The sequence below is a fragment of the Panthera leo genome, chromosome D4 (genome assembly GCF_018350215.1).
Source record: "Panthera leo isolate Ple1 chromosome D4, P.leo_Ple1_pat1.1, whole genome shotgun sequence".
Classification (NCBI taxonomy): domain Eukaryota; kingdom Metazoa; phylum Chordata; class Mammalia; order Carnivora; family Felidae; genus Panthera; species Panthera leo.
In genome coordinates, this window is record NC_056691.1 from 90,309,183 (window position 1) to 90,438,839 (window position 129,657).

Genomic DNA, 129,657 nt, shown 5'->3' on the forward strand with positions numbered 1-129,657 from the left:
CAACGGGACTTCCCCTTGGTCAAGTCCCTTAAGTACCTGTGACCACTTCAATGCCTCCCAACACAAGGGCAAGTGGGATGGAGGGCAGGGTAAGTAGAAAGAGACAGTAGTCTTAACCAATTGCAGTTAAAATATCTTACCGTTTTAATTTTTATAAAAACAAACGCCCACGTGAACACAATGATAAGGCACCTCCCAGAGCCTTGCAAAAAGGTACCTGCAATCGAGGGGCCCTGATGTCTCCCATCCGGGTGCTAACCAGGCCCGACCTTGCTTAGCTTCCAAGATCAGACCAGATCCGCCCGTTCAGGGTAGTATGGCCATGGACCCTGATATTTAAATTTTATTAGTGTCATTGTAAATTTGCCTCTGCCTGGCACATTTGGGAAACTATTTAACTTGCCAACCTAAACTCCATTTATGAACGACCTTTGAAGTTCAGTCGTGTATTTAACTTTGCTTTGGGATGACAAGCTGCCTAGGGAGGGGAAGGCTCCTGGCGACAGTGGGTCCCACTTTCAGCTGAAAAGAAAACTGAAGCCTCTGAATAAACCCCACTTCCCGGCTCCCCATCGGTTGCAGCGGTGGGATTGTGCGGGGAAATTCCTGGACTGGGGAGCGCGTGCAAGGGTGTAGAAGGGGCGTGGCCTCCCTGCGGTCGGACGAGATCGGAAGCTGCTGACCCCGGCTCAGCACAGGACTCCTGGGAAGCTCTGTTCCCTGCGCTCACGGCCCATCTCTCGTCCTTCGGCGGCCACTTCCCCTTCTTCCGGGTGTCATGGACACCGATGACCACCAGGTGGCGGCGTTGCCTGCGAGGACGCTCTGTCGCCACCGGGTGGTCAAAAGTGAACACTACTCCTTCTCTCCAATTCTAAGGGCGTAGGCAGAATCCAGCCCCCGCCGGAGAGGAGTTTAAACACCTGTGCGCTTCCCAGACTGACCCAGCGGCCCGGAAAGGAATATTGATTCGGGGGCCCACAGAAAACATTTTCCAAAGCCCTCCATGCCCTTCGCTAACACAGAATCAATAACCTCCCAAGCCCAGGGCTCCCCGTAGAAGGGGCTCCCCAGCCGGGACTCAGTATTGACTCATGGGTACCAAACGCATAGGAGTCTGATATAACACACCAATTTATGGATTTACAGTTGTAGGGAGGGGCTCAATCCATATGCCATTTAGGGTCTCCCTTCTGGAAAATGGAACAAACCACCAGAAAACTGCTTGGCGAGCACGGAATGAGAACAAAAGGACGCGAAAACCTCGAAGGAAACTGCATCTCAAGGCGTGAACAAATCTGGAGGATTGTCCCAGCCTCACTGCACTGAATCTTCTTTGGTGATAGCAAATGCACCAGCTCCTGCCAGAGCGGCAGGTCAGGGACTGCCAAGTCCTCACATGCGGGGGCCTTTCTTTCATTTTAGGGGACTCCTGGCTGGGTCTTCCAATTATAATATAATGACATATATTTCACACCCAACTTACAGGTTTTTCTTTTTAAAATATATTTAATGGTCTTTGCAGCCGTTTATGCAGCCTCCTTACATCCTCTAGAGCAATGAAGTAAATCTCCGTTTGATTCAAAAAATAATTTCAGAAGCCTAGGGTACCCACATCCAAGGGGTCCCCTGCCCCCCCTTTTTTAATTCCTCCTAATATTCGCAAATCCAGCCCCTTCTTCCCATTCTCACTGCCGCTTCCCTGGCCCCGGGCAGCATCTCTTGCCTGGATTATGCAGCGTCTCTGTGGGTTTATCTGAGCGGGCTTCTGCCCTCTCTGATCCATTGTCTACACCACAGCTAGAGTCTTTTACATGCACAAGTCAGATCAAGCCACTCCCGGTATAAAACCCTTCAACGCTTCAACATCGCACTCAGAAAGAGCCGACAGGTTGGACGCACACACTTTTAGGCTCTGTCTGGCATATGTCGACCTCTGACCCCTCCCTCAATGTCCCCCAGTCTGCTCCCTACAGTTTTGTCCTCTGTCACTTCCTGGAATGGGCCATGCTCCTCGCTTCAGGGTCTCCCACAGGGCCGCTCACTTCACGCTCCGCTCCTCTGTTAGGTTCTGAGTAGCTCCCAGCACACGGTAGGCGCTTAATAACTAAGAAACGAGGGACTTCACGCCGCTTTCCGACCCGAGCTCCGGGGTTTTTCTGTGCGTGGACGTGAGGAGAGCATTCAAAGCGCAATGTCTTCACGCTGGCACTTCCAGGTCCACCTCCCCCCGCCGCCGGAGACTCCTCCCCGGAGCAGCCGGCAGGAGGGGACCCCGAACCCCACGAAAACCCCTCCGCGGGCTCCAGTCCGGAAATCTACTCAGCGCAGGGACTGTCCGTCGCCGGAAGGCGGGCCGGAAGTCTGCCTCGGGCCCGCTCCTGAGCCGTCATTGGAAGAAGCCCTAGGAAGGGGCGGGAACCCGGCCCAGTTCTGGCTCTTCATTGGGTGAAACCTAAGAGCTAGTAGAAGGGGCGGAAGCTGGCTTCCCCCAGACGCTTCATTGGCTAAAAGCGAGAACTGGGCGGTGTCTTACAGTCCGAGGCCCTCTTGGGTTGCTGGGAGCGGCGAACCGTTGTCCCGCCCCTCGGGGTACTCTCATCATTTTAAACACAGAATTGAGGACCAGACGGTCGATCACCCCGAAACCTTGGGGCCTCCCCTCGGGCCTTTGCTCCCAGAGGCCTCGAGTCTCGCTAAGCCCAGGGATGTAGAGAGACGCGAGCAGCGAAGGAACCCGGAACAATTCTTTGGCGGAACCACTGCGGTGAGGCCCCTAGGAACGCGTGGAGGGCCGGACCGCGACGAGCCGGACCAGACGTGCAGGGATGGCGGCGGCGGACGCGGGGCCAGGGACCGCGGTCCCCGTGGACCTGCGGCGCGAGCGACGGATGGTGTGCGTGGAGTACCCAGGCGTGGTGCGCGACGTGTCCAAGATGCTGCCGACTCTGGGCGGCGAGGAGGGCGTCTCCCGGGTGAGAAGCTGGGGTGGGAGGGGGAATCGCGCGGGGGGGGGGGGGGCGGAGTCGCGGGACCTCGGCGGGAGGGACCGCCCAGGGAAGTGTGGTTTCCTTGGTAACGGCGCTTGAGCAGGGCGCTGGGCGGCCAGTGGGCGGAGACTTGCCTTGGAGTGGCGGGAGCGACGGGAGACCCCGAGAGGGGCGGGGTGTCCTTTCCGTCCCCTCCTCCCGGGAGCCGCAGCCTCGGCGGCGCAGCCCGAGCGCAGCTCAGCTGCAGCCCCCGCGGTGTGCTGGGCTGCCCTGTCCTCATTCACAGAGAAGACCCAAGCGCCGCGGATCAAGACCGCTGGCCAACGGGACAGGGGATGAAGTGTGTGGTTAGGGTTAAAGATAGTAATGGCTAGCAACTTCTTCGGTACCAGGCTCAGTTCCAGGTGCTTTACTGACATCCGATCCAAATTAGAACCCTGCCCAGTAGCCACTGACGTTGTCCGCATTTTACAAGGAAACCGAGGCAATTTGTTCAAGGTCTGCAGGAAAATAAGGGAGCTGGGATGAATTCTTGCCTTGTGCAAGGCTCCGGGGAAGTGCTTTTCCGTGCACCAAATATTGACATGTCTCTTCTGTAGAGAGTCCTTCTCTGCCCTAATTAAACTGGCCTTAGCAGTTCATACCTGCCTCTTCAATCTGTTAATTGCAGTCTGAAATTGTGTTTTACCGCGTTTATTGTCCTTCTTGGTCGCTTGGCTCTGAGACTGTAAACTGCATGAGAGCAGGACTTGGTCTCTCTTGTTTACTTTTATAGTTCTAACATCCATAACAGTGCCTTCCTCCAAAATACTTGTCAGATGCGTGACTGAATCTTCACAACAATCCAGGGAGTTAGGTACCATTATTCCCACTTTTCAGATAAAGTTACCAGGTAAGAAAAGCTGGGTCAAAAAACACCCACGTGGTGCAGTGGGGGTTTGAACTCATGCATGTCTGCCCTCTGAAGTCTGAACTCTTACCTGCTGCTTCCTCCTCCTTAATGAATATTGAAAACCTGTCATTAAGCACAGGATGCCATAGAGGCTGTTAGTCACGTTTTGCTGTTTGATCCTGATTTATTGGCTTTACTGTGGTACTCACAGAATCCTTACTGTCAGTAACCTCAGGGATATTTGTACCCAACTACAGTGAGAGCCTTTGAGAAGACACTGGTCATTGGTTCATTCTGTCGGTGCTTCTTGTGCACGTCCTCTGCCAGATCCATGTCTGGGGTTATTCCCAGCCTCGTGGTCTCATAGGCCAGTGTTGGGCGAGAAGGGATTCCTGAGGGTTGGGCCTCCTTTTAACCTTCTTTCCCTCCACGTTTCCTGAGCACCTCCTAAGGGCCAGGCTGTGTCCTTAGTGTTGGGGAGCCAGCAAACTAGAGAGCAGATGATCTGGGCTCAGTGAGCATCATTGGTGTTTTCATACGCACACAGCTGACACTACTCTTACCCTGTGTGGGCGACACGTGCCGAGTGGTTACCATGACTTAGCAGACTGAGTGTGCTGCATACGTCTGCATACAGCAGTCCTGCGAGGGGGTGCTGTTAGTGCCTCGTTTTAAGGAGAAGGAACCAAGACTTCAAAAGGAGGAGTGATACTTAGCCATACTTGTACTTGTTCCTAGTTGATTCCATTTCCTTTGGACCTGGAAACATTTGCACGGAAGTCTGAATAGCAGGACCCTTTGGAGCAGGTAGTTCCTAGAGTAGGAAGGTCAAGACAAGCCACTCCCCCTGCCAACCTCAGTTCCTCCATGGTAAACTCAGGGATGAGAAGACACCCCCCCACCCCCCCGCCGCAGTCTTGCTGGGAGAGGTGCATGACTGCCCACACCAAACAGGCATCTGAGAGGTGATGGCTTCACTTAACTGGTAGTTATTATCTCCAACTTTCCAGCCTCTCAGAAGGGAGAGACGATCCTCATTTTCTCTCCTACATAAAAAACAGACACCCGGATTTGAAAAATGGGTCTTCTGAGAACTAAAAGCTCAGAATGAAACATCAGCCTCCTGGCCCTTCCCTCGTCAGCTGGGTCACCGTCAGGCTTTTGTTGAGACAGGAGCAGCTCCCTGCCAGCTGCTTAGGCGGTCACTGCTTCACTGTCTTCCTTGGCCTTTGCCACAGATCTATGCAGACCCCACCAAGAGGCTGGAGCTGTACTTCCGGCCCAAGGACCCTTACTGCCACCCGGTATGTGCCAACCGCTTCAGTACCAGCAGCCTGCTGCTGCGGATCAGGAGGAAGACGAAGCGACAGAGGGCGGTGCCGGGTCCTGGGGCCCACCCCGAGGTCACATTCGACATAGAGATGCTTGGCATCATCTCCACCATTTATAAATTTCAAGGTAACTGCAGCTTACTGCATGGGCTTATTTCAGGACCTGTGCCCACATTCCTGCAGGTGCTCTGTGGCTCATCCACACAGTGAAGAGGGCCATATATGCTCAGGAATCGGGTGGGGCATGAGTGGAGCGGGACAGTGCAGGCCGTGGACTGTGGGCTCACTGCTGTTCTACCTTCTGCATTCTTAAGAAGAGCTCGATTCTATGAGTAATCTTTTAATTTTTAAGGCCATTATGTAGGGCCAAATAAAGCTGATTAGCAGGCCTCCAATTTTTGACCCTCAGGGTTTTGGAAACTTCCCTAAGGCTTGACCCCCTGCCGGTCTTGCCTCTTGTCTGAAGCCTTCCCAGATCACCTCAGCCCCTTGGGACCTCATGTTCCTTTGAACTCTTGGCCAATTGGGTGTGTCCCGTGGGGCCCTCAATCCAGTTTGCTACCCATAGGGAGCCCCAGTGAGGAGGCAGTAAGGGATGGGATGAGGAGGGCAAGTAAGGAACAGCAAGTCTGTTTGGGTGGGTAGCTTGGCTTCCCTCAGCCTTGGGCTCTCGTCCGAACAGTGTGGGGCCCTGGTTCCTTAGGCCCTCGTGGAGGGTCCAGGTCAGGGGTGCCGTGAAGGGGCTGGTTCGCGCACACAGGAGGCACATGGCAGGTTACTAGCCGAGCCTTAGGAACGTGTGGTTGCAGCTGCAGTTCTAGGAGAGAATCTGACCAGAATAAAGATTGAGAAGGAAGAGGGGGTAGAAAGTGGCAAGAAACGAAACCAGGGCCTGGGTTGGGCATTTTGAACGTCAGTCTTTCCGGTGGAACGTGGTAGTCACCGAAGAGGGCCGTCCTTCCTGGGGCAGGGTCTTCCGTGATTCATCTTCTGTCTGTGTACTTGAGCCAGCACCCCTCGACTCAGTGCGCGTCCCAGACAGCAGCACCGCCCCACCTGGGAGCTCGTGGGAGGTACAGCATCCCGCAGCCTTCCGCAGGGTCCCCCGTGGGGCATGTGCACGTTACGTTTCAGGAAGCATTGACCCAGACCGTAGCCTCATGTCCCACATAAGCCCTCAGCCCCTCCGCCCGAGCCCAGGTGCGCGGAGTCAAGTGCACAGAAGTTTCCGGAAGGGTGTCCATTCGGCTCCCGCCAGCGTTGCCTGGCAACGCCCACCGCACGGCTCCCTCGACGCCTCCTGAGAAGACGCGGGTGTTGGTGCATAGCAGCTGCCAGTTCCTGGGAGGGGGTAAAAGGGTGCCCGCCATCTGGCCCCCTCTCTTTCCAGGAATGTCCGACTTCCAGTACTTGGCTGTGCACACGGAGGCGGGCGGCAGGTGCGTGTCTATGTATGACAAAGTGCTCATGCTAAAGCCTGAGAAGGAGAGTTTCTTCCACCAGGAGCTGCCGCTCTACATCCCCCCGCCCATCTTCTCTCGGCTGGACACCCCGGTGGACTATTTCTACCGACCGGAGACACAGCACCGGTAAGCCCCGCCCCCACCCCCACCCCCACTACGGCATCAGGGTTCAGAGCAAGGGCCCTGCGGTCACAGGGCCTGGGTCTGAGGCTCACGTCTGCCGCTCGCGAGTCAGGCAGCCAACACTGCCGGCTTCGCTCAAGCCCGTGGCTCCAGTGCCTCGAGACGCAGAGCAGCCGGTGACTGTGCCCCAGCTGGAGGCCTCGCTCCGAACTCCCCGCACCATGGAGAGCGAATCAGGATGTCACCCTCAGCCTTGAAGTCCCATCCCCAAAAGCATGAAACACTTAGAAGGGTGAGTGCCTGGCAGAGTTCGGTAGAATAAGCAAGTGACCAGTCCATTCGTAGGGAGGTGGCTAATGGAATCACAGCCCTTCTGTGCCAGGGAGCACCACGTGGCCTCAGACAGCAGGCTCGTGGACTGACGTGGCACTTGCCCAGGGTACCTCGCTCTGTGAAGAAAGCAGGCGTAGGAGCACGTTCTATAGCATGAAAGTAAGCTGTGGTATGATCATAGAAATCTAGAAAGATCTGGAAGATTGGGCCCAGAGCAGTTATCTCTAGAAGGTGAGAGAATGTTCTTTCCTCACTAACTCTTGCCATCAACAAGCACTGACTGCCTGTTGTGGCCCGGGGCGCTCCTCGGAGCCTGCGTCAGCGTCAGCCGAGAACAGCACAGCACATAGGAGGTCCTGTGCTGGGCGGGGCCGGGAGCTGGATGGAACACAAGCAGATGATGAGTGAGCAAGGGGCCCGTGGCCTGGTGCACGTCTCAGAGGAGATCAAAGGGGTGTGGGTCATAAGGGGCAGTGAGTGGGCTGAGGGCCGGGGGCCCCCAGAGGGGCTGACATTTGAAACAGACCTGGGCGATGACACAGCTGGGTAGGTGAAGATCCAGGGAGAACGTTCTAGAACAGAGGATTGGCACATGCAGAGTGGTCGCAGAGTGAGCCTGGGCGCGTGGTAGGGGTGAGAGTCTCGTGGGCCATGGTAAGGGGCCTAGATTTGGTCCGAAGGAGAAGGTATGTTCTCTTCCTTTAACAAAATACGGAGAGTTCCAGACATAGCCCAAAGTAGTGAGAATTGTCTAGTGGAGGCCAGGCTGCGGCAGCAGCCTCAGCGGCTGGCACCGGTCTGCTGCTTGCCCGAGCTCAAGCCCCAGCCCGGCAGCGCGGCCTCGAGAACGCACCCTGCGTGCCTCCTGCGGGGAAGGGCTTGTTTTCTTACACGACCCTGCTGAACCTGCCGCTCTGTCACCAGAGCGAGGAGCCTTCCATGTTCCCTTCCGGCCCGCTCGCAGTCTCCCCAGCCAGAAGCAGGCCACGCGGCAGCCTCTTCGCGGCCCTCGGGCCTGTTGGATCTGTAGCCCCCACTCCCTCCTGACTGCAGGAGCAAGTGGTGGTTAGATGGGCAAAACGTGACAGACACCTGGAAGCGGAAAGGGTCAGCCGCGCCCTCCTGGCCCGCAACCCTCCACATGGGATGATGGAGTTTTCCGTGTGTGGGTTCTAGTCGGCTGTCCTCGGCACAGGAGTTTTAGGGGAGAGACCATGTGCATATTTCTGAAACGTTCTGATTATTTTTATCCCCCAAGCATTTTACTCTCAGAGTCAGAGACGGACAGAATACACAGAAGAAGAAGATAGGCCCTCTGCACTGCTGGCCCTGGCTGGCAGTGGCTGAGTCACCCTCTGTCCCCTAGGGCCAGTAGGCAGCTGCTCTGAAGCTTCTGACGGGGTGATAAGGGAGGAAGGCTGGCCGCCATGTGGTTTATCGATTTTCCAGCAAATGGAAAGAACCTGCCTTTCTTCCCAGGGCCCCCATCGATCTTTCTGCCCTGCTGGCCCCTCTGTGGGTCCAGGGAGGTCCGGCTTCCTACAGGACGACGGGCAGAGGAAGGCTGGCCTGACGGGGGTCCCTCGTCCTTGAGGAAGTTAGCAGGGAGTCCTTTCCCTGTGCCGACGGGCCCCGGCGGGCAGCCGCTCCTTGCTGTGCTCTGGCGGTGGGCTGCCAGGGCTGGAGTGAGCCGCCACCCGTGCCTTCCCTCTTGGGAGTGGTCAGGGTCTCGAGGGGTAGCCTTGAAAAGCGGGTAATGTTGTACCTGTTCAGGATGGTTCCTAATGGAGTCATGTTACAAAAAAAGGCACAGACTTGCTCCCGTCTTTGTGATTGTGTTTTCCAGTGTGAAAAATCACCTTGTTTTTTGTACACTTGTACACGAGTACACCTTGTAGTCGTGTAGAAAATTAAGGTAAAATGGAAACAAATTTAAAAGGTAGCAATCACCTGAATGAAAACCTATGATGTCCAGGCACACTTTAAAATGTATTTCGGAAGAATCTCGGGGTTTGGGGTGAGGTACAGATGCGATGGCAGTCACTGTTGGAGCTCGTGATGGATTGTGGGGCTTCTGGAGGCTGTTCTCCCTGCTTTCGCCTAGGCTTGACATTCGCGACCTCCCCCCTCAGCGACAGCCGGGCCTGGTGCCCAACGAGAGACCTGAGCAGACGCGGCGTTAGAATGCTCACTCACTTCCAGCCTCTGTGCTGTATGATGGTAGTTCGGTAACGTCCGTCTTCCCTGCACCTGCCTGTTGCAGAGATGCTTCTGGGCCGAACGTGCTCTTTCGGAGGGAGGCAGGACAGGCGTCACCGGGCCCCTGGCCAGCCTCCCCGGGTGGGAGTCCCGGCTCTGTCCGCACGAGCTCTGACTCCAGGCGGCTTTCTGGCTGCTGTCGGTTACCTCGTAGGAAATTGGTTCCTTCCTCGTGGAATTGTTTTGGGGTTAAATAAGCGAATCATAAAAGCGTGGCTGTTGCCTGACAGCTGATCAGCCGTGTCCCGAGTGGCCGCGCCTTTCCCTGACCTCACTGCTCCGCCGGACGGGCAGGCGGCTGGCGTCACAGCCCGGGGGGCTCCCTGCCTGGTCCGGTCAGGCCCGTGCCTGGGGTCTCCTCGGCACTCGGGCCCACGCCAGCTCTCTCTGCCCCAGGGAAGGCTACAACAACCCGCCCGTCTCAGGCGAGAACCTGATCGGCCTGAGCAGGGCCCGGCGCCCCCACAATGCCATCTTCGTCAACTTTGAGGAGGACGAGGTGCCCGTGCGGCCCCTGGAGGCTGCAGTGCAGACGTGGAGGCGGATCTCCACCAACCCGGTGGACCGGAAGGTGGAGGAGGAGCTGAGGAAGGTGAGCTCGGGGCGGCCTCTGCATGGACCACCCCCCGGGAACCCGGCCGGCCCCCCGCCCCGTCCCTCATCATTTTGCCTTCGGCCGTGCTGACTTTTTCAAACCGGTTCGTCGGCACGTGGGAGCTTTTCACCTCCAGATGTCACACGTCAAAGCCATGCCGGCACAAGCCGGTTCCTTGGGGGCGCTAAGCAATCGGTACATCGTCCGCTTGTGACTTCACAGTGGAGCCCGGGTTTGGGAAGCTTTTGTTCATCGTTGGAGCAAGAAACCACATGGAGCCCCTCCTGTGCTTCATCCCCAGCAGCTGGAGGGGACCGAGTGGCCTTCTGCCCGTCCCCTGGCTGGCAGGTCCTGGGAGAGCCGCGGGGCCTCTCACTCCTGCCTCTACAGGCACAGACGGCAGGTTCTCAGTGAGACCACGTTGCTGCTGGCCGAGGCTCACCTCTTCCCTTGCTGAAGCGGACTGTTCCCTTGGGGTTTTTTTCTTAAAGAGACTGTGTGGACACCTTTCTAGCGGTCACTGGTCGCTGGAGGCGGTACCTGGGGGACCACTGTCCGAGGCCCTTCCGTGTTCTCTGGACACAGTCCAGTCTGCAGCCTGGCGTAGGGCGCTTCCAGCCCTGGCCCTGCCACGCACCGGCCACACTGGCCTCCTGCGGTCCTCTCTTGGGCCCGGCCGTCCGCTTCGGCCTTTACGATAGCCCAGCTCAGGCTCCACCCTCTAGGCTGGAGCTGCTTGGGGTCCCAGAACGCTGGCGTGTCCCCCTCTTGGCCCTGCCCTGGCTTCTTTGTTCGTCTGCCTCCCCCACTGCCCTGTGAGCTGCATGAGGACAGAGACCGTGTCTTTCGTGGTCATTTCTGGACACGGAAGTCCGGAGGTCCTGCAGCCACACCTGACTTGTGCTGGGTGTGCAGGGCTCCACCTGTGAAGACAGGGACAGTGAGTGGGTGCGGCCGGGCCCAGAGGCTGCCGTGTGCTTGTCAGCAGCCGCTCTCTGCCAGCTCCTCCCCCAAAGGGTCTGCTTGGGGCTGGGCCAGTCCGGAGAGGCAGAGCCGGTTGGGGGGGGGGGGGGCAGGAGGCTGCTGGTGTTCATCTCGGTCTCTGCCTTGACCCCCCCCCCCCCCCCCAGCTGTTTGAAATCCGTCCCATCTGGTCACGTAACGCTGTCAAGGCCAACATCAGCGTCCACCCTGACAAGCTCAAGGTTCTGCTGCCCTTCGTGGCCTATTACATGGTGAGTGTCTGCCCAGCCTGGCGCCTTGGGTCCCGCCAGGATTGCCCTGATCTCTGCTGTGACCTCCCAGAGCCACGGCAAAGCTGGCGGCTCTGTCCTGGTGCCCCTGGGAGGCCTGTTACAGCCCCAGGCAGGTCCCCTACAGCCTCCTCAGCAATGCTAGCCGTCCCTCGGCGATCTTAGGATTAGAGAGTAATCGCCTAACTTCTGAATAAAGGGATTGTATGCTTTTAAACGATCTCACATCGAGAACCTTCTAAGGACCAGGCGCTGGGTTAAATGCTGTGTACCTGTTACATCCTTTGTTCTTCCCTGGGGGTGGCAACAGGATTCCCTTCTTCCTCTGAGGCAGAGCCAAGGCTCAGAGAGGTGCCTCGATGTGCCAGGGTCCTGTAGCCAGCACGTGACACAGCCCCTGGGACCCCAGCCTGTTGGGCTGCAGAGACCAGGCTCCCTAACCACAGGGCCCCCAGCCTTGGCTCATTCTACCCGGGCAGAGTGGGGTGGGGGTGGGGCAGACCCACCTTGGACTCGGTCCAGGAGGGCACGGAGATGAGGTGTCATTACTGAGGTTGCCAAAGGTGCTGGAGGAAGGCGTCCTACCTGCCGAGGGTCCCCACATGGAGCACTGGGAGGCAAGCCTGAGATGTGACCATAACAGCGATGACAGATGGGGCACGAAGAAGGCTCATCCCTCCTGTGCTTGGACCCCAGACTTCAGAGAGCGGCTGTCTGTCTCTTAGCATAGGCTTTCTAGACATAAGGGCTTCAGGAGTACTGTTTGGGGACAGTATATCCTGTCCATTAGGATGGCAGTAACATTTATTGGGCACTTAGTATGTGCCAGGCACTGTGGTGAAGCCTCCCGGGTCATCATCTCATTTAATCCTCACAGAAACAATGGAAAAGGGGGCTCCTGTCCTCTCGAACAGGAAGACCAAGTGGCCTGCCCAAGGTGACAGAGCTGCACCCGGCAGAGCCGGGGTGGAGTTCCAGAGCTGTGTCCCCAACTCATGTCCCCCCAGGCCTACATCTCTGAGGGAGCCAGGGACCAGCCTTGGCCCCACCCCACACTCCCGCCTTTTGTCCCCAGATAACAGGCCCCTGGAGAAGCCTGTGGATCCGATACGGGTATGATCCCCGAAAAAACCCAGATGCCAAAATTTATCAAGTCCTTGACTTCCGAATCCGTTGTGGAATGAAATACGGTAAAAATTACTGACACCTTGGTTTTCTTTCTCTCTCTCAATGTCTTTTTTTCTACAGCATTCTCTTCTGTAATGGGAATGTATCCCTATGGCGAAGATAAAAGTCTTTTCCTCCTGGGTGAGATCTCTGCAGAATAGCAGAGAGATGGGGATCCCAGCCTGGGTCCCAGCTCCACCATTGGCCTTCGAGCCGCTAAACTCGTTACTCGTGCACTCGGTCCCTCCACCTGTTATGGTTCCTGCGGTGGGGGCCGGGCACCCAATACCGCCTGGTCCCCAGGCCTGCAGTGAGGCAGCGCACGCAGAGCGCCAGCACGCAGTCCCGTGTGGTCGGTGCCGTAAGGGTGGCCGCTGGGGCCTGGGGGCCTGGAGTCCCCTTCTCAGGAGCCGGCCCCAGCGAACCCTGGTGCGCGACTAGCGCAAAGCCACTTCTGATGGCCAGGAGGGCCCTGCACCCGCATGCACCCGACACGCCCTTCCTCGTCCGCAGGTTACGCCCCGAGTGATATGCCTGTCAAGGCCAAGCGCAGCACCTACAACTACAGCCTCCCCATCACTGTCAAAAAGATGCGTAAGTGCCCCGGCTCGCCCTGTGGATCAGGCTGATTTGCCCTCACGGAGACGCTGAGGGAGGTGGGCATCAGCATGCTGGGGTGGGGTGGGGTACGGTGGGGCTTCCCAAGGGGCCAGTGCTCCAGGAGGGGTGGGGAGAAACGTCCTCCCGGATTCCAAAGTATTGTTGCTGTCCCCTTGCAGCCAGCCAGCTCGTCACCATGCATGACCTGAAGCAGGGCCTGGGCCCGTCGGGGACAGGTGGCACGCGGAAATCGACCTCTAACAAGTACAAGCTCAAGGTGGGTGCCCCTGAGCCCCAAAGGAGAGCGTCCGCCTGCCCGGTTGGGGGTGCAGTGGACCGTGGAGAGGAGGCACCCCCCTCGTGCAGGCCACACGCGCACACACACGCACATACTCTCATCTCCCGGGTCGAGGCCACCAGGAGGGGCTTTGACCGAGGCAGCTCTTCCCACTTGGTGCCTCTGCACAGCTCCCAGCTTCCAGGATGGCCTTGGGGAGCACAGTGAGAGCTCAGGGTGTGAGCCGCCCTGCCCCGGGGGCCTTGACCATCTGGGCAAAGAGGCAGTGGCCGGTGTCAGCGGGGAGCGCAACACCGGCAGCTGTGTGTGGCTGCCCTTTGTGAGCCCGTGGCCGCCACCTGGACCGGCCCGGTGGGGCGGGTGCCCACACGCACGCGGGGCCACGCCAGACCACCTGGCCCCGCTGCGGGGGGCTCGTGGGCTTACGGGGTCCTTGGCTCACCGGACGTGGGATTCCGTGGGCCTCCCGCCCACTCGGGCTGCTGTGAGTCGCACCCCCAGCCTCGGCTCAGCTGTCTCGTAGGGGACACGTGCCAGGGGCACGTGCAGCAGAGGGGGCGAGGGCGGGCAGTGTGCAGGGCAGCAGAACAGGACCGGTGGGTAGGAGGCGGTGAGGAATGAGGGCGCACCGCGAGGGCCCGCGAAGCTGGCGCGACAGCCCGCACCGTACCGTGGCCGGCCACGCAGGCGGCTCATGGTCGCGGAGGCCGGGGGACCCCTCCTGGGGAGTCGGAGCCTCTGCGCGCCTACTCCCGGCCTCTGGCCTGTCTGTGCCGCCTGAGTCCAGAGGAAGAGCCAGGCCCGCCGGGTGTGGACTGGCCGGGGAGAGCTCCGACCCACCTTCCCGCCCTGTCCTCTCCCCAGGACTCGGTCTACGTCTTCCGGGAGGGGGCCCTGCCGCCCTATCGCCAGATGTTCTACCAGTTATGTGACCTGAATGTGGAAGAGTACGTACGTGAAGGGGCCCTGAGACGCCAGGGTGAGGAGGGCGGGGCTCGGGACCAAGGTGTCCCGAAGCTGTTCCGCGCGGCCCGTCTCGGCCCGTCTCGGCGGGAAGCCCCGCCCGGGGTGGTGGGCACCACGGGGCTCCCGCGTCAGCCTGGCGGCCGCCGGGGACCATTTCCAGGGTCCGCCTGGGCTGCGCCTCTGAGCTGCGGTGCCGGGCTGGGCGCCGATGTGTCTTGTGGTTGAGTCTTGGGCCTCTCCCTCCTCTGCCCCCGTGGAGGTCTAGGACCCGGTGCCTGATCCTCCCCAGCGGACCAGAATCCCAGGAGCCTTTCACCCAGTTCTTACGGTGTTTAAAGAAGGGGTGGGGGGAGCTGGGATGGGAAGAGACGGGAGCACGTTAGACACGGCCTGAAATCTGGCGAGGGCCGGGGGTTCTCACAGGAGAGCGTGCGCGGCCGCATCCCGCTTTGTGCGCACCTTGGGGTCGGGGGCCACGCCGGTTAAGGACCTTGGCTGGGAGTGTCCAGTGTCCCGTGGGTGTTCGGTCCTGTGCTCGCGCCCCCGCGCGGCCGTCCGAGTGCTGTTTTTCCAGGCACGGCCCCACCTCTGCCAAACCCTTACGGCACCTGTGGGCAGAAAGCCCACCCGAGACGCCACGTCCTGACCCCCAGGTTACAGAGAATCATTCACCGCAACGACGGGGCCGAGAACTGCTGCACGGAGCGAGATGGCTGGTGCCTCCCCAAGACCAGCGACAACCTGAGGGACACCATGTCCCTCATGATCCGGCAGACCATCCGCTCCAAGAGGCCTGGTGAGAGCCGATCGGGGCAAAGGGACGCCCCGCTCTGGGGACAGAGCAAGTCTCCCTAGCGGACCCATCCCCCAAGAAATTGCACCCGGGTGGAATCGTCCCACCCCCCGCCAGGAGCCGGTCCCCCGGCCTGCCCTCCAGGTCTCCACGGGTGGGCGTCACGGTGCTCAGCCTGGGGGCTAAGGCAGGAGACGGGCTCGGGGGACCGGGCTGGAGCAGGGCTGGTGCTGCCATCGGAGCCACCGCTTTGCGCCCTGACGCCACCCGCCCTCTTCCAGCCACGTGTGGGCACGTTCGGCCTGTCTTCTTGCACTCGGAGAGCAGGGGCAGTGGGTGTGGGGGGGTGTGAGGAAGAGGAGTGGGCGCTCCTGGTCTGCAGGTGTGATGAGGGGCGGGGGAGAGTGAGCACGGCTTCCTCCCAGACCATCTGTGCTCCACGGAGCTGATGGGAGCAGGGGCCTCGGCCCCGTTTGGGACACGGCCTCTCGGAGAATCCTCCCGAGGCCGCGGACCTTCTCCCCAGAGAAAAGCACTCACACAAAATGTCCTGTGCATTCTCGGGGTCCCTTGGACCCGTGAAGCCACCTAGCCTCCTCCGGGGGTAAGTGGTTTTCAAAGCCCTTGGCCTCATACTCCCCTGAAGCGCTTGTAAAACTGCAGAGTGCCGGTCCCCCAGCCCCCCGCGCCCCCCCCAGAGCGGCTTCCCCAGGGCTTGAGCCCAGCCGCCCATAAGTGTCAGTAGGCCTCCAGGAGCCCGATTGCTGGTCTGGAGGCCGGGACCGCCAGTAGCTGGGCTGGGGGTCACCGGGGAAGCCTGTGCTGGGACACACACGGCCTTGTCTCCCGGCCCCAGCTCTCTTCTCCAGCCCGACCAAGGCTGATGGCGGGAAAGAACAGCTGACGTACGAGTCTGGGGAAGACGAGGACGAGGAGGAGGAGGAGGAGGAGGACTTCAAGCCATCCGACGGCAGCGAGAACGAGATGGAGACCGAGATTCTGGACTACGTGTGACGTAGACCTACAGCCACGGCTGGGCCTCCTTGATCAGACGAGACTGGTAACGGTGCCAGGACAAGCCGTGGCTCCCCAGTGCTGCCCACAGCAACAAGAACGGCCCTAGGAGACCCCTCAGAGGAAAGCTGGGACCCCGGCACTGGGTGCCATTGACCCTGGTCCTGCCCACGTGCCCCAGACACCTGCTGCTCCGGGATGCCCTCTGGCCCGGGGTGCCTGGGGACACCTCCAGAGGTTGTGACCTGGTTCTGTGCAGCCGTGAGCCAGCCCACTGTCCAATGGGCTGAGCCGATGGCCACCACCTCTCTATGGCCGAGAACAGCTGGCGGTGGAGACGATGTGGCCTGAAGACGCTGCTCTTGCCTTGGAGGTTATGACCGATGGCAGTCATGGTCCTGGCGTGAGGAAGCTGTTCCGCGGTCACAGACGGGCGAAGACGGCCCTTGCGTTTGGATCCCATCCGCCTGGGGCCCAGCTGGAATCGTCCCGATCAAATACACTTTCCCAAGGAGTCTTGGTGTCTCAGTAGAGGGCGGGGGGGGGCGGCTCGGAGCCACAGCGGAGTTTCCTCTGGAGGTCGGGTGAGCGCGGCTCAAGTACGTACGCGTCAGGCCGCAGACGGTCCCGCAGCCTCGAGCCGATCCCTTACTGCTCCTCACGGGCGTGTTCTTGAGAGGCTCATGGGGAAACCGACCCTGTTGCCTCTGAGCTCCCTGCTGTGTAGCCAGAGGGGGTGCGCGTTCCTGGTGGGGCTGAGGCTGCCCTCCCTGGGGAGCACTCCCACCTGTGCCGTGGGGCAGCTGGGCCACCGTGCTGCGGGGATGCGCCCAATCTCCCCCTCCATCAGCCTGCAGACCGGGCCACCTGGTGTGACAAGTCCCTAAGTCACTTTGACTCTAAAGTCAGGTGCCTCCGGTAAGCCTCGGTCTGCTGACCAGGCTCCTGGGCAGCCCCCTCGGATGACAGATCACGAGCCCCAGTGGCTCACAGTTGGCCTAAAGTGGCCAGTCCTGGGAACCTGCCTTCTGGAGGAGAAGCTGGCCAGGCGGACTGCCCGGAGGGCCCCGCTCCCTGCTGCTGGGGACCAGGAGGGGCCCCCTCCCCCCCCTTCAGAATAATTGCCTGTGGAACACGTTCTCGGAATAGCCGGACGAAAGGCACAAGTTAACAAATACGTTTCCTTGTCCTGGGGCAGCACCCGAGCCCTTTGCACCCGTGTCCTCATGCTGCCCAGCCGAAGCCACACTAGTCCCGGCCTGGCCCGCACAGCCCCTTCCCCGTGTCCTGACTCCTCCCACCTGCAGGTGCCCACCCCCACCTCTCCCCACCCCTCTCCAGCCTGTCGTCCACTCTGCGTCCCAAAAGGTTTGGATCTGGTGGACAGGCAGGCTTGGTGACAGCAGCAGGCATGATGTCAGGGGGGCCGTGGCCTGTGTCAGAAGCACCGGCTCCCGGGCGGCACAGGGCCCGCTGGGGCCCGGTCTGAGGGGCCGTTGGCCTGACAGGGCTCTGGCTGTCCCCTGGCTCCCGAATGGGCCCCCATCGCTGGAGGTGGTTGTGCAGCGGAACCTGAACATCCTCCGTGAGAGGTGACTCCGCAGGCGGCCAAACTCAGAGGCACAGTCTTCAGGCCTTGTCCATGGTGGCCTTCCCACTTAGTAACCTTCTCTGACTACCGAAGTCCTACACGGTCACAGGAAACGGTAGTGGCTGTTTTTTCTATTGCCACCTACCTCTGCTCTGTTTTCTCCCCCTCCCCGGCTCTCTGACTCCGTCCCTTCCCTTGTCTGTCGGTTGGTCTCTGTCTCTGCTTGGCTTTGCTCCAGGGTCTTTGCCTGGCCCATTTCTGGGGCCAGAAAGTCCAGCGTTTCCTTTTCCTTAGGGAAGCCCTCAAGGCTGGGCTGGAGCCCCGCTTCCCCCTTCCCGTGGGCCACCTGAGCCTCTGGTCTTCCCGTCCCAGGACTTGTGCTGAATGTGGGGTCTCCCCCCACCCCAAGGGCAGGATCACCTACGTTGCTCCGGGTCCCCACCCCCAGTGGGCCTTTGGTGACAAGAGTCAGCCACACCCACCTGTGTCCCAGAAGTCCCATGCCCGGTCCCCTACAAACTCCTCCTGTTGAGCTGGGGCTGGGGGGCAGGCGGGCCGTGGAGACCAAGCATGCTCATTTCTCCGAGGGTGAAACCAAGCCCTTGTGAAGAAATGAGCCAGAATGCAGGGCAGTGGGCCCCCGGCCAAGCCGAAGGCCTTGCGGCCGTCTACCCAGTACCACCTGCATCTGCTCCCAGGTAGGCAGTGGCCTGCACAGGTGCGCTGTGGGCACCAGGGCGTTCGGAGCAGCCAGCCCTGGGAAAGACAGACTGTCCCTGCACCCGTGTGCGTGTCCCCTACTGTGTGACCTTGGCCCGGCCTGAGGCTGGCTGGAAACAACAGCTGTCTCAGCCCCAGGTACTGCTACATGGAGTGTGGCCAGCCTGGAGGGAGGGCCGGAGGTAGGAGGAGGGAGAGGGGCCCTCTGCGGGGAAGCTGGCGACTCGGAGGCTGGCTCCAGCCCCATAAATACGCGAGGGCCCAAACCAGGGCCACGCAGAGGCGGGCACACACCATGGGGCGCCTGGAGCTGGTCGTCTTGGGCCTCGCCTGCTGCCTAGCAGCAGCGAGTGCGGCCAAGGTAAGCGAGAGGCCGGCAGAGGGGGCAGGGGCCGCTCAGTCCTCACTAAGCCAGATCTGGAAGCTGGGCACAGGGCACGGTGGAGGGAAGGCAGACGGGCAGAGTCCGCGGCAGAAAGAGCCAGCCTGAGAAAGAGACCTCAACTCTCAAGACAGCATTTCCTGGGCACTTGGTGCTTTGCTCACGCTGCCAGATAAAATCCAGGATGCCAGATTAAATTTGAGTTTTTTTGGTGCAAAAAGGGGCTTTTATTAAAGCATGGGGACGGGACCCCTGGGCAGGAAGAGCTGCCAAATTTGAGTCTTACATAAAACATGGAGAGTTTATTGTAGGAGTATGTCCTGTACAATATTTGAGATATACTTGTACTCAAAAAAAAAAAAAAAAAAAATCCATCTACGTGCAATTTAAACGTAACTGGGAGCCCTGAATTTTTGTTTCCTGAGTCTGGGAACCTGACCCACAGCGTCCGTCTGGCTCCTTCCTCTCCAGAGAGGTCGCTGTCCCCTTTTTATAGAAGGGGAGATGGGCCCAGAGCAGGTGAGCTATTTGTTCAATGTCACACAGCCACCAGTGGCTGAGCAGAAACCTGGAACCCCACTCGGAGTATGGTTCCCAACATAACCTCCATCTCCCAAGAGGAAGTTGGGAAAGTCCGGAGATCTCCTTGAGGGGCCGGGTAGGGGGTGCGCGGGAGGGCTGCCCTCCGTAACTGCCCTGCTGCAGCCTGAGGAATGAGGCGGGGAAAGTGCTTCAGGACGAAACCTCACAGACACGCAGCCCCCGTGTCATTTTCACCCCTATCCTGCCCTTCCGTCCCCGCTGCCTCGGGACCTAGAGTGAGTTCAGGTGCTGCCCCGAGGGGATGCTGCTGTCTTTTTGGGCAGTGGTGGGGGGGGGGGCGGGCAGGGGCTTGTCTGAGGGCAGAAAGGACCGGGACTGCCCCTCAGCGCTCTAGCAGCCAGCACCACCCTCCCACCTTGCCACCACGGCGAGGGGCCCTGGCCCTGGCCCTCACCCCTCACCCGGGAGCCTCAGGCCAATCTCCGTTCTGAGAGGTGACTTCCCCGTCCCCAGGCACTGACCTGGCCCACCTCGGTGCCCCAGTAGCCCGAAGCCGGCCAGGACAAATGCCTAGAGGCCTGAAACAAGGCTGCTTATCCTGAGATGGAGAGACAGGGCTGGGAGCAGACCTGCACCTGCCTCTGGGTCCCTTGCCCCACCCTCGGCACCTGGTGGGAACTCCGGCCTCTGAATGCAGCTCCCGCCTCCCCACTCCCCTGTTAGCCTAGACCTCACAAGGTGCTGGGTCCCCACCTGGGCGTGCGGGGCTGCCCCACCCTCGCCCACCAGGAACCTAGTGCAGGTGAGAGCCAGGAAGCGGAGACCTGCCACCGGACCAGACGGACGGGGAGGCGGCCCTAGGAGGGGATGAGGGCCTGGCTTTGAGGTCGGACAGCTGTTTCCCTGAGGATGACTTCCAGCAGGAAAGTCTCCGTTTCCTCCTGGGACAACGGGGAGATGAACACCAGCCCCCAGGACCCCCCTAGTGAGGATTGGATGCATTGGCCGCGCGGGGGCAGGCTCGGTGCCAGGGCTGGGGACACAGCAGTGGTTCCGATGGCCCGGGGGGCAGAGGTCTTTCCCAGCAGTGAGAACTCGGCACGGGGCCACAGACTCCGGGCCAGCTGGACACTGGGGGGGGGGGGGCACAAGGGGGGCCGTGCTGCTGTCTAATCTTAGAGATGGGGAAACGGAGGCTCATGGTCACAGCCAGGTGGCCGGAGCCGGGATCCAAACCCGCCTCTCCTAGCCTACTCGGAAGGCTTCCCAGGGTGGGAACACACTGGGTGAAGCAGCTTCCTCCCGGATCCAGGGAGCGGGACCCCCTCGGGGAACGAGGGCAGGCGGCAGGGGCCTCGGTCTCGGGTGCGGACGGGCCCCTCCCCGAAGCTGTCTCCCGGGAGCCTCCGGACACCCTGGGGCGGCTCAGGTGGCCCCCACCCCCGTTCGGGAGGGAGAGCGGCCCGAGCCCACCTGAGCCTCGGCCTTCACCCCTAGCTGGGCGCCGTGTACACGGAAGGAGGCTTCGTGGAAGGCGTCAACAAGAAGCTCAGCCTCTTTGGCAACTATGTGGACGTCTTCAGAGGCATCCCCTTCGCCGCCGTCCCCAGGCCCCTGGAGAACCCGGAGCGGCACCCCGGCTGGCAAGGTGGGAGCGGGCAGGTGCCGGCGAGGCCCCGCGTCGGGGGTGCCGGTGGGGGCAGCTGCCGTCCTCACGCGGGCCCCGCTGGCCGCCCACAGGGACCCTGAAGGCCAAGGACTTCAAGAAGCGTTGTCTGCAGGCCACCATCACCCAGGACAACACCTACGGGGCGGAGGACTGCCTCTACCTCAACATCTGGGTCCCCCAGGGCAAGAAGGAAGGTGGGCTCGCCCTCCCCGAACCCTGCAGGAGGCCCCCGAGAGCAGCACAGGGCGCGGAGGGGAGCCGGAGGGGGGCACGCGGGGTCACTGGGCCCGCTCTGCTCCGCCTTAGTCTCCAGGAACCTGCCCGTCATGATCTGGATCTACGGAGGCGCCTTCCTCATGGGGGCCGGCCACGGGGCCAACTTCCTCAGCAACTACCTGTACGACGGGGAGGAGATCGCCACTCGGGGCAACGTCATCGTGGTCACCTTCAACTACCGCGTCGGCCCCCTGGGCTTCCTCAGCACTGGGGACGCCAACCTGCCAGGTCTGCTACACGTCTTGGGCACGGGGAGGGGAAGGAAGCGCGCCTGACCCCGTGAGCTCTGAGCCCCGTGGGGCTGCCCCTCGACGCCCCTCGTGCTCGAGCAACTCCTGACAGTCCCCCGGGAAATCCGATTTGCAGAGCCAGGGGGCTGGAAACGGGCCGTGAGATGCGGGAGCCCCTCGGCAGCTGCAGTGAAAGAAAAGAGACTGCCGGACAGAGAGACAGACAGGCAGGATGGGACCCGGAGAGGCCCAGAGGAGCCAGGGACACGGAGGCCAGTGAAAGAGACAGAAGACAGGACGTCGAGGTGGCGACACAGAAGCTGCAGGATAGACAGACAGACACGGGGGGTCGTGGCAGGGGGAGAGAGAAGTGAGCAGGCCGGCCCTCCCCCAGCCTGAGCCCCACATCTGCCCCAGCACCTGACCCGACCAGCTCCCGGGGGGACCGTTCAACATCCTGGGGCTCAGCCAGGGTCTCCGCTGCCGAGGCCGCTCTCGTCCCACCCACGTGGATCGTACACCTCGTGCGGGCCAGGCCCTGGCACCCCCAGCCCCGGCCAAGGGTCCCCGATGAAGGCCCACCCCCCACCCTGCCCCCAGGTAATTATGGCCTCCGGGATCAGCACATGGCCATCGCCTGGGTGAAAAGGAACATCGCAGCCTTCGGGGGGGACCCCGACAACATCACCATCTTTGGAGAGTCAGCCGGAGGTGCTAGCGTTTCTCTGCAGGTCCGGGAGACGCCTGGAGGGGGGACCCGCCCCCCACGGTGTGAGAGGGAGCCTCTGGGGGCAGGGAGGAGAGGGCCGCGACTGACGCGTGGGGCGTCCCTGGCTGAGCCCGGGCCGGGCAGGGGGGGCGAGGCCTCAGCGACAGGGCCTCTGTGTGTTGCAGACCCTCTCTCCTTACAACGAGGGCCTCATCCGGCGAGCCATCAGCCAGAGTGGAGTGGCACTATGCCCCTGGGCCATCCAGAAGAACCCCCTCTTCTGGGCCAAAAGGGTAAAGAGGGGCCGTGGTAGGCGGGGAAGGGGCCTCCCTCCTTCCCACTCCGTCCTGACTCCGTCCTCCTCTGCCTGGAGCACTGGCCTCACCTGCCTGCCTGCCCCCCCGCCCCCCGCCAGATCGCCGAGAAGGTGGGCTGCCCGTTGGACGACACCGCCAGGATGGCCAGGTGTCTGAAGGTCACCGACCCCCGCGCCCTGACGCTGGCCTATAAGATGCCCCTGGCAGGCATGGAGTGTGAGTGGGGGCTACCGGGCGGGGGAGGGCGACGCTCCTGGAGAAGAGAGCAAACTACCAGGTCCGAGGCGTGGCCCTGTCACCAGACTGCTGGCATCCCTAGGCAGCTTGCAGCCACCCCTGCAGGCTGGGTGGCCCCGGCTGTGGGAGGAGACGGCCACGATTTCTTCGTATCCTCCTGGGTCCTGACCCCTTTGAGAAGCTGATGAGCATTTGGGTCCCAGCCCCCACGGTGCACACGGTTTTAGGGGGATGCACGGACCTAAGACCGAGCGCCTCTGTACGCGACGACGGGTTCCTTCCCCCCGCCCCCTCATTCAACGCTCAGTGAACCCCCGCGGCACAGCGTCGCCGGAGTGCCGGGGGGCCCCCCAGCCCAGGGGGCTGGCATTCGCTCTCGCGCATCCTTTGATGCTAAGAGGCCCCCTCATTTTGCACCTTTGCCGGACGTGAAATAAAACCGTAAGTGCTGAGCAAACCCGAAAGCCAAGCAAACACGTGGCCCCAAACGCAAACCAGCTGTTTCCTCCGGCACGAACTGGAGGGAAAACAGGCGAGGCTGGGCCTCCTGAAGGCCGGGGCCGCCACCTGCCCCGAGCCGGCTCTCCAGTCCCTTCGGGGCCAGTTCAGGGATCTGGGGGACCATGCGGACCTGGCACCGTTTCTGGCGGGCACACCGGGACCCAGCCCGGAGAGGGGTGCCTCTTTGTCCATCGGTCCCCTCAATTCCAGATCCTCCCCCTTCCTGATTTAGGCCCAGTGAGAAGTGAGGCTGGTGGGAGGACAGCCTAGGCCTCTAGGTCAGCGGTTCTCCCTCTGGGTGTTGTGGCCCCAGGGCACGTGCGGCAGAGTCTCGGAGACAGTTTTGGTTGTCACACTGGTATCCCGTGACTTGGGGTCAGGGATGCTGTTAAACGTCCCGAAGGGCGCTGGCCACCCCGCCTCCCCGTGACGTAGAACGACCCGGCCCTAAATGCCGGTGGCGCTGGACCCGAGGGAGCCTGGTGTAGATCAGAGGGAGCAGGGGTCTACACCGCAGCCTCGATGGGATGGAGCTGACTCTGCCACAGAGGGGAGGGGCCTGTGGGTACCGGAGTTGTGTGATCCTGCCTCTCCCCCCCCAGATCCCATGTTGCATTACCTGGGCTTTCTCCCCGTCGTCGACGGTGACTTCCTCCCCGATGACCCCGTCAACCTATACGTCAACACAGCCGACATCGACTACCTAGCAGGTACCAACAACATGGACGGCCACATCTTTGCCAGCATCGACATGCCAGCCATCAACAAACAGAAACAGGAGGTCACCGAGTAAGCAGTGGGTGTGGGGCTCCCGGGGGGCAGTGCCCAGGGGCCGCCTAGGGAGGCATTAGCAGAGATCAGCACTGAGCCCAGTAGTGGGGGTGGGGCGGGGGGGACAGTCCGTGGGGGCACAGATACCCTCCCACCGGCACCGGGTGGCGGGTCCAGTGCTGCTGTGGTCCCCGCAGGGAGGATTTCTACAAGCTGGTCAGCGGGCTCACCATCACCAAGGGGCTCAGGGGAGCCAACACCACCTTTGACATCTACACCGAGCCCTGGGCCCTCGACGCGTCCCAGGAGACCAGGAAGAAGACCGTAGTGGACTTCGAGACGGACATCCTCTTCCTGGTGCCCACCAAGATTGCCCTGGCCCAGCACAGAGCCAATGCCAAGTGAGGACCTGGGCAGGGAGGCTCCCTGGGGGAGGGCCACCTGGGATCACGCACCTTCGCCCTGAGGCCTCTCTGCTGGGTGGCTCACGGGTGTCTGTGAGGCCTGGGAAGGCCATGCCCGCACCACCTCTTTGCCTGGACCCGACAAGAACTGAGAGAGCCCCTCCTCGCCTCCCAGCCTCGGGGAGCTTTACCAAACCCTCCCACGATCCTCTGCCCAGCCCAGTGCTGCGTGCCCTCCCTCACCCCACAGTCCTTCCTGCTAAAAAGTTCTTTGAGTCTCCCCTGCCTCCCTCGTGCTGTGGAGAAGGAAAGAACACGGGGCGGTGAGGATCTCTGTTATGGGCTTCAGCTTTACCAACTTTCAAAGTAACTTAAGACTGTGGCCACATTAAAAAACAAAAAACCTCCGTAGAATAATAGCCAATGAAAATAAAAAATAAGTGAGGAAGGCTTCAAAAGTAAGAAGATAATATTATACCTAGAATCTAGAACCAAAGCTTTGCAGCAACTAAGCGGTAAATGTAGTTCCGAGCTTCCTGGCAGTCAAGGCAAAAAAGGAAAACATCCAAGGGCATACACCTTGTCCAGTTACATCAAGATACAAGTTCACCTGCAGAGAAAAAAGAAATCTTTCTTGATAGCGAATTACAGGAAGATGCCTCAGTTTGTTTCGTGGAGGTGAATTATAAATACAACCAAAATCGTAGAACCCACGGATCCACGGGTTTGGCCCCCGGCTTTCCCTTCCCCAGGTGTCAGGATTCTTCATGAATCTTGGGGGGATTCCCCAGATCCTTCCCTGCTGCCCCAGCCCCCCTGCCCCCAGGCCTCATCTCTGGGCTGACGCTCTGGGTGAGCCCCTTGCAACTCGGCCGGTCTCCCCTCCCTTCCTCAGGAGCGCCAAAACCTACACCTACCTGTTTTCGCACCCCTCTCGGATGCCCACCTACCCCAAGTGGGTGGGGGCTGACCACGCCGATGACATCCAGTACGTCTTTGGGAAGCCCTTTGCCACGCCCCTGGGCTACCGGTCCCAAGACAGGACCGTCTCCAAGGCCATGATCGCCTACTGGACCAACTTTGCCAGAAGCGGGTAAGGAAGGCGGGGTCGAGGCTGAGCCCAGGGCCTCCTGCCCCCTTGGCCTGCAGGCCTGGGTTCCTGTGCCCTCACTTAACCTCCCCGAGCCTCGGTGCCTCTGTCGTATGTGTGGATAGAGGTACTGCTAGGCCGCGAGACCTGTGCCTCTTGGGGCTCACTTCCAGCCAGTGCCCAGGACGTAGTGACGTATATACCCTGATGGTGGGGTCGCTGCGGAGGGTAGAGGACTGCCAGGCAAGCCGGGGCCCAGGTGGGCTAGGGACACAGGTCTCCAGACTCCTGTGAGCCCCCAGCCCCCCAACCCAGCCTTTCTCCTCCCTGCAGGAACCCCAACATGGGCCACTCAGCTGTGCCCACGCACTGGGATCCCTACACTGTGGAAAGTGACAACTACCTGGAGATCAACAGGAAGATGGATGGCGGCTCCATGAAGCAGCACCTGAGGACGAATTACCTGCGCTACTGGACCCTGACTTACCAGGCGCTGCCCACGATGACCGGAGACGGGGCCCCCCCGGCACCCCCCTCCGGGGACTCGGATGCCGCCCCCGCGCCCCCCTCGGGCGACTCGGATGCCGCCCCCGCGCCCCCCTCGGGCGACTCCGATGCCGCCCCCGCGCCCCCTTCTGGGGACTCCGATGCCGCCCCCGCGCCCCCCTCCGGGGACTCGGATGCCGCCCCCGCGCCCCCTTCCGGGGACTCCGATGCCGCCCCCGCGCCCCCCTCGGGCGACTCTGATGCCGCCCCCGCGCCCCCCTCCGGGGACTCGGATGCCGCCCCCGCTCCACCATCCGGGGACTCCGATGCCGCCCCCGCGCCCCCCTCGGGCGACTCGGATGCCGCCCCCGCGCCCCCCTCGGGCGACTCCGATGCCGCCCCCGCGCCCCCCTCCGGGGACTCTGAAGGGGTTCAAATGCCTGCAGTCATTGTCTTCTAATGTCTTCGGCCCCAAGAAGCCGTAGGGTGAGACCCCGGCGGCCCACTCCCCTCCAGACCTCTTCCTGAATAAAGCCTCATCCCTCTCTGTCTGGTGTCTTCCTTTGCTCTCTTGGTCCCCACTGCAGAAGGCAGGGCTCTCAGTTATGTGGTAGCCCCAGGCTCTGGGCCCACCGCCTTTCCCCATGGTCTCCCTCAGTCCTGAAGGCCCAGGAAGTCTGGAGGGCCACCCTCGCTCGAGAGAGGAGGACACGGGCTTGAAGAAGTGAAATGTCAGAGCCAGGACCGGGCTTCAGGTGCGGGTCCCTCTGCCCTGGGCCGCTGGTTCCCAGGTGGCCGCAGCTGAGAGAGGAGCTGGGCTCTGCAGACAGTGTCCCCCTCCCCCTGGACCGGTGGAGTCCAGCCACGCCAAGCCCTCTGGGGCATGGGCAGTGACCCCTGGGTTGTAGCCGGGGTCTGGGGAACTGGCCCGGGGTTGGAAACCGGCTCTGCTTCCAGCTGGATGCAAGTCGAGGGGAAGAAAGCATCACACTGGAAGGTCAGAAGGAAGAGGGTGTAAGAGGACTGGGCCCTGGGTGGCTCTGGCAGAGCTGGTTGGGGACAGGGGGGAGAGGGGGGCGGGAGGCAGAGGTCAGGGCCATTCCCACATCTGGGCGTCTGGGCCCGGGCATCGTGCCAAGTGCCCAAGTGCTTAAGCAGCCTGACCTCACCATGGCCGCACGAGGTGGGCACCGGGAGGGGGACACGTGCCCCAGGTCATCAAAGACTCAAATCCAGGAACTCCAAAGCTAGTGCTTGAGGCGATATTGGGGAGCCTCTCCACCCCTCACCCATTCTTTTCTCTGTGGGGAGGTGGTGAGGGCTCACAGGAGAGCGGATTCTGGAGTCCTGGATGGCTCTGCCTGGTGGGACTGGGGACAGCAGCACACGGGGACCAGCCAGCCACTCTTTCCCTCTCTAGTCACGGATTAAAGACTGAGGCCTGGGCCCCACATGGCTGAGCTGGACAGGGGGCAAACCTGTGTCCCCCCCTCAAGGAGCGGGGGGCACTCGGGCTGGCCTGTGGCCACCTTGGCTACCCTGGGCTTCTGGCTTGGTGAAGGGCTCTCAGGTGTGAAGAGGGGCTTCTTCGTCCAAGACTGAGGGAAGCGACCCTGGCAGCCCTGTGGCCTCTACTGGTGACTGTCCCTGCTCTTGGCCAATGGAAACTCAAGAACGCAACAACGTGTCTCTCCACCACATTAGCATACACACAACTTTCCCTACGTGCTTCTACCTGCTGGGTCTGCTCTCAGGAGCCTCCTGACACAGTAGGAGAAACCCGTTGGACCCCAGTGCCTTTGACCGGCCCTGGACTGGCCCTGGGATGTGGCACTTCTCGCCCTTGTTTGTGGGGGGCGGGGGGAGGGGAAGCATAGTCGTGCCTGCCTGTCATTCAGGAAATCGCATCCCTGAATGGCCAGGCCGTGTCAGAGTGGTGGGGGCATCGGGGTCCAGGTCTGGGCGGAGAAGACCTTTCTGGCAGAGGCCGGCCTTGCGCTATGTCTGGGTGACACCTGCAGTTGGTGACAACTCAAGGTCATCCCACAATTCATCTGGCTTTTGCCTTTACAGGCGGTATCCAGAGGACAAAGGTGAAAATACAGTTGACCCTTGACCAATGTGGGGGTTAGGGGTGCCGACCCCCCATATAGAACTTCTGACTCCCCCAAAACTTAACAGCCTTACTGTTGACCAGAAGCCTCACCGATAGCATAAGTCATCGATTAACACGTATTTTGTATAGGTATTTCAAATGGTCTCCTGGGGTGCCTGGTGGCTCAGTCGGTTGAGCATCTGACTTCAGCTCAGGTCGTGATCCTGTGGTCCGTGAGTTCGAGCCCCGCGTCGGGCTCTGTGCGGACAGCTCGGAGCCCGGAGCCTGCTTCGGATTCTGTGTCTCCCTCTCTCTCTGCCCCTCCCCCGCTCATGTTCCGCCTGTCTCTCAAAAATGCATAAACATTAAAAAAAAAAAAGGAAAATCGTAAAGAAGAGAAAATACGTTCACAGTACTATTCTGTATTGGGAAAAAAAAGCTGTGAGGAATTGGGCCCGCACGTTCAGACCTGTGCTATTCAACGGTCAACTATGATTACCGGAAGTGCAGGCTGGAGGCTGTCCAGGGTCCTGGAGGCTCCCCGATGGGCCAGGTGTTACCCTTTTCTGCTAACCTTTTATGGTGAAGCCCAGGGAGGACACTCAGGGAAGCCGAGGACAGCGTCTGTTTACTACCCTGGTAACACACCTCTCGCCCACGGCACAATCTTTCTACCGTTCCCGCAGGAAAGGTTCAATGCACCCATCTCCTCCCTGACAAAGCAAAGCACAGACGTGGACAAAGAACCAACCCAGCCATCCAGGGCGCTTCAAGCTCTCAGGGCTCTGGCCTACCTACCCTTTAGGACAATTTGGCATCAACACGACTGAGTCTATCTATACGCTGGTGATGGCCCGATACTGGACCTCAGAAGCACATGGCTCCAGAATTCGTCTTGGCCAGGGGTGGGGGGTGTGGTGGTCTTTCACTGGCAGGACGCTTATCCCCACCAGCATTCAGCCGGGAGTCATCAGACCCCAGCCAGGATGAGCAGCCGCCGTGAGCCCGGCAGGGAGAGGTGGGGGGTGGGGTGGGGTGGGGATTTTTAGCGTGTTTCTGGGCAAAATCAATTATATGTAGGGTTGCAGGGAGGCTGAAAATCCTAGCTCATAGGTAGCGGAAATGCTTACGGAACAAGGCTCGGCTGTAGCCTTCAGGCGGCATTACGAATCTTTCCCCCAGATTCAAAGCAAGCAGGAGGAGGAAATCTAAGGGCAGAGGCAAGGGTCCCAGGAAGAATTCAGTCCAGGTAAAGGGCTGACCACGGGCCCCTAGAGAGAGGCGCCTGGCCATAGTCCACTGGCTAATACGCTCCTATTGCAAATTTTTGATCTGCTTACAACCCCACCCACCCCCACCGCCACCGCTTAGCGCCGATGGAATTCAAATTTAACCCTGAAATCCGTAAGTTCCTAACTGGTGGTCAACAGAAACCCCAATAGAACAAGGAGAAAATATTCCCTCTTCCTCCAAAACCGTAGAAGGGCAGCCACCGTCCCGGGTCAGGAAATGGTCTTTGCAAATGTCGTTCTTTGAAAATCGGCATAACATATATACAACATAAAATGTGCCAGTTTAACTACTTTTGAGAGTACAATTCAGTGACGCTAGGGCCGGTCACACTGTTGCGCAACTGTCACCATATCTAGTTCCAAAACTTTTCCATCACCCCCAACTGAAACTTTGTACCCATTAATAACACCGTCCTCCCTTCTCTCCTCCCCCACCCGAGAGTCTCTTCTACTTTTTGTCCCAATTTGCCTGTTCTAGATCTTTTCTTTTTTTTAAGTTTATTTATTTATTTTGAGAGAGAGAGAGACTGAGGTAGGGGCAGAGAGAGAAGGAGAGAGGGAATCCCAGGCAGGCTCTACGCTGTCAGTTCACAGCCCGACATGGGGCTCGATCTCACGAACCGTGAGATCATGACCCGAGCCGAAATCAAGAGTTGGACACTTAACTGACTGAGCCACCCAGGCAACCCTGTTCTAGGTATTTTTTTTATTTATTTTTAAACGTTTACTTATTTTTGAGAGATAGAGACAGAGCACGAGAGGGGAGGGAGCAGACAGAGAGGGAGACACAGAATCCGAAGCAGGCTCCGGGCTCCGAGCTGTCAGCACAGAGCCTGACGCGGGGCTCGAACCCACAGACCACGAGATCATGACCTGAGCCAAAGTCAGACACTTCACTGACTCAGGCGCCACCCCCTTTTTGTATATTTGTGTTCAAAGTGAGTCTCTTTAAATACAGTGTATTGCTACAGCAATTTTTTTTTTAATGTTTATTTATTTTTGAGAGAGAGAAAGAGAGAGCATGAGCAGGGGAGGAGCAGAGGAGAGGGAGAGAGAGAATTCCAACCAGGGTCCACACTATCAGGATAGAGCCTGACGTGGGGCTCGATCTCACGAACCATGAGATCATGACCTGAGCCGAAATCAAGAGTCGGATGCTTAACTGAGCCACCCAGGCACCCTCTTTTCATCTTTTTGAGGGTGCCTTGTCCACGATCAATCGCTTCTTGCTTTCAGGATTGTCTCCTTGTCTGCCAGCAACTTGATTATCACGTATCTCTGCGTGGCTCTCTTGGAGTCTATCTGCTTGGAGTTCAGTGAGCTTCTTTGTGTGTAGATCTGGGTCTTTCGTCAAATCTGGGATGTTTCCAGCCATTATTACTTCAAATAATCTCTCTGGTCCCTTCTCTCTTCTTCCTCTGGGACCCCCCATCTGCCCATGTTGTTATACTTGAGGATGTCACCGCAGTGCCTCCGGGACTGTTCATTTTTCTTCACCCTTTTTCCTTTCTGCTCTTCGAGGAGCACAGTGTCGTCGTCCTGATCTTCAAGTTCACGGCTTCTCTCTTCTGCCCGTGCAACTCTGCCACTGAACCCCTCTAGTGAGTTTGTCAAGTCTCGTACTTTGAACTCCTGAGTTTTTCTGTCTCTGTTAAACTTCCCATTTGTTCTTACATCGTTCTCTTGATTTCCTTTAGGGATTTTTTTTTTTTTTTTTTTTTTTTTTTTTTGCTTTTTGTCTGTGGTTTCCTTTAACTCACTGGGCGTATTTAAGACAGTCGACTGAATGTCTTTGACTAGTAACTTCACCTTCTGGACTCCCTCGGGCACTTTGTCCGGTTTTGTTTTCCTACCTGCAAGCCCCATTTTCCTACTTCTCTGTAAACTTTGTCAATTTGTTGGGAACTGGGTATTGGAGATGATAATGTGGTAACTCTGGAAACCAGGGCTTACTTCGGCTGCTGGAGAGCTGCGGTCTTCCGTTTCTATAGTGACTTTTCCCAGCTCTGCCGTTCCCTGTATTCCTTGTTGGTCAGGGACCGAAGCTTCTGTCCTGCTGCCTTGGTGGTCAGCGTGAGGTCTGGCAGAGATGCCTGACCCGCCGACGTCCCGCTGTGCTGCTGGCCATCAAGCACGCCCCTGGTTCTCGCGCTGGATGAGGTCCCGGAGTCCCCGGACTGTTAATTCTGATCGTTATTCCCCCTGGCTGAACCGTCCTCTTGGACAGGCTGGCCCCGGCGTGGCTTCCTCCACGATTTTCTCTCACCAATGGTATTTTTTTTTAACTTTTTTTTTTATTATTATTCATTTTTGAGAGACAGAGACAAGAGTGTGAGCAGGGGAGGGGCAGAGAGAGAGGGAGACACAGAATCCAAAGCAGGTTCCAGGCTCCAAGCTGTCAGCACAGAGCCTGACGCGGGGATCGAACTCGCAGACCGTGAGATCATGACCTGAGCCGAAGTCGGACGCTTAACTGACTGAGCCACCCAGGCGCCCCTCACCAATGTTATTTTTAAACACACCCAAGTTTCCAGGCTTATGGTTACGCCCTGTGAAAGTACCTCCAGCCTCTAATCCCAGGGTTTCTGGGGGGCTCGGTGCCCAGGTGAATGACACTGAGGTGAGCATCTATGTGCTCTGTGAAAGACGGGCTTGCCTGTTTCCGGAGGGGAGCCGGAGAACGGGGGCTGGCCCCTCTCGCCTCTCCTCCATACAAATAAGCCAGCCACGCAAGATTTCCTATCTGAACACAGAAGGTGAGCGTCTGTAGCTCACTGGATGTGCAAGAACAAAACCACGACTCCCAGGCTATAGTAGAAACTGGATTTTAATAGAATATTCAAGTCTAGCATTTGCTATTTACAACAAATAAATATTGCCCCTCCCCAACTGGTAAACTTTTTCTGTTTTGTTTTGTTTTTGCCTTTTATACAAATATTCAACACCCCTCCCCTTCCCCCAAATCCTTCTTTCCCACTAACCCCCGTCGCGTGCGGTCTCGTGAAGCCCAGGGTGTGGTAGTGAGCGGCACCCGCGGTGTCGTGAGATTCAGTGTCAACGCGACTCGGCTGAGACCGTCCTCACTCACCGGGTGAGGAGTGTGATCTGTGAAGAGGGTTCCCCCCCACCCTAACCTCCTGGGGGAGGGCTGGGCAGGGGGTGGGCGAGACTCCTTCACTCTGCTGGCCCCGACGGTGGGATCTTTGGTGCGGCCCGGGAAAGGCTAGTGTGGTGGCCGAGAGGGGCCGGGACCCCAGAAGGGCACGGGCCGATGCCCGCGGGCGGAGGAGAGAATTGCAGTGGTCAGACCCGGTGGATGAGCAGGTACCCTGGGGTGCCCACGGGCACAGGTGGCAGTGACCCACACCTGAGCAGGTGTGAGGGGCAGTGCACAGAGGGCAGTGCCCACCGACGGCGCTCCTCGGCCAAAGTCAGCTGGTCCTCTGGTTCCGGAGAGCAGAAGGCACCTAAGGCGGCGAGTGGTCCACAGGAGGCCAGGTCAGCCTGTCAAGCAGCAGGCGTCAATCCCGGCAGCGGGAGACGTTGAGGGTGAAACGAGTCTGGGGGTGGCCTGAGCTGGCGGGTTGGGCAGAGGGTGCCCGCCTGGCCTGGGCCACCGGAGTCCGCAAGCGCTCAGTTACCCAGGCAGCCGGACCCTGCAAGAGGGGTCCCTGTGGCGGGCCAGCACCGGGGACGAGTTAGAAGATGCCCTTGGCGATCCTGAGCCCTTTCTGCTTCATGCGAGGGAGAGTCGAGCTGGCGCCATGCCTGACCTTTGCCCCCTTTGTGAAGGTCCGTTTCTTTAGGACAAAGTCATAGTTGGCAGTAGAGTTCATGGCATAGAACACGTTGGCGTTGTCCGGGATCTTCAGCTCTGGTGGGGGAGGGGCGGGGGGGGGTCAGCGGTGCTGACAGAGACCTCACCTAACCCCCCCCCCCCCCCCAACGAGGGCAGGCCCGAGCCAAAGGCCTGAGACGCCCAGTCTAAATCCAGGAATACCAAGGACCCCTGGGAAGGACACCTGCCGAGGGTCGCCTGCTGGGACTCATGAAACCCAATGACTCTTGGTTACAAAGGGACTCGACTCCCTAAGTCCCGCCTCGGCCTGGAGCCAGAAAAGGGCTATCCATCCTGCACACCTGCTGCCTCCACTGACCACCATCCCGAGCTGGAATCTAGAACCCGTCCCCTGGATCCCGTGCTACTCAGGACCAAGGCTGAGGGACCCAGCGACGGGCAGGCCCTGCCCCAGGTCTTCTGCGCCCGGGTCCAGGACGCCTCCCTGCTCCGAGTGGCAGATGCCAGGCTTTACTTGGGCCCCTCCTACCCTGTCTGTAGCCCAGCATCGCGCCCCTGCCTCACTTTCCCTACCTTGCCTGGGCCTCAGTCCTCCTGCCCTGCAAGGTGGGGCACGCGCCTGCGCAGTCCCCCTCCCCACGCCACCGAAATGGTGCAAGAAGGTGGGAGAGGGTTTAGAAGCCACTTGTGGGGACGCTGGGGGTCACTAACGGCCGGCGGCAAATGTGCGGCTCGTGGAGAGAAAGCAGGGCGAGGACAGTACGCACAGGGAACCTGCACAGCACGTGCTGCCAGGTGTACGTAGGGATTAACCCCTGGCTCGTTCCCCGCTCTCGTGGGGATGGGGACACGGGCACAGGGGGCCTAAGGACCTTGCCCGAGCTCTCCGAGCCCCGCAGCCCGGCTCCGAGTCTGTGCTTGCTCTTGGTTCTGTCGCTTTCCCAGCTCTGACCCACTGAGCCACACCCTCGGAGCCTGTTTTTAGCATCTGCCGGGGGCGCCTGGGGGGTTCAGTCGGTTAAGCGCCTGACCTCGGCCCAGGTCACGATTTCACGTTTCATGAGTTCAAATCCCACGTCAGGCTCTCTGCTGTCAGGACAGAGCCCGCTTCGGATCCTTTGTCCCCCTCTCTCTCTGCCCTTTGTCCCCCTCTCTCTCTGCCCCTCCCCTGTGCGTGCTGTCTCTCAAAAATAAACAAACAACTGGGGGGCTCCGTCGGTTACGCGTCCGACGTCGGCTCAGGTCACGATCTCCCAGTTCACGGGTTCGAGCCCCGCATCGGGCTCTGTGCTGACGGCTCGGAGCCTGGAGCCTGCTTCGGATTCTGTGTCTCCCTCTCTCTCTGCCCCTCCCCCACTTGTGCTCTGTCCTTCTCTCTCTCCAAAAGAAACATTAAAAAACGTTAAAAATAAATACATAAATAAATAAACACTAAAAAAAATTTTTTTTCAATTGTTAACGTCTGCTATGATCAGAATGATTGCGTGTGCCCAAAATTCGTGTGGGAATCCTAATGCCCCAAGCACTGGGGCCTTGGGGCAGTGATGAGGTCAGGATATTATAATCCCATTCCTGAGGCCCCCACGCCCCTTCTGCCACGTGAGGACACGAGAAGGTGGCCGTCTGCCACCCAGAAGAGGGCCCTCACCAGAACCTGATGCTGCCAGCACCTTGATCTTAGACTTCCAGCCTTTAGAACCGTGAGCAATACATTTCACTAGTTTAAACAGCCCCTCCCCGGCCCGTGGTGTTTTGTTACGGAAGCCTGCACAGACGAAGACAGGGTCACGCGTGTGTGCATTTTCACATATTTGAGGTTCTTTCGGAAGCACGTTTCCCCTCTCAGCCAGCCTGTCCCTGTGAACGGCCCTCGGGCTTGGCCGTCTGGCTGCGGGGCCCCGGGAGAAAAGCCTTTTCTCTTCGCTCCTGGGTGCAGCTAGCTGCGAACTAGGTCTCCCGCGGCCGGTTCCCGCCCAGGAAAGGGCACACGCCAGGGGCCAACGAGGACGCTGCCCCAGGGAGCGCGGGGCCGTGGGCCTGGGGTGTGGTGCTGCCCCCCGCCCCGCAGCTTGCCCGCCTGGCCCCGGACTTACTGCGGTCGTCGGAGATAACCTGCACGAGCTCGTATTCGTCGGCCTCATCCTCATCCAGGTTGTGTTTGTCCATGGCCTTGCGGATGACGGCCGGAGCCTTGTCCTGGCTGGTTACCTGGATCAGGGAGGGGGCAGCCATGAGGTCGAGGGTCCGGGAAGAGCCCCCACAGAGCACAGCACCAGGGACCCTCGGAGCTGCCTCGCGCTGCGTTCAAAGGCTCAGCTTCTGGCTGGGTCCACGGGCGCCTCACCACCTGGTCCTGCCCCGGGAGGCCCCCCACACTACGATGAGGGCCTTTTCCCCATTGTTCCTGCCTCCCCCACCCCCCCCGTTCTCCTACAAGCCTGCCACCTCCTCCCATGCCACCGTGGGAACCTGCCTGCTCCCGGGGGCTGTTCCCCTGGATCCCGGCCCGGCGGGACAATGGGATCAATGAACCCAGGGAGGAGAGGGCGTCTAGTCCCAGCTCTGGAGGTAGGAGAGGAGCTGGCCAGATGCCCAGGGGCTGCCTGTAGGCCAGGCCTGCACTGGCTAGAGGCTGCTGTGGTGGCCAGTACAGGCCGCCCGTCTTGCCTCGACCCCAAAGGTCAGAGTGCAGACAGGCCTCGGACGTGGGGTCATACAGGTGGCTCTTTAAGGACAGTCAGGCTAGTTCCCGGCAGGGAGAGCAGCTCAGTACGCGGTGGGTATGTAACGGGCACCTGACCCGTTGTTAACGGCAGCCTGCACGGACGAGGACAGGGTCACCCGTGCGTGCATTTTCACATATTTGAGGTTCTTTCGGAAGCACGTTTCCCCTCTCAGCCAGCCTGTCCCTGTGAACGGCCCTCGGGCTTGGCCGTCTGGCTGCGGGGCCCCGGGAGAAAAGCCTTTTCTCTTCGCTCCTTGGTGCAGCTAGTTGCGAACTAGGTCTCCCGCGGCCGGTTCCCACCCAGGAAGGGGCACACGCCAGGGGCCAACGAGGACGCTGCCCCAGGGAACGCGGGCACTGTGACCGGATGGGGTACCTCCAGAGAGCGCACAGGGCTCGTCTACAGCCTGAGTTCTGGAACGCGAGTCCCTGCCCCCACCAGCAGCACCGACAGTGTCTGGAGACAAATCCCCTTGGCTTGATCTCAAGCGTTAAATGACATCTAACGTCTCATACTGCCCGTCACCTCCACAGCCACCAGCCTGGTAGCCACCGTTCTCCCCGGCCTGACCGCCTCCTGACCGGCCCCTCCGCCTCTCCGGCCACCAGCCCACCCCCGCAGAGAAGCCCTGAGTCACCCGACCAGTCACCCCAGCCAGCAGCGGCTTCTGTCTGCCGCCACGGAGATCCAGGCCCCAAGCCCCGGACCTCAGGCCTCCCTGCCTCCCCCCCTCCCCCCCTCCCTCCCTGCCCGCCTCGGGCGCCTTGTCTGTGAAGCCCTCCCTGGCCCCGGATCTCCACGGAAGCTGCTTTCTTTTTGTCCGCCGACCATCTGTCTTTCCCGACCCCCCCCCCCCCCCCCCCCCCCCCCGGAAGGTCGGCTCCAGGACAGCGGGCAGGGGACGGAGCCCAGCACGCGCGTGCGGCCCGGCAGAGCGCGGGCACGGGGACGCCCGCCCGCGCCGCTCACCAGGATGCTCTTGTACATGTTGCCGTTGTCCACATCCAGGCTGACGCGGATGATGCAGCAGTCGCCCACCTGCTGGTTGTAGAGGGGCAGTGAGGAGCCGTGGCTGCAGACCCCTGAGACGGAGCGCTTGTGGGTGCGCGTGGCAGCCACGGGCGTGGTGGAGGCGGAGGAGGAGGACGCGCTGCTGGAAGCCGAGCTGATGCCGGAGGTCTCCGGGGACGACTGGGAGGCCGACTCCCAGAACTGTGGGGACGGCACGGTCAGCAGGGCGCCCAGGCCAGCGCCCGGCTCCGGGGGACCCCGGGCGCTCTGTTCGGGAGCCGGGAGCGCCCCTCGGCCGCTCACGGGTGTGGCGCGGGGGCCCCGGGCCCCGCGAAGGGCCGTCAGGGAGAAGGGGCGGGCGGTCACCTTCTTCTCCTGACCATCGGGGGACTCCGGGACGAAGCTGACGTTGATCTCCTCCACGTCGGAGCTGGAGGAGCCGGCCGAGTGGACGCTGAGTGCGTCGGCGACGTCCCCGCTGCTGAGGTAGGGGCCGCACCTGAGCTGGTCACAGGACTTGGAGTGGGAGCTGCCGCCGCTGCTGAGCTCCGTGCTGGGGGCCTGGCGGCTGCGTGGACGGCTCAGCTTACTCGGGGCGCCTCCCCTGGGACACATCCCACCCCTGCCCCCACCCCCCCCCCCCCCCCCCCCCCCCCACTCGGCACTCCAGGCTCTGCGCCAAGGGCTCGGTCAGTCACCAGCACCACGTCTGTCCCTGCTTTGGAAGCGATCGGTTTAGGATCGCCCCGTTTCACAGAGGAGGAAACTGAGGCCCAGGGAGGGTAGACAAGTGGCCCCAGTCGCGCTCAGCCTGAGGCTTCCGTAAGCCCCGAGGGAGCCCTTCCTGCCAGCCCGGGGCCACTCACTCGCTCCAGCGCTTGACGATGGCCGCGTTCCTCTTGGCCTTGAGGGTGTTGCTGGCCGACTCGGAGGGGGGCTCCAGCTCACATGACAGGTTGTAGCTACAGGACAGAGAGGCAGCTGTGAGGCGAGCAGGAGGCACACTCGGCTCTCCCTCCCAGAACCTGCCTGGCAGTGGGGGGTCCAGACGCCCAGCCGCCACCAGGCAACGGAGCCCGGTCCCGAGCAAGATCCCACACCGCGGGCAGCCCGCCCGCCCCTGCCGTGCCCCACCCGCACCCAGCCAGCCGCACCTCTCCGTCTCGCTGAGTCGCTCCATGGCCCGGAACCAGGCCCCAAAGTGCTCCTCGGGTGCGATGCTGTAATTGTTGCAGGCCGACTGGAGCAGCTTGATCTGGGCGATCACTTCGAATTCCTGGGGCCCAGAGGGAAGGACGGGACAGCGGTGGGATGGATGCGGTGCTGGGTGTGGCCCCGGGGGGGGGCTGCCGGGGAGGTCGTGGGTGGGGGTGCTGGGCGGGGCAGGGGCCCAGGGTCTCTGTGTCCTCTCCTACTCTCTCCTCCCGCCCAGGGCCACTCTGTTCTAACAAAACAGCCCCTCCCAGGAAGCTGCCCTTGATTCTGGCCTCCTGTACCCCCCTCCAGTGGGAGGGGTCCCCCCTCCTCTGTGCATCCAACTCTCCCCACAAATATAACAGGAAGCAGGATGCAGCTGAGGCAGGTCTCCGATTTCCACTCCCCCCCCCCCCCCGCCCCCCCGCCAACACGTACGGACGGCAGCCGCTCACCTTCCTCCGCTTCTCGAAGTTGATCAGTCTCCCCTGGAAGGCAGACAGCCAGCGAGCATCAGAAGGCGTCCCCTTGCCCATGACCACCCCTCAACCCCTCTCAGGCTGCACTACCGACAGCATACACCAGGGGGCGGGGTGGAAGAACACACACACACACACACACACACACACACACACACCCCTGGGCCTGGGGAGGGGGTGGTCCTAGGATCTAGGGGGTGGTGGGCAGAGGGACAGAGCTTCAAACAACTACTGGCCCAGCCCTCTGAGGACAAAAGGATTGAGGCGTCAGGCAGGAAGGCCCAGCTTGGAGGCCGGGCCTCTCTCCTCCTGTGGTTGCTGCCCAAGGGAGGGCCGTGGGCAGCTGGGCCAGACCCTGGGCAGCTCTAAGCCTCAGCGGCTGGGCACCTAGCTCTGTTTACTCACTGGTGAGCTGGGCAGGAGCCCAGGCACGTGGGGGTGGCTGGGGGCCCTCAGACGAGGTGTGCCCAGCGCTTGAGAGCTCAGGGCTCGGTGAGGGGCGCTTTTCCCTAGGGCTCCAGGACCCCGGCCCCACTCCCGCCCGGCCCCGGCCCCCGGGGCTCACTCACATACAGATAGTCCTTCATCGCGGTGTCCAGCATCACCAGGTCTGTGAGGAAGGTGCCCAGGTAGGGAACGGTGCCCTGGATGACACCCTGTGACGTTGGGGTAGGGCTGATGAGCAACGACCGAGGCCTCCCCCAGCCTCCCACTCGGAGCAGCCCGGGGACCTTTAGCGGTCTCCCCCAGACTCCCTCCCAGTGCCCACAGACCCCAACCTCGCCGAGGTTCTGTGGTCCCTGGACCCTGCCCACCCCTAAGCCCACCGAGCCCAGCTGCCATCGGCACCCTCGAGACCCCCTGCTGGTCAGGGCACAGCCCTGTCAGGGCCCAGAGGAGCGCAGGTCACTGCAGCGGCAGGGGGGGAAGGGCTGGGGGCGACCCCTCCTCTCCTGCCTCGGGCCGGCCCCCCCTCACCTCTCTCGGCCTCGAGTGCACTCACCGTCTCCTTTGGCCGCTTCTGGGCTCTCTTGGGGTTCATCTCCAGGGTGGCAAACTTGGAGGTGCCCTCCTGCCAGGGTTGAGGACAGGATCAGTGAGACCCTCCTCTCCTCCGCTCTTTCCCCTCCAGCAGACCTGACCTTGGTACTTGGTCACTGGTCCGAACACTCTGCTGCCACCAGTGGGGTGCCCTGGTGCTCCCGGGGTGTGGGAACGTGGGGCCAGTGGCCTGGCCTCCCCAAGCCTGTTTCCTGGTCTGGAAAGTGCAGGTGAGCAAGACACCCACCTCCGGGAGGTCTCCAAGGACTCAGCAGCCCGTGCCCTCTCCGAGGTGGGGGCCCTGCACAGAACTCTCCCACACTCCTCTTCTCCTGGTATCTCACTGCCTCCCCGTGAGTCGTGAGACTAGAGGGACCCCAGGCTCATCCTTCCTCCGCTCCCCCGCTAAGGAAACTGAGGCCCCGAGAGGGGTAGTGACCTGCCCAAGGTCCCAGAGGGACTCAGAGGTGAGTGGGCTGGAGATCTGTTCCTGCTAACTGGTCATCCGGCTAATTTGAGGCCCTGCAGTGACAGCCTGCAGGATGTCTAGGATCCATTTGTGGCGCCTGCCCTGGGGCGGGGTGAGGAGTCCCCCAGGGCTCCCAGAGCTGCCTCCCAGGACTGCTCATTTGGACCCAAGGTCGAGCAGCCCCTTCGGGACTTAGCCTCTGGCACCCCCTGCGATACCTTGTCCCCAGGGAGCCAGGGTATGCACACCCTGAGCTGCAGCGCCGACGGAGGGAGCCTCCCACCCCAGACCCCAGCCGCCCAGCAGCCTGGAGGAAGCAGGAGACCTGCCGATCCAGCCACCCCCCCGCTCCCCGCCTCGTGAACACCTCAGCTGCTCCCACACCATTCCATTACCGGGGCCTCCTGTCCCCCAAACTACCCCACACCGGCCCATGCACCAAAAAGATGCCACTCTCCCCAAAGTCCAGCCCAGACAGGACTGGAACTTTTCAAAGAAACGTCCACCGAGAACCTCCCTCCTCTGCCCAGACTTTACCTTGATGAGCAGCTCTCTGCTCAGTGAGTAGTTGTTCTCATCCGAGAAAATCTCCGACAGCTTCTGGAAGATGCGGAAACTGTCCCTGGGTGGGGGAAGGGAGGAGAACCATGGGAATGGCAGGGAGGGGTATGAGTGCCCATCCATTTAGGACCCAAGGACCCAACCGCCCAGACGGGTGGTTTTCACCCAGGGTTCTGCTGGGCCCAGGGCGCTCTGTGGGCCGGGGGAGGCGAGCTCCACGTGTGTGGCTCTGTTTGGATCGGTTTGGATTTCAAGGGGACAGAGTGGTGTGGCTGGCAAGGAAACACAGGGAAATCTCCAGTGTGGCTCTGTCTAGTGCTTGACAGATAGGGAAACTGAGTCCCAGGGCAGAGGTGCTGGCCTAAGGCCAACGGACACTTGGAGGGGTGCCCCCCAGCCAGCAGGCCGGCCTCAGGATTTGCTGCCTCCTGGCAGGTCCCAGGCTCACTGAGGGGACAATGCTCAGTCGCTTGGGGGGGTCCCGGGTCCCTCCAGGTGGAGCTCCTGCAGAGAGAGGTCTCCCCACCTGGAAACTTCTTCCCACGTCTTCTTCAGCCTGTGGATGGAGTTGCTCTGCAGGGCCGACAGGATGGCGTAGAGAGACGAGAAGTTCTTGAGGACACGGCACTCCTGGCGGAGGAACAGAAGGGCCGTGGGGTGCGGGTGCAGTCCCCTGAGCTCTGACCTTCCATCCTGGGTGGCACAGATTCCCAGGGAGCCCCAACGAGCACCTGGGCCCCCGTCCGTGACACTCCCAGGGAGGAGGCTCTGAGCTCAACACGAGGGAGGACGTTAAGCGGGCAGTGAGCATCGAGGCAGTGGGATGTGTGAATCAAGGCCAGCGAGCCGCTGGGAAGGGAGGGCTGGGGTCTCTGCAGGGCCGTGGACCGCAGACCACAGCCCTGAGGGCAGATGAAGGCGAGAAAGGGGTTCCCCAGGGCCCCTCCAAGGCATACCCTGGCCACCTCGATCCAGTGCTCCACCACCCTGGCCCTGTCCCGGGCCGTCACAGTCCGGTCCCCCAGGCAGGTGGTGATGACGCAGTTGGCCACACTGTTGAACTGGGTGACCGTGGCGCGGACAGTGGGAGCCAGGTGTTCCTTGCCCTTCTTGTCCCGCTGGGACCAGATGGAGCCCAGGCAGTGGTAGGGCACCACCTTCTTGAACAGCTCCTGGGGGATCAGGGGGAGCGTCACCTAGCACTGCCACGGCCCAGCTCCGCGTCCCCGGTCTCCCTAGTCCCAGGCAGGGTCCCCGGTCAGGGCTGGAGCTCAGGGAAAGCTGAGGATGTGGCTCGAGCCTCGCGGGCCCGGGGTGGGGGCCGTGCCTCTGGGCTCTGTTCTCCGCCGACCGTGGGCGCCCAGCACACGAGTGACCCGGATGACACACGGGCAGCGAAGAGCGTCTGGCATTTTCAGACGCCCACCCTCACTCACTGCAAGCACCAGAAGCTGGCTCACAGCTGCGCACACCAGGCGGCACCTTCGGCTCCCCCATCGTGGCTCAGGTCCCCCCACCCTGTCCAGATGCACGCTCACCGCGGGCGCTCCACCCACAGGCTTTGTCTGCCATAAACTCCAGGACGTGGCCGGTGCCTCGTAGGTGCCGAGGCCTCCCGAGCACATGGTGGGGTGACCCACGGAGCTGGACGTACCACGGTGAGCTCCACCCCCCCACCGAATGGGCCAGGCTCCGCCCAGCCTTCTACAGCCCCGTCTCGTTTAATCCACCGTCACTGCGCACAGGGATGGGGTGGGGAGGGTCCCAACTCTGCATCCACAGTCCAGAGACCACGCAGGAACGGAGCTGGGATATGCCGGGGAATGGCAGGGAATGGACCAGAGGCTGGAGGAAAGTGCTCCCCTGCCCCGCCCGGCTGAGAAAAACTGCTCACCGCATCCATCAGTGTGAACTGCTCTGCCACCAGGTCGGGAGGGAAGGCCAAGAGGTGAGGCTTCTCATTCAGGCCATCTTCTGCAGCCACAGGTGACGGCCAGGGAGGCTCGGGCACCGGAGCTGCCTCTAGGTCTACAGTTTGCGATAGAGCTGGCTCTAGTTCCGGAGCTGGGGCTGGAGCCGGTTCCGGAGCCGGTTCCGGAGCCGGCTCTAGCTCTGGTTCTGGAGCCGGTGTTGGAGCTGGCTCTAGCTCTGGTTCTGACTCAGGTGCCAAAGCCGGCTCTAGTTCCGGAGCTGGTTTTAGAAGTGGCGCTGGAGCTGGCGACAGAGCTACAGGAGAGAAGTTTCCAGGTGTCTTTGCAGAGACAGAACCCACCCCAGAGCCTCCCCGAGAAGCCGCGGCCAGGAACCCACACCGGGACCTCTGCCCCCCTGCGGTCCCCCGCCGGGGCTCTCAGTCTCTGCTCCTGGCCCCACATCAGCCCCCGGGGGCTCCTCCCTGGGTGGCCCAGCACCGCCCCGGCCCCGTGCACCCCCATCCTCACCCCCCAGCCTTCTCACCCTCGGGCTCGGCCTCCGTGAGCTCTGCGTGCTCCAGCTGGGCCAGTAGAAGCTGGGCACGGCGCTCTAGGTCAGAACCAGGCATGTTGAGCTGCACATAGGCCACCAGCTGCTTGAGGCAGGGAAAGTCTGGGGGCTGACAGAAGTCCTCCGAGTACTGGTCCAGCCAGGTGCCCAGAATGGAGGAGATGGCACTGGAGGGAGGGGGGGCAGGCAGCAGAGTCAGCGGCCCGGCCTTTCCTTCCGCACGGCCCCCTGCGGGTCCTCCATCCAGAGGCCAGGCCCACCTGAGCACCGTCCCCCCCCACCGCCACTGGCCGTCCAGGCAGGGGCAGGTCCGGTCAGGAGGCGGGGGCCTGGCCGTCCCCACGGGAGGGAGCCCTCCATCGACGGTGTGGGCACCCCTGCCTTCCTCAGGGAGGCCTGCCCCTCCCCTCTGTCTGTCCGGGGGCCTCCTGGCTACGGCGTAAACTCCAGGACGGCGGAGGGCTGCCGTGTCTGCCCTGTCCCTGCCCTGGCCGCACGCAGTAGGTGCTGCGTAAGTGTGTGAGGAGGAGGGAACAGGCCCCGTCCTCCCGCCCAGCCTGCGTGGGCTCTCATGGCCCCTCGTCCCCAGCTCCTGCACCCATGGCTGCCGTACTGCCTTCGAGGCGCCTGGGGGTCTCTTCTCCCCACAGACACTATTCTCAGAAACACTATTCTCAGTCCAGGCAGCTGGACTCAGGGGACTGACGTGTGAGGTCGATGGCTGAGCAGGTGGCCCCCACGCCTCCGTCCTGGGACCCCGGGTCGGGGCCGGGCAGGAAGGGCTGGGGTGGGCTGTGGGGGGGACCCACTCTCTCAGGGGCCAACCTCAGCCCCCGGCCTCTCTTCTGCTCCCCAGGGCCCAGGACCCCAGCCACGGCTGTCTGACTCCTTTCCTCCTGCAGGAGAGGCCCCCACCCCTCGGCCCTCCAGCAGGAATCACAGCTTGTGTGGGAGCCACGGCTCTGCCCGGCGCCCCCGCCCCCGCCCCAGATGTCCCCCACCTTGGAGACGGGGTCCTCCCATCAGCTCCCAAGTCTGCTCACTTTTTCAGTTGGTCCTGGGGTCCGCCGTCCTCGTCAGAATAAGGAAGGATGCATCCGTATCTAGAGGAGGCCGTGAGGGCATCACATCTACCGTACCTGCTATGATGTCTAGGGTTACTGGCTGACTTCTGGACGAGAACGGAAGCCCAGGAGGGTAGAGTCTGGTCTGGGGTATGCGAAACATCTAGAAGGGGCTCCGTGCCCACTTGTTGAGTGAACGAAGCCCAGCCAGCACCTTACAGACATCCGAGGGGGTCGGGGACCCCTCCCTGGCCACCCCCAGGATGGGTCCCCCGTATGGAATCGAGGGCGAGAGCAGCTTCGCCCCAGGCACGGGACACCCAGGCCGGAGGCAGAGAGGAAGCACGGCAGCCCCAGGCAACCCCCTCCACGGGCCGGGCACAGGGTGGGGGACCTGTCCCAACAGTGGGACACGACCCCATGTGGGGTGGTCCTCCTGACACCCAGGGTTCCCACGAGACACCTGAGGCTCAAAAAGGTGCCAGGAGGGGGCGGGGAGCCGCTGTGCTGCGCGGGGGCCGTGCTCACCTTTTGAACAGCAGGTCCAGCACCTGCTGGGTGGTGGTGAAGGCTCGGTACGTGCACAGGAAGATGGTGACGTAGGAGAGGTCGCTGCCCTGGAAGGCGGGCACCAGGTGCTCCACCAGCTTCTCCAGCGTGCCGGCCTTCACCGTCCTCACCTTGCAGGTCTCATACAGGTTCAGGGCTGACTCATTTTCACACTGGGGTGGGACACAGGGGCTCCGATGAACTCCCAAGAGCTCAGTGACATGTGGCAAGGGCGCAGACATGCGTGCCCCCAGCAGAAAAAGGTTCTCAGCTTAAGAAGTGGAATCGGAAGGGGCGCCTGGGTGGCTCAGTCGGTTAGGCATCCGACTTCAGCTCAAGTCACGATCTCGCAGTCCGCGGGCTCGAGCCCCGCGTCGGGCTCCGTGCTGACAGCTCAGAGCCTGGAGCCTGCTTCCGATTCTGTCTCCCTCTTTCTGCCCAATGCCCCCCACTGCCGTTCGCACTCTGCCTCTCTCTCTCTCTCAAAAATAAAATAAAGCATTGGGAAAAAAAGTGGAATTGGAGATGGGGAGGGCTAAAAAATACTAACCCAACACTTTCCGGCCATTCTGTTAGGGGAACTTAAAAAGACCGCCCCTCCTTGTATTAGGAGCATCACTCCCGTGAGCCCTGGCAAAACCTGCCCATTCTAGAGACGAGAACACAGAGGCTTATTCTGGGGTGAGAAGAGATACGGCATGTTCAGTGCAGCCCCGGGGAAAGCTGTGGGAAGGAATCAAGACCAGGTCCTAGAGCATGAAAGGGTGAATCACCATGACGACCGGGCCTCCCCTTTGGAATGTTGTGCTGCTGAGTCCGGCCCTACCTCTGACCTGGAGGGGTCACAGGGCTGTGCCCCAGGAGACCGCAAGTTATATAGTAGCCTCAGCCTCCGCCCCTTTTGGGTCAACTAGCCCTTCTAAGCGAGGTGATGCGGAAGCGGAAGGGCTTGAGGGTCTGCAAGGGCGGGCTCACGGCCCCTGACACAACCGGGGGTAGGAATTAAAACGAGAAAAACTGGGGCAACGTACAAAATCACTTGCAGCCTAACGTGAAGTAAAAAAAGCAGGGAAGTGCCTTTGTTGTGTTTTTCGAAAAGGGTCTTTTTGGCGGGGCGCCTGGGTGGCTCTGTCAGTTGAGCATCCGACTTTGACTCAGGTCATGATCTCACGGTTTGTGGGTTCGAGCCCCGCATCGGGCTCTGTGCTGACAGCTCAGAGCCTGGAGCCTGCTTCCGATTCTCTGTCTCCTTCTCTCTCTGCCCCTCCCCCCCGCACAAGTGCGTGTGCGCGCTCTCTCTCTCTCTCATAAATAAACATTAAAAATATTTTTTTTAAATATAAATGTTTTACCAAAGAGTGTCTTTTTTCACATTCATCAAATACGTGCAGAGGGATGCTCCCGGCCGAGCCCAGGACCAGAAAGTGGGGGGGGGGGGGGGGCACGAAGGCCCATGATCCTCTGGGAGGGGGGGCTGTGGGGCCCTCAGGCAGGAAGGCCCTGGGAGGGAACCCAACAGAGTCGCCGAGCGGCGTCTGGCCCCCGTGCCTCTGCAGGGTCCCGGCGGTGGAGGCCCCCGTGCCCACACTCACCCCGAGCCAGCGTTGGCCCTTGTTGGCGCCGTGGTGTGCCTGCACTTTCCGCAGGGAGATGGAATGGATGACCCCGTTGACCAGCTCCTCACCAATCTCCTGCGTGCAGCTCTGGGGAGACAGTGCCCGGCCACCAGGCGGGGGCGTCAGGGGCTGCCTCATGAACCTCCGGTCTGCAGCTGAGGCCCGGTGTCCACACAGATCCCCAGGCCAGGACTAAATGGGCCGACGGCTCGAGGGCTCTCAGGAGTAGTATCGGGGCAGGTGGACACCACCCCCAGCCTCGCCCCCTTCCTACTCCACCAGCCACAAGCTGGGTACGAGCGAGACAAGTCCCCAGGCTCCCAAACCCCCAGCCACCTGCTCGTGCCACCCGGAAGGTGCCTCCCCCACGGTCTGGGGCCCCAGGCCCTCGTCATGTCTCCCCAGCTCATCATCATGCCCCCCCCCCCCCCCACCCCTCGGCTGACCCAGCAGCTCCTACGGACCCAGCCCCGGAGTCAGCATCACGGGTCTGGGGCAGGTGCTGGGCATCCCCGAAGGCCACATCCGATGCCACTTCCTTCCCTTTCTGCTCATTCAAGCCCGGGTGCTTTCTTGGGTAACAGAGGAGTTCCCCTTCCCTGTCCGTCATCACGTGCGTGGGGACGGGGTGAAAATGATGACGGTGCAGGCATCTGGGCAGAGGACTGGGCTTTCACGGGACTCAAAATCACAGGGCTGTAGAAAGGGGGATCATCTGGCTGCTCCCTGGACCAGGACCAGAGAGGAAATGCCCTGGTTTTAGGGGGCAGCCACCCCTTCCATGGAACAGGCTGGTCTGGGGGGCCGTGACCATCAAGCCCTGGCTAAGGCCACTCAGTCGCATCAGCCCGGGCCTCACAGCCCCGTCTCCCACCTGCCCCTGTCCAGGGAAGGGCGAGCCCGCAGTGGGAAGGGGACCTCTGAGAGTTGAGGGAGGAGCTGGGAGGTGCCAGCTGGCAGAGGGCCACGCTGCCGGTCCTCACCCGCAGCTGGGAGTGTGGGGCACTGCCCTGACCCGAGGTGGGCTGCAGCTGACAGAAGACCCAGGCGAAAGTGCCCTCCCTGAAGCCCTTGGCCTAAGCTGGTCCCCACTGCGCCTCTGGGGGCAGCGATGGGGCGCCTGGGCCTCTCGACTCCTGCCCACCCTTGAGGGCCCTGGGGGGGCTGCCTTCGGGAAGACCACTTCCTTTGGCCTGTGGCCGCCCTCCCACACTGGGCACCATGCCAACGGGGAAGCCACTGCGATCACATTCTCTCCAGAGAGAGAGCCAGCCGACTTCTGGGAAGCCAGGGGGAACCACAGGCGGAGGTCACCCCAACCCCGAGTGGCACCTCCCACGCCCACGCCCGTCAAATAGCCGGGACACGTGGAGGTCCGGCCTTTCCACTGAGGAAGGGAGATTCCTGAGGCAGAAAAGCTGAGCCATAGGCTCACTTTCCCTTTCCCTGCCTGGAAGAGGCCTCAGAGAAGACAGGCTTCGGGGACCAGCTGTCCCCCTGCTGGACTGGGGACCCACCACCCAGGCACGTTCTCAGGGGTCAGAATGCTTCCTGCAAAGGCCGAGGCTCGAGTGGAAGCACCTGCCCTTCTCCAGGGTTTCTGAGCCACACTTGGCCCAGCTGGGAACCAGTCCGTGTCCAAAACACCCAGGTTGGTGGCAGCGATTTGGAGGTCCCCATGCAGGACCCACCCGCCAGAGGGCACTGCACTTGAACTCCACATAGCACCTGGCTCCCAGCGGGGCTCCGTCAAGGCCGGCCCTGGCAGGGGCCTCGGCCAGGCAGTCGCGCCCCCCCCCCCCCCCCCCCCCCCCCCCCCCCCCCGCCCCTTCCCGCAGGGCCAGAGAGCAGGCCCTGCACTCAGCCACCCGCCTCGCTGGCAGAGCAGCTGGCCTGCGTGTCACATGGTTCCTGAGCCCCTCCCCCACCCCCTGGGGCCCCCTTCTGAAGCCAGTGGGGGGTGGGGGGCAGGGCTGACGCCGAGAGGGACAGACAGGGAGTTGCTACCCTGTCACACAGACGCGGGGCTGCTCCGGCCCCTTCACGCAGCAGCCGCCACAGACACAAAACCAGATGCTCAGAGCAATGCCGAGTGCAGGCGCCATTGAAACCATCTACCAAGAGACAGACGACCAGGTTCTCAGGCAAACTGCCCCGGAGCCTGGGCAGAAACTGGCAGACGGGGGGGGGGGGGGGGGGGGCATTTTTTTCCCGCTCCTACTCCTTTGCAGGGACAGAGAAGGAAAGCAGCCAAGCGTGGCATCTGCCCCCCGCCCCCGACCCTCTAGGGCAGGAAAGGCAGGGCCCTGGCACCTGTGGGTGACCCTGGGCCACCCTGTTGGCAGTGTGCACAGCATGCGGGCCCGGGAGCAGGCAGCCCGAGAGGGCAGGTCTGTGGCGAGGGGTTGGGGGGCTCCTGGGGGAGAATGGGAGCCGCCCAGCAAACAGCAGATGTCCTGAGGGGAGGCTTCTGTAGGGAAAAGAATGCCACAGGGATGGCTGTGTCCTTGGGGGGCCAGTGTCCCCGGGTCCCCGAGACCCAGTTGGCAGCCATGCCCCACACACTGTCTGACCTTCCACGGCTTGGCTCAAGTGGGGGGAGGGGGGAGGGTACCCCCAGGCCCCGGTAAGCGGAGGCTGGAAGCATGGCACCTCTGTGCCTCACCCTCTGCTGTCCCTCTGAGTACAGCTCAGAGCCCCAGGGACAAGGAGAAATGGCCTGGGTGGCATCTGGTCGTGTGTCACCTGATCAGCCTTCTTAGGGTGACAGGCCAGCAGGATGCCTGTCCCCAGCTGACTGCAGGCCAGGCCCCATTCGCTCAAAGGAGAAAAATGGGGTCGCCCGCCCCACCTCCTTTGGGATGGACCTGAGGGGACCTACTGGTCTTTCCCCAGCCCTGCCATCTGTCCCACAAGGCGGCCGGGGCCCACACACCTGGAGACATCACGGCACCTTCATTCCAATCGCCCCTCTGCCCTCCTTGGGTATACATTTCCCGTGGAAGCCACAATGAGGGGCCATAAGGGGCCTCCAGACCCACAGGGGCCTCCACCTCGGACTGGATCCTCCTAAGAGACCTGGTTGAGGGTTGGGGCGGACAAAGAAGGGCCCGAGCTTGTACCACAGTGTCCTCCTGTCTTCTCTTCAGGCTACACATGGAGACCCGGTCACACTCAGGCAGGGTGGCGGCCACTGCCCAGGGCCACTGACTCACAGAGGTTACCCCAGGCCCTCACTGGACACTGACCGGCACCCTGCAGCCCTGGGCACAGGAGGCAACCACCAGACCCCAGGGCACTGCCTCTCATGAAAGGCTCTGACTTCCAGCTCTGCTGAGCCTCTCTGGCCCTGGCCTCAGTGAGCTCATCTGTGAAATGGGAAAAAGAGCAGCAGCTCCCTACAGGGCAAGAGTGGGTGTTAAGAAAATGTACGCAGCATGCCCAGCTCGGCGCCTGGCCCGTGAAAGCTCCCCAGAAGCAGGGACAGGTGGTGCCCAGGAAGGGGGACAGGTGGCGCCCCAGAAGCGGGGACAGGTGGCGCCCAGGAAGGGGGGACAGGTGGCGCCCCGGAAGCGGGGACAGGTGGCGCCCAGGAAGGGGGGACAGGTGGCGTCCAGGAAGCGGGGACAGGTGGCGCCCAGGAAGGGGGGACAGGTGGCGCCCAGGAAGGGGGACAGCTGGCGCCCCGGAAGCGGGGACAGGTGGCGCCCCGGAAGCGGGGACAGGTGGCGCCCCGGAAGCGGGGACAGGTGGCGCCCAGGAAGGGGGGACAGGTGGCGCCCCGGAAGCGGGGACAGGTGGCGCCCCGGAAGCGGGGACAGGTGGCGCCCAGGAAGGGGGGACAGGTGGCGCCCAGGAAGGGGGACAGGTGGCGCCCCGGAAGCGGGGACAGGTGGCGCCCAGGAAGGGGAGACAGGTGGCACCCCGGAAGCGGGGACAGGTGGCGCCCCGGAAGGGGGGGACAGGTGGCGCCCCAGAAGGGGGGGACAGGTGGCGCCCCGGAAGCGGGGACAGGTGGCGCCCCGGAAGCGGGGACAGGAGGCGCCCAGGAAGGGGGGACAGGTGGCGCCCCAGAAGCGGGGACAGGTGGCTCCCCGGAAGGGGGGACAGGTGGCGCCCAGGAAGCGGGGACAGGTGGCACCCAGGAAGGGGGGACAGGTGGCGCCCAGGAAGGGGGGACAGGTGGAGCCCAGGAAGGGGGGACAGGTGGCGCCCCGGAAGCGGGGACAGGTGGCGCCCAGGAAGGGGGGACAGGTGGTGCCCAGGAAGCGGGACAGGTGGTGCCCAGGAAAGGGGGGCAGGTGGCACCCAGGAAGGGGGGACAGGTGGTGCCCAGGAAGTGGGGACAGGTGGTGCCCAGGAAAGGGGGACAGGGCGCTGTTGCTACTGGGCAGTACCCAACAACCAGAGCCCCCAGGAGCTGCCGACAGACATTTAGCGGGAAAACCCTGAGGGCACCTAGGGAAACCTGGAGGAGAGCCAGTACGGAGAGGGCAGGTGTCCTAAAACTGCCCGAGCCAGCCCTGCAGCCTTCGGACTTTTTGCGTTTTGCTCAAATGCAGGAACCACAGCGGGAGACAGATCAGAGGGCCTGATCAGCCCTCCTGGGATCCGAGGCTCCTGGGACAGTTTAAACGCGGCACCCCACACCCATTCAGAGTGGAAACTGAGGATCTGGGCTGAAAAGAAACGGACTTCTCAAGTCCAAGTCCTGGTTCATCTCTTAGACCATAAGCTCTAAAAACTGGGGGAGAAGAAAAAGGCCGCTGTGTGCGGGAGGGCCCTGCCTTCAAGCTCTGGGTGGGTGTCCTGCACCCTGAGTCTGAGGGCACAGACGGGACCGAGTGGGGGACAAGAGGTCAGCCCTGGACAGGGGCGAGCCACACTCCCACCGCCCCCCCTCCCCACTGCAGCCGTAGAGGCAAGGGGACCTTTGCTGGGGACCATGCAAGGTGCCTGGTTGCCAGGGCAACCGGGGAGCTTGGGGACCCCAGAAGCTGGAGTTTGGGGACCAGCCTCGTGGAGCCCCCAAAGAGGCTGTCCCCAAGAACCCTTGCCATCAGCCTGAGTCCAAGTTACTCATCAGCATTTAAAGAGGAGGAAGTTTGGGGCGCCTGGGTGGCGCTCAGTCGGTTAAGCATCGGACTTCGGCTTAGGTCATGATCTCCCGGTTCGTGGGTTTGAGCCCTGCGTCGGGCTCTGTGCTGAGAGCTCAGAGCCTGGAGCCTGCTTCGGATTCTGCGTTTCCGTCTCTCTCTCTGCCCCTCCCCTACTCATGCTCTGTCTCCCTCTCTCTCGAAAATAAATAAAAAACAATAAAAAAAAATTTTAGGAGGAGGAAATGTGCCTTGAGCGGGGAGGGGTGAGGGCGCCCCCAGGCTGGCCCTGCCCACCCATCCTTCTGTCCATCCGGGGCCAGCTCCTGATTGTCAGGTCAGCAGGCCACCACAGACCAGGCCTTTGAGGGAGTGTAACTGGTGACAGCTCAGGAGGAGGGTGGCCTGGTCCCGAAGGGGGTGCAGGGCAGGGCCGGCTGAAGGTCCAGTCCAAGAGCAACACCACCAACCACAGCGCCCAATGTCTGCGGGCACTTGCTGGGTGCCGGCCTTCGCACACACTCCTCACGTTTAGACCCCGCAACGCCTCACCTGACGCGTGAGGGAAGAGCTGGGCAGGGAACTCACTCAGGTCAGCAGCCAGGACGCGGCGGCCGGCCGGGGCAGGGATTTCAACCTTGGCCTATGACCCTCCTGGCCGGGCCTGGCCGCCACCCTGATCCACTGTGGCTGCTGCAGTCACAGCCTCAGAGCAGAGTCCAGAGAGGGGAAGGCCTTCTTTAGAGGGCACAGCCCGTCGGGGATGGCGGGGCCCGGCGCCCACACCTTTCCACGGAGCGGGTGGTTGGTTGGGGCTCCTGCCGCGGGGCCCTGAGGTCAGCTCCAGGACCCAGGCCTGAGAAGCACCACGCCAGCTGCATCAGACAGCCGTGCGGCCCAGTCCAGGGCCCGGGCACTCCCCTGGCACCTTGTCAGACCACACGACCGTGGCAGTCATGACCTGCCTGGCTCTGACACTGCATCGGGCACCGTGGGGACCGCTTACCAGGCCGCCTCTCGCAGTCTCCACCTGAACCCTAGGAGAGGAACCGGTATCAGGTCCATTTTCCAGATGGGCAACCAAGGCTCAGGGATGGGGAGCAGGTCTAGGGTTTCGAGGGGTCAAGCTGGCACTGCCCCGCAGCTCTCTTCCCTAGAGACCCAGCTCTGGACCAGCACGCACGACGCTGTCCCCCGGTTCAAAAGGACATTCTGCCTCCAGGTGTGACTGGCCAACCAACAGTTCCCCAGGGCGGAGAGGGAAATGCCGAGGCAACACCCACGCCCGAGAGCTCCCCAAACGCGGGCCCTTGAGCCTTATGTCCCGGCCCCGCTCACCAAGCAGTCTCCCAGCCATTCATCTGCCCGCTCCCAGTCAGGGGATGCAGGCCCGGGACAGCTCAAAGTTCTGCTTCTCCTGCCCGAGGCTGCAGATTTCTCCTCCCATCCCCTGAGAAGCAGAGTGGGGAGTCGCTTCGCTAGAGCTGTGTGTCCAGGAACACGGCGTCTCGGAGCCCGGGAGGCCAGAAGCCCGAGCCCGGGACAGGGTGGCCACAGCATGGTACTGAGCCATGGGAGCTATCCGGGTGGCCGGTCAGCAGCCCCGGGAGCCAGTCCTCGACTGCCTGGGGCCAGCGCGGGATTACTCCAACCCCTTCTAGCAGCCGTGAAGGCTGGGCCTAGAAACACACGTCCGACTTCTAGGTTGAGGACGGACCGGAGCCCCGCCTGTGAGCAGTCTCACCTCGGCTGCCCCAGGGAGGCAGCTTGGCAGAAGGCACGACGACCCGGTACCAGCCAGCCTGCGGCCCCCCTTCCTCCTCTCCTGGGGTTCACGGGGGCCCAGCAGGTGGCAGTCAGTCCCCTCCTGAACTTGATTTGGCCTGCAGCCTGGAGCCTGCTCCCTCCGAGTTAGCTAAGGAGCCCTCCTCAAAGATTGCAGTGTGCAGATAGAGACTCCCTCCCACCCAAGGCTATGCCTCTAGGGCCTCCGGTGTCAAAGGCAAATGAGCCCTGGGGGTGAAACTGAAGAGCTGCACAAAGCTGATCAGGAGACCAGACAACCAGGAAGGAGGCAGGAGACTGGGGGTGGGGAGACTCTCCTATTTATTTCTACCAGAAGAACAGAGAAGCCCTCCTCATTCCGTTCCATCCAGAGTGTGCTCAGGCCTTACCGTCACATGGTGTGGGTCAGAATCCCATCTCTGCCACTCACTAACTTGGGGCGTTTGTGCAGTCTAACTTCTAGGGCCTCAGTTGTTTCATCTGTGAAATGGGCAATCGATGATCCTGGCAGCAAAGAGAAATGCTGCCTGTGTGTTACTTAGCACAGGGCCTCCCACAAAGCGCTGGCTGGCTCATATGAGCTATGACTTTAAACCTTTGGGGTCCAGCTGTGGGCTCGCTCCTTCCTAAAAGCCCTCCCCAGTGTCCTCTGGCCCAAAGGACTTTTGCCTTCTCTGGTCTAGAAGCATTGCTACCCCTCACTTGCCCGGGGGCTTCTGAGCTGCCTGGACGTGGTTCTGTTCCCCTGACAGCTCCACTGCCCTCCCCATGAACTTATAATTGCCTCGGCAGTGAGCTCTGCCCTATCCTTCTCTGATCCTTGCGGTGGGCTCTCAAATACAGCAGGCCCCCAATAAACAACAGCCCATATTCAAATTCTGCCTGTGCGTCCTCGGCCGGGTGTACGTGAAAATCAGGGACCTCATTTCTCTGCCTCCCTTTATCTGCTATAAAGTGGGGCTGGCTATTACTCTGCAGGGTTGGTCAAAGCCAGCTGGAGAGAGGGGTGGTGCCTGCAGCCCGTACGTGCTGCACCCTGAGAACTCCTCCCTGCCTGGCCAATGTAGTGGCCTGCCCAGAGACGAGGGCATGGGCCAGGTGACCTCCAGAAAGCACAGAACTCCTCAGGCCAAGCTGGGTCAGCAGTGACTTGGCTTTCTCGATCACGATGACGAGTGGATGCCCAGATGTGCAAGGACATCTGGCAGCCCAGAGAGGGAGGGCCTGGGTGGAGGCGTGGTGGGGAAATGGGGGTTGGGGGGGGGGGGTTGGGAGGGGGCAAGCAGAAACTGCCTGGTGGTTTCCAGACAGGACAGGGCCACGAGCAGGGCCGCTTCAGCTCTGGCTTGCTACAGAGACCAGGAAACCAGCCCCAGGATGGTGGGGGGGGGGGGGCACTGTGTTGGCAGGAGGGACAGGGACTTCCCTGGCCCCCCTCCCTTCGGCCCATGGTAAATGGTCATTGTGTTTGGTTTCCGGCAGTGGCCTCCTCTTCTGCCAGGACCCTGGTTTTCCTGCCCCAGCCAGAAGCTTCCCCTTTGATTTCTAAACAGCGGCCATGGCCTGGATCTCAGCGCTGAGGCCGGGTGAGGGAGAGTAACAGCTAAAGAGGGAGACAGAAAGGGGGAGGGGAAGCAGGGAGATGGAGGGAAGGCAGACCCCTGGGCAGGGGTAAGGGCTCAGATCTGCCTCTCCCTCGGTTCCTCGACCCTCCAGAATGCAGATGGACAGGGAGGGAGGCATAGAAGCCACAAAGGCCCGCCCCACCCAGGCCAGGAACCTGCCCGGCCCCTGTGCGCACGCACGCCGGACCCTCCCAGCACACAAAGCCGGAGCCACTGCCAGACATAATGAAAGTCAGATGAGCACTGGGCTGGTGTCAGGCCTCCCACCCCCACCCTCCCTGGGGGGCTGCTCCAGCCGCCAAAGACTGGAGCTGTGGGGGGATGAGGGCTGGAGGACTCGCCTGGCGCCGCCATCCGCCAAGCTCAGGAGGAGTCTCCCAGACCCACAGTCCCCTCAGCGAGCTCCCCGCCCCATCTTTCCCCCATGCGGGGCACGGAGACATGCTCTATCCTCGGGCAAATACCTATCTAGGCCCCATCTAGGCACTGGGGATGCAGAGGCACAAGATCCAGGCTGGCAATCTCCAGCAATTACAAGGTACTGGGGCCCTAAATGATGGAAGGGGAGGGGGCACCAAGGGGGAGGGGCTCTAACCAGCCGGGGGCTCAAACTTCACTCTTAAGGCTCTGGCTTGGCCTAGATGTGCCCTGAGCCCCGGGACCCAGGGACAGCCTCTGTCCAGGCCCCACGCTCAGGCAGAACGGGGCGAGGGGGCCATCCCTGGATTGTGCCAGACTCTGCTGCAGAGTCAGGTGCACAGTCAGGTGGGAGGTGGAGACCCCACGAGCCACTGAGCCTCACTGCCCAGAGCACACCGGAAACGAGGAACCCAGCCCTCACCTAGGTATCCCCAGCCCCCTTTGTGGCAGGCACATGCCCCTTCTCTGGGCCCTCCTAAATCCTTATGAATTCAGGGTGTCGGCATATTTTCTCGTCACCCAGAAACGAGTCACCCCTTCGGCCTGAAAGGCCCTTCTCCCAACCTCCCTGCCTGGACACCTAGAGGCACAGGCGGGAGGCCTGCCTGTCTGCCCTCCACCCTGCTTCTCAGGGCAGCTCTGAACATCGGATCCCTGTCTGCCCCCAAGGGGTGTTGTCTGGAAGGCCCTTGTGGTCCCAACTGCCGGGGAGGACTCTGTCATCCCAACCACTGGTTCACCTCCTGCACCGCCGAGCCTAACCGCCGGTGCAGGCCCAGCCCCTGCTGTCAGAAGTTCACAGACGTAAACAGTGACAGCGCGCGGGAACAGATCTACCTGGGCTGCAGGGGGCGCGGGACTGGCACACCTAGAAGCTCGGTGGGGCCAGGTCCCGGGACAGACGGTGGCGGTGGGGGGAGGGGGGAACCACGAAGTCTCGGCTCTGGCCCCCAAAGCGTTGGACCTTTTGTGCGGCAGCCCCCACGCCCCCCTCGCCGCCCCGGGTTTTGTGCGGAAGGCCCCTCCCCGGCCCGCTCACCCACCTCCAGGCGCGGCAGGTCCGGGTCGAGCTGCGTGAAGCTGTGCAGCACCACCGGGCAGCTGTCGGGGCCGCCCACCTCCAGGCGCACTGCGTCCCACACGCTGCGACTCCGCCGGGAGCCCGGAAACAGCGGCTCGGCGCCGCCCGCAGGCCCGGCCGCCTCGGCCCACATGCGCTGCACCATGAACGGCTCGCGGGCGCGCGGCCGGCCGGCCGGGCCGCGAGACCCGGGGCGGCGCGGGCGCGGGGCCGGCCCGGCGCGCGGCGGCGGCGGCGGCGGCGGCCCGCGCGGCTCGGCGCAGCCTGCGCTCTGCGCCGGCGGCCCGGCCCCGCGGAGGTCAGGCCGGGGGCGGGGCCTCGGGGCGGGGCCGGCGGCGCGGGGGGCGGGGCCGGCGATGCCGGGGGCGTGTGTATGTGTGTGTGTGCGCGCGCGCGCGCGTCCTCGCGAGACTGCCCTAAGCGTGGCCCGGAGTGCACGTGCTGTGCGTGCCGTGGGCCCGCGGTGAGGCGCCCTGCGTGGGTGCGTGCGCTGGTGCAGTGCCAGCGTTGTGTGGGCGTTGAGACTGGTCGAGAGGCCCTGGTGTCAGACCTGCCTCCCACGAATTCCAGTTAAGCCTAGCTCTGTGGCCTCGGACAAATTGCTAAACCTCTCTGAGCCTGTTTCTGCTTCGGGAAGGATCGCAGCGGGGAAGTCATGCACAGCCCTCAGCCGCTGCCTGCGCCTGGCTCTGTGCTCCTGAGTCCTGGAATGGTAACTGTGCCTTCGGTACACCCGTGCGCGTAAAGTCCTCAGTGCTGTGTGTGTGTGTGTGTGTGTGTGGTGTGTGGGGACAAGCCCTGTCCTTGCGGGGGCCTTTGCTGCACTATCACCTGTCAGCCCTGGCAATGCTACCGACCTCCCCAGAACCGGTCTCCCATCGCCGGGCCTCGCTTTCTCTGTTTGTAAGAGGAGAGGGAAGGCCAGACTGCACATTCCGTAAGCGTATCGTGTGTACCCACTGTGTGCCAAGCCTCAGCTATCCATGGATAGTGGGGCCCCCGGCATGCCCCACCCACACGGCAGCTTGAACACCGTCCAGCCCTGAAGCAAGGCCTCGACAAGGACTGGTAGAAAGCCATCCGGCAGTTTCTATGAAGGGTATTAAAAAAAAAAAAAAATGCTCATGCCCTTTGATTCAATGATGCACTGGTAGGAATTCACCCGAAGGAAGCAATCAGGGGGAGGGACGTGGGTCTCTGTCAATACAAGCTTATTTATGGAAACGTCGATTACGGCTGTGCCGAACTAGGGCACTTGGGTGGCTGAGTCGGTTAGGCATCCGACTCTGTATTTCAGCTCAGGTCATGATCTCATGGCTCATGGGTTTGAGACCCGCATCTGGCTCTGTGCTGACAGCATGAAGCCTGCTTGGGATTCTCTGTCTCCCTCTCTCAGAAACAAACAAACAAACATACATTTTAAAAAACCTAGGGGCTCCTGGGTGACTCATTCGGTTAAGTGCCCGACTCTTACTTTCAGCCCAGGTTCTGATCTCACGGTTTCGTGAGTTGGAGCCCCACATCGGGCTCTGTGCACTGATTGAGCAGAGTCTGCTAGAGTCTCTCCGCCCCCCTTGCCCCTCCCCTGCGCGCGCGCGCGCGTTCTCTCTCAATAAATTTAAATTTTTTTTTAAGTTAAAAATAAATAAAGCAAGATGGGTAGATTTAGTTTGGGGTGGAGATCCCTAGGAGGCTGTTTAGGAAGCTTCTGGGCTCTGCCACCAGGGAGGGTGAGAGGTGGGTGGTGCGCATTTAGAGGAAGGAGGGCCTCAAAGAGCAACAGAAGGGTGACCTGCTCTCTGGCCCCTGCCCTCTGACTAGCAACTCCTCTTCCCACTCCTTCCCCTGGGGCCACGCTCTCGAGGCGCTGCTGGGAATTCCGGGCTAATCCAGCAGGAGCCTGCCCTCACTTATCTCTCTGCTCTCTTTATCTCCTTCTCCCAGGGAGGGGCCTGGAAAGCGAGCTCAAGCCCATTTTACAGCTGGAAAGGGGCCCGTGCAGGCCAAGTGACTCAAGGGGGTGGGGGGATTCCACCTGCTCCCAGCACGTCTCCAACCTTGAAGGTCCAGGTGCTGGGGTTGGGGCCCAGGTAGGTTGGAGAGGTGAGGGGGGGGGATTCCATCCCGATACCACCTGCCCCCAGCACGGCTGGAGGGCGGGGCGGGGGGGGGTGCGCTTCACTCGACCAATCTCTCTGGTTCGCATCTGTCTGTTTTTACAAAGTCCCCTTCCCTGCCTTGTTCACCCCCACTTTGGGGCTCCCCTCGGGGGTCCTGGCCAACCTGCCCACTGCTCCAGCTGCACGCACATGAGTGTGAACACAGGCACGTGCACACACACCTTAGCTCCCAGGGTGCTGGTGTAGCACAGAGGGCAGGTTCAGACGCTGAAATAACCTGGGTTTGAAGCCCAGCTCCATTTTTCTCTTCCTAAGTGACTCCTTTACCTGTGGGCAAATCACCTCCCCTCCAACGCAGCTTTCTCCCCTGCAAAGGGGGCATAACTAATGAGACAGCACAGGTGAAGCACCTCACAGAGGTGCTTGGTGCCCCCGAGTCAAACGGGCCAGAGACTCTGCCCCACACGGTCAGTGACGGGGGCCGCGAGTCACGGCGCACCTCCCGCATGCAAGACCCTCTCCTGAGCCCCAACGCGCCTCCCTTCCTAATCCTGCCCCAAAGCGGGGACCTTACCAGGGCAGGGGCAGCCCCAAAGCGGGGAGGTGCTGCCTGATAGAAGAACAGAGCCATCCACAAAGTGTTCCTGGCAAAAACTAAACACTCATCCAACCAGGCTTGTGTGTGTAACTACCGTTTTGGGGAATTACAGGGGACAGGGGACCACGTTAAACACAACCCTTGAGGATGCAATCCACAAACTCCAGACTGTGGGAATCTCGACGGGACAAACCACCCAGTTTCTTCAACAAATGCATTTCAGGGGGAAAAAGTAACGGGAAAACCACAGATTAAAAGAAAGGTGAGAGACATCACCAAATGCAACATGTGGGTTTTGTTTAGTAGGGCAACTATTATAAAACAAAACAAAACAAAACCTAAGGGACCACTGAGATTATGTGAACCCTGTTGGATACTTGATGATATTCCGTATCATTTTCTGGGTGCGATCACGGTATTGCAGTTGCTATTAGAGTAACACGCTGGGATTTTTACGGATAGAACGACGTGCCCGGGACTTGCACAAGCCTTGTCCGCTGCGGGGGACGGTAGGACACGGGGGTGGTGAGCGGAAACAAGAGAGTCCCCGCACTGGGATGCGTTTATGCACTTTCTCCATTTTTGTGTCTGTTTGGAATCTGCCATCGTAAAAGTTAAAAAGAAAAAGGACAGAGTTTGAGACTCACCCTCAATGCATGCGCCTAGGCTCTCAGCAGCCATCAAGGGAGGGCAACAGTCTTCAGACCCCAGGTCATGGCAGTGACACATGGCCAGCCCCACCGTCTTCCATGTTTATCTATCACTCGCCCCAGGCCCACAGGCGCTCCCAGCGTCCTTAACATCAAAAGAGGCTGGGGGCCTCACTTTGGGGGCCACGGCAGTGGGCGGCTGGGAAACCAAGTCATACTGTGCACATGGGGCTCATGGCAGCCCAGTGACCTTGGGTGGGTAAAGACCAAGGTTATAACCCCTGCCCTTGGAGGGTCTGCTGGGAGAAACAGAGCACTGTAGAAAGCGGGGGGGGGGGGAGGGGTGTTAGAATCGGGGCCCTCCTTTCATCCCGCTCACAGCTCACCCCACCTCCTGCAGTCCCAGCTTCCCAACCTTTCCCTGGGGAGTGCACCTGCCCTTCCCTGGGGGTCACAAGCAGCTCCGAGAACAACCGTATGCTGTTCAGACCTTTCCACCGCCAGGATGCTCCCCGCAGAGGAAGCTTACAAGACAGGCAGAGAACTGGCAGTCAGGGGCTGGAGGCAGGCCACATCGGCCCACACGTGTGTTTTGTTTGGCTTGCAAAGTATTTTTACATTTTTGAGCCAACAGTAAAAGGTCAGGTGATTTCATATGAAAATCCGCAGTTCTGGCTTCTCCCGTAACTTCAGACAATCTGGCCGCATGGGGTCTGTGTTCCTGGGCAACCGGAGGCTGGGTGGGGGCTGGCGGGCAGCTGTCCCCTTTGGGCAGGCCCTGTGCTTGTAGGTTTGCCACAGACCCCACCGGGCCTTCCATCGCTCCCTGGCTTGGAGAACCCCTGGACAGCCAGCCGCCCCCAGTTGAAGGGAGAGGGGTCCAGAGGCCGAATCTCTGGGGCACTTTTTCCTTCCCGCTGGTCTTGACCCTTCAAAAGTGCCCCCGCTGCCCTCGGGGCAAGCCAGGCTCACACAGGACCACTACGGTCCCCGGCGCCTCAAGCCATCCCCTGCCGGCCGCCTGGCCCTGCTTCCTACCCACTGCCCACCCCTTGCCCTCCCTGTACACGGAAGGGGATTCATCAGTGCTGCTCCGGTGGTCGTTCAAATCGAGACCCGGCCCTGCCTCTGCACAGGGTCTCGGGGAACGGGGTTGGGGCCTAGCTGCTGCTCTGGGGAGGTCTCGGCGCGAGAATTGGGCTCCAGGCCACGTCCAGGCGGCCACGCAGGCCTTGCCCGTCACCGCCTCCAACGTGGGCTCAGCCAAGGCCACAGAGGGCGCTGGTGGCCTAGTGAGAAATAGCAGCCAGGTACCCAGACTTGGGCCGGCCCTCAGTGGAAAAGGACCTTTCACCTCTTTCTGAGCAGGTGACCACCTGTGTTTTGCGGTCTATATTTAGAGCCTGAGGAGGACACGAAGAGGGTGTAGCCTGGCCAGGCTCCTGGGTCATTTCCCGACATCAACGTCACCATTCCTGGCCTGCCTGCCTCCCAGGTCGGCCCTCTGTGGGCAGGTGAGCACGCACCTTGGCAGGAGGTGACGCACCTTGGCAGGAGGTGATGCACCTGGGCTAAGAGCGTAGGCTTAGCCCCACCTCCTCCGTCACTGGGTTCCTGGGAACCTCCAGGGGCCTCCTTCTCGTCCTCCAAGTCCTCCTCCTCCTCCTCAGGGGGAGGGGGTTTCCCACAGGCTGGAGGCCGAGCTCCGGGTTGGTCAGGAGGCGGAAAATGAAGCATCCAAACCTCCCGGAGACCATCCTGGGCGGAGGGGTGTGATATCACTGTCACCCCCAATCTCTGACCTCACAGGGCGTTACTGTCCCGGGGCAACTAGAACAAAATACATCATCGCCTGGAGCCACGGAAACGGCCCAGGAGGGGCAGGCCGAGGGTTCCAGACCAGCCTGGAGCTTGCTGTGGGGCCTCCCCGGCCTCCCCAGGAAGTGGGCTCTCACTGCCCCTGACACTGACTCCCAGGGTGTCGGGGGGAGGGGGGGGGTCACTCAGAGGAGCACAGGGCAGCCGGCTCACCCTGATAAACAGCACCCACACCGGTGGGAGCCAGGGGCCACTCTGATAACGGTCCCCCACTCCTGGAGAGTTTGGGGCCCACCACCCCAGGGGTCGCTGACCCCTGACACTTCTGAAGGCCACCCAGCCACCCTGCGATGGCTGGAGGTGAAGGGAGGAAGGAGGAAGAGGCAGAAAGAGACACAAGTAGATGGAAATGCACACAGAGACCGCAGGGGAGGCCGAAACACAGAGAATCACGGAGAGGGGAGCCCTGGGAAAGGAAACGGAGTCGGAGGCCGGGTCCTGACCCTCGCAGAGCCCGCGCACACACGGCCGAGGGGGAGCCCCGTAGGTCTGGGAGACTCTCTCTTGAGATCTGGAGCCTAGAGTTGTGCTCGTCCCTGCTCTGCACCTTCCTGGCCTCAGTTTCTCCATCAGTAGGATGGGGTGATAATAATAACGCCACCACCGGGCTCTCAGGAGAGCGGATGATAAAACAATGCCCAGGAGCCCTTGGTAATCTGAGAAGCACGACAGGAACAGGAGACGCTGGACGCCACAGCTCCCTGGCAGTGGCCGCCCAGGCAGGGGGCGGGACAGGCCGGCCCAGGGCGGGGGGGCGCACACGGCCACCGCCGAGTGCGCCCCCTCCTCTCAGACACGGATGGCGACGCCCGCTGGCTTCCAGACTCCTTCAACCAGTTCTGAGGGAGGGGCGGCGGGCCCTGGCCGTGACCCACCCGGCCTCCCGGCAGCGGCCCCGGCTGCCCCGGAGACTCACCTCGGTGGCTGGTGCTGGCACAGATGCTGGCCAAGGTGCGGGGCTTCGGAGCGTGGCGCGGCGGGCGATGGCCCAGCGCCTGGCAGTCACCACAGAGACACAGGCAAAGAACACCCAGCCCTTCCGCACCCTGGGCGCAGTGGGCCTGGCTTCCCGGGCCATGGCGGCACGGGAGCCAGGTAGGGGCTGGGCTCCCAAGGAGGCCCTCTGCCAGTCTGCCTGGATGCCTGGCTGCCCTGGTGGAGTCCAGCACCCGAGTGCCTAGGCCTGGTGTCACCTGCGTGGCTGTCATACCTGCTCCCATGATGGGCAGGGCCAGGAATTCCCGCTTGTCCCAGGCCGTGGGCCAGCCAAGGCTGTGTGAGCAGCTCCAGCCAGATCGGCCCCTCCTGGCTGGGCCCCGCCGTCCCCTCCAAAAACCACCCCAAGGCCCTATCCCCATTCCCCAGAGTTACAACAGTGGCAGGTATAAGTCACCGAGATCAAAACAGGGCTCAGCCAGCGGGGCCACCAGGCAGGTGTGAGGCTGGCCAGGCGGCGTTGGAGGGAGCACAGGACATCCTCACTTACTCAAAGCCACCGCCTCATTCCTGAAGCTTCCCTGCACCCTGCCCTCAAGCTCCTCGGCTGTGGCCCCCAGATACAAGACTTCACTTTAATGTTTATTTATTTTTGAGAGAGAAAAAGAGAGACAGCGTGAGCGGGGTGGGGGCAGAGAGAGAGGGAGACAGAATCCGAAACAGGCTCCAAGCTGTCAGCACAGAGCCCGACGCGCCGGGGCTCGAACTCAGGAACCACGAGATCATGACCTGAACCAAAGTCAGTCGCTCAACCAACTGAACCACCCAGGCGCTCCCTACAAGACTTCATTTTAAACTGCAAGACGAACCGAGGGTTGACAAGTATTTACTTTGCCAAGTAGCGTAGAAAAAAAAAAAAAAATACCATCGTTCCAAAAAAGATGCCACCAAAAATAACTAGGAGACACCATCAGAAAAGAGGGCAGTTGTTAAACGAGTGCATTTGGCTTTAAGAAAAGCGCACAACCCTGTGCCCACTTTTCTCATTTTGCTGCAAACCAGACATCGGAAAGCACTGAACGAGTCCAATACACCCATTTGACGAATGGGAAAACCGAGGCCCGGGGGGAGCAGGGGCTTGCCCGAAATCTCACAGGGAGAATTCAGGACTTGTGTCTGTCTGAAGCTCTGCAGAGTCCACAGATGCTCCTTCCATCAGTGCTCAGAGCCCAGATCCCCAAACCCAGAGGTCCCAGGGCAAAGAGAGAGGTTGAGAGGCGGGGCTGCTTCCTTACCCTGCAGGCCCCTGGCGGGATGGACGTCCTGCCCCTGGCTGCAAGGGGGCTGACAGGGGCTGGGAGCAGAGAGGGCGGCGCAGGGGCTCTGGAGCCGGTCTGCACGCACATCGGGTCCCTTGGCTGTGGTGGGGTGGCGGGGGCCCAGTATGCTGCCCTGACACAGAGCCACACCAGCACTCACTCTGCCTGAGTTTCACATCCTCTTCCGGTGGTTTTGTGGGGCGCAGGGGACCCGGCTGAGCAGGCTGCTCGAAGCCCAGGGGCTGAGACCTGGTTCCTGTCCCCGCCTAGCACTGCCTCCCTATGGGACCTGCATGTTCCTCTTCCCTTTGAGCCTCAGTTTCCTGATCTGTCATGGATGTGGGGGTGGGAGGGGCAGACACAGAGGTTTTCACACTTGAACCCTCCCAACCCCTGCCCCCCTTGCACCTCTTGGCCTCGAATTCTCATTGCTGGGCTCCAGAGGAAAATTTCTTTCAGGCGCAAAAGAATCCCTGTGAGCACAAGTTAGGAATCCGTTGGGCCGCCTGGGTGGCTCAGTCGTTAACGTGTCCCGCTTTGGCTCGGGTCATGATCTCACGGTTGGTGAGTTTGAGCCTCACGTCGGGCTCCGTGCTGACAGCTCAGAGCCTGGAGCCTGCTTCCGATTCTGTGTCTCCCCTCTTCTCTCTGCCCCTCCCCTGCTTGCACTCTGTCTCTCTCTCTCAAAAATAATAAACATTAAAAAAAAATAGGAATCCCTGGGGAGGTGGGCATCCAGGGGTGGGGGGCTGGGTGGGCATCGGAGAAACAGAGCTGGAAGTCCCAGGTGCAACCTGCCTCCCGTGCCACCCTCGTGCCCACCGTGACCTTTGAGAAACGGCACAGGCGACGGGGCTCTGAATCAGCCAGCGCTGAGACCCTGGGCCAGTGACTTAGCGTCACTTACTGCCTCAGTTTCCTCATCTGAGGATTTGGCAAGACCTCAGCAGGGGCCTGCTGGTGGCCGGCACCCAAGGTATGTGCATTCTGATCCTCTCCCACAGTCGTAAGCCTGCTCCCGTGCCGGGCTCGTAATAAACACCCAAGGGATGTTGGCGGGTGCCGTTGCCTGGCTCCCATCTCTGAGGGCCAGCTCCAAATGGCAATCTGGGGTCTGTCCGGTGCTAGCATGGGCCCCGGAACTGGATCCCAGTGGATGACCCAGGAACGTCTGCTGTCTACAAGCAGCAAAGAGGCCCGGAGCGCTGGTGGAGGCGCCAGGCCCCCGGGAGTCAGTAGAGCTCCAGGGGGCAGACAGCCCTGGGGTGCGCAGGCTGTTCAGAACCTCGGCCGCTCAGCCCCCCGTGCTGCCTGGCTGTGGGACCTCGGGCGTTGCCTGATGCAGCCTGGCTGTCCTCCATGCATCCCGGCGAGCTCTCCTGAGCCTTTGGGGGCCTTAGCTGAACTGAGGGGGTGGGGAGTGCCTTTCCCGAGACCCGGCCTCCTCATCCCGGTGCTGTGGAAGGAGTCAGTGGAAGGGAAAGTGCTTCCGACTGGGCGAACGTGTTTGGGGGCGGGGGAGAGCTTCAAGAGGCCCTTGGAGGAAGTGGGGGTGGGTGGTGGGAACCACGGGGGTACAGGCTGCCCCTTAGGTGCATCTGTGTGTCAATGCCTCTGATTCCAGGAGCATTTACCGAGCCCTTCCCAGGTACCAGGCCCCTTGCAAGGCACCACGTCTCCCTTCCGTAGTTCCTCAGTGTCATGCAAGGGTCCCCGTGATCTTCTCCAGCGAACCCCCCCCCCCCCCCGGACATCTTGGGCTACTGCCTTTGGAGCCAGGCCGCCAGGACAGGGCTCACCGGGAAGGCCCAGGCTGGGGAGACCAGCTGCAGGCAAGAAAAAAACGGGAGCCCCGGGAAGGCGGGGCAGGGGAGGGGAGGGGCAGGGCGCATCCACCCCTCCTCCCACCCGGGAGGGGGAGAGCAGAGGCGCCTTTGTTCCCTGCCAGTCTGGTGTCACCACATGGTGCGCCATATCACTGTCACTGCCTGGAACGAAAGACCCGCTGCGGAGGGCCAGGGCTCTGGGGGCTGGGGACAGTTAGGGGCACTTCACCTGCACCCCCACCCCTTTGCCACCTTCGGGGGCTGGGCCTCCTGAGGACTGAGGCGCACGCACACAAGCATTTCCTATGCACGCCCACTGTGCACGGAGCTCTGCGTGAACTCGGCCCCCGGGGACACTCACGCCAGCCCTGAGATGCTTCGCCCAGGACCCGAGGTCACGTGACCTGCCAACAGTCCTGTGCTCTGCCCACCACACCAGATGGCTCTGGGTTGACGCACCTGGCCGGCCACACACAAGCCCAGACGCAGCAAAACCCCACTCCCGAGCACACATGCGTGCACAGACGCGCCAAAGCTCCCCGCCACCCAGACCTAAGCCCTTTGGCAGGGGAGGGACTCCTGGGTGGGCCCCTGCTACATCCCACATCTGGGGGGGTTCCTCTCACGCTTTGCGGGCTCCTGGGGGGCGGGCCCTGGTGGGTGCAAAGCACATTGTTTATAAACATGTGTGGCTGTCGCTAGGAGCTGTGACTCAGAGCCCGAGCGAGCCGTGACTCTTCTCGAAGCTGTTTACTCGGCACAACATCCTGTCCAGGAAGCAGATAGGAGAGGCCTGGCTGGCTTTGGCTCCTCTTTCGGCAGCCTCCTGACCCGACTCGGGGTCCTGCTGGGGGCGCGGGACAGCCCAGTTCCCCTCCCCCTCATCTCTGGGAACCTGCAGCCCCATCACCACACGGTCACTGCCAAATTGCTAGGTCAGAGCCATTGCCAGACTGCTAGGTCAGGTGACGCTGCAGCCTTGCGTGTGAGGGACCAGCCTTCGGAGCCAGGAACAGGGCTCAGAACCAGGGTGCATCTCCTCTGGCTTCCCCTCCCTCTTCAGCTCTGAGAGAGGCCCCTGGCCCGGGACACTGCAAACGCTGCCGCCCTGCAGCCAAAGGCAAAAGCTTGCCTGCACTTAGAAGCCTTGGAGGCCAGAGCGGCTCCTGATGCCTCCTGGGCACCCAGGGCCCAGCCCGGCTCCGCCTTTGTCCCTCCTCACTCCTCTCTGGGGACAAAGGACTTTTCCACGCAGCATCTGTGAAACAGACGCAGCCGCAGTGATCATCTCTGCCGTAAAACTAAGATCAAGGCCCAGAGAGGGCAAACAACTTGCCCAAGGATGCACAGTGGGTCACTACCAAGGCCGGGTACATACCCTGGCCTGTCTGGCCCCCAAGGCAGCTCAATCTCCTCCACTCTGGGCCGGGTCAAAGACCACACGTGGGGCCGCCGGGTCCCTGTCAGCAGGTGGGTGGTCTGTTCCCTGTATGAGGCCCAGCTCGGGATCCTGACTTCAATTTCCCCCGCCCCTCTGCCCCCCAGCCCAGTGTATAAGCTGGACTCAATGACCCGCCGCCCTAGATGTTTCTACTATTCACTGATGCGCCGCTGTGGATATGACATGTCCCCATATGTGAAGCAGATTTACAGGTGGGCTCAGGGACAGAAGCTTGGAGACCCATCAGATTCAAAGTCACACGGCAGTCTGGCTTTGAGGCTGATACTATTCTCCTGGTGCCCTTCTGTGAGCAGAGGACCCCCCTCCTTTATAGAAAGGCTGAGAAGGGCCAGAGGAAGGCCGTGGACGCAAATGGGGCAGCCCTTTCCTCTGCTCCAGGCTGGGGAGACCTGGGGACCCCCTGCCACGGTGGGGCAGAGCTGGGAGGCAGAAAGGCGAGGAGGGGCTCGTTACTTTGGCAGCCAAGGCTCAGCCCCGCCCCATGCAGAACAGTAACCGGCGGTAGGGAGGTAGGTCGGTGGACCTCTCCAGCTGCTGACTCACCCGCCCAGGACTCCCCTGTGCTGGCTGCCTGCCTGCCTGCCGGCCCTTTATACCAGCCCACTGAGTCACCCAGGTTGCCGAGAAGCTGAGGATCCGAGAATCCGGGCCCTGCCCCAGCTGCTGCTGCTGGCTTCGTGCCTGGCAGGCTCCAGCCCCGCCAAGGGGACCACAAGACCCCCTCTCACGGCAGCCGAGGCCCCTCTGGGCCTGCTCCTTGTGCCCGTCTTGCCAACGAGCCCAACGTCTAACTTTAAGGATCAGAGTGGCAGCTACGAGCTGGGGGCCCTGGGTAGACGGAATCCAGGTTCAAACCCGCAGCCTGTCACTTGCTGAGACTTGTCCGGCCCTACACAAGGAGACGGCTTCTGTCTCCAACGGATGGGGGCACTTGGGAAGAGGGCCTGGCATAGGCCCCGCGGTCAAAAAAACATTACCCCAAGGTGGCCCGGGACGTGCCAAGTCAGGGACAACTGATACTTCATAAGATGCCACAGAAAGTCCTCCTAGCAGAGTCCAGCTGCCGTAAAAATCTCCAAACAAGTTCACTCCACCCCACGTCCCCGAGGACCAGCAGTAGTTTCGAGGACATCATCGCAGACCCGCCCTGGGGAGTCTACAGGGCACCTGCCAGGGAGGGACCAGGCCATGTGCAAGTGCCCAAAACACACGAGGGAACCAAACGGGTCAAAGTCACCTTCTGGTCGGGGGTACGAGAAGTAAACTACGGCGTTGGGGGGGTGGGTGTGCTGGAGAAGCAAAACCAGAAGAGGGTTAAGAGGGGTGGAGCGTCGCCGCAGCCTTCGATAGGGTGGGGGAGCCAGGAAGTACCCTGTGGGGGAAGACTCACAGAACAATTCATCCACTGTGGGCTGGCTTCATACCCCCTCTCCCACCCGGCCCCCGGGCTCCCAGCTCTTCATACCCAAGTGCCCAGAAGGACGCCTGGGCCGTGGTGCTTTCTCGTAACTGCCAACAGGTAGGTGGGTGGCCATGCCACTCACGTATGCACACGCCACCCCTGGGCGTCCCACGTGTTTTCAGCCCTTCCCTCTTTTTAACACTGGAAGGGGCGTAAGCCCTGGGAAGGGCAGGGACTCTGTTCCCCCTGACGTACCGATGCCTAGGGCAGCTCCAGGCGCACGGTGGGCTCTCAACAAACGCCTGGATGGTCCACCCAGTCTCTCCAGTCTCAAGTTCCTGGACTCGAAAAATCTTCAGGGTTCGGGGCCAGAGGGTTCCTCGTGGGGAGACCGCCAGAAAAGCTTCCTGGAGGAGGCAGCAGAGCTGGAGAGGAGCCCGAGGGATGTCAAAGAGCACAGGAAGGGCAAGGCCCTCTCTGCCAGCCTGCCATGACAGCGCCTTCCGGAGAGCGAGGCTGGAGGCGAGCCAGGCTTTCTGGGAAGCAGGAGCCAGGAGGTTCCCAGAAGCCAGCCTGCCGTGGGGTGTCAGGGCGGGGAGGCAGGCAGTCGGCTCAGCTCTGGTTCAACCTGGGGTTTTTTTCTCCTTCCGCAATTCCTGGGGAATGGGTCTCCGCTGATCGGGTAAGTAGAGGTTTGGCCTGCGCTAAGGAGCCTCTCCCTGAAGGACAGGCGGGGCTTGCTAAAGGTTGGGTGGGTGGGGGGAGCGGAGCCCACAGTCAGGCCGCTGTGCCCGGCAGGGCCTGGTCACTTGGGGCTTCAGGGCCAGGGGAGTTGGGACAAACGGGCCGTTGTGGTGAGGAGGGTGCCCGCCGTGCCAGGGACACTGTGTGCCCGGTGCCGCCACCCGCCTGCTGTCTGCATGCGGGGGCCCAGGGCCTGGGAAGCAGGGCTACCCTTTCAGAGGGGGGCCCCCTGAGCTGCCCTAGCCTCTGGAAGGGACCCGGGGCTCCAGCTGGCTGCCGGGAGGTGGGGGGGCTGGTGCCTTTCCCACAGTCTTTCGGCAAGGAAGTTTCCCCAGGTGTGGAGGGGGCAGGAGAGGATGGGGGCAATGCCTTGGGTTCCCAGGGCCTTGGGGCTGACAGCTTCGGAGACACAGCCTGTGTCCCAGCCTCCTCCTGCCACCCACGGTCCCTCTGCCAGGCCCAGGACTTGGCTCCTTCCTTGGTTTCTCCTCCTTGGCGAGGTTCCAGGGCCTCTCCTCCCTGCCTCCACCTGCTCGTACATGGGATATGTGCTGAGCTCTGCAAGGCACCGGGTGGACCCCCCCTGCCGGGCACCCGCCAAGAGCGGTGCAGATCTCCGGCCGCCAGCAGGCAACAGAGCGGCTCTGTGCGCCGGGCACAGGGCTGAGTACTTTAAAGCCACCCAGCCTTGTAAGCTTTTGTACATTTCTTAACCCCTTTAACAGATGAGGCACGTGGGGCGCCTGGTGGCTCAGTCGGTTAAGCGTCCGACTCTTGATTTCAGCTCAGGTCATGGTCTCAAAGTTGGTGAGACCGAGCCCTGTATCGGGCTCTGCGCTGGCAGCACCGAGCCTGCTTGGGATTCTCTCCCCCGTTCCTCTCTGTCTCTCAAAATAAACTTAAAAACAAACAAACAAACAAACAAAAACTGTGAGAAACCGACACTGACAAGTTGAGGGGGTAGGAACACCCGGGGTTCCTCGTGGTCAAGACCGGGGGGGGGGGGGGGGGGGGGGGGGGGGGGGGGGGGGGGCGCCTTGAAAATCCAAGATGCAAACACGCGCGCGCGCGGATGCACAAACACACGCGTGAACTCGTGCCGCACACGCACCCCCGTAACTAGCCGTGTTTCCACACGAGCCCCCTCACACACGTGCTCACTCAGCTGCCGCTGGGCTTGTCGTGCACACTGGGGGCCCACGACGAGGCACGTGGATACAGATGCACTCAAATGTGCCGGCACCCAAAGGCATGGGGCTCCTCCCAAGTCACGTGCACCCACGCTCCCATGCGCAGGTGCAGGACCGCAGGTCAACCCCAGAAGCCCCGGAGGTACCTCCAGCCCCCGCCCCCCCCCCCCCCCCCCCGCGCATCTGCCAGACAGTGACGGCCACCAGTGTCCCCAGACCCTGAGCGTGCGCCCTCGGGTCCCACCCCGCGCCTGCTTCTGGCTTGGGGAGAAGGAAAGGAGCCCCGTGTGCTGCACAAGGGTCTCCCGGCCCCACGTGGCTGCGAAGAAGATTCCTTGACATAGTGGAGAACCACTGTCCCCTGCTGCAGGGAGGGGGGCAGGCGGGGGCAGCTCAGCCTGTCCACACGGGGCACTGCCTGCCTACCTTTCTGCTCCCCTGTCTTGGGAGCCCACAGCTGTCACCTCTCAGGCTGCCCAGGGCCTCAGGCCAGGCGGACTGCCTCACCCTTTTCAACCCTATCAACTAGAGGGCCAAAGGGCACCCCCGGGCAACTTCCTGGTCAGCACACCCCGCGGGGGGGGGGGGGGGGGGCGGGGACCTAGAACTCTGGCCTCAGGGAGGAAGGCGATCCAGGTGGGGCTCACCCTCTGGCCTGGGCAATCTACTCAACTTCTCTGGCCCCCACGCCATCTGCCTTCCTTGGAAGAGACCTTTCCTGTCACCTGCGGAGGGCTTACTGGTGCCAGTACCTGCTTCCCCAGGCACATTCACACACCTTGACATCCACAGGTGAGGCAGCCAAGGCCCAGAGGAGTCAAGGAAAGTACCTGCCGGGGGGTCCAGCAAGCCCCAGCCAGGGCTCCCACCCGGCCTTCCCAGACTTCTCTCTCCCCGTTGACCTCCAGACAGACTTGACCTCGCGTGCTGAGAGCAGCGGACAGAGATAACCAGGGCTGGGCTCCTTATGCTCCCGCCTCGGCCCAGCCGCAGTGGCTGCGGCAAGAATCAGGCAGAGAGATTCAGTTCGGGTGGCGGCAGCCCCCAGGGCCCGCACACTCCGGTCCTCCCCACACACGCTCCCCCGCCCAGTTTTGACCCGCACGGTTACAGGGAAAGGAGCTCCTGGAAGGAAGGCCTGCGCCCGCTCGCCCAGATCTCAAGAAGGGAGGGGAGGGGGGGGGGCGGGGCAGGTTTCTGGACTCAGCCCCTCACTGGCCCGGGCCACGCCCTCCCTACCCCAGCGCGGACCCACAGGGCAGGTGGGCACACTTGGAACCTCAGGCGGGGTCTTCCCCAAGGGAGCCCACTTGTGCCTTCCCCAAGGGAGCCCACTCCGGATCCCAACCTAGAAAAGGGGGGGAGAGCCCGAGGTGGAGCGCGCCCGCCTCTATCGTGGGGGCGGGGCAGCGCTCCGGCCTCTGGGCTCCCGCCACCCTGCGGCCCCTGCCCCTCCTCCCCCGGCAGCCCGCGGGGCTGGGGCTCACCTCGTCCGCCCGCACGCTCGGCGGGACCACCAGCATGAACGCGGGCAGGGGCCGCACCCCGCCTGGGGCCGAGGGCTGGAGCGCGCCGCCCGCGGTCGCCGGGCGCCCGGCTCGCAGCGTCCCGCCCCGCTCCGGGCACGGTCGTCGCCACCCGGGCCCGGGCCATTGTCTGCGCCGCCCTCGCCCCGCCCCCTCCTCCCGCCGCGCACGAGTGAGGGGCGGCGGGGCACAGCGGGCAGAGGCGCGGGAGCCACGGGAGCCGCCGCCCCCGCCCCCGCGCCGAACGTCTGTGCCCGGCACTGGGCAGAGGAGGCCACCACGCCTCCTCCCAACGCCAGAGGTGGGCACGCCCCCTCCCCTTTGGGAGGCCAGGGAGGCTCAGAGGGTGGGATTATAGTCGAAGGTCACAGAATGAGTTGAATGGTCAAGGTCAGACTGGAATCCAGGCTCCCTGAGGGCACCCGGGACCCCTCACCAACGAGACCACCCATCACCACCCTCCCCAGGGGGCACCTGGGCTTCACGATCTTCTCGGCTCCAAAATCTACGACCCACCCCAGGGCAGTCTGGCCCTCAGAGGCCCTCTCTCCTCCATCCCAAGGCATGGCAGGGGCTCTGGGGCTTTGCGCCCTCCCTGCTGGACACAGCCCCGGCCAGTGCGCTCACTGATAGGTACAGGGTCAGCACCCACGAGGGAAAGCAGCCCCTAACAGCCCGCAGGGCCAGACTTCCTTCCATTCCCATATTTTGCTCACAGCTGGAGGAAAAGCAAGGGGTTTGGTGCCCATTCTAGGACATTCAGTACCAAGCATTGTGCTGGGATATAGACACAGGTTCCATCTCCAAAGCCAATGGCCTTAACCGTGAGGCCGCCTGCCTCCCCCCAGCACCCTGATGGAATCAGGCCAGCGGATGAGCAAGCCCAGAGGCCCCTCACTGCCCCACCCCCAAAGCCCCAGTAGGTGACATGATTTACAGGGCAGTGTTCGTGCACTGAATGGTGAACACACAGGCACAGGGGAAGAAGGGGCCACAGATGGGGAAACTGAGGCTGGTGAGATGGGACCTGCCAAGGTCACAAAGCTAGTCTCAGCTGGCTCAGACCAGAACCACAGCTCCCTATTCCAGGGGCTCTACCCACCCCACCCTCCCAGCCACACCTCCCTGCCGCTGCGCCACCCTGTCCCCAGGCCCAGGTCACTCGTGGCTGCAGTGGGTACAAAGTACAGGGCACCAAGCCCAGCTCCCCTTACTCTGGCTGGCGCCTGGCCCCATCTACGGTGCTCTCTGACCCTACATTTTCTGACGTTGTGCCATCAACTGTCACTCAGGTATCCAGGAAATAGCCTCTGTTGCTAGGGGACCGGCCTGATACAGGGTGGAGCTACGGGGAGGGAGGAACAGACCAGGGTTTCCCTCTGGAAGGATCCAGGGTGGGGGCTGCTGGGCGGGGGCGGGGCGGACCAGACTCCACTGCTAGCGTCTACACACAGGCCATCGGAAAGCCCCAGCCCTGAGCCTTCCTGCAGGCAAGTATTTTGGGGGCCTGTAGTTGCCAAGCAACCCCTCTAGGTTACCATGGGAACTCTCCCTCCTTCTGGGGCTTGTCATTTTTAGGGGGATGCCCTCTCTTTTCCACCTCCTCACCCTGGCTTGGCCGCCCTGGAGGGAGATATCCAGGCTCCCTAAGCTCATTCCCCAGCCCCCACGGAGACACAGCCGGCAGTGACCCTAAGTGAAGAATCTGAGCATCAAACACCCAGAACTCCGAGAAAATGCAGAGCCCAGAGCCCAAGGCCTTCATTAGAGCGAGGGGAGGGGGCGTGGGGGCTGAGGAGGAGGAAGGGGCTCATTAACTCTGTTTATGTCTCCACTCCCACTGTTAACCATCACCTTGGGGCCTGCCCAGCCCAGACTTCGGAAGCTTATTGTAATTGCAAGGAATTTGGTCCCAGCACCTACGCCCAGCCCCTCCCGGGCGTGTCTGCATGCAGGGACACGTCCCCACCAGCCCTGCCACTACCTAGTCGGGGAGCCCGTTCACCTTGCAGTGCCTTAGTTTCCCCTGCTGTAAATGAAGATGGCAGTGGTACCTATCTTGTGGATATAATGAGACAGTGCAGTCCAAGGCCAGGGCCAGGGCGGCGGGGGGAGGGGGATGTGTGTGTGTGTGTGGGGGGGGGGTGGCGCTATAGGCCACATCCATACCACCCGGCAGCAGTGTGGGACGGTCCGGGGGTTATTCTGCAGAGCATAGTCCAATGGCTGGTGTGCAGGTCCCCGGGGTCCCAGTGCCTTCTCCCAGGATCTGCGGTCGGTCCTACACCCCTTTTCCTGTATTTCTTCTCTACGGTCTCATCCTCCCAGAGTGAAGCCCAGGCACGATGCTCAGAGGCCCTTGGGTAAGTACCTCTCGTAGAAATCAGCGAATGACCCACTGTCGAGGGCTGGCGACTTGAGCCTTGTGGGACCCAGAAGTGCCCAGGGGGCCACAGTAAGAAATGGCCTCTCTTCTGGGGCCAGGCCACCCTGGGCACTTTGCTTCATTTCACTGATGCCCCTAGGAGCCTACTCGCCCGTGGGGAGTCCAGGGCCCCTGTTCCTCAGCCCCAGATGGCGCTCTCCGGTTTGTATGAGGACCGGGCAGAACCCCAGCAGGTGAGCAGTGGGGGGACCCTTTGGGAAGGGTCTCTGGGGACAGGGACCCCTCAATCTCGACAGCCCACCCATCCAGACGGCTGCCTTCTGTGTGCTCCTCAGACACAGCCGCCCTGCCCTTCGGTAACAGTAACGTGGGAGCTGCCCAGAAACCACAGAGCGTAATCATAGCTGCAGGGCCCTTGAAAAATGGCTGAGAAGGGCCGGCTCAACTTGCAGGTGTAGGAGGAAACGCAGACTCTTGACCTCGGAAGGCCTGTTCCTGCTAGGTTCCCTGGCCTCCTGTCCAAGGTGTCACCGGCTCACCATCCCGTGGCCCCACCTTGTTTGATTTTGATGGCACGTGGCACCCCTGAAATGACGGTGCTTCTGGTGTTTACAGTTGAGTGTTGTCTCCTCGCAACTGAGAGGTGAGATCTTTGCTCTAGCGCCACTCCAAGCCTCCGAGCCCTGCGAGGGCGGCAGTAAGGAGGTCACAGCGCCACCTGCTGTTGGTGACAGCACACCCTCAGGCTCCCCTCACACCCACAAACTGGGGGCAGAGTCCCCCAGACCTCCGCAGACACCAACTGTGCCCCCTATCCCCGTGGGCACCTGGGTACCTGACCTTCGGAGGGGGAGGGAGAACCACTCCAACGCCCCTCGTTGTGGGTTGAACTGTGTCCCCAAGAAGCTAGGCTGAAGTCCTGACCCAGCACCTGTGCACAAACCTTACTTGGAAAGAGGGTCTTTGCCTATGTCATCAAGTTAAGACGAGGGCACGCTGGATCTGGGTGGGCCCTAATCAAACGACCGGTGTCCTTACACGAGCAGGGGATAACCGGACACAGACACGCAGAGAAGGCCGTGTGAAATGGACGCAGAGTTCGGACCAATGCATCCCTGGGTCGAGGAACACTACAGCTTGCTGCAGCCACCAGAAGCTGGAAGAGGTAGGAAGGATCCCCTCCTAGAGCTTTCAGACAGAGCACGGAACTGCCGACTCAAAGTCCTGCTGATTCTGGACTTCTGGCCTTCAGAACTGACAGAGAATACATTTCTGTTGTTTTGAGCCACCCAGCTTGTGCTCTTTTGTGACAGTGGCAACAAAAAATGAATATAACCCCTCTCCCAGGAGCATCTCCCACCGCTGCTCCCCTAGCCAAGTGCAGGCAAGCCAGTGTCCCAGGCAGAGCCCCAGGAACCTGATGGCAATGCAGGAGGCGACCTAGGCAGCGAGGACAGAGTGCATGTGAGCACACAATAGACAGAGGCCCCAATTATCACCCTCATCTTCAGCCTCCCTGCCTTGAATCAATCCTGACCACAGGACACTTCCTTCTGGAATATCTCTCTGCCCACACCCGTTGCCCAGATGAATCTTGCCAAGAGCATGTGCAAGGTCGCAGTCTTGGAGGCAGACCCTGCCCCAGTCGAGCCTCAGCTGAGGCTGCAGCCCTGGCCTCCTGGGTGACCGTGGGGCTGAGGCTCCCAGCCGAGCCGAGCCGGGAGACTGGTACAGAAAGTGTGAGGTGGTCCAAGTAAGGTGAATGTGTCCCCCAGCACAGACAACAGTCCATCCTCCAGGCTGGGGGCTGGGCCCGCCCTCCTCCCTCCCGAGCTCGCTCCGGCCACACTGGCTCCTCCTCAGCTCCTCTCCAGACAAACCCTCTGTGCAGCTTTGCTTGTCCCCGCAGCACACTGCTTGCAGATGTGTGTGGGACTGGCTCCTCTTGTCCTTCTGGGTCCCAGCATCAGGGCCACCCTGGAGGCCTGTGAGACCCCCCCCCCCCCACCCAGGGGCCCCTGGCCACCCTCCTTCACCCTGCTTCATTTCCTGACAGTGTTGGTCTTTCCTTTCACGCGGATTTGCTCTTGTGCCTTGACCCACCTCCCCCTCTGGGCTGTGAGCTCCTGGAGGGCTGGGACCTCACTGGACCTTTGCCTCCGGCCCCGGGCCCAACACAGCCCCTGCTCAGGGTGAGAGGTACAGGGGCTGAATGCGTCCAGAGAGAATCTCAGAGTCCCTACCTGCCTCTGAGTAGCTCACGCTGTGGACATGTAGACTAATAGTAAGAGGTACATGTTGGGGTGGGGGCAGGGGACGCCCAGCATGACCCCTGAGCGTCCCTTCCTGCTCCAGAGGCTTCCCTGAGCACAGTGGACACAGCCTGCCCCCTGGTGGTCAGCACCGGCATGACAGCCCCAGGCAGGGAAACCAGAAAACAAAACACACACCTTTGTTTGGGTGTAGTCAAGGCAGCAGCCCTCCCTGGCCCTAGGGGGGCACAGGGGCAGGACCTGCGGGCTCCAGGGGCGATGTGAGGACTTCAGAAGCCTCCCTTGTCCCCCGTTCCACCTCTCCCGTCCCGGTGCCCCGTTCACTCCTAAGGCTTCCTCACCCCAGCCAGGGCACTGCCTCTGGAAGCCCTTCCTAATGAGGCCCCGGGGATCCGACAAGGAGGGTCTTGACCTCGGTCCCCACACCAGGGTCCATGCTCGGCCACGTGCTGCCCATCCAGGTCCTCGGTCCTCCAAGCCCCCAGGCTGCCCTCCGCTCAGAAGGACCTTGAGGGAGGAGAAAGCATTTTCCCAGGACCAGGAGCATCTTGGGGCAGGGGTGGAGGTCCAGGGCCAGCAGACAAGCCTGTGGGACCCTTGGGACATCACGTCTATGCAGCCCAATTTACACAGGAGGAAGCTGAAGCCTGTCCCGTAGCCCCCTCCCACTAGGGGGGTGTCTCCTTCTAGCTCCAGGCTGGTGGCGGACACAAGACCCCAAACCCCGACTTCTCCGGGTGCCCCGGGGAAGTGCCCAGCCCAGGCAGCCCCCTGGGTACCCTGGAGACCCCGCTGGCCATCAGGCTGGCACGTCTCCCCACCCCACGTATGAGCCCTGGTCATGCTGCCAGCGCACTGGGCGCCCCTGCCCCGTGGCAGAGCTGCCTCCAGTCCCCTTCTTCTTGCCCCCTTGTCACCTCCCCAGTGTCCACTCCTCCTCTGACCCCATCCCATGGTCCCCATGTGTGAAGTCAATGTGTGTATGTACCTGCGGGCTCGTCGGGATGTCGAGAGGAAAGGGCCCCACATGGTAAGGGGTGGACGGAGTCCCTCAGGATCTTAGGGGCTCTCATTTTCATTGGAAACCGTATGGGAGGGTGGAGCCGTGGCCCCAGAGCCGGGACCCTCCCTTCTCCTCTGGGCTCTGCTCACCTCACGGCTCCGGGCAAGTCCCCGCCTCTCCTGCTCTCAGTTTCCCAGTTGTACCAAGAGGGGTTGGACGCGGAACTGCGTAAGCGCGCGCTCAGCGTGGACCGGGTGCCGTGCACCCTCCTCGCCGGATGGGGTGTGGGCCGGGGACATGTGGTCCTCCTTCCACCCCCGCCGGCCTGGAGGGCGGCCGGGGCCGGGCGGGGGGCACTCACCTGGCAATCTACCATCATCCTCAGCCCTGGCAGCGCATCGCCGGCCCCAGGGCGGGGCCCGGGGCTCGCAGAGGCCGCTCGCCTCGGCCCGCGCGCGGCCCAGGGGGGCGCCCGGCTGCGGGGCTCATGGCGCGGCCTCCCGTCCTCGCCGGGCCCGGGACTCCGCGACCACCGCCGCCCGCGTCGCCGCCGCCGCCGCCACCGCCGCCGCCCGCGCCGCTCCCATTGTCTGCACCGCCCCGCGCCGCCGGCCGCTCGGGCCCTGCTGCTCGGTTCCGCCCGGGCTCCCGGGCTCCGGCCGGGTGGGCGGGGACAGCCGCGGCCCCGCCCCGCCGCGCCCCGCCCGCCCGCCGCAGGTGTGAGGGGCGGGCCGCGCGCGCGCGCGCGCTCGGGGGCGCGCTCGGCCTCCCTCCCGCCGGCGCGGGTGGGGGGACCCTGCCGAGGCTCCCGGGCCTCGTCCACTGTCGCGCGCGCACGGGGCCCGTGCGGGCCCGCGGACAGCGCGTGCACGGGCGCCGCGCCTCGCCGCAGCACAGCGAGGGCTCAGCGCGCAGCGGGTCCCACGCGTCGCTCACGCCCGCTGGGACCTCGTGCCACCCCGAACCCAAGCGGGCGGGGGCCGTCGGGCGCTGGGCCGGGTTGGCGCGGAGACCTGGAGACTTGGGAATCTCTGAATATACAGCACTGTCCTTCTGTCCTGGTCCCCACATGTAGCCTGCAGTGGCCAGCTGGGTGCATGGCTGGGCCAGGGGACCTGGAGGCGGCGGTCGACACGGAGCACAGGCAGGGAGAAGGTCAGTGCGCCCCTTCCCCCTCCTCCTCTACGCCTCTTCCCCTAATCTCTCTGGCGGGACCCCGGGACACGCGATGCAGCGTAGACCTGGCTGCAGCCCTGGTTGGGGTCAGGGGTGTGGGAGGGAGCCCAGGGAGGAGGGGGCCCTCCTCGGGGGTGCCGGAGGGATGCGCCGAGTGTTGCAAAGGACTTCCCTGGGCAATCGGTGATTTCCTCCTCCTTTTTTAAACAACCAAAAAAAGTGTATTTATTTTGAGAGAGAGAGAGGGTGCAGGAGGAGGGGCAGAGAGAGGAGAGAAACAGAATCCCAAGCAGGCTCTGCCCTGTTAGCGCCACCCCGTGGTGGCAGGGCTGGAACGCACCAACGGTGAGATGGTGACCCCCGCAGAAATCAAGAACGGATGCCTGACTGACTGAGCCTGATTTAACCCAGGCGCCGCATAACCCCTTTTTATACATGAACAGTGCCTCCAAGGGATCAAGGTCACTTGGCTCTGGGTGACCAAGTCCAGCCGTGAACACGAACGGGGGGTTCAGAGTCATTTGTCTGCACCCTCACTGAGCCCTGCACTAACCATCACAGGCGTTGTCCTGGGTTAGGGCTCCCCCTGTGCCTCTAGGTCACTCTTCTGGGGTCGGGGCCACAGACCCCATTTTCAATGAGGCTCTGAGAAGCCACCACAGGAGCTTGTTGGTCACAGGGCTTTGTGTGACATAGCCCCACTGTGGGTTTGAACTCAAGTCAATCTGACCCAAAGGTTGTGGCCTCTGATCCCAGCCTTGGATGTGAGGATGTCCTGGGTGGGAGCCATGGAGAGGGGCACTGGTGGCAAGGGGCTCTGAGGGGCGGGCTTCCTGGGGGAGGAAGGCTCTAGGGAGGCTGGAGTAGGGTGATGGGTGCACACTGGGGAGGGCGTCTGGACCAGTTCATGCAATGCTCTGGATATCAGGTAAGGAGTCGGGGGTCACCGCAGGTTGGGGAGGGAAGGGGACACAATTCAGGCAACCTTTTTGGTTTTTTTAAAGTTTATTTATTTTGAGAGAGCAAGAGAGCGTGTGTGATCAGGGAAGGGCAGAGAGAGGAGAGAGAATCCCAAGCAGTCTCCACGCTGACAGCTTGGGGCTTGAACTCACGAACTGTGAGATCATGCTCTGAGCCAGTATCGGGAGTTGGATGCTTAACGTACTGAGCTACCCAGGCGCCCCCGGGCAGTCTTATAAGAGCCACAGCATCCTTGATTTGGAGGGAGTTTGGTGGGCATGTTATTTGGCCCCACTCAAGCATGGATCCCCAAAACCAACCAGGGAGGAGGAGGCTGCCTCAGTTTCCTCCTGTGTAATGGGGGCTCTGGGGGTCATCTGCTGTCTCCTTCCAGGCTGGGGGCACGCTGGTTGGAGGGCCCAGACCTAGCCACGTCTCAGAAGCCACATCTCACCAACTGCCCAAGAGGAATTGGTGTCCCAGCCATAATCTCATTTGGCCCTCACCCCAGGGCCTCAGATGACCTGTCCAACATCCCACAGGTGCTGTCTCCCCTCCCACAGTCATTCAACATTTATAGGATGCCCCCTGGGTTCCAGCTACCAGGGGAATCTGGGCCGCCCCATTCTATCCCCCCTTAGAGTTTACCAGCTGGGGCGAGGGGTGCACATAGGCAGACGTCATGACACAGGGTTGCGGAGGGTTCGTGGAAACACTGAAAGGCACCCACTCTGGAGGGGGGCACAAATGAAGGCAGACTTCCCAGAGGTGATGTCAGGCACGAGTCCCCAGAAATCAGCTCGGTGATGGGACTGGCAGACCCGAGTGGTGGGTAGTGTGAGCAGAGGTGTGGGGGCCAGGCCCGATGGCCGAATGATAGTGCGGGGAGGAAGCTGCTGGCCGTGAAGGGACGGGAAGCCTAAGTTTCAGGGGCCTCCATGGCAGACATTTTGTATTTGGGCTATTGTCTGTTTCTTAAAGAAGTACCTTTGCAATTTAGAAAACTTCGAAGCCCCCCAGACTGATGGGCCCTGACAACATTGGTGCCTGGGGCTCAGACCCGATCCTGCCAGTCAGGGGCTGAGGACCGCTGGGACTGTCTCTGAGCCCTCTCACCTCTGTCTGCCAGGTCAGGCCCCGTCCCCGTCCCCCCTGCACCCCCGCCAGGCCCCTCACTTCTCCCCACCCGTGGAGCAGCTGTGGCTCTAAGCCCTCAGCCCTTCTTTGGCAAGTAGCTTGGACCCTGGTTGGGGTCTAAGAGTTGGGTCCCGTCACTCCCTTGTGTCTGAGAGCTGGGTCCTGCGATGGCGGTGTCAGCCGTACTCCTTGGGGGCTCGGGCCGCGGCTGGGAAGGTCCGTCAGCTGGGGCCAGGAGGGGCCGGGCTGGGAGCGAGGCAGGGGCTCCCCACCAGAACACGTGGACTGTGGGCCCACCCTCGCCCTTCTGCCCTGCAGGCACCTCAGCGCCTTTCCCTGACCTGCCCTCCCCTCTGCTCATTTTCTAGTAATCTGTCCTTGCCCGCTGGACAGACTGCAGGCCACAGGAGTGCGCCTTGGGCTGACCCCCAGCTTTGGAGGGGGGCCATGTGGCTGGGTGCCTGTTCCTCCCTACGTGGCCAGAGTGTACCCCTCTGTGCCCCGCTTGGCAAAGGTGATGCTGCCCCCAGAGGGGACACTGGGCCACCAAACCCTAAGCCCTCCCTCCCCCCCCATCTCCATCCTGCCAGGCAGACGCGGCCACCGAAGGGGCTGCCCTCCCGCGCCCACTAATCCTGGGCCTGCACCATAGCTGTGGAGCCCGACACCTGCAGGTGGCCTCACAGGGCTGAGGCTGCCCCAGGGTCAGGAGGTGCCGGCAGAGGGCCGACATCAGGGGCTGAGAGGCCACCGTGGTGTCCAGCTGATGAGCTCTGCCCCCCTCGTGGTCGGGGGGTATGGCTCGCTCTCACCTCACCCCTCTCCCAGGAAAACGGGAACAGAATCTCGTCTGCTGCAGCGGCCGCTGTAATGCAGGCTTTCTAGAAGACCGGACCCTCCCTCCTCCACCCCCACAGGCTGACTGTACGTGGAACCCAGGCTGCCTGGATCCCCGGTGGCTGGCCGCGCAGACGCTCGGATGCGTAGGTGAAAACGTCCCGGTGAGGACTTCGTGCACGTCACCTTTATTAAAAACTGCCCAAACCCCCTTGCAAAGGTGGGGCTGGTGCCAGAGAGTGTGGTCCGCCGTGGGGTGCGGGCTAGACTCAACGCCAGAGAGGGCCAGGCCTGTTCTGTTGCAAAGACTCACTCCAGGGCCGAGCGAGGGGTTGGCGCTGTGTGGCTGGGGGACGTCCCAGCACCCGGGACCCCTACAGCCAGAGAAGAGGCGTGTGGATGCCTTTCACACCGGGGTCTGAGAAGTGCAACTTTAGGGGCAAATAGGCAACAGAAGTGGGGCAGAGGCGGGCTTTCAGGCACTGAGTAGGGCTGACTCCGGAGCCTGCCCCGAAGGCACGTCTGCTGGGCCAGGCCTGCGGCTCTGTCTTCTTCACCTCTTCCCGCCTGACCATTCTCGGGCCACGCTGCCGTGTGATCTTGGTGTTCCGCTCATATGGGCGCAGCCCTTCACAGTTTACAAAGGCCCTTCCACATCCATTTTCCAGGTGAACTTCTGCTAATAGACTGAGGGAGGCAGGACCGGATGGATCTCACCTGAGGCCTGAGAAGGGGGGGCACTGGTAAAGGGTGCTCTGCTGGGACAAGCTGGGGTGCTCCGCCGGGGGCGAGCGGGGTGCTTGCTGGGGACGAGCCGGGTGCTCTGCCGGGGCGAGCTGGCTGCAGGGCTTGGGGTCCCCATGCACAGCAGCCTGGCTCAGCCGTCAGCTCCTCAGCCAGCTGCTGTCCTTGTCCAGCGTAGAAAAGCGGATCAGCTTCAGGCTCGGTGGCTGGGGCTTCCTGTCATCCCAGAGGTACTCAGGGGACAGCACTCTGGAGGGCTTGTAGGAGATGAAACGACGGTTCAGGTGGCTCTCCTCCTGCCAGGCGGCCATGATGCCATTGGCCTTGTCCGCCAGGATGGCCATGTGGCAGCCTCTAGTAAACTCGTACACCCTGGCCACCCGCCCCCCAAAGACCGCCCCACCATAATAGAAGTCCCCCTCGTCGTCCGCCACAAAGGCAGTGGAAGCATGCCTGCGCTCGTAGGGAAACTGCTGGCGGGGCACAGCATAGTAGCCCGGGTGAATGGCCGCCACCAGGTCCCCCAGGGTCTCAGGGCCCCACGGGTTCCGGAACACCATGTCCACGTCGAGGCAGAAAATGTAGTCCACCTCCCGGTGTGCCCTCTCGGCGATGTGCCGGCTGATGGTCTCCATCCGGCGCGTGGAGATCTCCTCCCAGCGCGAGTGCCTCTGGATGAGGACGATGCTGAGGAGGCGGCCGGGGCCCAGCGGGACCCGAGGAATGGCTGCGGGGTCGTTGGTGAAAACATAGTAGTGCACCCAGTGACCCTGCATAAAGAACTGCTCGGCCGACTCCAGGAAGTGCTGGACGAAGCGGGTGTACCTGGCAGGAAGAACCCCGTCATCCTCCCCGGCCCCACGGGGCCGCTGCCTGTGCAGGGCGTGGGGCTTGGGGTCCACCTCCCAGCTCCCCACCTTGAGAAGCCACGCAGGTGTGACCCTCGGGGCCCTTCTCTGTCAAAGCCCCACAACTGCAGTGTCAACCTCTTTAAATTTTTTTTTTTTTTTATTTTAGAGAGAGAGAGAGAGGGAGGGAGGGAGAATCTTAAGCAGGCTCCACACTCAGCATGGAGCCCCATGTGGGGCTCAATCCCACGACCCGGGGATCATGACCGGAGCTGAAATCAAGAGTCGGATGCTCCACGGACCGAGCCCCCCGGGCGCCCTGCAGCACCAGCCTCTTACAGCCCTCGTAGGAATGATCCCTCACGAGGATTCTTAAAATCCGCAAACTCGCAAACTAAGCTGACGTTTACTGAGTACCTCCTAGGAGTCGGGCAGAGTTTCAAGGGATTCTTAGCTCCTTTGAGCCTCTTAAACTCCCTGAAGGCAGGCACCCTACTCCCCATTGTAATGTTAATTTTTTTCAGGCTCCACCTACTGAGCCAGCCAGTGCCTCCCCCATAATCCCCGTTTTAGAGGCAGAGATACTGAGGCTCAGAGAGAGGAAGGTGATCACATGGCCCGGATGTGCTGCCTCAAGGCCAGGTGAGTGGTGCTGGGGGCTTGGGGCTCTTGAGGTCCCAGCTGGAGGAACCCGCAGGGCCGCACCCCCCAGGTCGAAGCTGGTTGGACCAGAGGGTCACCTGACATGCCCCCCCCACCCCACCCCACCCAGCACTTTAGATACTGGGGCCCCACTGGTTTCTCTCTCAGGAGTCCCAGCGAGAGCCCCGGGGGGAAGCTGTCAGGTGGTATCCCCTAAAGGAAAGGCCAGGTGGGGTGAGGGACAGGAGAGGAAAACGGGGGGCGAGGGGGAGGCCCAGAGTGGGAGAGGGGAGAGGGCCCTGAGGGCAGGCCTTGACCTGCCTGTAGCCTGACCATGGACCCCCAGTTATGTGATGGTCTTGAGGGATTCTGTTCCTTCCTACCTGCCCGGACCGTTCAGGGGAAGCAGAGAGGGGTAAGGAGGCAAGGGGGTGTCGTCACAAAGTCTCCTGCTGCTCCGTCACTGGGGCTGGCTCCCCGCTTCCATGCCAGGGCCAGATCCCCTCTTCCAGGAAGCCCTCCGATCATCACCCTCTACCCCCTATCTTCCCCCCCCCACACACGGTGCCTGGTTCAGGGTGTCCCTGCCGTCCAGGTCCTGTCTCTTCCCAGACCGGCAGCTCCCGTGGCTCAGTGAGAACCACCCACCCGGCCCACTACTCACTTGCCCACGGCAAACACTGTGAGCCCGATGGTCAGGTTCAGCGGCTGGTAGATGTGTTGCAGCAGCTCGGGGTTGAAGGTTCCCTCCGAGACAATGGGCGCCAACCAGGGCGTGAGGGTCAGCAGCTCTGCGGGCCTGGCAGCGGGGGAGGCCGTGGGCACGGAGGCCCTTTCCCTGTGAAAGCCTCAGCCTCTCCCCGGCCCGGCCTCCTCTGCTGTGTGACCTTGGGCAGCTTCATCCCTGTCTCTGAGCCTCACTATCCTCATGTGGAAGGCGGGGTTCGGAACAGTTCCTTCCCAGCACGGTTGAGAGGACCGGGAGTTAATGCACACCGAGTGTCTAAGGGGGCCTGGCATCTCAGGTGCCTGCTAAGTGCCGAATACATGAGGGGTGGAGATTGGGCACCTGCTATGGAGCCGTGCTTCTGCAAACACCGTCCCATCATCCAGTCCTCCAAGCTGCCAGGAGGTGGCTCTTATTAGCCACTTGCATAGAAAGAAGCCCAGAGCTGTTGAGTAACCTGCCCAAGGTCACACAGCCAGTGGCAGAACCGGGCTGGACCCCGGGGCCACCTGATACCCCCACCACCCCAACTTGTAAATCAGAGCTCTGCCCACCCCAGCCTCCCTCCCCACACCAGATCTCCCCGTTCCCAGGCCCTACCCAACACCTACCTTTGCTCCAGAAGCTTGGGCTGAGGGTACAGTGACCTGTGACCAAAAAGGGCCAGTGGTGAGGGGAGGCAGCCCCCAAACCCCGGGGCCACAAAGGGGGAAATGACGGTCTGCTTACTGTGTCACAGGCTGAAATGGCTTCTCCCCCTTATACTGCAGTTTCATGTTGCTGGTGGTAGAGGACAGAGAGAGCTGTTAGTGCCAGGGCTGGGGACAGACGTATTCGGTGCGGGAAGGACAGAGTGGAGAATAACCAACCACCCGCCCCCTCCCCCCCCCGCAAGGGCAGGCACCCTTCCAGGTTCCGTGCAGACTCCCTCTGCGCGCCCTTCCCCACTGCGTGCCCACTCTGCTAGGGGTGGGGGGCTGGGCTCCTACGGAAGCAGCCTGTCCAGGGTCACTAAGTGGCAAGGCGGTGATTGGTACCCGGTGCCGTCTGTCTCCCAAGCCGATGCTCTCTCACACACGTCACTCTGGAGGGGCCTGGCAGCAGACAAGTTTTGAGAAGCTGCAAAGGCCTGGTGAGCGCCATTCTGTTGCTTTCTAGCCTGGGGACCTTGGGCGAGTCCCTTTACCTGAGCCCGCGGCGACGGTCAGTTATGGTAACCGGTTACACCAACACCAATCACCGATCGAGGGAGGCCTCGCGGTGATGGTGCATGGCGGGTGTGATTAACATCTACACCCGCTGCCCTTAGGTAAAGATCATCCCAGGGCGCCTGGGTGGCTCCCTCGGTTCAACGTCCACCTTCGGCTCAGGTCATGGTCTCGCAGTGTGTGAGTTCGAGCCCCACGTCGGGCTCGCTGCTGTCAGCACGGAGCCTGCTTAGGATCCTCTGTCCCCCTCTCCCTGCCACAACCCCGCTTGTGCTCTCTCAAAAATAAATAAAACATTAAAAACAAAAAAGATATTCCACATGGCCTGGATGGGGTTGGTACAACCAGGTGAGAGGCGTGAAGAACAGAGCTGAGGTTTCCGTGATGAGATTCGGTCAGTGTCCACTCCCGGGGTCCAGCCTGCTCCAGGGAGTCCAGACTGGCTTAGCCTAGTGGGTCAACCTTTCTCCCTCCCGCCTCCGCTCTGTTTCTTTAGTGGAACCCTGACTGATGCCCCCACTTTTCCTCATCTGTAAAATGGGTAGCCATCCTTAACCCTGAGAGCTGCCTTGAGAATTAAACAAGGTGTGTGCCCACGCCCAGCACAGAGCAAACGCTTGTTAAGACCAGGCGTCTTGTCCCCTTCTTAGCAAGGGGCCTGGGCGGCCAGCCTCCCCCAACAACAGCCAGGGTTAGCCTGGGTGGGCAAGTAAGAAGGAGGTCCCTAAGGACGGAGGCTGCAGGGTGCAGAGAGCCTCTGGGTCTGCCATTAACTGGCTGGAGATACCTGGAGCCAGACATTTGACTCCTGGGGCTCTAGAGTCCTCCCGATAGATAAAGTCCTCCCCCGAGGGTAGAAGTGTGGCCCAGAGAAGGCAAACCCCTGCCTGAGGACCTTTGGAGTGGATCAGCTCCTGAAGACGCCTGAGGTTGGCTGTAAGGGGCAGACCGCCTGAGGGGACGGTGACTGCCACTCGCTAAAGAATTTTCTTTTTGTTTTTTAAATGTTTATCTATTTATTTTTGAGAGAGGGAGAGCAGGCATGAGCTGGTGGGGGGTAGGGAGAGAGAGAGAGAGAGAGAGAGAGAGAGAGAGAGAGAGACAGAATCCCAAGCAGCCTCCAGGCTATCAGCACAGAGCTGGACGCGGTCCTCGATCCCACAGACTGTGAGATCAAGACCTGAGCTGAAATCCAGAGTCAGACGCTTAACCGACTGAGCCCCCCCAAGAGCCCCGAGAATTTTCAATATGGCATATTTGAGAGGATAGCTTAAGCCTCCTTGAGCTTTCCTTCCAATTTTTAGTCTATGCTTCTGCTGCTGCTTTTTTTGTTTGTTTTTGGTGGTAAAATGTACAAAACAAAGATTTACTACTTTAACCATCGCCAAGCGTGCCCTTCAGGGGCATTAGGCACATTCGCACTAGTGTGCAGCCGTTTCCACCATCCATCTCCAGAACTTTCTCATCTTCCCCAACCCAAACCGTGTCCCCTTTCAACACTGACTCCCCTCTGCCCCATCTGCCCGGGCCCTGGTAACCATTATTCTAGAGCTCTGACTGTTCTGGAGATCTCTTACAAGTGGAATCCTGTAACAGTTGTCCTTCTGTGATTACTTTGACCTCTTGAGTCAACAGTTTTTAGAAGTTAGTCCATCAAATTGGCCGCCTGTGCCCGCAGACAAGCACGCTTCAGGTCCCTGCTCAGAAAGTGACGGCGTTCTGGGAAGGCGGGAAGTGAACAGGAAAAGGGCCCACAGCCCTGGCGGTTGGACCCCCACCCCCGCCTCCAAGCCCAGCCACGCTCCAGCCGCATTAAAGAGCACGGTCAGTCGTGAGAATACCGAAGCCACACGTGAGCCAGAGCGAAGAAAAAAAATCAGCTTCATGTTTTCACACTGGAAGGTAGGAAAACTAAAAGTGAAGATATCCAGATGAAAAGCAGGGAAGGTGTGACCATTTAACATCAACCAAAATCGGGGCGCCTGGGTGGCTCAGTCGGTTGAGTGTCCGACTTCAGCCAGGTCACGATCTCGCGGTCCGTGAGTTCGAGCCCCGTGTCGGGCTCTGGGCTGATGGCTCGGAGCCTGGAGCCTGCTTCCGATTCTGTGTCTCCCTCTCTCTCTGCCCCTCCCCCGTTCATGCTCTGTCTCTCTCTGTCCCAAAAATAAATAAAAAACGTTGAAAAAAAAAATTAAAAAAAAAAAACTTTTTAATGTGTATTTTATTTATTTTGAGAGAGAGAAAACACACGCGAGCAGGGGAGGGGCAGTGAGAGGGAGAGAGAGAATCCCAAGCAGCCTCCGTGCTGTTAGCGCAGAGCCCGACACGGGGCTCAAACTCATGAACCGTGAGATCATGACCTGAACCGAAATTCAAGAGTCATACGCTCAACCGACTGAGCCACCCACGCACCCCATGAAAGGATTTTTAATATGGAAAAAGCTTTATATCCAAAGCTGCTCATTATAAACTAATTTAGGACACTGGGGAATTGGACGCAACGAAAATACCCGCCCCGTTGTTGGAGGGAGGGGGGAGGGGTTGAAGAATTAGGACCCAGCTCCTGGGGGCGGTAAAATGATGGTGGCCATGAAGAGTACACATATGCCAATTCTGGGAAAACAGGATAAAAATTGCAAAAACATTATGATCATAGTTTTTTTTTTTTTAACGTTTGTATATTTATTTTTGAGAGAGAGCGCGTGAGTGGGGAAGGTTGCAGAGACAGAGACAGAGAGAGAATCCCGAGCAGGCTCCGCACTGTCAGCACAGAGCCTGACGCCAGGCTTGAACTCACGAACCGCGAGATCGTGACCGAAGCCGAAACCAAGACTAACCAACCGAGGCCCCCAGGCGCCCCAATCTCAGCTCTTTTCAACAGCAAGCGGGCTTTCTGGTTTTAGAACCAAGTAAGAGGCACCGTCTGTTCAATGAGAAAGTAAAGCAGCCAACAAGTTGACAAGGAACTTTGGAAGCAAAGTGTAACTCAGACCCGTAGGACATAACAGCGTTTTGTTTTGCTTTCTAGCTTCCTAATTTTCCATACTCTGTGTTTCTAACCGCAAAACCCGCCTGTTGTTAATTAGCAAGCAGTCTAGGATCCGGATTTTAAACATCCCTTTAGCTATCATGAAGACACCCCCTTGAGACTGTGCCAACCTGTTTCTCCACTCTAAACTGTCAAAGCATCAGGTTCCTTATGTGGGAGAAGACTGGTCACATGTTCATTTGTTCCTTGAATCCTCACTGAACACAAAATTTAGCCAAAAGGTCAGGTCCTGAGAGCACTGTCTCCTGAGCACCTCCTATGTGCCACCTGCTACAGGAGGCTATACAGACGTCTTCACACTGCATGCTCCAGACGGCCAGGAGCGACACCTCTATCAGCCCATTTCACAGATGAAGCAAGTGAGACTCAGAGCCGTGTGGCAGGATCAAGGTCAAACCACGGAGGGGGCGCTCAAAGACACTGGAGGACTGAAATAGGAATTTTACTCCATATTTGTGGCAGCCCGTAAATTACCCAAATACTTCTCAAACTGATCGGAATCATGAGCTTAGGAACTAATAATCTGCAAACTGACCGTAAAACTCTCCCACTGCCTCCACTCCAGACAGCCCACAGGGCCCCAAATTCTCCCAGCCCCATACTTACAAGATCTCTGGGCAGGGGAGATAATAGGGAACATAGGAGACCCGCAGCCAGTTCTCAAAATACATCCTGGGAAGGAAAAACACCCACCTGTTGACCGTGCACCCTCTTGGTGCACGTTAAGGGAGTGGAGGCCTGCAGAGGAGAGCATCTGGGGATCCCCCCACTCCTTGGGTCTGGCTGACCTCGGAGGTCAAAGCCTCCTGGTCTTCTGCAGTGCGGTCTTTCATTTCCCAGGGAAGGAATGTTCTTAACGCCAGTCCCCCCACAAAAGAGCTTGGTGGTGAGTGGGGGCGGGGGTGGTGGGGCTTCAGAGAAGGAACACGTGAGGTGCATTTTGGGGTGTGGACACGAGTGCTTCATTAACGTGGCTAGAAGAATGGTCCGGGCAGAGGAAGAAGCAAGTGCAAAGGCCAGGAGGCCAGTGCAAAGCAAAATCCAGAAGCCAAAACCAGTTTGGTCTTACTGGGGCTGGGGTTGGGGGACAGGCGGGCCGAGAGAGGTGGATGGGACCTGGGAATCCATAAAGGGGTCAAGGTTTGGGGGTTGCAAGGCCAAGAAAGGGAGGAGTCAGGGGTGAGGGGTGGGCTGCATGGGGCACGCTCACCACAGCGAGCAGAGGGCAGTGCCCAACAGCAGGCAGAATCCTAGGCCCAGGGCCAGTCTGTGGCCGCGCATTGCTGGGTACAGCATTTGAGCCCGGGCTCTTGCAGAGACTGAGCGTGCCTCGGTGAGTCAGTCCACCTCTCCGGGGGCTGGCAGGCTCTAAAAGCCGTGTCACCTGCAAAGGAATGCGCCCTATTCAGGGGAGAGCGGCCCCATCCTTACTGCCCTGCCCTCCCCTGGGTGGCTCCAGCTAGGATAGCCGCTCTCGGATCTGCCTCCCAACCGCCGCCCTTCGCGGGACGCCGAGGGCGGCGGGCCAGGGGACCCGCAGCAGCGAAGGGCAGGGCGCTTGGGCGGGGCTGGGAGAAGGATGCCCGCGGGCAACAGCGGGGACACCGGAAGTCGAGTCCCGAGTCAGCCCGGCGGGGACACACCCGGCCTGGATGGGGGCTGCGCGGAGAGGGGCGGCCGTGATGCCCCCGGGGTGGGGTGGGGGCAGCCGTGTCCTCCTCCGGGAGGCCGAGCCAGGGCTCTCCAGGGGGCGGCGGGAACGCGCTTCCGCTCTCAATGGCCCGGTACCCTTGGACGAGTCACTTCACTCCCCCTCGGCCGGTCTCGGTGTCCTCCTCGGCCAAAGCGGTCCGCACCCCGCGCCTGGGGCCGAGACGCTCAGCCGACTTCCGCCGGCCGCTGCGGGCGCGGGGCGCTCGGGTGCGGCGCGGGGAGGAGGAAGCGCGACTGTCCCCGAGGGCTGTAGACTCACCCCTTGCCGCCAGACCAGCTTGAGGACGGAGGGTCGCACCGAGGCCGGGAGAGCAGGGACTCGGCTCGCCAGGGCCCCGGCGATGCCCGGCGGCCGCGCGGCGCCTGTAGCCGCGCGCGGCGCTGACCCTTGGGGCAGGGCCGGCTTCCCGGCGAGCGGTCTCCGGCTGGGGGCGGGGCCCGCGGGGGGGGGGGGGGAAGGGAACCGCGCGCCCCTCCCCCTCCGCTGCCCCGCCCCCCGCCCCGCGAGCCCAGCCCGCAAGCCGCGCCCACCCGCCCCTCGCGCCCTGCCCCCCGCCCGGGCCACGGCCCCCGTCCCCGGGTCCTAGGGAGCGGAGTGTCCCCTGGGCTCTGCCGTCCCGTGGCCCTGTGGGCGGCAGCCGCTGGCGCAGCGGGCCCAGCTCCGGGCGAGAAGAGCCGATCCGGGAACTCGGGGTGGGGGTGAGGGCCTGAGAAGTTAGAAACACTTTCGTGTTTTTAGAACAGCGTCGAAACAGTCACAGGAAGGCAAAACCAGCTAAACGGTGCGCATGTTCCGCGGTTTTAGGCATTCCCCCTTTGCTCAGGGCCTAGCTGCCGGCACGCTGGCCTCGGGCGCCCGGTACGGTTCCGGAATCTCCCTGAGCCTGTTTCCTCCCCTGGAAAAGGAGTCGAAATAGTTTCCTCCCACGGCTTGTTGGGGTACCATTGCCCTCTGTTCACCTCAGAGACTCTAGAGCCCCATGGGGATCCTCTTACGTGTCACCAAGGGCTGGAGGGTCTGGAAAGGAGAGAGGCCTTTGCTTGGGCCTGGATGAGGGAGGGGTCATAAAGAGGGACAAAAAAGGAAGGCACCCTAATGGTAAATAAAGGAGTAGCAACAAGGGAGAGACAGAAACAGCAGGGGAAAGTAAGGACCCATGCAGCTCAGAGAGGTTGCAGGTTTGCTCAAGGTCACAAGGAAGCCTCTTGAAGTTGTAACTCTTCCTGGACCCTGGGCATAGCCTCTCAGGTCCTTTGGAGGTGTCACCGTGTCCTTAGGGTTTCCCTTGACGACCGCGTCAGGTGGGGCTAGTGTCCCCAGAATAGGCAGGAGCCTGGCACATGCCTGGGGAAGCTGGTAAGTACCCGCGGAAAGGTCATGATTCCATTTTTAGCTGCAAACACTGCTTCCCTGGGACCTGGTCTGGGACTGAGTGGGTTTTTTTTTTTTTCTTTGTTTGTTTTGTTTTTTTCTTTTTTTTAATGTTTATTTTTTATTTTTGACAGAGAGAGAGACAGAGCATGAGCGGGGGAGGGGGAGACACACACACACACACACACACACACACACACACACACACAGTATCTGAAACAGGCTCCGAGCTGTCAGCAGAGAGCCTGACGCGGGGCTTGAACTCACGGACAGCAAGATCATGACCTGAGCTGAGGTCGGACGCTCAACCGACTGAGCCACCCAGGCGCCCATGTGTTGTTTTTTTCTTAAGTAAGCTCTGCCCTCAAAGTGGGGCTTTGAAGACCCTGACGTCAAGAGTCGCATGCTTTACTGATTCTTGACAATGTTTTGCTAATTCTTTTGCAGCTGTATTGCCAAGACACATAGCCCAGAAATAGTCTAAGGGCCTCCAGACTGAGGCTCAGGAATCACCATAGTCTGTCAGCGGAACCAGAGTGAACTGTCGGGACAGGGACAGCGCTGTGCCTCCAGGAAGCCAGGCACAAGCCACCCTCCGAACCTGAGTGGTTTTTCCTCAATCAGTTTTCCTGGTGCGCATTCAGGACAAGGATGCCACCCAGTAAGAAACAGGAGAGCCGGGCGGGGCTCACACAGCCCGGGGGCCCTGGCAGACAAGCCAGCACTTGGCCTGTGGACCACGGCCCTCTCCTGCCGCCACCGGCACCATCTGCCCTCTGTCCCCTGACCCCCACACCTCCCAGGAGACGAATCCAGCCCGAGGACAGACTCGGGGCTGACCTGGGAAGAGGTGGGTGGAAGGACAGGTGAGGAAAGGCAAAAGGGCTGTTCACGACTCCCAAATCTGACGACCCAAGTCTGGGAGGCGAGAGGAAGATGGGAGGAAATGCAGGGTGGGCATTTGCACGTCTTCCTAACAGGAGAGGTGGGTGGGTGACCCAGGGACTCGGGCGGAGACCTGACGCCTTCAAGGGAGCCGGGAGGAGGATCTGAGAGAAACAGAGCAAACCCACAAAAGCACAGGGGCGGCGGGAGGTGCCGGAGACATACGTGTGCGGGTCCTCCAGGGCCCCCACCCTTCACTCTATGTGTGTGTGTGTGTGTGTGTGTGTGTGAGTGTGCACAATAGTTAAAAACCTTGGTGAATATGGCTTACATGTCTTCTTAGGGTGAGGAGGGCCATGGGGACAGCGCTCCCCTTGCTGGCTGTGAGTGAGAGGCCATACCACCCCCTGGGTGGGGTCCGGGGCTTGCTTTTGGGATCCATGTGCGTGCACACAGTGGGGAGCAGACAGGGTGCTGAGGGCAGGCATGGACGCAACCACAAAGGAACAAGGACAGAAGCGGTTTTTGTCAATGACAGCACCTTACGCATATCAATTCATCTGCTTATTCGAGAAAGGTAAACGTCCACTACATTGCGGGAAGGTTCTGGGGACTTGGACTTAGAGCAATGAGCCAACCTAGTTCCTGCTCGCATGGAGCTGACTGGAGCAGGGAGGGGTTCACTGAGGAATTCTGGTGACAGCCACGTGGTCTCGCTGGGATCAGCGGGCTCTTCCAGCAGCTTAGGACCAAGCCAAGTGAGGCCCGCGGGGGAGGGGCTATGCCCGAGCCACCCCGGATAAGCAAGCCTCCGTTCCCTTGGCCTCTCCTTAGATTTCCCATCTGTCCCATGGGTGTGTAGGGAAACAAGCCCCTCGATTTGTCCGTGAACTCGGTCTCGACTCTTCCGGGCAGATGAGGAAGAACTTCCTGGTGGTCGGTCTCCCCACTGGTAACTCCAGGAGAGGGGTTGACGTCACCAAGGGGATGGGGCGGCACCCCCAGGGGAATGGCTAGGGATCCTTTTCTGGTTAGCGGCCAAGCTGGACCGGGAGCCCTGGCCTCCAAACTCCGTCCTCGACCTCCCTACCACCCAGATCCTCCCGCTTGATCCCTGGCTGTGACCTCCGCCTGAGATCCCGGAGGAGGCCCGGGAATGTCTCCCAGGAAGGAGGGGCTACGTGGTCGAGCATGTCTTAGAACCCTGGAAGGAGCAGGAACAGGGCTCCCCAGACCTTCATCTCCAAGGGCAGGTGGAGGCAGGGCCTCTAGCCCAGTGAGTGCATGCACCTCCCTTTTGTTACCGGAGGGCAGAACCTTCTGTCTGGAGCAAGGGCCAGCGTTTTCCCGGGAGCCCAGCAGACGGCTCTGGAGAGCTCAGGGTAGACCCAGACATCCATGTCAGGCCCCGCGGGGCCTCGGTACCGGGACTGGGCGACAACAGGAGACGTGTCTCTGTGGACAGATGCCAGGTCTCAGGCCACCTGCCACGGGCTCTGCCCTCGACGTTCTGGGTGAACTTGGACAAAACCTCAGTGTTCCCTGCTATAAAAAGAAGCGATGGGTTCCTCATGGGCTCGTCAAGCTGTGCTTCTGGGATTGGGGGTCGGGCCTCTAGGGGTCGTGGACGTTCGGGGAGTCCACGCCTCATCCCGGTGTCACCCTGAGCAGCTCTGTCCTGTGTTTGCCACCCAGGGCTTCTGCCTTAGGTACCGTCGGGACAACATAGGCCCGCCCCCATATGGGTGAGGTTTAAAACCATAAGGGCAGGTGAGCACTGGGCCAAGCCTGTCCCTCCGGGTCTCTGCTCCTCTGTTCCTTGTTGTCCTGTGCGCTCAGGGGGGACCAGTGGGTATGCAGTCTGGTTGCTCAGTCTACGGGAGTCCAGCTGAACCTGCAGGTCATTCTTTCACCAAATCCCATCGTCCCGCACTCGCTAAGTCCAGGCCTCGACCCACAGCCCCCATCCTGTCCCTGAACCCACGCTGGTCATGGGGAGCAAATCGGCAAGCTCTTCTGAGACCAGCAGGCCGGGACCCCAGGAGCAGACCCAGGGAGAGGAGAGGGCTCCCCCTGCATCCGGCAGAGGAGCTGAGGGTGGGGCAAGGGGCCCAGACCCACATGTGAACGAGGGCATGTTCGGAGGGGCCTGTGTGCCCAGCAGGCTCACCCTGGGCTGGAGAGAAGGCCTTGCACTTTGGAGAAGGCTGGGAGGGACGAAGGTCCAGCCTCCCTCATCCACTGTGGGGGTTGGGGCCGCCCTGCCGTTCAGGCTCCACAGGCTGGGACCTGGGGCAGGTGGTCTGGACCTTCTGGACTCGTGCTTCCTTGCAGGCACATGTGCAGAGGCCTCCCTCCAGACTCGCCAGAGGGGACACAGCGCAGGAAGATTCAGACCCTGCAAAGGAAGATGCCACGTGGGGGATCCCGTAGGGTCGTGTTCGTTGATGAGGTCACAGTGCTCGGCACACGGCAGGCACCTGAGATCCCCGGCTGAATTAGGGAAGGAGGGAGGGAAGGAGGGAGGGAAGGAAGGAGGGAAGGAGGGAGGGAGTGAAACCACAGAAGCGGGGTCCACACCAGGTCAGGTCAGAGGGTGTCACAGCTCGGGCCCTGGAAGGGGGCACGGGACACGTCCGTCTGTCCCTCCAGCGCTGACCTTCCTCCACATGGGCCCTGCTGACCTCCTGGATCATGTCTACCTCCTCTGCAAACAACGCTGAGTGTTCTCAGAAGGGGGAGAGCAGGCAGGGGCCAAGGACGGGCTTCCGGAATCCTGTGCCCTGGGGACTCTGGGACAGCCTTCCAGGTGGCCCTTTATGTCCTCCAGGCACCAGGCCACGATTCCACCTCATGTCTCAGGGAATGCGCCCACCCATCTAGAAGGCCCGTTATGTCCCCATGTCACAGATGGGGACACCGAGGCTAATAGCACAGCCTGGGTCACAAGTAAGACGAGCTGGGTCAGGAAGCCCATCTCCTTGACTTTGGATTGTCCTACCCGCAGGCCTGCATCTTGGCATCCTGGGGCTCAGGGTCCCTCTTCCTGGGGAACCCCACCACCTGCCGAGGGCCCCCCCCCCGATCTCAGGGGAGCAGAGCTGACCAACCTGCTTGGGGCCCGGCATGGGGGCTGGGGAAGGGCCGACCGGGGCTCTGGGGGCTCTCCCAGTACTGGGCCAGCCGGTCCCCTGCAGGACGAGGACTTCTCGCTGGGGATCGGCTGGGGCCTCGGCTTCCTCACGTTGTCACCTGGGCTGCCGGTCCCCAGACCAGAAACCTGCCCGTCTGAAGGTGACCACTGCTGCCTCCCTCTGGTCTCACTTGCCCGAGTCCCTCCCAGGGACCCCCCCGCATCTCTGACGCCTGCTACCATGGGGGTTGCCTCCCCTTGGACTGGGACGGGTCTGGCCTCCATCCCGGGGAACGCACTGGCTTTGGTGCATTATTTGGCCCAGAGGCCCGTGAACCATTCAGGCCCTGGGACTTGAGGGATGCTCTCCCCCCTGCGATGTGACCGTCCAGCCTTCTGCATCTCCCAGTTTCTGTTTCGGCTACGGGAGGACCGGCCATGTCCTCTCTCGTGTCAGGCTGTGGTGTCACGGCACAAACAGGGGTCTCCACCCTGAGACTGTGCCCATTGTCACCGAAGGGGCCTCTTTTTCCTCATCTAATCTTTAATCCATTGTGATTTCAATATCAAAGGAGGAAAAGTCTATTTCAAATGACCACAAAGTACGAAAATGAATCTGTCCCGTCTGAAAAGTCGGTGCAGACCCACAGGTATCTCTGGCGAGATTCCACTTGAAGGAAACCTCCAGAGTAGGTAACGGAACATGGAGAGAAAGCAGACTGGGGGTTCCCAGGGGCTGGCAGGGGCACGAATGGGGAGTGAGGGCTCCGGGTACATGGTGACCCTTGGGGACCGAGATATTCTGCAGCAAAATTCTGTGGCGTGGTTCACAGCGTCGTGAGCGTACCCAGTGCTCAGGAATTGCACAACGTAAAATAAACAAAATTTTTATTGAAGATTAATATAAATTATAACTAATGAACAAATAACAGCTAAAAAGTAGAAGAGAAAAAGGATAAGGGAGAGGAGGAAGAGACATTTTGGTGGGGATCGGGGTCAGGGATTGGAGAATAAATTTGAAATAAAATATAATAAACAAAAAATAAAAGAAAATAAAAAAAGCACCCTGTATAGGTCTTCAATCCCTTGATTTTTGGCCGACATCCATGTGGGAGCAAGGACAGTGGCAGGGGCGGGGAGAAGGGCGATGGCAGGAACAGTGTTGGGAGCAGAAGCGGGAACAGTGGAACCAGCAGAAGCAGGACCCAGCTGACTCTGCTCAGGTGCCCGCTGTCCCCGCACAGGTCCCAGGTCACCTGCTGGCTCTCCGGCCCCTGCAGGAGTCGCCCCAGACTCCACCCCTGCCTGCAGAGACCCCGAGGACCCGGATGCCCTTGGGTCGGGCTCTGGAGCCCACCCGGCTTTTGCTCCTGCCCCGGACTCTTGAGAAGGAAACAGAGTGATGGTTGCAGCCGCTCCAAGGCCTCAGGGTGAGAGGAGGGAAGGTTCCCCCCCCACCCAGCGCCGGCCTCTCCAGGGGCCTTTGCAGACACACAACTCATCCCAGAGCCTCCCCGACAAGCCGCGGCCAGGAACCCACACCAGGACCTCTGCCCCCTGCGGTCCGCAGCCTGGGGCTCTCAGTCTCTGCTCCTGGCCCCACACCAGCCCCCAGGGGCTCCTCCCAGGGTGGCCCAGCACCACCTGGGCCCCGTGCACCCCCATTGCCCACCCCCTGCCTTCTCACCCTCGGGCTCTGACTCTGGACACTCAAAGTACTGGTCCCAGGACAGGTGAACGAGGACCTTACAGCGGAGCCGGGGCGCTGAAGGAGGCCTTCCCAGGCCAACTCCAGGCCCTGCTTCCCAAAACCTCCGTGCAGTCACTCTCTCCACGGGTCCAGGGTGGCCCTCCTGGGCGATGGGGCACACACACAACTCTGTAGGGCAGGTGTATCGGGATTCCACCAATCGTTTCCCGATGTCATCGGTTGATTTCTGTAAAGACAGTGACCCGCGGACAGCCCGGAGACATCACAGCCCCGCCTGGCCAGCTCAGTGTCCTTCTGCCCTCTCCCCCTGCAGCTCTCAGATCGGACACAGACCTGAGTGTGCACAGATCTGCACCCAGAGCACAGTGACATCCACCTACAGGGCTCGGGGTGAACATCGGGGACAAGAGGGCCACCCCAGCACACCCTGTCCCTCCTAGCCAGCCTTGACCTGGGGTGTGAGCATGACCCGCCCACCAGGCATCTGACCCCTTCATCAGCCTGCACCTGCTCAGGTGGGCCCTCCACACGACCCCTCCTTCCACACACACACACACACACACACCCACACACACACACACACACACACACGGGAGGGGACCTAGGGCCGCACAGGTCAGATCAGAGCGGTGTCGGGCTGGACCGGCTGTCTCTGGGTCTCCCTGTGTTACCTTTGGGTCCCTGTGAGCTAGAGACCTGAGGCGTCCTGTGTACGACCTGACCCACTGTCTCCAGGGTCGGGAAGCGTCGCGGCCACGGGCTCCCCTGAGCTGGCAGCTGCGGGACAAGGGCACACAACAGGAGAACATGTTCGTCAGGCAAAGGTGTCCCAATGAATGAGCCCAGTCGGGCACTGTCTCCAGAACGTGGGGCCTGGTGACCTGGGTTGTGAGTTCAACTGGGCTCTGTGACCAGGGAGGTGAGGTCACTTCCTGGGGTCCCCTTACCCGGCTTCCTGCTCCTACAAGAGCCCCTCCCAGGCTGCAAAGGGCTCCCCTCCACCCCATGCCCTGTTCCTACAGGGACACCAACACAGCCCAGACACATCCCTGCAAGGCCTTGTGCAGCCGGTGCTGTGATTTTTGGCCAAAGAGCAGGGTTCAGACCTGGGTTTTCCTCCTGACCAGTGCTAGGACCCTGCACTGTGCCTCCCGGGGCCCCTGGTCACCCATCTGCACACTGGGGTCCTTGTGGCATCTACTTGTAGGGGCGCCATCAGGGAGACACCTGTAGACACGTCCCGTGCCTGCTATCCCATGAGGCTCGTGGGCACACGTGGCCGTGGAAGGATGAGGAAGGGGTGGGCCTGGCACGGAACACACACATGTGGGCCTGGGTCCTCTCCGGGTCCAGGCACAGCCACCCCTCCTGCCTGGGTCCCGGGCCCGGGGGAAGGTGGAGGTGAACTCGTTCAGACCCTGTGCCCACCAGACATGCACGCCCGGGGCTCCATTACATCTGGGCTCGGGTCCCATTGCCTGGTCTGGGCCTATGAGCTGGGCGGTCCCCACTGTGGCTCCCTGCCTTCCCGGTTCCTGGTCCCAAGTGCCTCTGTCACCCCCTCCCCTCCCGGGTGAACGGCCCATGTGACCGGGTTCTAAGGGCTAGAATATGATGACTGGGTTTCATTTCTGGGCCGATTCATGGAATTTCTGGCTTCCTCTCTCCTGGGTCCATTCTCTGTCTCTGCCTCGGACTCTGTCTGTCTCTGTGTGTCTCGCAAGACCAGGACCTGTGGGCTCCAGGGTCCGGGTGACAACCCTCAGAAGCCTCCCTTGTGGCCCGTGTCCCTCCCCCGACCCGGTGCTCAGCTCCCTCATGAGGCCTCCTTGCCCCAGCCGGGGCACTGCCTGGGGAACCACTTCCTAATGAGGACCCAAGGCTCCAACCAGGAGGGTCTTGACCTCGGTCCCCACACCAGGGTCCGTTGCTCGGCCACGTGCTGCAAACCCAGGGCCTGGTCCTCCAAGCCCCCAGGCTGCCCTCTGCTCAGAAGGACCCAGAGGGAGTAGGAAGCATTTTCCCAGGAGGGGAGAACAGAGGGCCAAGGATGAAGATCCTAGGACACAGACTCATCTATGAGCCTGTGGGACCCTTGGGACACTGTCTACACAGCCCAGTTTAGGAGGAGGAAGCTGAGTCCTTCTGTGCTGTAGCCCCGTCCACACTTCCTAGCTCCAGGGGCCCAGCATGGTACACACAGGACCCCAGACCCCGTCTTCCCTAGTTCTTGCCAATCCTCCTGGACACCTTGGGGACCTCGTGACCCTCAGCCGGCACATCTGCCCTCCCTATGTGGTGGGTCCCGGGCTATTGCCAGGAATCCTGATGTCCCTGCCCCATGGCCCCACTGCCTCCAGCCTTTCTCTTCTTTCTCCCGTGTTACCCAACCCCTCCCAGTGTGGACTCCCCTCTGATCTCCAGTTGGACAGTCAGAATGTGTGTGTGTGTGTGTGTGTTTGTGTGTGTGTGTGTGTGTGCACGCGTTTCTGGAGACGCCCAGAGGTCACAGCCTCACAGGGACGGGGTGGATAGGGACCCCCGAACATCAGGGGTTCTCATTCCCAGGGGGAACCCCATGTGTGGGTAGAGGCTGGCCTAGGACTGGAGACCAGCCCTGCGCCTTGGACCCTGCACACCTGTCTTGTCCTGGGCCAGTCCTTGCCTCTTCTCAGGGTCCCTCTGTCCCTGGGGGTCAGATGGGGAAGTGCATCAGTGTGGCCAGGGCCCAGGCTCACCCCTGGGGTAGGTGGAGGGGAGGTGCCCCGGGTACCCAGGCCTCCCTCCCCAGGGCCGGCTGGGTCGTGGGGTGGCCAGGTGTGCCCAGGGACCTGCACCCAGCACCTGTAGATGATCCAGACGGTCCGGTGACGTGCATGAATCCAACCGCTCCCCACCTGGCTGGTCCCCCATGTTCCCACCTCCGCCAACTGCTCTGGGAACCGAACCTCTCCTCAGCCCCAGAACCATGCCCGCCCCTGCCAGGCAGGCCTCCGGGTGCGAGGCCAGGTGGGTTGGACATCTGGGGACACGACACCAGTGACTACACCCACCCCACCCACCTGGCCTGGACCGCAGACTCCACCCCAGGGTCCAGGTGCATGGACCCTGGGGCATGGCTGGGCCAGGGCTCCTGGAGGCAGCAGTGGAGGCCGACTCAGGGCAGGGAGAAGTCGGTCTGCCCTTGCCCTTCTCCTTTCCTCCTTCCGCCTTGTCTTCCTGGCAGGACGTTGGACACGGGTCCAGCCTGTGCCTGGCTGCAGCCCTGTGAGGAGTCAGAGGGTGGCAGGCTGCCCAGGGAGGCTGGGGGCCACCTCCAGGATGACCAAGTGTCAGGGGGCTACTGTAACTGGGCATCCCCCGGGCACTCAGTGATTTCAGCCCTTTGTATACATGAGCCCTGACCCCGGGACCGGGTCCCGGCCCCCTCTTCATCCCACAAGGCCCGCATCCTCCCCAGCCGAGGCCCCGTCGGTGGCCCGCTCTCCCTGCAGCCCCAAGAACTCCGCGGCTCCAGAGGCTCTACATCTTTCGCGGCTGGAGCCCGAGCAGCCATCAGGGGCCTGGATCCGGGCCCTGGAGCCCCTCAGGGAGGACAGGTGAGACCGGGCAGGAGCCAGGAGAGGGCCGAGTGGAGGCTCCTTGAGGTCATGGCCTCCTGCTCAGCCCAGACCCAGGTGTGTGCTGACCCCTAGGGCACCTGGACCCCAGCTGCCGGGCAGGCTCGGGGACAGAGCCCACAATGTGGCTCCTGGTAGCTCACAGGTGTCCCTGTGCCCTGTAGCTACACCTGTCCTACCAGCTGGACTCCCTCCTGCTCGGCCAGCAATGTCTGTGGCCAAAAGGAACAGGCCACTGTCAAGGTCTGGGAAGAATGAGTGGCCAGGCAGAAGGGGAAGGCTCGCCCTCGGCTCGGGGGGTCCCTGCCGGGCCGGCGGGGGCTCTGGAGGTGGTATTCCAGCGCTCTGCTGACCAGCCCTGTGCCCAGAAACACCTGCCTCCCTTATCTGGGCCTCACTCTCCTGCTCTGCGAAATGGGTGATGCAGACTGATCCCTTCCATGGCAGGAACAAGGCGGGTAACGGCGATGGATGGAGCACCTGTACAGGGCCCGGATGGCAGACCGCAGTGGGGAAGGGGAGAGGGGACGCCAGTGAGGCCCGCCCCCAAAGCCATCCAGCCTTTCCATCCAGCCACCAGGGCCTGGCATGGCCGCAGGAGCGGTGGCCGACCAGACTCCGGACACAGGTCACTGTGGCCTCTTTCTCAGCAGTGGGGACCTGGGGGTGGGGACATCCAGGGTGCAGGGGTGCTCTGGGCAGCTCCTCCCTTGGAGGGAAAGAGAACAATGGAGACGTTCTTTGGGGTCCCCCCAGGCCAGGAGAAATGGGAGGAGCCCTCCCACAGCCCAGACAGCTCTTCCCTGGACTATTTTCCTGGCGAGGGTAGGGGGTCAGCGGGTTATACTGGCTGTAAACAGTGAGTCTACACTTGAATGTGTGAGCCCCCGAATTCACCATATACACTGAAAGGAGGTTTCACAGAAAACTCGGCAGGAACTTGCTTCGGCAGCTTGTGAGTCTCAATTTGGAGCCCTGTCCTTCCCAGAGACCCCAGGGCCTGGACTGTCCTCCCAGTCCCCCCCCAGAGACCCCAGGGCCCGGGCTGTCCTCCCAGTTCCCCCCAGAGACCCCAGGGCCCGGGCTGTCCTCCCGGTCCTTCCCAGAGACATCGGGCTTCAGGTCAGCCTCAGCCGCCACACGCCCCGGGGCAGCCTTGGGCCCTCACGAGCTCTGTCTCTCAGGGTCCGCAAGCACAGCTCCTCACTGCCCCTGACCCCCCAGCCGGTGGGTGACACCGCATCGCCGGTGCCGGCCTGGACGTGACGATCAGCAGCTTGGACGAGAGCATCTGCCGAGCTGGCAGGGGCACGTCCCTTGGTCCCCTCTCCGAGACCTCTCCGGGTAGGGACCTCACTTGAACAATGCCTCTGACAGGAGACCATCTCTGGACCTGCCGGGGAATCCAGCCCCGGGAGGAGGCGGCGACCTGCTCTGCTCTACAGAGGAGGAGACTGAGGCAACATCATCCTCCCAGGCCTGTGCCTGGGAATCCATGCTTGCCTGGGGGCAAATACCAAGCCCGCGAGCTCCCTCCACATCTAGGATGCCGTGGCTCTGAATACATTGCCTGGTCTCCATCCCTGAGCCTGGCCAGAAGCTGGGGTCCAGGTGCCCTAGGGGTCGGCACACACCAGGGTCTGGGCTGAGCAGGAGGCCATGACCTCAAGGAGACTCCACTCGGACCTCTCCTGTGTTCCGTGCCAGGCCCACCCTTCTTCATCCTTCCACTGCCACGTGTGCCCACGAGCCTCATGGGATAGCAGGCACGGGACGTGTCTACAGGTGGCTCCCTGATGGCGCCCCTACAAGTAGATGCCACAAGGACCCCACTGTGCAGACGGGGAGACCGGGGGGCCCCGGGAGGCACAGGGTCTGAGCGGGTCCCAGCACTGGTCAGGGGGAAAACCCAGGTCTGAACCCAGCGCTGTGGCCCCAAAGCCGTGGCACCGGCCGCACCAGGCCTCGCGGGGACGTGTCTGGGCTGTGTTGGTGCCACTGTAGGGACAGGGCATGGGGTGGAGGGGAGCCCTTTGCAGCCTGGGAGGGGCTCTTGTAGGAGCAGGAAGCCGGGTAAGGGGACCCCAGGAAGTGACCTCACCTCCCTGGTCACAGAGCCCAACAGAACTCGGAACCCGGGTCACCAGGCACCCACGTTCTGGAGACAGCGCCCGACTGGGCTCATTCGTTGGGACACCTTCGCCTGACGAACATGTTCTCCTGTTGTGTGCCCGTGTCCCGTGGCTGCTGGCTCAGGGGAGCCCGCGGCCGCGACGCTTCCCGACCCTGGAGACAGTGGGTCAGGTCTTGCACAGGACGCCTCAGGTCTCTATCTCGCAGGGACCCAAAGGTAACACAGGAGACCCAGAGACATCCAGTCCAGCCCGACACCACTCTGATCTGACCTGTGTGGCCCGAAGCCCCCCCGTGTGTGTGTGTGTGTGTGTGTGTGTGTGTGTCTGTGTGGAAGGAGGGGTCGTGTGTGGAAGGCCCACCTGAGCAGGGGCAGACTGATGAAGGGGTCAGATGCCTGGTGGGCGGGTCAGGCTCACATCCCCGTCAAGGCTGAATGGGAGGGACAGGGTCTGCTGGGGTGGCCCTCTTGTCCTCGAGGTTCATCCTGAGCCTTGCTGGTGGATGTCACTGTGTCCCAGGGGTAGGTCTGTGCACATTCAGGTCTGTGTCCGATCTGGGAGCCATAGGTGGAGAGGGTGGAAGGACACTGAGGATGGCCGGGCGGGCTGTGATGTCTCCGGGCCGTCCGCGGGTCACTGTCTTTACAGAAATCAACCGATGAAATCGGGAAACGATTGGCAGAATCCCGATTCACCCGCCCTACAGAGTTGTGCGTGTGCCCCGTCGCCCAGGAAGGCCACCCTGGACCCAGGGAGAGAGTGGCCGCACGGAGGTCTCTGGAAGCAGGGCCTAGAGTTGGCCTGGGAAGGCCTCCTTCACCGCCCTGGCCCCTCCACAGGGTCCTGGTTCACGGGTCCTGGGATCAGGACCCGGAGCCCCCGGAGCCAGAGCCCGAGGGTGAGAAGGCTGGGGTGGCAGATGTGTGTTCACGGGGCCCGGGTGGTGCTGGGGCACCAGGGAGGAGCCCCCAGGGGCTGGTGTGGGGCCAGGAGCAGAGACTGAGAACCCCGGGCTGCGGCCTGCAGGGGGGCAGAGGTTCTGGTGTGGGTTCCTGGCCGCGGCTTCTCGGGGAGGCTCTGGGGTGAGTTGTGTCTCTGCACAGACCCCTGGAGAGGCTGGCGCTGGGTGGGTGGGGGGCGGGGGGAACTTCCCTCCTCTCACCCTGAGGCCTTGGAGCCGCTGCAACCATCACTCTGTTTCCTTCTCAAGAGTCCGGGGCAGGAGCAGAAGCCGGGGTGGCTCCAGAGCCCGACCCAAGGGCATCCGGGTCCTCGGCGTCTCTGCAGGCAGGGGTGGAGTCTGGGGCGACTCCTGCAGGGGCCGGAGAGCCAGCAGGTGACCTGGAACCTGTGCGGGGACAGCGGGCACCTGAGCAGAGTCAGCTGGGTCCTGCTTCTGCTCTTGCCTCTGCTGCTGTCACAGTTCCCGCTGCTGCTCCCAACTCTGTTCCTGTCACTGCCCTTCTCCCCGCCCCTCCCAATGCCCTTCTCCCCACTCCTGCCCCTGCCCCTGTCACTGCCCTTCTCCCCGCCCCTCCCAATGCCCTTCTCCCCACTCCTGCCCCTGCCCCTGTCACTGCCCTTCTCCCCGCCCCTCCCAATGCCCTTCTCCCCACTCCTGCCCCTGCCCCTGTCACTGCCCTTCTCCCCGCCCCTCCCAATGCCCTTCTCCCCGCCCCTGCCCCCGCCCCTGCCACTGCCCTTGCTCCCACATGGATGCCAGCCACAAATGAAGGGCCTGAAGACTCTCACGGGGTGTTTCTTCTATATCTAATTGTTGTTCCATTCCCGCACCATGACCCCCCACCAGAATGTCTCTTCCTCTTCTCCCTTATCCTTTCTCTCCTCTTCTATTTAGCTGTTACTTTATTTGTTCATTGTTTCTTTATAATCCACATTAATCTTCAATAAAAATTTTTGTTTGTTTTACATTGTGCAATTCCTGAGCACTGGGTACGCTCACGACGCTGTGAACCACGCAACAGAATTTTGTTGTAGAATATCTCAGTCCCCAAGGGTCACCGTGTACCCGGAGCCCTCACTCCCCATTCGTGCCCCCGCCAGCCCCTGGGAACCCCCAGTCTGCTTTCTCTCCGTGTTCCGTTACCTACTATGGAGGTTTCCGTCAAGTGGAATCTCGCCAGAGATACCTTTGGGTCTGAACCAACTTTTCAGACGGGACAGATTCATTTTAGTACTTTGTGTTCATTTGAAATAGACTCTTTCTCATTTGATATTGAAATCACAATGGATTAAAGATTAGGTGGGAAAATGGAGGCCCCTTCGGTGACAATGGTCTTTGGGTGGAGACCCCTGTGCATGCTGTGACACTACAGCCTGACGCCAGCCAGGACAGGGCCGGTCCTCCCGTGGCCCAAACAGAAACCAGGAGATGCAGAAGGCTGGACGGTCACACCACAGAGGGGTGAGCATCCCTCACGACCCAGGGCCAGAAGATTCACAGGCCTCTGGGCCAAATAATGCTCCAAAGCCAGTGTGTTCCCCGGGATGGAGGCCAGACTCGTCCCAGTCCAAGGGAGGTGGCCCCCACGGGAGCAGGCGTCAGAGATGCGGGGCGTCCCGGGGAGGGACTCGGGCAAGTGAGACCAGAGGGAGGCAGCGGTGGTCACCTTCAGACGGGCAGGTTTCTGGTCTGGGGACCGGCAGCCTAGGTGTCCACGTGAGGAAGCCGAGGCCCCAGCCGATCCCCAGCGAGAAGTCCTCGTCCTGCAGGGGACCGGCTGGCCCAGTACTGGGAGAGCCCCCAGAGCCCCGGTCGGCCCTTCCCCAGCCCCCATGCCAGGCCCCAAGCAGGTTGGTCAGCTCTGCTCCCCTGAGTTCGGGGGGGGCCCTCGGCAGGTGGTGGGGTTCCCCAGGAAGAGGGACCCTGAGCCCCAGGATGCCAAGATGCAGGCCTGCGGGTAGGACAATCCAAAGTCAAGGAGATGGGCTTCCTGACCCAGCTCGTCTTACTTGTGACCCAGGCTGTGCTATTAGCCTCGGTGTCCCCATCTGTGACATGGGGACATAACAGGCCTTCTAGATGGGTGGGCACATTCCCTGAGAGATGAGGTGGAATCGTGGCCTGGTGCCTGGAGGACATAAAGGGCCACCTGGAAAGCTGTCCCAGAGTCCCCCAGGGCACTGGATTCCGGAAGCCCCTCCTTGGCCCCTGCCCGCTGTCCCCCTTCTGGGAACACTCAGCGTTGTTTGCAGAGGAGGTGGAGACGATCCAGGAGGTCAACAGTCCCACGTGGAGGAAGGTCAGCGCTGGAGGGACAGACGGACATGTCCCGTGCCCCCTTCCAGGGCCCGAGGTGTGACACCCTCTGACCTGACCTGGTGTGGACCCCGCTTCTGTGGTTTCACTCCCTCCCTCTTTCCCTCCTTCCTTCCCTCCTTCCTTCCTTCCCTCCTTCCCTAATTCAGCCGGGGATCTCAGGTGCCTGCCGTGTGCCGAGCACTGTGACCTCATCAATGAACACAACTCTACAGGATACCCCACGTGGCATCTTCCTTTGCAGGGTCTGAATCTTCCTGCACTGTGTCCCCTCTGGCGAGTCTGCGAGGGAGGCCTCTGCACATGTCCCTGCAAGGAAGCACGAGTCCAGAAGGTCCAGACCACCTGCCCCAGGTCCCAGCCTGTGGAGCCTGAACGGCAAGGCGGCCCCAACCCCCACAGTGGATGAGGGAGGCTGGACCTTCGTCCCTCCCAGCCTTCTCCAAAGTGCAAGGCCTTCTCTCCAGCCCAGGGTGAGCCTGCTGGGCACACAGGCCCCTCCGAACATGCCCTCGTTCACATGTGGGCCTGGGCCCCTTGCCCCACCCTCAGCTCCTCTGCCGGATGCAGGGGGAGCCCTCTCCTCTCCCTGGGTCTGCTCCTGGGGTCCCGGCCTGCTGGTCTCAGAAGAGCTTGCAGATTTGGTCCCCATGACCAGCGTGGGATCAGGGACAAGATGGGGGCTGTGGGTCGAGGCCTGGACTTAGCGAGTGTGGGACGATGGGATTTGGTAAAAGAATGACCTGCAGGTTCAGCTGGACTCCCGTAGACTGAGCAACCAGACTGCATACCCACTGGTCCCCCCTGAGCGCACAGGACAACAAGGAACAGAGGAGCAGAGACCCGGAGGGACAGGCTTGGCCCAGCGCTCACCTGCCCTTACGTTTTTAAACCTCACCTATATGGGGGCGGGCCTATGTTGTCCCGACGGTACCTAAGGCAGAAACCCTGTGTGGCAAACACAGGACAGAGCTGCTCAGGGTGACACCGGGATGAGGCGTGGATTCCCCGAACGTCCACGACCCCTAGAGGCCCGACCCCCAATCCCAGAAGCACAGCTTGACGAGCCCATGAGGAACCCATCGCTTCTTTTTATAGCAGGAAACACTGAGGTTTTGTCCAAGGTCACCCAGAACGTCGAGGGCAGGGCCCGTGGCAGGTGGCCTGAGACCTGGCATCTGTCCACAGAGACACGTCTCCTGTTGTCGCCCAGTCCCGGTACCGAGGCCCCGCGGGGCCTGACATGGATGTCTGGGTCTACCCTGAGCTCTCCAGAGCCGTCTGTTGGGCTCCCGGGAAAACGCTGGCCCTTGCTCCAGACAGAAGGTTCTGCCCTCCGGTAACAAAAGGGACGTGCATGCACTCACTGGGCTAGAGGCCCTGCCTCCACCTGCCCTTGGAGATGAAGGTCTGGGGAGCCCTGTCTTCCTGCTCCTTCCCGGGTGCTAACACATGCTCGACCACGTAGCCCCTCCTTCCTGGGAGACATTCCCCGGCCTCCTCCGGGATCTCAGGCGGAGGTCACAGCCAGGGATCAAGCGGGAGGATCTGGGTGGTAGGGAGGTCGAGGACGGAGTTTGGAGGCCAGGGCTCCCGGTCCAGCTTGGCCGCTAACCAGAAAAGGATCCCTAGCCATTCCCCTGGGGGTGCCGCCCCATCCCCTTGGTGACGTCAACCCCTCTCCTGGAGTTACCAGTGGGGAGACCGACCACCAGGAAGTTCTTCCTCATCTGCCCGGAAGAGTCGAGACCGAGTTCACGGACAAATCGAGGGGCTTGTTTCCCTACACACCCATGGGACAGATGGGAAATCTAAGGAGAGGCCAAGGGAACGGAGGCTTGCTTATCCGGGGTGGCTCGGGCATAGCCCCTCCCCCGCGGGCCTCACTTGGCTTGGTCCTAAGCTGCTGGACGAGCCCGCTGATCCCAGCGAGACCACGTGGCTGTCACCAGAATTCCTCAGTGAACCCCTCCCTGCTCCAGTCAGCCCCATGCGAGCAGGAACTAGGTTGGCTCATTGCTCTAAGTCCAAGTCCCCAGAACCTTCCCTCAACGTAGTGGACGTTTACCTTTCTCGAATAAGCAGATGAATTGATATGCGTAAGGTGCTGTCATTGACAGAAACCGCTTCTGTCCTTGTTCCTTTGTGGATGCGTCCCTGCCTGCCCTCAGCACCCTGTCTGCTCCCCGCTGTGTGCCCGAACCTGGATCCCAAAAGCAAGCCCCGGACCCCACCCAGGAGGTGGTATGGCCTCTCACCCACAGCCAGCAAGGGGAGCGCTGTCCCCATGGCCCTCCTCACCCTAAGAAGACACGTAAGCCATATTCACCAAGGTTTTTAACTATCGTGCACACTCACACACACACACACACACACACACACACACACACACACACACATAGAGCGAAGGGTGGGGGCCCTGGAGGACCCGCACACGTATGTCTCCGGCACCTCCCGCCGCCCCTGTGCTTTAGTGGGTTTGCTCTGGTTCTCTCGGATCCTCCTCCCGGCTCCCTTGAAGGCGTCAGGTCTCTGCCTGAGTCCCTGCGTCACCCACCCACCTCTCCTATTAGGAAGACGTGCAAATGCACACCCTGCATTTCCTCCCATCTTCCTCTCGCCTCCCAGACATCGGTCGTCAGATTTGGGAGTCGAGAACACCCCTTGTGTCTTCCCTCACCTGTCCTTCCACCCAGCTCTTCCCAGGCCAACCCCGAGGCGGTCTTCGGGCTGGATTCGTCTCCTGGGAGGTGGGGGTCAACGGACAGAGGGCAGACGGTGCCGGTGGGGGCAGGAGAGGGCCGTGGCCCACAGGCCCAGTGCCGGCTTGTCTGCCAGGGCCCCCGGGCTGGTTTGCCCCCGCCGGTTCTCCTCTTTCTTACCGGGAGGCATCCTTGTCCTGAACGGGCACCAGGGAACCTGAGTGAAGAGACCACTTTGCTTTGAGACGAGGGTCAGAGTGGCAAGGGCTGCAGAGGACGTTGGCCTTGGATGGGGAAAGCGAGGCCGGCCACGCACTGCTGTCCCGTTCAGGTCCCTCTGGCACCTGGGTGCACCTGCAGCCGGAGGGGCTGGTTCCCGGCAGGCTTGCCACATCCCCCTGGAGCCCCCGGTCCCTCCTCTCTGCCTGAGGACTCTCTCCCAGACACGGGAGCCCATCACATCTGAACTGGGGACCTGTGCTTCCTCACCGTGTCACCTGGGCGGCCGGTCCCCAGACCAGAAACCTGCCCGTCTGAAGAGACCACCAATGCCTCCCTCGGGTCTCACTTGCCCGAGTCCCTCCCCGGGACGCCCCGCATCTCTGACGCCTGCTCCCGTGGGGGCCGCCTCCCTTGGACTGGGATGGGTCTGGTCTCCATCCCGGGGAAAGCACTGGCTTTGGTGCAAAATTTGGCCCAGAGGCCTGTGAACCTTTCTGGCCCTGGGTCGTGAGGGATGCTCTCCCCTCTGTGGTGTGACCGTCCAGCCTTCTGCATCTCCCAGTTTGTGATTGGGCCACGGGAGGACCAGCCCTGTCCTGGCTGGCGTCAGACTGTGGCGTCACAGCACGCACAGGGGTCTCTATCTCTGACACGTGCCCTCTTTTACTAACACAGCCTCTTGTATCCTCGTGACATCCCGTCCCCTCGCCGGTGGAAGGCCCGTGTGACCGGTTCTGAGGGAGAGAATATAATGATGGGTGTCGCTTCCAAGCTGGTTCATGAAAGCCTGTGGTTTCTCCGGGTTCCTTTTCTCCCGGGTCCGTTCTCTGTCTCTGTGTCAGTGTGTGTGTCTCTGTCTGACGAAGCAAGAGCAGATAATATGAGCTGCCCCAGGAGGCCCAATGCCAAGAACCTGCAGAGGCTCCGGGCTGAGACACAGAAGTCCTGAGACCCCCCAGTCCCGGCCGAATCCTGCCAAGAGCACGTGCCCGGTCGCGGTCTTGGAGGCGGACCCTGCCCCAGTCGAGCCTCAGCTGAGGCTGCAGCCCTGGCCTCCTGGGTGACCGTGGGGCTGAGGCTCCCAGCCGAGCCGAGCCGGGAGACTGGTACAGAAAGTGTGAGGTGGTCCAAGTAAGGTGAATGTGTCCCCCAGCATAGACAACAGCCCATCCTCCAGGCTGGGGCCCGGGCCCGCCCTCCTCCCTCCCGAGCTCGCTCCGGCCACACTGGCTCCTCCTCAGCTCCTCTCCAGACAAACCCTCTGTGCAGCTTTGCTCGTCCCCGCAGCACACTGCTTGCAGACGTGTGTGGGACTGGCTCCTCTTGTAATTCTGGGTCCCAGCATCAGGGCCACCCTGGAAGCCTGTGAGACCCGCCCCTACCAAGGGGCCCCTGGCCGCCCTCCCTCACCCTGCTTCATTTCCCGACAGTGTTGGTCTTTCCTTTCACACGGATTTGCTCTTGTGCTTTGACCCACCTCCCCCTCTGGGCTGTGAGCTCCTGGAGGGCTGGGACCTCGCGGGACCATTGACTCCGGCCCCCGGGCCCAACACAGCCCCTGCTCAGGGTGAGAGGCACAGGGGCTGAATGCGTCCAGAGAGGATCTCAGAGTCCCTACCTGCCTCTGAGCAGCTCACGCTGTGGACATGCAGACTAATAGTAAGAGGTACATGTTGGGTTGGGGGCAGGGGACGCCCAGCTTGACCCCTGAGGGTCCCTTCCGGGCTCCCGAGGCTTCAGTGAGCGCAGTGGACACAGCCTGCCCCCTGGTGGTCAGCACCGGCATGACAGCCCCAGGCAGGGAAACCAGAAAACAAAACACACACCTTTGTTTGGGTGTAGTCAAGGCAGCAGCCCTCCCTGGCCCTAGGGGGGCACAGGGGCAGGACCTGCGGGCTCCAGGGGTGATGTGAGGACTTCAGGAGCCTCCCTTGTCCCCCGTTCCACCTCTCCCGTCCCGGTGCCCCGTTCACTCCAAAGGCTTCCTCACCCCAGCCAGGGCACTGCCTCTGGAAGCCCTTCCTAATGAGGCCCCGGGGCTCCGACAAGGAGGGTCTTGACCTCGGTCCCCACACCAGGGTCCGCTGCTTGGCCACGTGCTGCAAACCCAGGTCCTTGGTCCTCCAAGCCCTCAGGCTGCCCTCTGCTCAGAAGGACCTTGAGGGAGGAGAAAGCATTTTCCCAGGACCAGGAGCATCTTGGGGCAGGGGTGGAGGTCCAGGGCCAGCAGACAAGCCTGTGGGACGCTTGGGACACCACGTGTATGCAGCCCAATTTACAAAGGAGTAAGCTGAGGCCTGTCCCGTAGCCCCCTCCCAGTAGGGGGGTGTCTCCTTCTAGCTCTAGGCTGGTGGTGGACACAGGACCCCAGACCCCGTCTTCTCCGGGTGCCCCGGGGAAGTGCCCAGCCCAGGCAGCCCCCTGGGTACCCTGGAGACCCGGCTGGTCATCAGACTGGCACGTCTCCCCACCCCACGTATGAGCCCTGGTCATGCTGCCAGCCCACTGGGCGCCCCTGCCCCGTGGCAGAGCTGCCTCCAGTCCCCTTCTTCTTGCCCCGGTGTCACCTCCCCACTCCAGGGTGTACTCCCCTTGAGCCGCTGCCGGGTGGTCAGTGTGAGTGTGTGTGCGCGTGTGTGTGTGTCTGTGTGTGTGTGTGCTTGCCTGTACGGTCTGGGGACATCCAGATATAACAGCCCCACCTCGTATGGGGTTGATAGGGATCCGATGGGATCTCAGGGGTCTCATTCCCAGGGCGAACCCCAGGGGAGGGCTGAGTTTGGTTTAGGACGGCGACCCCCACTGCTTGGACTCTGCCCACCTCACGTATCCTGGGCCGGTCCCTGGCCTCACTCTCCCACCTGGCCCTGAGGTTGGGTGTGGAGTGACGTCAGCGTGGACAGGGCCCAGGCTCTCCTCCTGGGTGGATGGAGAGGAGATGTGCCAGGCACACAGGCCTCCCTAGCAAAGGGCAGCTGGGTCTCGTGTCCTCGGCCTGGCACGGCTGTGTGCCCTCCCCGGGGGGCTCCGTGCCACTGATGCCGTGTGCACCCTGCCTCCAGACCGCTGCCCTGTAACCCCAAATCCTGTGAGCCCTCGGATCAGCCTCACCCCAGCCAGTGGGCTGCAGACTTGAGGGCCGGGTGGGTTGGACACGCGGGTACACGAGTGTCGCCGAATGTCCCTACACCGTCCCAGCTGTCACAGACCCCACGCTCCCCCCCAGGGTCCAGCTGGGTGCACGGCCGGGGCAGGGGGCCTGGAGGAGACGGTGGACACCAAGTACGGGCAAGGAGAGGATCGGCCTGTCACCTCCCGCCTCCCCCTCCTTCCCTCCACCTCCTCCCACGGTCTTCCTGCCAGAACCCGGGACACAAGGGGCAGCCTGTCCCTGGCTGCAGCCCTGGCCGGGTCAGAGGGGTGGGAGGGAGCCCAGGAAGGAGGGGGCGCATCGTGGGGATGTCTGAGTGTTGGGGGTGGTTAGAGTTGCTAGGGACACCCCGGGGTGCTCACTGACTTCACCCCTTCTTATACATGAACTGCGGCCCCGGGATCAAGGGCACTCAGCTCTGAGTGACCAGGGCCAGCCGTGAACGGGAACAAGGGGCTCAGTCTTCACCCTCATGGAGCCCTGCTCTGACCATCACAGGTCTTGTCCTGGGTTGGGGCTCCCCCAGCCAGGTGACCCCCGTGCCTCCTGCTCACCTTCCTGAGATGGGAGTCACGGACCCCATTTTCAACGAAGAAAATGAGGCTCTGACCCCCACCACGTGAGCTTGTGGGTCACAGGGCTGGGACATGGCCCTATTGTGGGTTAGCCCCCCGGACAATCCGACCCAAAGCCTGAGCTCGCACGGGAGCCTGAGGAGGCTCCAACCCTGGAGATGAGGACGTCCTGGGTGGGGGCCATGGGAGGGGCGGTGGCGGCAGGGGCCTCTGAGGGGCCGGGGCTCCGTGGGCTCCCTGGGGGAGGAAGGCCCTAGGGAGGCCGGAGTGGGGTGAGGGCTGCCCACAGGGGAGGGCGTCTGGACCAGCTCACGCAGGGCGCCGGACGTCGGGCCCGGAGTCGGGGGTCACTGCAGGTCGGGGAGGGTGGGGTGCTCTGCCTCTGTGGCCCCCAGCAGCTGACTGTGGGGGAGACGCCGTCCCACCGCTTAGGCTGTGAGCTCGAGGGCGGGGTGGTGTCTGGGCTTCACCATCGTGTGCGGGTGCCTGCACACAGCAGCAGGCAGACACGGGTGCTGACGCGTGCGGGGATGAATGAATGGACACGAGGCTGTGGCTCCCATCTGTCGCTGTAAACAGCGGGGCCCGCGTCCTGCGGCTCGGGGACGGTCCCAGTGAGTCAGCGAGATGTGAAGTGTTAGTCCTCACCCGGCACAGTTTGAGGGCTGAGAATCCAGCAGGGAACGGGACGGGGTGTGTGCGCCTGGGGCTGACCGGAGCGGGTGCCGCTCGAGCCGGGCATAGACGCCAGAAATACGTCGCTCGCGGGTGTTCTCGTCGGCCCTCCCTCTCCGGCTGGGGACGTGGTAGCCGCCGGCCTGCAGCAGAGGGAGTAGCGGGAGGGAGAGGAGTCCACACGGCCCCCAGGCGAGGGGCAGGGGCAAGCACAGAGCTGACGCGGAGGGGCAGGGAGAAGCGCCCGGGCCTGCAGCCTGCCCGTCTGGACACGCGTGGGGGCTAAGCAGGTGACCTCTAGCCGGTCAGTCCCTGGAGCCCCGACACTGGGGCATCAAAGGGCGATGCCGCGGAAAGCCAAGCACCCTTTTCCCAGTCTGATGCCGACTCAAACGCCCAGGACCCACCTGGGAGCCAGGGGAGGTGGAGGTCAGCGGTGGGATTATGGGGTGTCTCCGGGCCCATCACTGTTCTTTTTCTCATTTCTAACATCCTGTAGGAAATATGCCAGTAACTGGAACAAGGTATCACACACGATGTCTGCATAACACCCTGTTCTCGATTTTCTGAAACGAGATCCTCTACAATGAGGGTCTTGGCAGACGCTGGACCCCGGCCAGCACCCCGGCGGGAGACACCGTGGCTGGCGTGCAGGGTCTGGGGCGGCAGGGCCGCCTGGCGGGGGCGGGGATGTTGGGGGACGCACATCTCCCCCGGAAACCTGCTGTTTCTTGGGTCTCAGCCCTCCCCGCAGTGTCTACATTTTGTATTCCACCTGAAACTGGCCCAACCTTTCGTTCCAGAAGTTCACATGGCCAGTAACAGCCGGGACAGAGGAGTGAGCGCACAGGTGTTTCCTACAGCTGCCCTGAGCCAGTGCCCGCCTTTCCTGGCTTGTTTCCCAACTGTCCCCAAGGGCCTGAGGTGGAACCACATCGCTCACCCAGCCTGGGGGCAGTGTGGGCTCCCAGCAGGGCTGGAGGGTAGCAGGAGGCAGGGGGTGGGGACGACGGAGGCAGGGGGTGGGGACACTGGGGCAGGACTGGGGCCCTCCAACCAGGGCAGGGGAGGAGACGCAGGCCTGGGGCAGGGAAGGGTCGCTCGGGCTCAGGTCGCGGGCCTCTGTCCTCACTTAGCCGAGTCCTGGGACCCAGCCGGGAGGGCGCGCACCCCGCCCCGGAGACTCCGCCCCTCCTTGTCCCGCATGGCGCATGTCCGTGGGGGTGTTGGAAGGGTTCCTCCAGCCGCTGTGGGGCCTCGTCATGCGCACTGGGTGTGCGCAACCTGTTGCAGGGCGACCCGTGCCCGCCCACAGTTTGCAGCCCTTGCTCGGGGCTTAGCCGGTGCCCAGAGTCCACTTAGGAGTTTCCGGTGCTGGGGCAGGTCTGGGTGCCCTTCGACTGCCCAGCTGCCCCGGGGGACCGGGGATCCTTTGCCTGTCCCCGGGCCTTTGTCTTGCACCTTTGTCTTGTCCTTGTTTGTGTATGAAGGGACCGGCTGGAGACCTCCGTCCCTCCATGGAGGATCGGGGACCCCCGTCATCCAGCAGGTGAGAGGGCGCATCCTCGGCACCAAGGGGAGCACCGTCCACCACCACTGCCCTCGACCCCCTCGGGGCGCCTGGGGGCAGGGGCACACCTGAGGTCATTTTTCCTGTAATGACCTGGTAGCAGGTGCCCAGCTGTAGCTAGGGAGGCTGTGTTGGGCCTTTTCTATACACAGAATAACGCAGATGTGCTGGTTTCCGAAGGCTCCTTTAATGCAGCTGATGCTGTCAAGGTTCACCATGAGTGCGGCATGGACCGGGAGTTCAGTCGGTCTCAAGCCTGATCATGTTCTTCAAATCGTTTTTATGGTGTAGATAGGCCGTGTTCTGTATCCACTCAGCAGTCGATGGACATTGGGGGCGTTTCTACCTCTGGGCAACTGTGAGGGGCAATGCTGTCAATGTTCACGGTCAGGCTTTTCACAGGTTTTCATCCCCGGATCATATGGATACTCCGTGTTTACGTTTTGAAACATGGCCAGACTGTCTCCCAAAGGGCTACATCACTTTATATTTCTGCCAGCAAAGGAGGAGGACCCCAACGTCTACGGATCCTTGCCAACACTTCTTAATATCTATCTTTTTAATGACAGCCGTCCTGGTGGATGTGAACTTGTATCTCATGGTGGCTTTGATTGGATTTCCATCCTAAAGAACGATGTGGAACATTGTTGGTCACTTGTTTATCGTTTGTCGAGAAATGTCTCCTCAGCTGCATGTCCCATTTTTAAAAATTTTTTTTTAATGTTTATTTATTATTGAGAGAGACAGAGGCAGAATGTGAGTGGGTTAGGGGCAGAGAGAGAGGGAGACACAGAAGCAGAAGCAGGCTCCAGGCTCTGAGCGGTCAGCACAGAGCCCGACGCGGGGCTCGAACTCACGAGCTGTGAGATCATGACCTGAGCCGAAGTCGGACGCTCAACCGACTGAGCCGCCCAGGCGCCCCTGCATTTCCCATTTTTAAATTGGATGCGTAGCTCCTTCCTGTTGAGTTGTAAGATTTAATATGCATTCCACATGCGAGTCTCTTAGGATATATGTCCTTAGCCGATTCATTGTCCCATTCAGTAGGGTGCCTTCTAGCTTTCGGGATGCTGTCTTTCAGTTCACCTACTTGTAGTGTTTCTTTTTGAGAGAGAGAGAGAAAGACAGAGTGCAGGTGGGGGAGGGGCAGAGAGAGAGGGAGACAGGGAATCCGAAGCAGCTCTGGCTCTGAGCCATCAGCACAGAGCCCGATGCGGGGCTCGAACCCACGAACTGTGAGATCATGAGCTGAGCTGAAGTCGGCCGCTTAACCGACTGGGCCCCCCGGGCGCCCCCGATTTTGTTGAACGGACGCGTGGCATTCAGTCAGTTCCGTATGTACCTCGATGATTGGGTAGCTGTGTGTATGGCCGAGTGATCACGCAGCAGGTCCCGTTAACGTCCATCTGCACACGTAGTTGCACATGTTTTCTTGTCACAGAGACTTTTCAGATTTACCCCTTTGCAGTTTCCACACGTGCAATGCAGTATTAACTACAGTGACCACGCTGCACATCACGTCCCTAGACTTATTTATTTTATCACCGGCAGCTTGTACCTTTCGCCCACCTTCCCCGGTTCGCTCATCCCTTAGCCCCTGCCTCTCGCAACCACCAGTGTGATCGCTCTGTCTGTGAGTTCTTTGAGCTCTGTTTTTAAGATCCCACTTGCAAAGGAGATATGATATTTGGGGAACAGAAGTTCCCTTCTGTTTCTGCTTTGAGCGTTCGTATCACGAAATGGTGTTGGATGCTGTCAAGCGTTTTCTGTACTTAGTGGCGATCGGATGTTACAGCAGCTTGAAAACCACGAAGTCGTGTCGCTTTCCCTCTTCTTCTGTCTTTCTCCCTCACACAAACACACAGAGCTTCTCTGGAAGCTCATCAGGATCCGGATGGGAGCTCTTTGGTCCTGGTTATGCTCATTCGGGCCGCTGTGTGCCTGGGGGTGGGCCCGTTCAGATGACACGCCCCACAAGGGACAACTAGACATCAAAATAGTAACGATAATCTTCCAGGTGGTGGCTGCCTCTGGCATGCATATGCCATAATTTCCTCTTCTCTGTCCCGACTATAGAGTGAGAATGTTTAGCATCAATGGAGACGACTGTACGGGAAACAGAGCATATCAGGCATGTGTCCTAACGGGTAATGACAAGGAGGCAAAAACCCCTGCTCACCTGAGACGCATGTCAGAGGGAATACAGCGTCTTCTGTACCGACTTCCTTTGTGGAAGTCCACGTTCCGAAAAGACCGTTTCTGGCTTGTTTTCTGAGGCCTCGCGTCGGGAGGCCCGTTTTTCTCTTCCGGGAGTCTGGGTGCTGACGGTGTTTCCGGCCGGTCTCGCGAGCGGCAGCTCTGAGCCCACAACGTGGCCTCTTCCAGGTAAGAGGGCTTGGGGGGTCACCTGTGTCCTCAGCCAGGAAAGCATCAGCCACGCACTTCTCGGCATTCCCGGGAGGTGCCCGCAGAGCCCAGTACGCAGCACGAGGCCTGGACCGGGGAGGCACTTTGCACGCTGCGTGGCGCTCGGTCTCTAAGGCCCGCAAGTGACAGAGACTCTTAAAGTGGGAACGGGAAGGCAGTTTAGCGCTGTGGTAGTTGAGGTTCTCCAGGTTAAGCTCCAAAGAAAGAGAGTGAGAAAGTCATCCCCCCTCCTAACGTAGCACAGCTGTCCCACGTACAGTTCAAACCATACACATCCTCTCCCCGAGGAGGATGCTGAGCTCTCAGGGAACGTCCACGCTTGTCTTCGATATCCTGTGACTTACATCCTATGATGTGAAGTGAGCCGTTATTAATGCATCTTATGCGATGTTACACGATAAGATGTTACACGGTAAGAAGGAAGGGAAGAAAAGAAAGGTATTTGATATTCACGCATACGGTCTACAGGTGAGGAAGACGCCCTGGGGTGGATCCTCGGGCTGGGGCTTCTCTGCGCGGCGCTGGAACGTGTTCTGGTTTTGCAAAGGCACGTGGGAAGGCGCTCGCGTGGCCAATTTTCGTCCTCTTGCGGCACCAGTGCCGACCACGGTGCCGGCTCGACCCCCGGCTCCAAAGCTCGCACCGCCTTCAGGGCCAGCTCTTTGGTGCCGAATCCGGAGTTAGAGGCGTCTCCGGCACAAGCCCAGCAGCAGATAGAGCGGCAGGTAGGGAGCGCGGGCCGGCTCTCCCACCTGATCCAGTGTCAAGTCCAGAGCTGTGGTTCTAACATCGGCTCACGTGAGAGCCCCGGAACCACGGCCAGCTCCAGCACCGGCTCCAGGACCAGCGGAAGGGCTGGAACCAGCACAGGCACCGGCGGTATCACCGGCTGCAGAGACAGAGGCAGCTCTGTCGTCAACCGACTTGTCAGGTCCGGCACCAGCCAGCTCTGGAGTGTGGGTCGGACCGACGTACATTCCAGACCAACGGACAAGGCAGGAGCGAACTAGACCTGGTCCTCATCGCTCCCGGCAGCACGACTAGAGCTACAGGCATCTCTAGGGCTGGAACCGTCTCCACAGCCAGCGTCAGCACCCGAAGTGGCTTGAGCGCCAGATCCCACCCGAGAGCCAGCTCCGGCACCGGCTCAAGAGCTTGAGAGACCTGCAGAGCCAGCCAGCTCCCGCCGAAGCTCCAGACCCAGAGTCAGTCTGAGCCCCGGCCTCTGTGTCTGAGCCACTGCCACAGCCGGTTCTGTCACCAGCTCAGAACCACAGCCAGAACCGGCTCCAGAGCCCGAGGTCAAGCCACTTCCCAGCTCGAGTCAACTCCAGGTCCGGCACTGATTCAACTGCCGAGATCGAGGCCGCTCCAGCTTTAGCTGCGGTGCCAGGTCCAAGGTCAGGGTCGGTGTTCTCCCACCAGCCAGCCCTGGCTCGATGCCGGCTGTAGCGCTGCCTCCAGAGACGGCGGCCGCTCTCTCGCCAACTGCAGTGTCAGCCCCGGTGGTCGTTCCAGTGCCCACTTGAGAGAGAGAAGCTGCTCGAGCCCCATGTAGAGCTGGTGCCAGGGTGCAAGGAGGAGCCAGCTCTAGCATCGGCTCCAGAACTAGAGTCCGGACTGAGTTCAGGGTCAGAGCCTGCCACAGCAGCAGTTCTCATACCGGGTCCGGAGCAGAAGCCCCCGCAAGTGCCAGCTGCTGCTCCAGCTCCAGAGAGAAAGCTGCCTTGGGCACCAGTGGTAGACGCAGAGCCGATGCCACCTCTGGACAAAGAACCAGCTCCGGCACCGACATCCCAGCCACGTCCCGCTCTGGCACCGGCTCCGTCACCGCCTCCTGTGCCGGAGCCCGTGTCCGCTCCAGCGCCGGCTCTGGTGTCGGCGTCCGCCCGGACGCCGGTTCCGCAGGTGGAGCCAACGCCGGGGCTCCGACCGGCTCCCCCGCCGGTTTCCCCCCCAGCCGGAGGGCCAGATCCAGGACCGGCGATGCAAGCGGGTCCCCGGCACCGGGTCCGGCATCGCAGCCGCGACGAGAGCCAGCTCCGAACCAGAGCAGCTCCAGCACCATGGACAGCTCCCGCAGCGGTTCCGGGATCGGAACCCCCGGGACTCTGGCACCAGCTGCGTCGTCGCTCGCACTGACTGCACGGCCAGCTGCACTTCCGGGGCCAAAGCTGAAGCCGCTTCAGCACCCACTCCGGAGCCAGAGCCAGAGCCAGAGTCTACAGCAGAAGCTCTAGCTTCAGCTCCAGAGCCATATCCGGCTGCAGAAGCAGGTCTGGGTCCTCTCTGGAGGTGCCTGCGGCTCTAGCACCTTCCCTAGAGCTGGAGCCACGTCCAGCACCGCCTCTTGCCCCAGCTGCAGAGATGGGGCCGGCTCCGGCTTCAGCCCTGGGGCCAGTTCCGGGATTAGAGCCCCCGTTCGAGCCAGAGCAGCTCCAGCACCAGCTGTGGAACTACCCACACGAGGGTCCGCGCCTTCCTCAACTGCCACCGTCGTGGGGGCCGGTATGGGGCTGGGGTCAGGACGGTCTTTGCTGGGCCGGCCACCCCAGGTACCCTGGTCACTCCACTCAGAGCTCGCCTGCCCGATCCCTCCTGGAGATCATAGTCCCGGGGCTCTGCACCCCCGTTTTCCCAAGCAAGGATCTCAGTGGCCCAGGAGACCGTGGAGGTTGAAAGCCGAGGCTTGTACCTGACAAATGATATAAAATTTGACCCAGAAAGTCCACTTGACGGCTTGTGTCCTGAAAAAGGAGAGATTTATGCACACAGTTGATCCCTTGAGGAAGCTGGGAGTGAAAACTCACAAACGGCCCATGTTCCAGGGCTGGGGCGCTTTGGAAATTCTGATGTGGGGACACAGGATGCAGAGGAAGAGACTTGAGTGGCCAGCACCCAGCCCCAGGGAAAGCTGGTTCGGGAAGAGCACCTACCTGGCCCCCGCCTCACCCCACACGCTGCACCAGAGTTTCTCCGCCGGTCCTGGGACGAGCCCTGCTGGGGGAGGGTCCGCGCCTGTGGCCGCGGATGGGGGCTGCGCTCTGTTGTCCAAGAGAGGGGTGCCGGTCACACTTCTCGCTGTGGATCGGCTGGGGCCTGTGCTTCCTCACATTGTCACCTGGGCTGCGGGTCCCCAGACCAGAAACCTGCCCATCTGAAGGTGCCCAGCGCTGCGTCCCTTGGGTTTCACTTGCCCGAGTCCCTCCCAGGGACCCTCCGCATCTCTGACGCCTGCTCCCATGGGGGTTGCCTCCCCATGGACTGGGACGGGTCTGGCCTCCATCCCGGGGAACGCACTGGCTTTGGAGCATTATTTGGTGCAGAAGCCTGTGAACCGTTCGGGCCCTGGGTCATGAGGGATGCTCTCCGCTCCGTGATGTGACCGTCCGGCCTTCTGCATCTCCCGGTTTCTGTTTGGGCCACGGGAGGACCAGCCGTGTCCTGTCTCGTGTCAGGCTGTGGTGTCACGGCACAAACAGGGGTCTCCACCCTGAGACTGTGCCCATTGTAACCGAAGGGGCCTCTTTTAACCCACCTAATCTTTAATCCATTGTGATTTCAATATCAAAGGAGAAAAAGTCTATTTCAAACGAACACAAAGTACAAAAATGAATCTGTCTCGTCTGAAAAGTTGGTTCAGACCCAAAGGTATCTCTGGCGAGATTCCACTTGACGGAAACCTCCAGAGTAGGTAACGGAACACCGAGAGAAAACAGACTCGGGTTCCCAGGGGCTGGAAGGGACACGAATGGGGAGTGAGGGCTGCGGGTACACGGTGACCCTTGGGGACCGAGATATTCTGCAGCAAAATTCTGTGGCGTGGTTCACAGCGTCGTGAGCGTACCCCGTGCTCAGGAATTGCACAATATAAAATAAATAAATTTTTATTGAAGATTAATGTGGATTTTAAACAAACCATGAACAAATAAAGTACCACCTAAAATGTAGTGGAGACAAAGGATAAGGGAGAAGAGGAAGAGTCATTCTGGTGGCGGGGTCGGCGACTGGGACTGGAGCAACAATTAGAAATACAATAAACACCCCTCGAAGGCCTTTGGGCCCTTGATTTGTGGCCGGAATCCATACGGGAACAAGGGCGGTGGCAGGAACGGTGTCGGGAGCAGAAGCAGGAACCAGCTGACTCTGTTCAGGTGCCCGCTGTCCCAGCACAGGTTCCAGGTCACCTGCTGGCTCTCCGGCCCCTGCAGGAGTCGCCCCAGACTCCACCCCTGCCTGCAGAGACGCCGAGGACCCGGATGCCCTTGGGTCGGGCTCTGGAGGTGCCCCGGCTTCTGGTCCTGCCCCGGACTCTTGAGAAGGAAACAGAGTGATGGTTGCAGCGGCTCCAAGGCCTCAGGGTGAGAGGAGGGAAGTTCCCCCCGCCCCCCACCCACCCAGCGACGGCCTCTCCAAGGGCCTTTGCAGACACACAACTCACCCCAGAGCCTCCCCGAGAAGCCGCGGCCAGGAACCCACACCAGGACATCTGCCCCCGCAGTCCGCAGCCCAGGCTCTCAGTCTCTGCTCCTGGCCCCACACGAGCCCCCGGGGGCTCCTCCCTGGGTGGCCCAGCACCGCCCGGACCCCGTGAACACACATCTCCCACCCCAGCCTTCTCACCCTCGGGCTCTGGCTCCGGGGGCTCCGGGTCCTGATCCCAGGACCCGTGAACCAGGACCCTGTGGAGGGGCCGGGGAGGTGAAGGAGGCCTTCCCAGGTCAACTCCAGGCTCTGCCTCCCAAGACCTCCCTGCAGCCACTCTCTCCCTGGGTCCAGGGTGGCCCTCCTGGGCGACGGGGCACACGCACAACTCTGTAGGGCAGGTGTATCGGGATTCGGCCAGACGTTTCCCGATTTCATCAGTTGATTTCTGTAAAGACAGTGACCCGAGGATGGCCCGGAGACATCACAGCCCCGCCCAGTCATCCTTAGTGTCCTTCCACCCTCTCCACCTGTGGCTCCCAGATTGGACACAGACCTGAGTGTGCATAGACCTGCACCTGGGACACAGTGACATCCACCTACAGGGCTCGGGATGAACAACGGGGACAAGAGGGCCACCCCAGCACACCCTGTCCCTCCCAACCAGCCTTGACCGAGTGTGAGCCTGACCCGCCCACCAGGCATCTGACCCCTTCATCAGCCTGCACCTGCTCAGGTGGGCCCTCCACACACGACCCCTCCTTCCACGCGCACACACACACACACACACACACACACACACGGGGGGACATGGGGCCGCACAGGTCAGATCAGAGCGGTGTCGGGGTGGACTGGATGTCTCTGGGTCTCCCTGTGTTACCTTTGGGTCCCTGTGAGCTAGAGACCTGAGGCGTCCTGTGCACGACCTGACCCACTGTCTCCAGGGTCGGGAAGCGTCTCGGCCGCGGGCTCGCCTGAGCCGGCAGGCGCGGAACACGGGCACACAACAGGAGAACATGTTCGTCAGGCGTAGGTGTCCCAACGAATGAGCCCAGTCGGGCGCTGTCTCCAGAACGTGGGTGCCTGGTGAGCCGGGTTCTGAGTTCAATCGGGCTCTGTGACCAGGGAGGTGAGGTCACTTCCTGGGGTCCCCTTACCTGGCTTCCTGCTCCTACAAGAGCCCCTCCCAGGCTGCAAAGGGCTCCCCTCCACCCCATGCCCTGTCCCTACAGTGGCACCAACACAGCCCAGACACGTCCCCGCGAGGCCTGGAGCGGCCGGTGCCACGGCTTTGGGGCCACAGAGCTGGGTTGAGACCTGGGATTTCCTCCTGACCAGTGCTGGGACCCTGCACAGACCCCGTGCCTCCCGGGGCCCCCCGGTCTCCTCGTCTGCACAGTGAGGTCCTTGTGGCATCTACTTGTAGGGGCGCCATCAGGGAGCCACCTGTAGACACGTCTCGTGCCTGCTATCCCAAGAGGCTCGTGGGCACACGTGGCCGTGGAAGGATGAGGAAGGGGTGCGCCTGGCATGGAACACAGGAGAGGGCCGAGTGGAGTCTCCTTGAGGTCATGGCCTCCTGCTCAGCACAGACCCAGGTGTGTGCCGACCCCTAGGGCACCTGGACCCCAGCTTCCGGCCGGGCTCGGGGACGGACACCAGAATGTGTCCCTGTGTCCTGTAGCTCTACACAACTCGCCCTGTCCCTCCCTGTCACCCTTGACCTGGGGTGTGGACATGACCCTCCCATCGGCCTGCTCCTGCTCTGGTGGCTTCCCCCCCACGTCCCATTCTTACAAACACACACGGCCTCACACACACTCACAGACACAGGGAGGCTCGTGCGACTCACCAGTCGGATCAGGGCCGTGTCAGGCTAGACCGGCCAGTCCTGGGCCTCCCGGTGTCACCTTTGCGTCCCTCCGGGCACATGAGCACAGGCTTCGGGGGTGAGACCTGACCCACCATCTGCAAGTGGGGAAAGGCTCTCCCTGTGGGCTTTCCTGAGACCACAGCCTCGAGGTATCAGGACACAGCATGAGAACACGTCGCGCATTCGAAGGTCTCCAACCACGGGAGCTGAGTGGGGTGCTTCTCTAGAATGGGGGTGCCTGTGATACACACGGGGGCATCTTGGGGATCCCCTGGCCATCGGCCTGGCGTGGCTCCCCTCATGGGCATGTTCCTGGAGACAAGGTCCCCGCCCCACACCTCTTGTCTCCCCCGACCCCTGTCACCTCCAGGGTCCACTCATCCTTTGACCCCCACGCGGGTGGTTAGTTACTGGGGGGCGGGGGACCGTGTTTCCATGCAACTGCGTGGACCTGTGCCCACTCGGGGATGCCCAGAGGAAAGGACCCCACACGGGATGGGTTCAGTGGTCCTCCAGGATCTTAGAGGCTCTCATTCCCTCGAAAACCCCCTGGGAAAGTGAAGCCCTGGCCTAGGACCCGAAACCTCCCCCAGCCCCTCTAGGCTCTGCTCACCTGCTGGGTCCCCGGCCAGTGCCTGCCTCTCCTGCCTCAGTTTCCTGACTGTTCCATGAGCGCTTGGAGGAGGGGCTTCACCAGTCCGGCTAGAGTGGCCCCTGGCTCCCACCTTTGGGCAGGATGTGGCGCCGGAGCCTCAGGGGCGGGGAGGCGCTCCCACCAAAGGTCGAGGCAGGTGGAGCCTGGGCAGGTGCACCGGGACCACGGGACTGCGCGCACGGGACCACCTCGCGGCAGGAGCCCACGACACCTGGGGTCGCACGTATCCGATCTCCGACGCCCGCTCAGTGACCCTCATATCCTCTTAGGCCTGGGCCCACGGCCACTCCACCCAGGCAGGGCGGCTGGACGCAGCGGGTATGGAGACACGGGGGCAAGAGGGAAACGAGACACACCCCCACCCTGCTGACCTGGCCCCCACACTCCACTCCACTGTTCATGCGGGCGCGTGGCTGAGCCAGGAGGAGGGGGAGGGGGACACCAGTCTAAGGGGGGAGGTCAGGCCGCCTTTCCCTCCTTCCCATCCCCGCCCCCTGCCTTCCCGAGAGCCCCCTCCCCCCACAAGCTCCCCCACTTCGGACACCTTCTCCTCCCTGCTTTCATCCCCCACACACCCAGCGGAGGTGGGAGCCGCCGACCCCATCTGCAAAAAGAGCACCGAGGTCCCAGAAGCTGGCATACAGCTTGTGTGTCACAGGACTCTGACGTGGCCCCGCTGTGGGTGTGAGCCCGGGTCGCTCTGACCCGAAGCCTGGGCTTTGGCAGGACCCCGAGGAGGTGACCTCTGAAGCCAGCCTTAGAGGTGAGGGTGTTCTGGACGGGAGCCATGGAGCGGGGCGGTGGGAGCAGGGGGCTCGAGGGGCAGGGATGGTGGGCTCCCTGGGGGAGGAAAACACTAGGGAGGGGGGAGGGGAACACCCCGGGGAGGGCATCTGGCCCAGTTCACTCGGGGCTCCGGATGTCGGGTAAGGAGTCGGGGGTCACCGCAGCTTGCCAGGCGCAGGGGACGTGACCAGGCAGTGTCGTCAGAGCCACGGCATCCTAGATGTGGAGGGAGCTCGCGGGCTTGGTATTTGCCCCCAGGCAAGCATGGATTCCCAGGCACCGGCCTGGGAGGATGATGTTGCCTCAGTCTCCTCCTCTGTGGAGCAGAGCAGGTCGTCGCCTCCTCCCGGGGCTGGATTCCCCGGCAGGTCCAGAGATGGTCTCCTGTAAGAGGCGTTGTTCAAGTGAGGTCCGTACCCGGAGAGGTCTCAGAGAGGGGACCAAGGGACGTGCCCCCTGCCAGCTCGACGGATGCTGTCGTCCAAGCTGCTGATCGTCACTTCCAGGCCGGCACCGGCGATGCGGTGTCGCCCGCCGGCTGGGGGGTCAGGGGCAGTGAGGAGCTGTGCTTGCGGACCCTGAGAGACAGAGCTCGTGAGGGCCCAAGGCTGCACCGGGGCGTGTGGCGGCTGAGGCTGAGCTGAAGCCCGATGTTTCTGGGAAGGACCGGGAGGATAGCCCGGGCCCTGGGTTCTCTGGGGGGGCGGGGACCGGGAGGACAGTCCAGGCCCTGAGGTCTCTGGGAAGGACAGGGCTCCAAACTGAGACTCACAAGTTGCCGAAGCAACTTCCTGCCGAGTTTTCAGTGAAACCGCCTCTCAGTGTATATGGTGAATTCGGGGGCTCACACATTCAAGTGCATAGTCACAACCAGTATAACCCGCTGACCCCCTACCATCGCCAGGGAAATAGTCACGGGGAAGAGCTCTCTGGGCTGGGGGAGCGCTCCTCCCATTTCTCCTGGCCTGGGGGGACCCCAGAGAACGTCTCCATTGTTCTCTTTCCCTCCAGGGGAGGAGCTGCCCCGAGCACCCCTGCACCCTGGGTGTCCCCGCCCCCGGGTCCCCACTGCTGAGAAAGAGGCCACAGTGACCTGTGTCAGGAGTCTGGTCGGCCACCGCTCCTGAGGCCATGCCAGGCCCTGGTGGCTGGATGGAAAGGCTGGATGGCTTTGGGGGCGGGGCCTCACCGGCGTCCCCTCTCCCCTTCCCCACTGCGGTCTGCGATCCGGGCCCTGTACGGGTGCTCCATCCGTCACCGGTACCTGCCTTGTTCCTGCCATGGGAGGGATCGCCCTGCATCACCCATTTCGCAGAGCAGGAGAGTGAGGCCCAGAGAAGGGAGGCAGGTGTTTCTGGGCACAGGGCTGGTCAGCAGAGAGCTGGAAAACCACCTCCGGAGCCCCCGCCAGCCCGGCAGGGAGCCCCCGAGCCGAGGGCGAGCCTTCCCCTTCTGCCTGGCCACTCATTCTTCCCAGACCTTGACGGTGGCCTGTTCCTTTTGGCCACAGGTATTGCTGGCCGAGCAGGAGGGAGTCCAGCTGGTAGGACAGGTGTAGCTACAGGGCACAGGGACACCTGTGAGCTACCAGGAGCCACATTGTGGGCTCTGTCCCCGAGCCTGCCCGGCAGCTGGGGTCCAGGTGCCCTAGGGGTCAGCACACACCTGGGTCTGGGCTGAGCAGGAGGCCATGACCTCAAGGAGCCTCCACTCGGCCCTCTCCTGGCTCCTGCCCGGTCTCACCTGTCCTCCCTGAGGGGCTCCAGGGCCCGGATCCAGGCCCCTGATGGCTGCTCGGGCTCCAGCCGCGAAAGATGTAGAGCCTCTGGAGCCGCGGAGTTCTTGGGGCTGCAGGGAGAGCCGGCCACCGACGGGGCCTCGGCTGGGGAGGATGCGGGCCTCGTGGGATGAAGAAGGGGCCGGGACCCGGTCCCGGGGTCGCGGCTCATGTATACAAAGGGCTGAAATCACTGAGTGCCCGGGGGATGGCCAGTTACAGTAGCCCCCTGACACTTGGTCATCCTAGAGGTGGCCCCCGGCCTCCCCGGGCAGCTTGCCACCCTCTGACTGCTCACAGGGCTGCAGCCAGGCACAGGCGGGACCTCTGTCCATCCAACGCCCTGCCAGGAAGACAAGGCAGAAGGAGGAAAGGAGAAGGGCAAGGGGCAGACCGACTTCTCCCTGCCCTGAGTCGGCCTCCACTGCTGCCTCCAGGAGCCCTGGCCCAGCCATGCCCCAGGGTCCAAGCACCTGGACCCTGGGGTGGAGTCTGCGGTCCAGGCCAGCTGGGTGAGGTGGGTGTAGTCACGGGCCATCATGTCCCCAGATGTCCAACCCACCTGGCCTCGCACCCGGAGGCCTGCCTGGCAGGGGCGGGCGTGGTTCTGGGGCTGAGGAGAGGTTCGGTTCCCAGAGCAGCTGGCGGAGGTGGGAACATGGGGGACCAGCCAGGTGGGGAGCGGTTGGATTCATGCACGTCACCGGACCGTCTGGGTCATCTACAGGTGCTGGGTGCAGGTCCCTGGGCACACCGGGCCACCCCACGACCCAGCCGGCCCTGGGGAGGGAGGCCTGGGTACCCGGGGCACCTCCCCTCCACCTACCCCAGGGGTGAGCCTGGGCCCTGGCCACACTGATGCACTTCCCCGTCTGACCCCCAGGGACAGAGGGACCCTGAGGAGAGGCAAGGACTGGCCCAGGACAAGTCAGGTGTGCAGGGTCCAAGGAGCAGGGCTGGTCTCCAGTCCTAGGCCAGCCTCTACCCCCCCCATGGGGATCCCCCTGGAAATGAGAGCCCCTGAGATGCTCGGGGGTCCCTATCCACCCCGTCCTTGTGAGGCTGTGACCTCTGGGCATCTCCAGAAAGGCGCGTGCACACACACACACATTCTGACTGTCCAACTGGAGATCAGAGGGGAGTCCACACTGGGAGGGGGTGGGTAATACGGGGGAAAGAAGAGAACGGCTGGAGGCAGTGGGGCCATGGGGCAGGGGCATCGGGATTCCTGGCAATAGCCCGGGACCCACAGCATAGGGAGGGACACGTGCAGGCTGAGGTCAGGGGGTCTCCAAGGTGTCCAGGAGGATTGGCAGGAACTAGGGAAGACGGGGTCTGGGGTCCTGTGTGTACCACACTGGGCCCCTGGAGCTAGGAAGTGTGGACGGGGCTACAGTACAGAAGGACTCAGCTTCCTCCTCCTAAACTGGGCTGTGTAGACAGTGTCCCAAGTGTCCCACAGGCTCATAGACGACTCTGTGTCCTGGGATCTTCATCCCTGGCCTTCTGTTCTCCCCTCCTGGGAAAACGCTTCCTACTCCCTCAGGGTCCTTCTGAGCAGAGGGCAGCCTGGGGGCTTGGAGGACCGAGGACCTGGGTTTGCAGCACGAGGCCAAGCAGCGGACCCTGGTGTGGGGACCGAGGTCAAGACCCTCCTTGTCGGAGCCCCGGGGCCTCATTAGGAAGGGCTTCCAAAGGCAGTGCCCTGGCTGGGGTGAGGAAGCCTTAGGAGTGAACGGGGCACCGGGACGGGAGCGGTGGAACGGGGGACAAGGGAGGCTTCTGAAGTCCTCACATCACCCCTGGAGCCCGCAGGTCCTGCCCCTGTGCCCCCCTAGGGCCAGGGAGGGCTGCTGCCTTGACTACACCAAAACAAAGGTGTGTGTTTTGTTTTCTGGTTTCCCTGCCTGGGGCTGTCATGCCGGTGCTGACCACCAGG

General features: G+C 61.6%; 4 protein-coding genes and 1 long non-coding RNA gene across 19 annotated transcripts; 2 read left to right on the plus strand and 3 right to left on the minus strand.

Annotated features, from left to right (window-relative positions):
• The first annotated feature begins 2,489 nt into the window (after nt 1-2,489).
• GTF3C5 (general transcription factor IIIC subunit 5) lies at nt 2,490-16,591 on the plus strand. Of its 2 annotated transcripts, none has more exons than XM_042912780.1 (11): nt 2,490-2,975; nt 5,121-5,340; nt 6,604-6,802; nt 9,788-9,983; nt 11,117-11,221; nt 12,315-12,429; nt 12,920-13,000; nt 13,186-13,283; nt 14,169-14,255; nt 14,924-15,066; nt 15,920-16,041. In XM_042912780.1, the coding sequence occupies exons 1-11, from the start codon at nt 2,829-2,831 to the stop codon at nt 15,945-15,947; spliced, it is 1,419 nt and encodes a 472-aa protein (XP_042768714.1). In that variant the 5' UTR covers nt 2,490-2,828; the 3' UTR covers nt 15,948-16,041. The 2 variants fall into 2 exon arrangements, with proteins under 2 accessions (XP_042768714.1, XP_042768713.1); XM_042912779.1 differs by having other exon boundaries at nt 2,493-2,975; nt 14,169-14,251; nt 15,920-16,591.
• Nucleotides 16,592-16,625: 34 nt separating this feature from the next.
• Nucleotides 16,626-26,719, plus strand: CEL (carboxyl ester lipase). The gene is made up of 11 exons (XM_042912781.1): nt 16,626-18,749; nt 20,811-20,961; nt 21,054-21,176; nt 21,289-21,486; nt 22,089-22,219; nt 22,383-22,490; nt 22,613-22,730; nt 23,855-24,041; nt 24,221-24,424; nt 25,323-25,520; nt 25,851-26,719. Exons 1-11 carry the CDS (start codon nt 18,537-18,539, stop codon nt 26,461-26,463), a joined length of 2,244 nt encoding a protein of 747 aa, XP_042768715.1. The 5' UTR covers nt 16,626-18,536; the 3' UTR covers nt 26,464-26,719.
• A 5,480-nt stretch (nt 26,720-32,199) lies between these two features.
• Nucleotides 32,200-78,120, minus strand: RALGDS (ral guanine nucleotide dissociation stimulator). Of its 10 annotated transcripts, XM_042912393.1 has the most exons (20): nt 53,654-54,474; nt 52,818-52,929; nt 52,486-52,516; nt 46,360-46,470; nt 44,747-44,940; nt 44,198-44,296; nt 43,128-43,321; nt 42,565-42,896; nt 41,627-41,842; nt 41,197-41,300; nt 40,647-40,731; nt 39,603-39,671; nt 39,169-39,255; nt 38,576-38,608; nt 38,081-38,202; nt 37,793-37,888; nt 37,293-37,494; nt 36,885-37,127; nt 35,283-35,397; nt 32,200-33,264 (listed from the first exon to the last, which is right to left on the minus strand). In XM_042912393.1, exons 2-20 carry the CDS (start codon nt 52,838-52,840, stop codon nt 33,089-33,091), a joined length of 2,532 nt encoding a protein of 843 aa, XP_042768327.1. In that variant the 5' UTR covers nt 52,841-52,929; nt 53,654-54,474; the 3' UTR covers nt 32,200-33,088. The 10 variants fall into 10 exon arrangements, with proteins under 10 accessions (XP_042768327.1, XP_042768328.1, XP_042768326.1 ...); XM_042912394.1 differs by lacking the exons at nt 52,486-52,516; nt 52,818-52,929; nt 53,654-54,474 and adding an exon at nt 78,065-78,120; XM_042912392.1 differs by lacking the exons at nt 52,486-52,516; nt 52,818-52,929; nt 53,654-54,474 and adding an exon at nt 63,868-64,323.
• Nucleotides 78,121-81,985: 3,865 nt separating this feature from the next.
• Nucleotides 81,986-91,719, minus strand: GBGT1 (globoside alpha-1,3-N-acetylgalactosaminyltransferase 1 (FORS blood group)). 5 transcript variants are annotated; one of them, XM_042913500.1, is made up of 8 exons: nt 91,705-91,719; nt 90,242-90,415; nt 89,638-89,703; nt 85,812-85,868; nt 85,504-85,554; nt 85,386-85,421; nt 84,712-84,846; nt 81,986-83,382 (listed from the first exon to the last, which is right to left on the minus strand). In XM_042913500.1, exons 2-8 carry the CDS (start codon nt 90,325-90,327, stop codon nt 82,698-82,700), a joined length of 1,116 nt encoding a protein of 371 aa, XP_042769434.1. In that variant the 5' UTR covers nt 90,328-90,415; nt 91,705-91,719; the 3' UTR covers nt 81,986-82,697. The 5 variants fall into 5 exon arrangements, with proteins under 5 accessions (XP_042769434.1, XP_042769433.1, XP_042769436.1 ...); XM_042913499.1 differs by lacking the exon at nt 91,705-91,719 and adding an exon at nt 91,004-91,128; XM_042913502.1 differs by lacking the exons at nt 90,242-90,415; nt 91,705-91,719 and adding an exon at nt 91,004-91,126.
• A 30,354-nt stretch (nt 91,720-122,073) lies between these two features.
• On the minus strand, nt 122,074-123,795 carry LOC122205057. Its single transcript, XR_006195887.1, has 3 exons — nt 123,508-123,795; nt 122,826-123,075; nt 122,074-122,515 (listed from the first exon to the last, which is right to left on the minus strand). It is a non-coding gene; the product is annotated as an uncharacterized LOC122205057 (long non-coding RNA).
• Between the last annotated feature and the right edge of the window lie 5,862 nt (nt 123,796-129,657).

Excerpts from the sequence above, each read along its gene's own strand:
- GTF3C5 (XM_042912779.1), top strand. The coding sequence starts at position 2,829 with ATGGCGGCGGCGGACGCGGGGCCAGGGACCGCGGTCCCCGTGGACCTG. Across the intron at positions 2,976-5,120 it reads GCGAGGAGGGCGTCTCCCGG|ATCTATGCAGACCCCACCAA; the intron begins GTGAGAAGCTGG and ends CCTTTGCCACAG. Across the intron at positions 5,341-6,603 it reads CACCATTTATAAATTTCAAG|GAATGTCCGACTTCCAGTAC; the intron begins GTAACTGCAGCT and ends CTCTCTTTCCAG.
- CEL (XM_042912781.1), top strand. The coding sequence starts at position 18,537 with ATGGAGTGTGGCCAGCCTGGAGGGAGGGCCGGAGGTAGGAGGAGGGAG. Across the intron at positions 21,177-21,288 it reads CCCCCAGGGCAAGAAGGAAG|TCTCCAGGAACCTGCCCGTC; the intron begins GTGGGCTCGCCC and ends GCTCCGCCTTAG. Across the intron at positions 21,487-22,088 it reads TGGGGACGCCAACCTGCCAG|GTAATTATGGCCTCCGGGAT; the intron begins GTCTGCTACACG and ends CCCTGCCCCCAG.
- RALGDS (XM_042912386.1), bottom strand. The coding sequence starts at position 53,039 with ATGCTGTGGCCACCCTGTCCCGGGCTCGGGCTTCTGGCCTCCCGGGCT. Across the intron at positions 42,897-43,127 it reads CACGGAGGCCGAGCCCGAGG|CTCTGTCGCCAGCTCCAGCG; the intron begins GTGAGAAGGCTG and ends TCTCTCCTGTAG. Across the intron at positions 37,128-37,292 it reads CCGATGGTCAGGAGAAGAAG|TTCTGGGAGTCGGCCTCCCA; the intron begins GTGACCGCCCGC and ends CCGTCCCCACAG.
- GBGT1 (XM_042913500.1), bottom strand. The coding sequence starts at position 90,327 with ATGCTGTACCCAGCAATGCGCGGCCACAGACTGGCCCTGGGCCTAGGA. Across the intron at positions 85,555-85,811 it reads TGGGAGACAGACGGCACCGG|CAACATGAAACTGCAGTATA; the intron begins GTACCAATCACC and ends CTCTACCACCAG. Across the intron at positions 84,847-85,385 it reads CCCAAGCTTCTGGAGCAAAG|GCCCGCAGAGCTGCTGACCC; the intron begins GTAGGTGTTGGG and ends CCCCGCTGCCAG.